The 144,179-nt window shown below is 46.1% G+C and overlaps 1 long non-coding RNA gene and 1 pseudogene across 3 annotated transcripts; one reads left to right on the top strand and one right to left on the bottom strand.

Moving 5' to 3' along the window:
* Positions 1–51,896: 51,896 nt before the first annotated feature.
* Positions 51,897–56,001, top strand: LOC124675533. 3 transcript variants are annotated; one of them, XR_006993301.1, is made up of 4 exons: positions 51,897–52,796; positions 53,041–53,123; positions 53,675–53,816; positions 53,963–56,001. It is a non-coding gene; the product is annotated as an uncharacterized LOC124675533 (long non-coding RNA). The 3 variants fall into 3 exon arrangements; XR_006993302.1 differs by having other exon boundaries at positions 53,533–53,816; XR_006993303.1 differs by having other exon boundaries at positions 53,032–53,123.
* Positions 56,002–77,149: 21,148 nt separating this feature from the next.
* LOC124673038 lies at positions 77,150–116,538 on the bottom strand (annotated as a pseudogene).
* Between the last annotated feature and the right edge of the window lie 27,641 nt (positions 116,539–144,179).

Genomic DNA, 144,179 nt, shown 5'->3' with positions numbered 1-144,179 from the left:
CAAGTATAACTTCAGCAATTTCAGCATATAGAGAGGTGTATTAGTACCATGAAAATTTCTACAACCATATTTTCCTCTCTCATAATAATTTTCAGTAGCTTCATGAACAAACTCAACAATATAACTATCACATGCAGCATACTTTTCATGATTTCAAAGCACATAATTTTTATCAAGTTCAAGAATTGTGGAATTAAAACTTTCAAACTTACTTTTATTAATAATATAACAAGGTAGTTGATCAATCTCAATAGATATGGGACTCATAGAATAAGTCAAGAACTCTCCAATCCCATTTTCATTAGTAGTACAATTAATATTATCAAGTAACATAGGACCATCATCTAGAGCTTTATCATAGACATTTGCCAAACAAAATTCTTTAGTACCATGCATTTCGACATCAGGCACAAACAAAGCATTATCATAAGATTTATCAAAGTAGCATGGATTATCATAGATAACGAGTAGCATAATCATTCTCACAAGTATTACTCATAGGTACTATTTCAAGAGAATCCACAGGAACATAACATTCAACCTCTTCAGGTAAGCATGGAGGACAATCAAATAGTGTAAGAGATAAAGAGTTACTCTCATTAGAAGGTTGGCATGGGTAGCTAATCCATTCTTCCTCCTTTTGTTCATCACTCTCCTCTTCTTTTTCATCCAATGAGCTTTCGGGTTCATCAATTTCCTCCTCTTTTTCATCCAATGAGCTTTCGGGTTCATCAATTTCTTCTTCCACCGGTTCCCGCAAATTGTGAGTGCATTCTTGTGCATTAATGTGTCTCTCTTTATAATCAAGGATATAAGGATTCCTACTTGTAGCATTCTATGCAAGAATTAAGGATAGTAGAGACATAATCTTTAAGGTCCTTACAAACAACACAAGTTTCATAATTCTCAACCATGAAGGATTCTATCTCGGAGGCTCCCATAAATAAGACAAATTGTTCTACCTCTTCGAACCCATAATGAATATAGCAATTCCGATTATAGCTCTTAATAAAAAATTCCTCACTAAAACCACATTGAAATTTAAGATGTTTAGTGTCCTGTTGAGAGCAACAGTTTATATCATGGCGTTTAAGCAAGATTTCAGCAATTGTATTCAGTTTTTCTATCATAGCACTCATTATTTTACCAGTTCTTGATTCTCTATAACAATTATAACATTCCACAAGCTCCAAGTAGGTTGTTGGTTCTCCCATAACAGCAGTTTTTAATTTTTTGGTTTTTCAAATTTTTATGGATTTTTGGGTATATGAGACAAATAAAACAAGACAAAAATAAACTAGACAAAAGTAAACTAAGCAAAATAAAACTAGACAGAAATAAACTAAGCACAAGTAAACTAGGAAAAAGTAAACTAAGCAAAACAAAACAAAATAAAACGAGAGAGAGAGGTAGAGTGTACTCCCCGGGTGAACTTATGAGTAGAGCTATGCCTCCCCGGCAACGGCGCTCGAGAAAATAGTCTTGATAACCCACAAGTATAGGGGATCGCAACGGTCTTCGCGGGAAGTAAAACCCAATTTATTGATTCGACACAAGGGGAGGTAAAGAATACTTATAAGCCTTAACAATCGAGTTGTCAATTCAGTTGCACCTGGAAAAGCACTAGCAACAGGGGTGATGTGAAAGTAGCGGTGATATGAGAGCAGTAGTAACGAGTAACACGGCAGCTGATAATAGCAATATGAGAGCAATGGCACCGAGAAAATAGTTGATACTACTTCCAATGACATGTAGAACAAGTATACGATGATGAAAGATGGACCGGGGTTCCCGGCTATCTACACTAGTGGCAACTCTCCAATAACAAGTGTTGGGTGAACAAATTACGATCGGGCAATTGATAGGATTGAAATAGCATTAAGACAGAACATCAAGATCATTAATTATGTAGGCATGTTTTCCAATTATAGTCGTACGTGCTCGCAATGAGAAACTTGCACAACATCTTTTGTCCTACCAGCCGGTGGCAGCCGGGCCTCAAGGGAAACTACTGGATATTAAGGTACTCCTTTTAATAGAGCACCGGAGCAAAGCATTAACACTTGGTGAAAACATGTGTCCCTCACATCACCGCCATCCCCTCCGGTTGTCCCGATTTACGTCACTTCGGGGCCTTTGGTTCCGGACGAGTGACATGTGCATACAACTTGTAGATACAATCTAAGCAATAATTATGGAGCTTAAATCTAAGATCATGCCACTCGGGCCCTAGTGACAAGCATTAAGCATAACAAGATTGCAGCAACAATAACTTCATAAACTTTGTAGATAGACAATCATAATGTAACAATCCATCGGATCCCGACAAACACAACACCGATTACATCAGATGAATCTCAATCATGTAAGGCAGCTCATGAGATCATTGTATTGAAGTACATGGGGGAGAGAATACTAACTAGCTACAGCTAGAACCCGTAGTCCATGGGGGAACTACTCACGGAGCATGATGGAGGCGGTGGCGTTGATGGAGATGGCTTCCGGGGCACTTCCCCGTCCCGGCGAGGGTGCTGGGACGAGACTTCGTCCCCGAATTGGAGTTTTGCGATGGTGGCGGCGCCCCTGGAGTCTTTCTGGAGTTTCGTCAAGTGGTGCTGCGTTTTTAGGTCGAAAGGGATTTTATAGGCGAAGAGGCGGCGCAGGGGGGCACCTGGGGGCGGCACACCACAGGCCGGCGAGGGCCCAGGTCAAGCCGCGCCGCCTTATGGTGTGGTGGCCCTCTGGCCCCTCTCCGACTCTTCTTCGGTGTTCTGGATGCTTCCGGGAAAAATAGGAGGTTTGGTCTTCGTTTCGTCGAATTCCGAGAATATTGCCCGAACAGCCTTTCCGGAACCAAAAACAGCAGAAAACGAGAGCGGCACTTGTGGCATCTTGTTAATAGGTTAGTTCCGGAAAACGCATAAAAACATTATAAAGTGCAAGCAAAACATGTAAGTATTGTCATAAAACAAGCATGGAACGACAGAAATTATGGATACGTTGGAGACGTATCATTCACCACGACGACAATCTTCTCCATCTGCCCAGCGATTCGCTATTTTCATGAGTGTTGTTATTGTTTTCGGATTAGTCCTTCCCAAATCCTCGACTAAGTCCTTCCTTCGGATCCCAGCAACAAACGCATCTATCGCTCTTTCGTCAGATATGTTCTCTGCCGAATTTTTGATAATGTTCCACCTCTGGATGTACATCCTCATTGACTCATCATACTTCTGTCTGCAGGCCCTCAGCTGCTCTATTGACGCGGGTTTCTTGCATGTAGATAAGAAATTTTTCACGAACATGTCCTCGAAAGTTTCCCAACTGTCGATAGATCTAGGCGGTAACTTTTTTATCCATGATCGCGCTGCTCCACTTAGGTGAACCTGGATGCTTTGCATAGCAGTTGCTTTGGTTCCACCCGTCAGTTTTACTGTCTCCAGGTAGTCGACTAGCCAGTCTTCAGGATCTTGCAAACCATCGAATTTCTTATAGTTGTCGGGCAATTCAAACCCAGATGGGACCCGAGTTTTGCGAACTCGTCGAGTGAAGCAAGGGAGTCCACACATGTCTTCCTCATCTACTTCTGGTGAGTGCCGATGTTCTCTCCTTTCTTGCCGCGCTCTATCGACCCGCGCTTGTGTCGCAGTGTCTCTCGCACCACCCGTTCTTGGAGGGTCTTGTACTACCATTGTGGGTCGTGGACTATTTTGCCTTGGATTGCCTTCGGGAGGTGTACTTGTACTTGCGAACGCTGTCCCCATGGCTCCAACTCCCGCCATAGCCATGTTGTACAATGCTTCTCTTGGATCTCCGGGAGGTGGCCTGGATGCCAGTATGAAGGCCTGAGTCGCCATATATCCAGCTTCCGGTGTTTTGGGGATAATGTTCCCTCTTGTGTCTATTGACATAAAAGACATGTCGAGATTTTGGATCAGATGTTTCCTCTCGCCTTCAGGTATATGCTGCAGCCAAGATCTTCCCCTATTGCGGGCTTCTCTATGGTTATCTCCCGAAGTTCCTGATTGTCGACTCTGTTCAGCTCTTCGCCTACTTGACGCGGAAGCTGCAGCTTTTCTCTGCTCGAGTATCACCCTTTGTTTTTCCAATTCTCGGCCAGCACGCGCGAGTCTATATTGGTATGTTTGCAACTCCTCCGCCGTAGCCGTGGTGGTCATTGGATCTGTACCGTTCAAGGCTCTTGATGCTCTATCTCAAGCTGCTTGCGGCAGTTGCAATTTCTGGCGAGGTGTGGTCCCGATATATTTGGTTCCCAATCCTCGTGTGAGATCAGCGGGATCGATGTATGGATTACCCAAATCATCGAAAGCCTCTGATGTTTCATCCTCTTGGCGACTTGGCTCACCAATTGCACAGACTTGATGATATATTGTAGCTTTATTTTCCTCTTCCGGGTCGGTGACACCGTCATATAGATCAGCGAAGACCTCCCAAATAGAAGTAGATTTGTCGATGAAGTCGAAGCTGTCAGCGCCGTCTGAGTTGCTGCTTATATTGGAGTCCGCAGACGACCCAAAGGACATGCTGCCAAAGATCTTGATGAGTTTTCCGCTTGTCGCAGACTTGACGAAGCGTGGCGGCGAGATCTCCTCGGCGCCCATCTTGAACGATGACGATGATTCCGAGAAATCAGAGTTGACCACCGGCGATCCCGACGAAACTAGAATCTCGAGACGATGCGATCCCACTTTTCCAACGCGGAAGTGGAACCTCCCGAACGTCATCTCCATAGGCTCCTCCAGATACGCATATGCATCCACACGGGAGGGCGGGTGAGGAACAAAATTGACTAGATCAGTTTCGATCTGTTTACCTCTGTCCATCGCATTGCTTGCCACCGAAGATGTCGACGATGTTGAACGTGCCATCGAGATCAGCTCCTTGTCGCCTCTAATTCCCACAGACGGCGTCAATTGACAAGGTATCAACTTGTCAATGCCTACAGATTGTAGACTAGGGTTTTCAAGGAAGTAGAGGGCAAGTAGATCTCGAGGGTTCAGCCGGAAAAGTACTCGACTGCTAGAAAACTAGGGTTATGTTGACAATGAAATCGATCCTCTCTTTCTCCCTCGACTCCCCCTTATATAGGAGGTGGAGCCGAGGGTTTCGTGATGTACAAGTTACAAACATCGGGATACTCTTTGAGTTCGTCCCGTAATAGTTACAAGTCATTATTCCTAATACAACTATCTTTCCAAACCGTTGCTTAACTGGGCTTCCGGGCTTCATATTCTTCGGGTCATGGGCCTTCAGTAAACCCCGGGTACCATCTTCGGCAGGCCCATTGGGGATGCCTATGTCACTTGGGTAATCCATACGTCGATCCTGCTGATCTCACACGAGGATTGGGAACCAAATATATCGGGACCACACCTCGCCAGAAATTGCAACTTCCGCAAGCAGCTTGGGACAGAGCGTCAAGGGCCATGAATGGCACAGAACCGTTGACCACCACGGCCACGGCAGAAGAACTACAAGCATATCAATATAAACTCTCCCGTGCTGGACGTGAACTCGAAAAACATAGAATTATACTTGAGCAAAGAAAAGCTGCAGCCTCTGCGTCAAGTGTGCGTAGAGCGGAACAGAGTCGACAATCAGGAACTTCGGATAATCATAGAGCAGCACGCACAAGAGGAAGATCTCGGCTGGCGCACATACCTGAGAATAAGCGGGAGCATCTGATCCAGAACCTCGACATGTCTTTTATGTCGATAGATACAAGAGGGAATATTATCCCCAAAACACCGGAAGCTGGATATATGGCGACTCAAGCTTACATATTAGCATCAAGGCCACCTGCGGGAGACCCGAGAGAAGCACTATATCAGATGGCCATGGCAGGAGTTGGAGTCATGGGAACAGCGTTCGCAAGCTCAAGCACACCACAACCCGATAGTGCCCCAAGGCGAAATAGTCCTCGACCCACCACGGTGGTGCGAGACCCTCCGCGAACGGACGAGGCGAGAAATATAGAGGCGCAAGCTCGAGTTGATAGAGCACGTGAAAATAGATCTAGGCGACACTCGCCAGAAATTGATGAAGAGGACATGTGTGGGCTCCCCTGCTTTACTCGACGAGTTCGCAGAACGCGGGTCCCTTCTGGTTTCAAATTACCCGACAATTTCAAAAAGTTCGATGGTTTGCAAGAACCAGAGGACTCGTTGATCGACTACTTGGAAATAGTAAAATTGTTGGGAGGCACAAGAGCAACAGCTATGCAGAGCATTCAAGTTCATCTTAGCGGAGCCGCAAGATCTTGGATAAAGAAGTTGCCAGCGGGATCCATCGACAGCTGGGAGACCTTCGAGGACTTGTTCGTGAAGAATTTCCGTTCCACGTGCAAGAAACCCGCATCCATAGAGCAACTAAGGGCTTGCAAGCAAAAATATGGCGAGCCAATGAGAACGTATATTCAGCGGTGGAACATCATAAAAAATTCCGCGGAAAACGTATCCGACGAAAGAGCAATCGATGCGTTTGTTGCGGGGATCCAAAGGAAAGACCTAATCGAGGATTTGGGTCGATCCAACCTGAGAACAATCGCAGAGCTTATGGACATAGCAAACCGCTGGGCAGATGGAGAAGATGCCGTGCATAATAAGCGGCACAGGTCACCCGAAGAAGATCGCAACAGAAGCAGCAATAAAAATAGGAGACGATATTCTCAGCCATATTTAGATTATGATGGTCCCAGCCAAGTGGCGGCTGGCTTCCGAGGAAATAATGGAGGAAATAATCGGGATGACTATCAGAGAAGCAGCGAATAGCGCGATGATCATAGGGACGCGCCAAAGTTCTAGCAGGCAAAATAACCGACCGAGGTTTCAGAGGCCATACAATATATCACCCGAAGATCTTCTGAACGGACCGTGCCAGATGCACTTTTATCTCGACAACGACGGAAAAAGACAGTCAGGCCATCTTCAGAAAGACTGTCGAACTTTCCAAGCCTTGCATAGATATGCAGGGCACGCCAATGCACAAGCAGCAAACAGGGGGCACGTGCAGGGGCCAAGGAGTGAAGTACACCTGCCACCTCCACCCGCAATAACTAGTGAAAATCGGCATCAGTTGCAATTGGCGGCAGCTCCTGCTAACAACGGTCCCTACATCGACACGACTGGAGCAGTGTCGATGATTCAGAAAGGCAGACCCTCGAATAGGGCGCAGAAAGTAATTTCGCGACAAGTATATATGGCAGAGAAGATGCCTCCACCAACCACTGAATACTTGAATTGGTCGGCACAAGACATCGGGTTCACTCAAGCAGACCATCCACCTCAAGTTCCACGGCCAGGACAATCGTCTATGATCTTACCAGCTGTAATCGCGGGATTCAAAGTTTCGCGCGTATTCATAGATGGAGGGAGCAGTTTGAATCTCATGTACGCAGATACATTGAGGAAGATGAACATATCTCTAGCAAATTTGACACCAATAGACACGCGCTTCCATGGCATCACGCCTGAGAAGCCAAATTATCCACTGGGAAAGATCTCACTCGACGTTCAGTTTAGAACTTGAGAGAATTACAGAAGGGAGAAGCTGGAGTTCGAAGTCATTGATTTCCCATCACAGTACCACGCTCTACTGGGACGACCCGCGTATGCTAGATTCATGGTGGTGCCGCACTATACGTACCTGTTATGGAGAATTCCTGGACCAAACGGCCCAATAACAGTGAAGGAAAGTTTCGCCTTGGCAGATAAGTGCGACAAAGACTTTCACAAGTTATCAGAAACCTTCGGGATGCAGGCGGAGTATGACGCGTCCAAATTAACAACTGATTATGATGTGCTACCTGACGGAGGAAGGCCACTCAAGGAACAAACTTTTGACACCTCCAAGAACTCCAAGGAAGTACAAATTCACCCGACAGATCCTAAGAAAACGACAGCTATCGCAACAAACATGGATAGCGCATAGGAAAGCGCGCTCGTCAAGTTCCTCCGTGAGCGCTGGGAAATCTTCGCATGGTGTCCAGCTGACATGCCAGGAGTACCCAGGGAACTTGCCGAGCACCCACTCAATTTGGATCCACGAGCCAGACCAATTCGACAACCTTTGCGGCGTTTTTCCGAGCCAAACCGCAAAGCCATGTTGTCTGAGATTAATCGACTCAGAGACGCAAATTTCATCAAAGAGCTACACACTGAGGCTACATGGGTCGCTAACCCAGTACTGGTCCCGAAGAAAAACACTGATGTCCTTCGCATGTGCGTCGACTTCACGTGTCTCAATAAACATTGTCCAAAGGATCACTTTCCCCTCCCGAGGATCGATCAAATTGTCGACTCCACGGCAGGCTGCGAACGTCTTTCCTTCCTGGACGTGTATTCTGGTTACAACCAGATCCGCTTAAAAGAAGAAGATGAAGTCAAAACAGCTTTCATAACCCCTTACGGCGTGTTTTGTTACAGAACAATGCCCTTCGGGTTGAAAAACGCGGGAGCTACTTATCAGAGGATGATGCAGAAGAGCCTCGCCACACAAATCGGCAAAAATGTCCAAGTGTACATCGACGATGTCGTCATAAGAACAAAGTAAGGGTCATCCCTGGTTGATGATCTCAAGGAAACCTTCGACAACCTTGACAAGTTTCAACTCAAGTTGAACCCGATGAAGTGTTCCTTTGGTGTTCCTGCGGGAGAACTCCTCTGATATTTGGTGTCAGCAAGAGGGATCGAAGCCAACCCGGAGAAAATTCAAGCCATTGTAACGATAAGGAAGCCAACCAAGCTCAAGGAAATACAGCAGCTCACTGGACGAGTCGCAGCTTTGAGCAGATTTGTCGCCAGGTTGGGAGAAAAAGCGTTCCCGTTTTACGCACTAATTAAGCAAGGGAAAAAGTTCTAGTGGAACGAAGAAGCAGACAGAGCTTTTGAGGACCTCAAGCGCACAATCTCGACACCCCCAATATTGGTGGCTCCGAAGGAAAACGAACCTCTCTTGTTATATATCGCGGCCACACCTCAGGTGGTCAGCACAGTCCTTGTGGTAGAAAGAGAAGAAGAAGGAAAAATCCATGGAGTTCAGCGGCCGGTCTACTTCATCAGCGAAGTTTTATCGCCATCAAAGCAACGTTACCCGCAGTATCAGAAGTTAGCATATGGCGTGTTCACAACAGCAAGAAAACTGTGACACTATTTTTCGGCACATCCGATAGTAGTGGTCAATGAAGCACCTCTCTCCAACATATTGAATATCCCGGAAGCCACGGGACGTGTCTCCCTTTGGGGAATAGAGCTTTCCCCTCGGGACATCACTTATGAAAAGAGAAAAGCAATAAAGTCACAGATTCTGCCAGACTTCGTTGCAGAGTGGATGGAGCTGCAAAACACGGGACCTCCGGATTTATCGAGTACTTGGACCATGAATTTCGACGGGTCCAAGAGATTGGAAGGAGCTAGAGCAGGAGTAATACTTGTATCACCCCAAGGCGACAAAATGAAATATATACTGCGGATGACGTTCCCCAATGCGTCCAATAATGAGGCAGAGTATAAAGCCCTCATACACGGCATGAAGATGGCAAAAGCATGCGGCGCAACTCGATTAAAAATATTCGGCGACTCCCAGTTGGTAGCCCAGCAGGTGATGAACAAGTGTGATGTAGTCAATGACAGCATGATAGCATACAAGGAGGTGTACAATGAACTCGAGAAACTTTTTGACGGTTGTGAAGTTAATCACATCAGCAGGCTCAGCAACGATGAAGCCGACGTTCTGGCAAACATCGGGTAGCAATGTTTACCAATACCAGCTGGCGTATTCTAGGAAGAGATAAGCGAGAGATCAACCAAGGCGAAGAAAACACCAAAGCAGAAAAAGGAGAAACCCAAGAAAGACTAGGGGGCTCCAGCAGTCCCTGAGGCAAATATGTCGGAAGATGAAGAGGAACCAGAGGAAGTCATGATGATACAAGTTCCCTGGATGCAGGTTTACGTAGCGTACATCACAACGAAAGAGATACCCGAAGATCCGGTAAAAGCACGGCGAGTTATCCGACGATCCAAGGCGTTCACCGTGGTTAAGGGTGAATTATACAAACGGAGCATTTCAGGAGTATTGCAGAGGTGTGTCACACCCGAAGAAGGGCGAGCCATACTGAAAGATGTGCACGAGGGAGTATGCGGCCACCACGCAAGTAGTCGAGCAATAGCAGCCAAAGTTTTACGGGCAGGTTTTTACTGGCTAACGGCCATAGAGGACGCGAAGGATATAGTACGCACCTGCAATGCGTGCCAAAGATTTGCGGCAAAGCCTCACTCTCCGGCAGCAGAGCTGATGCCAATACCATTGGCTTGGCCCTTCGCACAATGGGGGCTCGATATGGTGGGAAAACTACACAAGTCTTGGCCAGGAGGATACGTATATTTGCTAGTGGCTGTCGACAAATTCACCAAGTGGATCGAAGCAGTACCAGTAACTTCGGCAGATGATCGGTGGTGAGCTTCATCAAGGGCATAGTATTTCGATTTGGCATCCCAAACAGCATAGTCACGGACAATGGCAGCAATTTCACCTCCCGAGAATTCAAAGAATACTGTGACGAGGTAGGCATCAAATTACATTTTGCATTGGTGGCACACCCGCAAACTAATGGCCAAGTCGAAAAAGCGAACGATATCATCTGCAACGGCATCAAAAAGCGCCTACTGACACCATTGGAGAAAGCTCGACATACCTGGGCTGATGAGTTGCCTAGTGTGCTATGGAGCATACGAACAACACCAAATATGGCAACACAAGAAACTCCGTTCTTTTTGGTCCATGGAGCAGAGGCAGTGCTCCCGATAGAAATAGAGCATAATTCACCGAGAGTCGCAGAATATGACGAAGAGACCTCAAGGAAGGCAATGGAAGACGACGTGGATGCACTCGATGAAGCCAGGGACGAGGTATTGTCGAGGGTTACCACATATCAACAAAACCTGAAGAATTACCATAGCCGACGTTTGCGGCCAAGGTCCTTTCAAGTTGGCGACTTGGTTCTTCGGCACACCCAGGACAGCCACGAAAAGTTCGAGTCTCCATGGATAGGCCCATACATTGTTACATAAGTTATCCCAGGGGGAGCTTACAGGCTGAAGGACAAGAAATCTGGCATTGAAGAAGGGAACCCATGGAACATAGCACAGTTGCGACGTTTCTAGGCCTAGAAGATCACGAGACAGAGCCTTTGTAAATATACATTGTATCTGAATAGCTCGCAAGTTTTCAGACGCACTCTTTTCCTTTCAGGGCACCGAGTGGGGCTGAAAGGTTTTTAATGAGGCAGGCTTTGCGAAGCTGCAATATAGTATGATTAAAATAAAAATATTGATTGCATATGATTCTCTCGCAAGAAAGGCTCGGGGGCTTGTACCCGATAAAATTATCAATATATTCGACACGGACAAAATACAAAGCTTTGGTTTTCTCATAAACCTCACAAAACAATACAATCACAACAAGGAGGGTCATTCAAAAACCCGAGGAAAAAAATATACTGTCTTTACTTTAAATCTCGCAATATATACAATACATGTTTCTCTCAATATACAAGATGTCTTCTTTGTTCCAGATAAAAGTCGACAGCAGGAAAATACGCCAGGACCTATATCAAGTCATCAATGCTTATTCTTTCGGCTCCAGCAGGAACATCCAAGGTGTCAGCATAATGGTGCTCTCGGAAGAAATCAGCATCCATCCGCAAAAGATCATCAATCATCTCTTCAGCTGTGGGAGTCACCCTGTCGTTGATCTTGTCGACGTTCCTTCTTTTTTCCCTCACTTTAGCATGGCAGATATCAACAATGTTGCTCAGGCTCATCTTCGGGTAGCAGATTTTCAACACAATCAAGGCAAACTTAGCGCCAGCTACCAATTGAGCCTTCACAAAAAGATGAATCTGGTCCACGCTCTTGAATTTGTCCATCGATTGAGGAAGACCCGCAGGTTGAGGATTTCGAGGAAACATCGCCTTGTATACCATAGCCAAGATATTGGTGCAAGAGTCCAAAAAATCTCGAACCTAGGACGCGCGGTCTTGGAACCATGCAATCTGGCGACTACGGGTCATGTCTGCCCAAAAGTCGCTGCCGCTTTGTTGAGAAAGTTGGTGCAGAATCTCGACTCGAGCATTCATGCGTTGATCTTCAGCAGCAATGTCGACAAATGAGCCTGGAACACAACAAGAAAGTCAGAACAGAGTAAGATGGAGCGCGAAGGGTGAGAAGGATAAAACCAATGTCACGTACCCGACATATCTTGACCAGCGTCGGCCATAAGGTCAAGCATGTAATTTTCGCGTTGGGACGCACGTGAAGCCTCGGCAGCAGCATCATCTTTCAGTTTGAGAGCTTCCTACGCTTGCTGAAGGGCAGCCCGCCCACGATCCAAAGATTTTCGGGACTGGTCCATCACAACAATAGCTTGCTTCTTCATTGATTGAAGTTGCTGTCGAAGTTCACTTAATTCTTGAGATGGGACAGCACACGAAGAATCACCGGCAAAATCGTCGGCAGGAACTCCCCTCGAATAAGAGGTGGCGGGCGAAGCATCAGAAGGCTTAGCAGCCGAGGTATAGTTATCAAACACCAACTGGAATAAGGAAACATCGACATCAATCATTCGGCAAGCGGCACTTCATTAATCATCAAGCTATTTACATGTTCATTACAAAAAGTCGACTCCTATTGAGCCAAAAAAAGTTGTCACCAGTCATAGCAAGGGTGACAACCACAAAAGAGAAGGAAAAGGGAAACATAGGGACAGGATGGTCAACTTGACCTCCGTCTTGGCGGTACTAGTGGAAGCGGCAGGTTTTGGGCTGAGGAAGGCGAGGATCTTCTTCGAATGAGGCTTGGCATCCTTCACCAACGCCTTCCATTTCTCCTTGTTCATCTTCTCGGGGTTTCCGGACTTTGCCCAGTCGACCTCTTGACCACTGTTAGCGACCAAAGCAATGGTTCCTTCGACTCCAATCTTCAGATTGTCTTGTCGATAGGCCAAAGCAAGGTCTTCCTTGGGGAGAAAGCGCTGGACAAGCTCGGAGAAAGTCTGCGGCTGTGTCTATTTGGGGAAGAAATGGGGGAAGAGGCGCGTGAACGCGGCCCGTGCATTGAAAATATTGGTGCGCGCCAAATCCCCTTGCTGCTCAAGGATTGAGAGGGTGTCGAGAAGACGATCCTCCTCGGCTTCATGCAAGGTGAATTCCTCACCCATTTTTCCTGCTGGAACAAAATGCGAGTTCATCAAGATATGCAGAGAACCAACTCAAGAGAAGCTTGAAAGAGAAGGGCAACAACTTACTGACAAAGCGTCGATTCTGGGCGTCGAATCGAGCTATTATGCCTTCTTCGCGCTTGATTTGCTGAGCAATCTTGTTGCTCAAAGCATCTTCAGCATCATTAAGCCGCTGGCGAAGACCTTCGACGGTGGCAGCATCTGCTTCGGCCTTTTCGCGAGCTTTTTCACTAAGCTCTATCTTAGCCGCAAGAGCATTAGCGCGTTCTTCGGCTTGGCGCAGCGCAACTGACAAGAGTCAAGGATGCACATTCATTATCTTCAGAATCAAGAGTGAAAATAGGTGTGGCATCAAAGGTTGTCGGCACAAAATAGCGGCTTTACCTTTCAAGGCATTGGCTTCATCACGGAACCCAATAGATTGGGAGCCGAGACTAATGACGTGCTCCATCAGAGGCTGTCGAGAAGGAGAGAAAAAGATATTCAGAAAAAGACAATCAGGTAAGGACAATAAAAGATCGGCACAAAAATGGAAAAGCGACAAGAGGCACCAAAATAGCAAATCAAAGAAACTTACATCACTTAGAAGAGGAGTCGAGGAACTCCTCATGACAATCTCATGATCATCGCCAGCCCCGGTTCTTGCTCTCTTTGGCGAAGGCGCTCGGGGGCTGGCAGGTGGAGTCGAAGTTTCCATGTTCTGTTGAGGGGGAGGCGAAGATTCCGCAGCAGTGCGGTGTTCTTCGGAAAGGATCACAGTATTTGACGTGCTCGTAGGAGCCGCGCCGTTAACCGTGGGTTCGTCTTTCTCCCCTTCTTCAGAACTGAAAATATAGAAAAATAAGCATGCCGAAGAACAGGAAGTTGGACAAAAAACAATGATGAACTTACGAGCTAACGGAGCCAGGGCCGTCGTAAGGGTCAAAGGCACCCTCATCTTCAGGAGAGGTTTCTTCGGCAGCCGCCTCAGTGGGTTTCGAGGTGCCGGAATCTTCGACTTCATTTCTCTTCCTCTTATTCCTTGGAGAAAGGGCGAGAGGAGGAGAGACGGAGCGGTCAGATTCGGAGTGATCTGATTCAGTCTCCTTTGCGGAGGAAGCCGCGGATTTGTGAGATCCTGCGACTTCACTCTCAGGACGAGAGGATTCTTGCGGGTCATCGGTGACAACAACCCGCTCATTCACCTCCCTGATACGTCTCCAACGTATCGATAATTTCTTATGTTCCATGCTACTTTATTGATGATACCTACATGTTTTATGCACATTATATGTCATATTTATGCATTTTCTGGAACTAACCTATTAACAAGATGCCGAAGAGCCGATTGTCTGTTTTCGCTGTTTTTGGTTTCAGAAATCCTAGTAAAGAAATATTCTCGGAATTGGACGAAACTTTCGCCCGGGGTCCTATTTTTGCACGAAGCTTCCGGAAGACCGAAGACCTAACGAAGTGGGGCCACGAGGCGGCCGGAAGGGTGGCCGGCGCGGCCCGAGCCCTGGCCGCGCCGACCTACCCCCTGGGCCCCTCGTGTGGCCCCCCGCGTTGACCCTCCGCCTACTTAAAGCTTCCGTCGCGAAACCCCCAGTACCGAGAGCCACGATACGGAAAACCTTCCAGAGACGCCGCCGCCGCGAATCCCATCTCGGGGATTCTCGGAGATCGCCTCCGGCACCCTGCCGGAGAGGGGATTCATCTCCCGGAGGACTCTACACCGCCATGGTCGCCTCCGGAGTGATGAGTGAGTAGTTTACCCCTGGACCATGGGTCCATAGCAGTAGCTAGATGGTCGTCTTCTCCTTGTTGTGCTTCATTGTTGGATCTTGTGAGCTGCCTAACATGATCAAGATCATCTATCTGTAATACTATATGTTGTGTTTGTCGGGATCCGATGGATAGAGAGTACTATGATTATGGTGATTATCAATCTATTGTTCATGTGTTGTTTATGATCTTGCATGCTCTCCGTTACTAGTAGAGGCTCGGCCAAGTTTTTACTCTTAACTCCAAGAGGGAGTATTTATGCTCGATAGTGGGTTCATGCCTCCATTGAATCGCGGGACAGTGACAGAAAGTTCTAAGGTTGTGGATGTGCTGTTGCCACTAGGGATAAAACATTGATGCTATGTCTAAGGATGTAGTTGTTGATTACATTACGCACCATACTTAATGCAATTGTCTGTTGCTTTGCAACTTAATACTGGAGGGGTTCGGACGATAACCCGAAGGTGGACTTTTTAGGCATAGATGCGGTTGGATGGCGGTCTATGTACTTTGTCGTAATGCCCAATTAAATCTCACTATATTTATCATATCATGTATATGCATTGTTGTGCCTTTCTCTATTTGTCAATTGCCCGACTGTAATTTGTTCACCCAACATGCTTTATCTTATGGGAGAGACACCTCTAGTGAACTGTGGACCCCGGTCCTATTCTTTACATAGCATACAATCTACTGCAATTGTGTTTACTCGTTTTCTTTGCAAACATCTTCCACTCGATACGTTTAATCCTTTGTTACAGCAAGCCGGTGAGATTGACAACCTCATCTGTTTCGTTGGGACAAAGTACTTTGGTTGTGTTGTGCGGGTTCCGCGTTGGCGCCGGAATCCTCGGTGTTGCGCCGCATCACATTTCGCGACCATCAACCTTCAACGTGCTTCTTGGCTCCTACTGGTTCGATTAAACCTTGGTTTCATACCGAGGGAAACTTGCTTCTATACGCATCATACCTTCCACTTGGGGTTCCCAACGGACGTGTGCATCTACGCGTATCAAGCTAAATTTCTGGCGCCGTTGCCGGGGAGATCAAGACACGCTGCAAGGGGAGTCTCCACTTCTCAATCTCTTTACTTTGTTTTTGTCTTGCTTTATTTTATTTACTACTTTGTTTGCTGCACTAAATCAAAACACAAAAAAATTAGTTGCTAGTTTTACTATATTTACTGTCTTGCTCTCTATATCGAAAACACAAAAAAAATTAGTTACTTGCATTTACTTTATCTAGTTTATTTTATTTACTGTTGCTAAAATGAATACCCCTGAAAATACTAAATTGTGTGACTTCACAAATGCAAATAATAATGATTTCCTATGCACACCTATTGCTCCACCTGCTACTACAGCGAGAATTCTTTGAAATTAAACCTGCTTTACTCGAATTTGGTTATGAGAGAACAATTTTCTGGTGCTAGTTCCGATGATGCTGCTGCCCATCTCAATAATTTTGTTGAACTTTGTGAAATGCAAAAGTATAAAGATGTAGATGGTGATATTATTAAATTGAAAGTGTTTCCTTTCTCATTAAGAGGAAGAGCAAAAGATTGGTTGCTATCTTTGCCTAAGAATAGTATTGATTCATGGATTAAATGCAAGGATGCTTTTATTGGTAGATATTATCCTCCCGCTAAAATTATATCTTTGAGAAGTAGCATAATGAATTTTAAACAATTAGATACTGAACATGTTGCTCAAGCATGGGAGAGAATGAAAACTTTGGTAAAGAATTGCCCAACCCATGGACTGACTACTTGGATGATTATCCAAACCTTCTATGCGGGACTAAATTTTTCTTCGCGGAATTTATTGGATTCAGCTGCTGGAGGTACCTTTATGTCCATCACATTGGGGGCGGCTACAAAACTTCTTGATGATATGATGATAAATTACTCTGAATGGCACACGGAAAGAGCTCCACAAGGTAAGAAGGTAAATTCTGTTGAAGAAACCTCATCCTTGAGTGATAAGATTGATGTGATTATGTCTATGCTTGTGAATGGTAGATCTAATGTTGATCCAAATAATGTTCCTTTAGCTTCATTGGTTGCTCAAGAAGAAAATGTTGATGTGAATTTCATTAAAAATAATAATTTCAACAACAATGCTTATAGGAACAACTCGGTAATAACTATAGGCCATATCCTTCTGCTAATGGTAATGGTTATGGTAATTCTTATGGGAATTCTTACAACAATAATAGGAATGTACCCTCTGGTCTTGAAGCTATGCTTAAAGAATTTATTAGTACACAAACTGCTTTTAACAAATCTGTTGAGGAAAAGCTTGATAAAATTGATATTATTGCTTCTAGAGTTGATAGACTTGCCTCCGATGTTAATCTTCTAAAATTGAAAGTTATGCCTAATAATGATATTGATAATAAGATTACTACTACAGCAAATGCCATCCAAGTTAGAATTAATGAGAATATAAGATTAATGGCTGAACTCGCGTGCTAGGTGGGATAGAGAAGAAAATGAAAAACTAGCTAAAGAGAATAATGTAGCTAAAGTTTGGACTATTACCACCACTAGTAATGCTAATTCTTCACATGTTGCTGCACCTCCTACTATCAATGGTAAAATAATTAGTGTTGGCAATGTTTCTACTCCTAGTGCAAAGCGTACAAAACTGCCTCGAAATTGCTAAAACTGCTGAAACCGCTTGTGATAAAACTCGCTGAAATTTTTTCCAACCTTGGGAACAATGATCCCATTGCTGTAGCTCATAATGATTTAGATTTTGATGATTGCCACATCTCTGAAGTTATAAAGTTCTTACAAAAACTTGCTAAAAGTCCTAATGCTAGTGCTATAAATTTAGCCTTTACAAAACATATTACAAATGCTCTCATAAAAGCTAGAGAAGAGAAACTAAAACTTGAAACTTCTATTCCTAGAAAGTTAGAAGATGGTTGGGAGCCCATCATTAAAATAAAATTCAATGACTTTGAATGTAATGCTTTATGTGATCTTGGTGCAAGTATTTCGTTATGCCTAAAAAGATTTATGATATGCTTGACTTGCCACCATTGAAGAATTGTTATTTGGATGTTAATCTTGCCGATAATGTTAAAAAGAAACCTTTGGGGAGGATTGATAATGTGCACATTACGGTTAACAATAACCTTGTCCCCGTTGATTTTGTTGTCTTGGATATCGAATGCAATGCATCTTGTCCAATTGTGTTGGGAAGACCTTTTCTTCGAACTCGTTGGTGCTGTTATTGATATGAGGGAAGGTAATATTAAATATCAATTTCCTCTCAAGAAAGGTATGGAACACTTCCCTAGAAAGAGAATGAAGTTGCCTTTTGATTCTATTATTAGAACAAGCTATGATGTTGATGCTTCTACTCTCGATGTTACTTGATTTGCACTTTCTGCGCCTAGCTGAAAGGCGTTAAAGAAAAGCGCTTATGGGAGACAACCCATGTTTTTACCTACAGCAAATTTTTGTTTTGTTGAGTCTTGGAAGTTGTTTACTACTGTAACTTGTACAACACGAATCCCTCGGCTCCACCTCCTATATAAAGGGGAGTCGAGGGACGCAGAGATCATCGAATCATTGTTTACAAACCCTAGTTTCATATTCGTCGAGTACTTTTCGGCTGAAACCTTCGAGATCTACTTGCCCTCTACATCCAACTAAACCCAAGTCTACAATCTGTAGGCATTGACAAGTTAATCCCTTGTCAATTGGCGCCGTCTGTGGGATTTAGAGGTTGCAAGGAGCTGATCTCGATGGCACGTCCAGAATCGTCGACTTCGTCGGTGGCTAGCAATGCGATGGATTGAGGTAAACAGGAAAAAACTGATCTAGTCGATTTTATTCCTCACCCGCCCTCCCGTATGGATGCATGTGCCTATCTGGAGGAGCCCATCATCATCATGTTCGGAGAATTCCGATTTGGCGTCAATAAGGAAGGATCTTACCGTCTCGAAGTTCCGATCTTGCCGGAATTTTCGACGGACGATTCTGATTTCTCGTCGAATAACGAGGAATTCTCGTCGACACGCTTCATCGACACTAAGGCAAGCGGAAAGCTCGCCATGATTGTCAGCAACACATCTTTCGAGTCATCTGCGGACTCCATTATAAGCAGCGACTCAGACAGCAGCAACAGCTTCAACTTCATCGACAAATCTGCTGCCATAGGAAAGGTCTTCGCCAATCTTTATGATGGTGTCACCAATCCCGACAAAAATCAATATTCAAAATATCATCAAGTATACGCAATCGAAGAGGCAAGCCGGGCAGAACCAGCGACATCAGAGGCTTTCGATGATTTGGGAAACCCATACGTCGATCCCGCTGATCTCAGAAGAGGCTTAGGCACCAAATATGTCGGGACCTCACCTCGCGAAAGAGTACAACTTCCGCAAGCAGCGTGGGACAGGGCTGCAAGAGCCATGGATGGTTCAGAACTAATGACCACCACCGCTACTGCCGAAGAATTACAAGCTTATCAATATAGACTTGCTCGTGTGAGTAGGGAGCTAGAAAAACAGACAGCATCCTTAAACAGAAGAAAAGAGGCAGCATCCGCGTCAAGCAGGCGTCGAGCAGACCTCAGTCGACAATCAGGAACTTCGGGAGATAGTCACAGAGAAGCTCGGGGGAGGGCAATATCTCGGCTGCAAAATATACCTGAAGCAGAGAGATGCAACATAATTCAAAATCTCGACATGTCTTTCATGTCGATTGATACAAGGGGAAATATCATCCCGAAAACGCCAGAAGCAGGATACATGGCAACGCAAGCTTACATCCTCGCGTCTAGACCACCCCCTGGAGACCCGAGAGAACCATTGTTCAATATGGCAATGGCTGGAGTTGGAGTCATGGGAACATCATTCACAGCTACACCTCCCGAAGGAACTGCAAGGCAAAATAGTCCACGACCTACTGCTGCAGTGCAAGATCCACCAAGCGGGGCAAGAGATACAGCAGTTCAAGCAAGGGTAGACAGAGCGCGGCAAGAAAGAAGAGAACATCGGCACTCACCAGAAGTTGCCGATGAAGATCTGTGCGGGCTTCCGTGCTTCACGAGACGAGTCCGAAAAACTCGAGTACCAAAAGGGTTTAAGATACCCGAGAATTTCAAAAAATTCGACGGATTGCAGGATCCCGAAGATTGGCTCGTCGATTATCTCGAGATGGTGAAACTGGTAGGAGGAACCAGAGCAACAGCCATGCAAAGCATCCAAGTCCACCTGAGTGGTGCCGCGAGATCTTGGATAAAGAAACTTCCCCTAGGTTCCATCGACAACTGGGATAGTTTTGAAGATATTTTCGTGAGAAACTTCCGCTCCACTCGCAAGAAACCTGCGTCATTGGAAGAGCCGAGGGCGTGCCGACGTAAACACGATGAGTCGATGAGAAAATATATACAGAGGTGGAACATCATTAAAAACTCAGCGAGAAGATATATCTGACGAGAGAGCAATAGACGCGTTCGTGGCAGGAATTCGACGAGCAGATTTTGTCGAGGACCTAGGAAGAACCAACCCAAGAACAATATCAGCACTGATGGAAATAGCCAACAAGTGGGCAGATGGAGAAGACGCAATATATAACAAGCGACACAGGTCGCCAGAAGAGGACCGCGGTCGAAATTTTCAAAATAGAAGGCGATTTTCCCGCCAGTTCTACAACAACGACGCTCCCGGCCACATATCGGCTGGCTTTCGAGGAAATTCTGGAGGAAATAGTCGAGATGACTACCAAAGGAGTAATGAGCAACAAGGTGACAATAGAGGTGACTCTCGCGGTCACAGGCAAAATAATGGGCCAAGGTTTCAAAGACCCTATGTGTCCCCCGAGGAGATGATGAATGGACCATGTCAGATGCACTTTTTCCTCGATAACAACGGAAAGAGACAATCAGGACATCTCCAAAAAGATTGCCGCAACTTTCAGGCAATGTTGCGAGCCGCAGGAATTGCAAATGCTCAAGCAACAAATAGAAATCATCAGGGACCAAGGAGTGAGATACATCTCCCACCTCCTCCCGCAATTACAGACGAAAATCGGCACCAGCTCAGGATAGCGGCAGCACCACAACCACCTCCGTACGTTGATCCTAATTCTAATGGCGCAGTCTTGATGATCCAGAAAGCGAGGCCATCTAACAGGGCTCAGAAAGTAATTTCGCGGCAAGTATTCATGGCAGAAAAGATGCCTCCTCCAACAGTCGACTACCTAAATTGGTCGGGGCAAGATATCGGCTTCACAATTGCAGATCACCCGCAGCAGGTTCCTCGACCTGGGCAATCTGCACTCATCTTACCCGCAGTAATTGCTGGCTTCGACGTATCGAGAGTTTTCATAGATGGCGGCAGCAGCTTGAACCTTATGTATGCAGACACATTAAGAAAGATGAACATATCCCTAGCAAATTTAGCACCAACTGACACACGTTTCCATGGGATCACGCCAGAAAAACCAAATTATCCGCTGGGCAAGATCAACCTCGACGTACAGTTTGGGACCCGAGAAAACTACAGGATAGAGAAATTGGAGTTTGAAGTCGTGGATTTCCCGTCGCAGTATCATGCTTTGTTGGGACGACCAGCGTATGCTAGGTTTATGGCGGTGCCTCATTATACGTATTTACTGTGGAGGCGGCCTGGACCCAAAGGACCAATCACAGTCAAAGGAAGCTTTGCGTTAGCTGACAAGTGCGACAGAGATTTTCATCAATTATCAGAAACCTTTGGGATGCAAGCAGAATATATGGCGCCAAGGCAAACTGATTATGATGTTTTGCCAGACACGAGGAGGCCGCTCGGGGAGCCAACTTTCAATATCGCTAAGGATTCAAAAGAGGTGCAGATCCACCCGACGGACCCCAAGAAAATGACATCCATTGCAACAAACATGGATATCGCATAGGAAAGCACGCTCGTCGAGTTCCTCCGTGAGCACTGGAAAATCTTCGCATGGTGTCCAGCTGACATGCCAGGAGTACCCAGGGAACTTGCCGAGCACCACCTCAATTTGGACCCTCTCGCACGACCAATCAAACAACCTCTGCGGCGTTTCTCGGAACCAAACCGCAAAGCTATGCTATCAGAAATAGATCGACTTAAGGATGCTGGTTTTATCAAAGAAATATCTACAGAAGCCACGTGGGTAGCTAACCCAGTGATGGTGCCGAAGAAGCACACGAAAGTCCTTCGCATGTGTGTCGACTTTACGTGTCTCAATAAACATTGTCCTAAGGATCACTTTCCCCTCCCAAGGATCGATCAAATTATCGACTCCACGGCAGGATGCGAACGTCTTTCCTTCTTGGATGCATACTCTGGTTATAACCAGATCAGATTAAAAGAAGATGATGAGGCCCAGACAGCGTTCATAACACCTTACGGCGTGTTTTGCTACAAAACAATGCCCTTTGGTTTAAAAAACGCGGGAGCAACATATCAGCGGATGATGCAGAAGTGCCTTGCAACACAGATTGGGAAAAATGTACAAGTCTACATCGATGATGTCGTGATAACATCAAAGAAAGGGTCAACACTGATCGAAGATTTGAAGGAAACCTTCGACAACCTCGACAAATTTTGCCTTAAGTTGAACCCGACAAAATGTTCCTTTGGAGTTCCTGCGGGAGAACTTCTCGGATTTCTAGTATCAGCAAGAGGGATCGAAGCTAATCCCGAAAAAATACAGGCCATCGTAACTATGAGGAAGCCAACAAAGTTGAAAGAAATACAGCAATTAACTGGGCGAGTCGCAGCTCTTAGTAGATTCGTCACCAGGCTGGGAGAAAAAGCACTACCGTTCTACACTTTGATAAAACAAGGAGAGAAATTCCAGTGGAACGAAGAAGCCGATAGAGCTTTCGAGGATTTGAAGCGCAAAATCTCGACACCACCAGTCCTGGTGGCGCCGAAGGAAAAAGAACCTCTCCTGTTGTACATCGCAGCCACACCCCAAGTGGTTAGCACAGCTTTAGTAGTCGAAAGAGAGGAAGAAGGAAAGCTCCATGGAGTTCAGAGGCCGGTATATTTCATCAGTGAAGTACTGTCGCCTTCGAAACAGCGGTACCCTCAGTACCAGAAACTGGCGTATGGGGTATTCACCACAGCAAGAAAACTGCGACACTATTTTTCGGCGCACCCGATAATAGTGGTCAATGAAGCTCCTTTGTCAAACATATTGAACAACCCAGAAGCTACGGGTCGTGTCTCCCTTTGGGGAATAGAACTTTCCCCTCGGGACATCACATATGAAAAAAGAAAGGCAATAAAATCGCAGATCTTACCAGATTTCATCGCAGAGTGGATGGAGTTACAAAACACGGGTCCTCCAGATTTATCGAGAACCTGGACTATGAACTTTGACGGATCCAAAAGGTTAGAAGGCACTGGAGCAGGCGTGATATTGGTATCACCTGAAGGCGACAAGCTGAAGTATGTTTTGCGGATGACTTTCCTAAACGCGTCTAACAATGAAGCAGAATATGAAGCTCTCATACACGGGATGAAGATGGCAAAGGCTTGCGGTGCAACCCGACTGAAAATTTTCGGCGACTCACGCTGGTAGCACAGCAAGTTATGAACCAATGTGATGCAATCAATGAGAGCATGATAGCATACAAGGAGATGTATAATGAGCTGGAAAAACTGTTTGATGGATGCGAGGTAAACCACATCGACAGATTGAGCAATGATGAAGCCGATGTCCTTGCAAACATCGGGTCACAATGTCTCGCAATCCCTCCAGGCGTGTTTTGGGAAGAAATAAGCGAGAGATCAACAAAGCCAGTGAAAACAAAGAAGAAGGAGAAGGAAGAAAAAACTTCGGATGACACCAAAAAATCACTGGAAGAAGAAGAAGAGGAACAAGAGCTAGTCATGATGGTGCAAATTCCATGGATGCAGGCATACATATCATACATCTTAAGGAAGACAATACCCGACGATCCAGTTGAAGCAAGGCGAGTAATTAGGCGATCCAAAGCTTTCACTGTGGTCAAAGGGGAGTTGTATAAGCGAAGTATCTCGGGAGTGTTACAGAGATGTGTCACACCCGAAGAAGGACGGATCATCCTGAAAGATGTACACGAAGGAATATGCGGGCACCACGCCAGCAGCCGCGCTATCGCAGCCAAAGTTTTTCGGGCAGGATTCTACTGGTTGACAGCAATCGAGGATGCAAAAGAGATAGTACGAACTTGCGACGCGTGCCAAAGATTCGCCGCAAAACCACACTCTCCGGCGGCAGAGCTAATGCCAATACCATTGTCATGGCCCTTCGCCCAATGGGGACTCGATATGGTGGGCAAATTGCACAAAGCTTCGCCGGGAGGATACGAGTACCTGTTGGTGGCTGTCGACAAATTCACCAAGTGGATAGAAGCAAAGCCGATAAATTCACCAGATGCAGCATCCGCAATAAAGTTCGTGAAGGGCATCGTTTTTCGATTTGGAGTACCTCACAGAGATCGTCACGTATAACGGCAGTAACTTTACTTCCAAGGAGTTCAAAGCATATTGTGCAGAAGCGGGCATCAAACTAAGTTTTGCGTCTGTCGCACATCCACAGACCAATGGTCAAGTCGAGAAAGCCAATGGCATTATCTGCAATGGTATCAAGAAGCGCCTGTTAGGTCCATTGGAAAAAGCTCGACATACTTGGCCAGAGGAGCTGCCGAGTGTGTTGTGGAGTATTCGAACAACACCAAACACAGCGACGCAGGAGACGCCGTTTTTCCTGGTCCATGGAGCTGAAGCAGTACTGCCGATAGAAATAGAACATGATGCTCCAAGAGTTACAGAATACGATGAAGAAACTTCGAGAAAGGCCTTAGAAGATGATGTCGACGCACTTGATGAAGCTAGAGATGAAGTCCTGTCACGAGTTGCCAAATATCAACAGGACTTGAAAAACTACCACAGTCGACGTTTGCGACCAAGATCCTTTCAGGTTGGAGATTTAGTTCTGCGACTCAATCAAGATCGCACTGAAAAACTCGAGTCACCATGGCTTGGACCTTACGTCGTCACAGAAGTAATCGAAGGAGGAGCATACAGGATCAAAGATAAGAAGACAGGGACTCCCGAGAAAAATCCCTGGAACGTAGCACAGCTAAGGCGTTTCTACGCTTAGTGCTGAAATATAGTCCTCCTTTGTAAAGCTACAATGTACTGAAACGCCCGCGAGTTTTCAGACGCACTCTTTTCCTTTTTCGGGGCACCGAGTGGGGCCGAGAAAGGTTTTTAATGAGGCGGGCTCGCGGTGCTGCAATATAATAAAGATAGTGGAACTATATATTTTTCGACAGGCTCGGGGGCTCTCACCCAGAAGATACAATATATATATCTCGCCTTGGTATAAAGTACCTTGCCAAATAAAAATACATCGCAAAAATAGCAATCAACAAGATATCAGGGTTCGCACCCGCAAAAATAGTGTGCAAATACAATTTACCTTGCCTTGGGATAACCTCGCATCGTAAATAGAAAAAATACCGCCGTCACAACGCCCGGGGGCTTAGCATTGAAAAAAAAGAAATATAGCGACTTTACAATATAGATTATGTTTCCTGTACACAAGACACAATCCTTGAAGCAACAAAACTTCAAGAGCTACCTAATATATTATCTATCGTCAGCCGCTCATTATTTATAGCGCGAGTGCTATGCTCTGCATAACTGCCTTTCACGAAGAATTCAGCGTCTAGTCGAAGAAGTTCATCCATCATATCTTCGGCAATAGGAGTCACGACGTCATCATATTTGCTGAAGCTCCTTTTTCTCTTCGCCATCCTCGCCAGACATTTTGGAACAATTTGACTCACATCTAATTTCGGGTAGCAGATCTTTATCATGATCATGGCAAATCTTGCGCCAGCAGCTAATTGGGCCCGCACAAACCCATGGATCCGAGGAACATCTCGAAATTTCTCCATCAGAGCGGGAAGCGTCTCTGGCATCTTATTACGTGGAAACATGGTCCCGTAAACTAAAGACAAGGTCTTCGTACAAAAGTCAAGAAACTCGCGAACCTGCAGCGCACGATCTTGAAATCTGACGATTTGGCGAGTCCGTTCAGGTGTGCCCCAAAAATTTGAACCATGATCGCGTGCAAGCCTCAGAAGAGCATTGGAACGAGCTTCAACACGTTCATCTTCCGTGGCAGCATTCAAAAAGGCACCTATCTCAACAAAATTAGTGGACAACAAGAAGACAAAGGAAAGAGAAAAATAAAGAGAGACAAAGATATCGAAGCACACCTGCCATATCCAGGCTAGCATCTGTTAGCAGTTGAAGCATAAAATTTTCTCGGGACGTAGCTGCAGCAGCTTCAGCAACGGCGGCATCCTTCTCAGCTATAGCATCTTGAGCTTGTTGGAGTGCTACCTTTTCCCCCTCGGAGGATTTCCGAGACTGTTCCATAAGCATAAGAGATTGCTTCTTCATGGATTGGAGCTGTTGTTGAAGCTCCTTCAAATCTTCTGCCGAAGTCTTATTTACAGAATCTTCGACAAAATTAACAGCGACAGGGGTTTTCTTCAAAACAGGCGAAGGAAAAACCTCGGAAGGACCAGCAGTCGACGTATAGTTGTCAAAAATTAACTGGAAAAAAGAGAAATTTCGACATCAATCATTGAGCAAAGATAGATCTTCATTCATTCTCATAATATATACACGTCTGTTACAAAAGAAGGACCTCTAGAGACCTACTGAAGCATTCATCGCCAAGAACATTATGGCAACAATACCAAAAGAAGGGGGTAAGTTAAAAAGGAAAAGCAAAGGGGCATTCAACTAGACCTCCGGCTTTGATGAGCTAGGAGTCGAAGATGGCTTGATCCCGAGATAAGACAGGATTTTCTTCGTGTTGGGCTTCGCCGCCTTGATCAACGATCGCCATTTTTGCTGTTCTATCTCGCTCCGTGTCGCCTACTTTCGCCCAGTCGATAGTTTGCTGGCTATCAGCAACCAAAGCAACAGTGTTTTCAACGGCGACCTTCATATTTTCTTGGCGCATCTTCAGCCCAAGATCTTCTGGTGGATTAAAGCAATTGGCCAGGTTAAGGAAAGTCGCGGGTTCCTCTTTCTTTGGGAAGAAATAGGGGAAGAGCCGCGACAACCCTGTTTTAGCTTGATCCATGCCCTCGCGCGCTTCTATCCCATGAAACTCGAGGAATGAAACAGCGTCAAGAAGAGGATCATTCTCGGGGTCCTCAAGTTCAAATTCTTGACCTGTTCTATCTGCCAAGGTCAAAAACTTATTGAGTAACAAACGAATGAAGAAAAGAAAGTACAAAGGATATGAAGGGGTTCAGATACTTACTGATAAAGCGACGATTTTGCGTCCTTATACGCTTAAGGATCGCTTCCTCGCGAGCAGATTGTGCAGTTATATGCTCGCTCAGCGAAGTTTCGGCATCATGAAGTCTCTTCCTAAGATCTTCGACACCAGCAGCATCAGTCTTGGCCTTGTCAGCCTCTGCTCGAGCTTCAATAGCATCTGACTCAGCCTTCTTACGAGCCTCTTCACTTTGCTCTAATTTCTGAGCAAGTATGTTGGCACACTCGTTGGCCTCCGCCAGTTTTTCTGCTAAGAAAGTTAAATATAGTTAAAAATATCGACAACAAAGGAACAAGAGAGTATCAGCAAAAAGAAGAAGCAAGGCATTACCTTCAGTCTTACTAGCATATTCACGGTATCCGATAAATTGGGCACCGATGCGAATAAGATCTTTGATCATAGGCTGTTAAAGAAAGACAAAGGAAAAATGTCGGTATGAGAAAAATATGATGGCACGTAGAAGTAAACAAAGAAAATATAGACAGTGACAAGAAAATTAAGAACTTACATCATCCAAGAGAGGGTTAGAGGAGCTACTCAATTGGAGAGCAGGCTCCGGGATTGCTTCAGTCCTTGCCCTTTTTGGTGAAGGGACTCGGGGGCTTGAAGGAGGAGTAGAAGCGCCGACGTTTTGTTGAGGAGGCGAGGATTCTTCTCCTTCAACTGGCGGCTCCGAAACAACTAGAGTATGTGACGTACTCGTTCGAGCAGTCACATCCAAAGTCGGAGTTTCTTCCTCATCATCACTGTGGTAAAAGGGTGGTAACGTAAAAAGCAAGACAGACAAAATTCTTCGAGTATAAAAATAGAAAAAGAGAGGGAACTCACGAACTGATGAGGCTCTCAAGGTATGGATCATAAGCTGCCTTCTGCGGTGAAGGAGCAGCTTCTTCGGGTTTAGAGGTCCCGGAATCTTCGACATCACTCCTTTTCCTTTTGTTCTTTGGAGAAACAGCAGGAGGAGGAGATTGCACTGATGCAGTGCCTTCAGAGGCAGCATCCTTTTCAACAGATCCCGCAGATTTTCGAGAATCTACGGGTTCATTCACAAAAGAAGGAGTTTCTTGATTGTCGTCAGTGACAATGGCCCTTTCTTCGACTTCTCCACCTTCAGGAAGAGGAGGAAGCGGCACAAGGTTTGGATGATTCTGTACAAAATAAAACAGGGCAAGATGTCAGAAAAGAAGTTACAAAAAAAAAAAAAAAAGATAGCAAAGCAATAACAAGACAATAGACAAAGATTACCTTGGGAAGTGGATTGGCGGCGCTGAATGGTGTCACACGGCAAGAAGAAGGGACAGCATCTTTTTTGCTGAGAGATGAAATTTTTCGGACAAGTTTTTCTAAATCCTTGACCTCCAAATTCACCGACAGCCGATCTACGTCCTCGTCGCCAGCATATTTCCAGAGAGGATATTTGCGAGCTTGAAGCGGCTGCACTCTAGTCTTGAGAAAGTATGCAGTAATTTGGATACCTGATAATTCTTTGCCGCGAGTATTTTGCAACTCATGGATGCGAGTCATCAAGGCCTCTGTCGAAGCTCTTTCTTCTTCGGTAGCCTCTGCATCCCAGGAACGGCGACGAAGAATTTTCTCGGCACCATCGAATGGAGGGATGTTGTCTTCAGCGCATCCGTGGTTTTCCTCTTGAATGTAGAACCACTTCTTACGCCACCCTTGAACGGAGTCAGGAAGCTTGACGTCGAAGTAGTCAACAGTGGGACGAACAGAAATTACAACGCCGCCTATATTATAGGCGACATTGGGCGAGCCATTACGGCGACAGAAGAAAATGCGCTTCCATAGCGCCCAGTTAGGCTGGACGCCAAGGTAGGCCTCGCAAAGAGTGATGAAAATGGAGATGTGAAGAATGGAGTTTGGCGTGAGGTGATGAAGTTGTAGACCGTAGATAAAAAGAAGACCACGAAGAAAAGGATGAATGGGGGCGGACAAACCGCGGATGAGGTGATCAACAAAACTTACCCGGTACCCCATTGGAGGGGTGGGGTAGCTCTCTTCGCTGGGGAAGCACAATGCCTTGGGTTTCTTGCTGATCCCCAGTTTCTTCAGCAAGTTGATGTCTTGAGTGGAAATTTTCGATCTTTCCCACTCCGCCGACCCAAGATCCGCGGCGGCCATGGAGGATTCCGGCGTGCTGTGCCTTGTCAATCGACGCGGTGGCATCAACAATGGCGCAGGGTTTGCAGCTTGGATGCGAGGAGCTTAAGAGGTTGTGGATCGCCGGAGGAAACTTGCAGATGAAGGCGGCGCGAGCGGAAGTGCTCAAGGAGGAAGAAGATGATCTTATATAGGGGTGCGGTGAAACGACGAACCGTTGGATAAGGAAAATGCGTGACAGATGATCATCGCGAAGACACAAGGGTAAGAAAGTATTTTCACATCGGAGAAGTTACGGTGAGTGTGGCAGAAAAAGCGGAGGACGTGTGTCCCCCACTTGCACGACGTGTCAAGCCAATGGATAATTTGGGCCCGCAAGGCAGAGAGAGCCAAGTTTTCGCCATTTTCAGAGTAGCAATCGTGGCTATCGTCAGCAATAAGGTCACCTTTATCAGAGAGGAAACATCGACTCAATAGCGGCATAAAAAGGCGACATGAAAAAATATCGGAGAGCCTTTGATCAAATACAAGTTTTTGATCAAATGCTCGGGGGCTACTTTGAAAAAATGAAAAGATCAAGAAAGACAAAATAGTAATGGCATGAGCCTATGATCAAATAAAAATATTTGTTCATAGCCTCGGGGGCTACTCCCATCGGGAGCGCTGTTCGCGCACCCGAGAAATTATAAAACTTCGGGAGAAAAAGAGAATATGGCGGCATAAGGCGTGGAGCCTACAACCAAGTACAAGTCCTTGCTTGTAGCCTCGGGGGCTACTCCCATCGGGAACGCTGTTCGCGTGCCCGATGAAATCATAAAGAAGAAAGACAAAAAAGCAATAGAGTACATTTTGAGTTATAATAACTCTACATATACTCCCATCGGGAGAGCAATATAAGTCATCCGTTGACTCAATAAAATGTGCTATTCCAACAGCCGAATAAGCACTCGACAATATATTCTCAGAGCGCCGAAGTTGCGAAAAATCTCCGAATGCCGCAATATTTGCGAAGGTAAGACCCCAGATCCGTTCGTGCGGCGTGGCGCCGTCTCCGACGTCGGTTTGTTACTTTTATCCGTATCAACAGATACGAAGAAAAATCCTAACGGACGCGTTAGGTACCCGATAAATATGACCGGGACTCGACTGAATGGTAAGACCTTAAGCGGCACCCGTCGAAGTTTACACCAAGATCCCGAAATCATGTCCAGGGACATGATTTTGAAGTAGGTTTTTGCGGATTGCCACTAGAGCAGTTAACTAGTACCTGATCCGTCAGATGAACTAGCCCCAACTACCATTATCCATGTACAATATAGAAGTATATGTGAAGAAATATAGAAAGATTTTGAATTGTCGATTAAAATAAATAATGGAGATTTTCCTTGACTCTACGATTTAAGCAAAATCTCGGGGGCTACTGACATAGGCATCCCAAATGGGCCTGCCGAAGATAGTACCCGGGGTTTATTGAAGGCCCATTTCCCGAAGAATAAGAAGACTCGGAAGCCCAAGATAATATTAAGGAAAGCTAGATTTGTAATAGAAAGCCTTATTTGTAAATCTTACGGGATGAGTTAGAAACCTTCCCGGACTTTGTAACTTGTACAACACGAATCCCTCGGCTCCACCTCTTATATAAAGGGGAGTCGAGGGACGCAGAGATCATCGAATCATTGTTTACAAACCCTAGTTTCATATTCGTCGAGTACTTTTCGGCTGAAACCTTCGAGATCTACTTGCCCTCTACATCCAACTAAACCCAAGTCTACAATCTGTAGGCATTGACAAGTTAATCCCTTGTCACCTGCAGAGGCTGCACCCTGATCCTAAGGAAGTGAGCAGTGATCTGAACACCCGACAGTTCTTTACCGCGGGTGTTCTGAAGCTCATGGATGCGCTTCATCAGTGCATTTGTCGCCGTTTTCTCCTCATCGGTAGCTTCGGCGTCCCATGATCGGCGCCGGAGGATTTTTGCGGCACCGTCAAAGGTAGCAATGTTGTATTCCTGCGAGTCGACGTGCTCCTCTTGAACATATAACCATCTCTGGCGCCATCCTTGAACGGAGTCAGGGAACTTGACGTCGAAGTAGTCAACTTCGGGACGGACGCAGATGACAACGCCGCCCACATTGTAGGCGACATTGCGAGAGCTGTTGCGCCGGAGGTAAAAGATGCGTTTCCACAGGCCCCAATGAGGATGGCACCCGAGAAAGCATTCGCATAATGTGATGAAAATCGAGATATGAAGGATGGAGTTGGGGGTCAGCTGATGTAGCTGAATCCCATAGACAAAGAGAAGTCCACGAAGAAACTCGTGGATAGGGGTAGAAAGGCCGCGAATGAGGTGGTCGACAAAGATTACCCGATATCCAATGCGGGGAGTCGGGAAACTCTCATCGCTAGGGAAGATCAGTGCCTCCTCCTTCTTCAGCGGCCCCAATGTCTTGAGGGTCTTCAGATCTTGGTTAGAGATCTTGGATCTCTCCCACCCAGAAATCTCTGTAGGTTCCATGGATGGATTGGTTCCTGAGGCGGTGTGCTTGTTGAGCTTCGTGCGCGGGGGCATCAAAGCGAGCGATTGGGGAAGAACGGAGGTGAGCAAGGGCGCAAGAGCTTGGGAGCAGCAATAGTGGTTTTGGAGAGAGAAAGGAAAGGCGAGCGGCGCGGCGAAGGGGGTGAATGAGGACGAAGAAAGAATTTATAGCAAGTCACCGAACCGTTGCGCCTTTGGATGAAGGGGAAATGGATTCGATGCTTTACACGTGTCTACAAGGGCACAAAGGTCTTTTTACTGTGAAGTAACTAGACAGGCGCTACAGCGCGCGTGCCAGAAAAAGCGGAAGATGTGTGTCCCCCACTTGCGTAACGTGTCAAGCGACGCAGTATTTGGGACCCATCGGTCAGTGACATGACAGAACCCGCGCCTTCCCAATACAACGTTCGTGGCCATCGTCAGCGCTGATGTCACTATAAGGGAAATTTCGACTGAAGTTCTTTGAAAAATAGCGACAGAGGAATATTGATGGTACAGACAAAATAACTTCGGGAGCCTTTGATCAAATACAAGCATTTGTTCAAATGCTCGGGAGCTACTCTTATCAGAAGTGTTATTCATACTTCTGATAAGAGGATAGCGTGAAGGACAGAAACATTTGGCTATTTAAAGAAGGTAAAAAGTTGAGCCTACAGCCAAGTACAAATACTTGATTGTAGCCTCGGGGGCTACTCCCATCGGGAGCGCTGGTCGCGCACCCGATAAAATAAAGGTGGAGCAAGAGTCGTGATTTTAAAATAGGGATTTCTATTTTCGTGCCCTCGGGTCGTTAGTTGTACTCAGTTTTCCCCAGCCCCTTAGTTTTTCCTCAGTTTTCCCCAAGCCTATGTTTGAAACCCGCAGAACGAGCTCAGACGGAAGGAATCCGTTTATTTGGACGTTCTGTGCCGACGTGTTGCGCCGCGTCGTCCGTGGGGCCGCGACGTGTGGGGCCGCGTCGCGTGGGCCGCGTCGCGTGGGGCTGGTAGAAAGGGACCGCGTGGGACAGAAGAGAAGCGTTTGGTTGCACGTGAGCAGGAGCTGGGTTTTGTCTCTCTCGGCCCAAATTGGCATTTTTAAGAGCACCTTTTCCCCTCTTTCTCTCTCTGTCTTTTTCACCAAATTAGTATCAAATCTAGAGAAGCTTCTATTTCTGTCTTTCTTCAATATGGCAGCAAATCTAGTAGCAAATCTCTAGGGTTATTTATGCCTTTTGGCTCTCGTTTTTTGCCCAATATGGCAGCAAATCTAGTAGCAAATCTAGAAGCTAGTATATGATAAATTGACAACTACATAATCAGAAAGCTAAGTATAATACATAGGGAAACTGCATACATCAGCCAAAAGCAGCCAATAACGTTGTAATATACAAGACGCACGCAATGTATGGACAACAAGAAGATTAGGATGAATGAATTTGTTCTTCATTCCTCCTCATATATTTCGGCGTCGGTCCAGCCGTGCATTACCCCAAGGAAATATTGATTGAACTCCTTCCGTCCGCAGCGGTGAGGCCAATACATCCTCCAAACGGTATGGCCTCGTGTTCATTTCTCGGACCGGAGTTTCCTATTATATCCACACGTTCGGCCACTCCTCCCGTGCCTTTGTATCATGAGAGTACTCTCCGATATAACCCAAATCCGTGTAGTAGATGCAGCCAGGTCGAAGTGTCGGGTACACTCGGTGTCGACGGAGATACACCGGGTATAATTCACAAAGAAGGCATTATCGCCAATGTTACCGACCGGATGGAGAGAGCGGCTCGAGTGTCCACACGGTACACCAATGGTCTGCCCGCCAAAGCCACGCTGACCAACAACACAAGCAGCAGATCACCATCCGACTTCACGAGGTAGAACTTCGATGTCCAAGTTCTGGAAATGAAATTAGTGTCTCCATCTTGACAAGGTGCTCGCGCGCTTCCGCAACCGTACATTGGTGCACACTATTCTTCCATGCTCTAAATTGTCCACAGCCTAGTGCATACAGTTCACCATTGAACGGTGTAATGCAACGCGTACAATGGTTCTTGATCGAAAATCTGTTTTCCCAACCTTTATCTATATCCTTAGTTGGAGTGCTCTCATCGACCCAACCAATTTCCGACGGGTAATGTGCGGTAACGAAGACCATAGTCGGGGATTTGATCACATCGACTGATTTCAGGAGAACGGATGGCATCTCGCGCCTCAAACATAGTGTATTTCTTTGTGAGTGGGTTCGAAGCCGTATCTTGTGCGGCGGGTACTTCTGGGCAAGCACGATGATGCCACGGCAAAATCCGACGAAGTAGTATCTGGGCAAGCACGATAACATTCAGCACTAAGATGTTTAAGATTGAAAATAAAGAGGTAGATATGGAGGAAGTTGAACCTTGTATGAACTTCGGATAGATCTATGGTGACGTAGCGTGATGTGCCGAGTTGGAGGAAGGTGAACTCAGCGACGTGTGGAAGGGCGTGGTGTAGCATGATCCATTCGTCCGGGTGCACGTCGGGCTCGGTGCAAACCCGAGCGCCAATTTCTACGGACTTGCCTCATGGCAGAGTACGTGTCGGCGTACTCCTCGTTCGCCGGCCAGCATTCGCCGATCCGGTGAAGTGGTCCATCAGCCGAGAGAGAGGCCCGAGCTCACGGAGGAGCCGCGCTTGGATGCGCCGCCCTCGGAGGCGACGCGCTCGGCGGCGACCGGCTCGGCGGCGACGGGCTCGGCGGCGACCGGCTCGGCGGCGACGGCGCGGCGGCGACTGGCTCGGCGGCGACGGGCGCGGAGGCGACGGGCTCGGAGGCGACGGGCTCGGAGGCGACGGCCGCCGGCGCATTCTTCTTCTCCATCGCCGGCAGGGTAGCGTGCGTACGGCGGTTGGGGTTTTTTCGATTTGGAGAAGTTGATGGGACGTGAGAGGGGTGGTTTCGTGCGTGAGCGAGAATGAGACGACTGTGTGCAGAGGGAGGGAGGGAGGGGCTTACGCGTCCTAAATGCGACCCGCGTCCTACGCGTCCACTATTTGCACGTCTGCACCGCGACACGCGTCAACAATGGCACGTCTTCCACTTCTGCACCGCAACACGCGTCCTCGAGTCTAACCCCGGAAATTTAGATATACTCAGGTATACCCTCGAGTCATATACTAGCATTTTTTGTGTGCTCAGCTTTCTCCTCGAGTGCTAATACTGGCTAGTGCAATATACTCAGTTTTACCCTCAAGTGGCTGGTCAACAGAGAGTCAACAAATGGGATTAACTAGTTAAATGAGTTATTTAATGTGCAAAAAAATCCGAAAAAGAGTGGCACTTACTCATGGAGTCTTTACCACAAATTGCCACTTCTCAAATCATAGATAAATCATAGATAAATCAAGTTTCACCACAAATTGCCACTTCTCAAATCACCTAGTAGCTATGAAGGTGCATGGTTTTCCATAATAAGCCCTACCCAAAACAGCTTTTCCCAAAACATACTTTGTCTAAATGAGGCCACAATTCTCACACTGATGTATATTGGTATTGCAAATAGTTTGAGGTAGGCCAAGATGGGTTTCATTGTACAAAACACGCATTTTCCATTTTTTAAATCTCATATTTGAATCCCTTAGTCTCGTTTACTACTCACTTGCCCTTGGTTTCTTGATACTACTCAGCTTTGCCCTCTCCCTTCACAAACTCTCACGTACGCCCAACATTGCCCCGATTGGTCTAGCCCATGTCACGCGGATCTTGCCCGCCGACCGTTGATCGTATGATCTAACGGGCAGGATAACCCCTATCTCTCTCTCCGGTCGGGGCCACCACCCTCTCTCTCTCCGTCGTCGGTTAGCTTCCACACTCTATGTATGCGAAAGGGCGGTTACCTAGTACGCTAAAGTTTGGTTTTCTCGCATTATTTTTCACGAGCTAAATTATAAACTCTTTTTAGGCATTACTTTTCACGCAAAAAATGATAAACCATCACCGATTTGTTGTAGCCATTACTTTTCACGCAAACAATGATACACCATCACCCATTTCTTGTAGCCATTACTTTTCACGCAAAAAATGATAACCATCACCGATTTTGTTGTAGCCATTACTTTTCACGCAAAAAATGATACACCATCACCCATTTCTTGTAGCCATTACTTTCAACGCAAAAAACGATAAACCATCACCGATTTTGTTGTAGCCATTACTTATCACGCAAAAATATGATACACCATCACCCATTTCTTGGACCCATTACTTATCACGCAAAAAATGATACACCATCACCCATTTCTTGTACCCATTACCTTCCACGCAAAAAACGATAAACCATCACCGATTTTGTTGTAGCCATTACTTTTCACGCAAAAAATGATACACCATCACCCATTTCTTGTACCCATTACTTTTCACGCAAAAAACGATAAACCATCACCGATTTCTTGTAGCCATTACTTTTCTTTTAGACTAGTCATAGTGGAGAGTAACATAGAGTAGTAACATGCACATGTTACTACTCTATGTTACTACCTTCATAGTGGGAAGTAACATATGTGTAGTGTCATGCAAAGCCATATTAATTAGGTTGTAGACTCATCTAATCTTGGAAAATGTGATGTTATGGTAACATAGCTAGTTACCACAATGCTCTCTTTCCTCAATTAATGATGTGCCATGTCATCAAATTGCTTAGTTGGCGTTGCATGTAGCTCTATGTTACTACCCAAGTTACTCCCACTATGAGTAGTCTTAGGCATTACTTTTCACGGTAAAATGATAAACTAGTCAACATAGTCCGCATTAATTTTTTTGTTGAGATATATACCCCCACAACGGTCGTCTCCTCCTTAATTTATTGTGTATAAACCCCCACAACGGTCATCTCCTCCTTATTTTATTGTGTAAACCCCTACAACGGTCATCTCTCCCTTATAAACACCCACACGGCCATCCCTTGTGTCAATAGGTTCCGCCTCTCTCTTCTTCGTTCACATACACTTTATCCATTGCCATGGCTTCCACGTCTCGGACGCGGGACCGGAAGGGGAAGGGGAAGGGGAAGGGGAATGGGAAGTGGATCATCATCATTGCCACCACCACCGTCAACACCGCCATTGATCATAGAGGAGTTCTTCATCGTCGTCTATGAAGACCCTTTGGTCAAGAAGGTACGTACGCGTTCCCACATATATGATGCATGTGATTAATTATGGGCATGTTCTAAAAAACCTTTAATTTCAAGGGTTCCCTAATTTCAAACGATCGGCGCTCGATCTCTTTGCAGGAACTCCCAAAAAAATTTGCGGACTATCTTGACGGCAAGGAGCCAGCTAAGGTGTATCTGCGAGCAGCTGACTGCGGTCCTCATCTCTGGACCGTGGAGGTCCTATTTGACGGACAAGGCCGGATGTACCTCGACAAGGGCTAGGAGAAATTCGCCATCGCGCACGGTGTGGATTTCGGCTGGTTCGTACACTTCAAATATGAAGGCGATGATGTGCTCACGAGTGAAGGTGTTTGACGGAACAATGTGCGGGAGGTACTACTACTCGGACGACGAAGATACCGATGATGAAAGCGACGACGACGTGAAGCCATGCATCCATCCCCTTTAGATAATTAAGGGGATCATGACCAAGAATATATATGTAGCTTCATATGCATCGATTTAGAGATCTAGCTATTTTCTATATATTATGCATGTAAAAAATAATATCGCATTTCCACTATTATTCGAGCACCACATCCTCGCCGCCACGGCTAGGTCAACGCCGGGATGCACAATGTTTAGCATAAAAGTCACTTTAGATTAAGCTGCGAAAATAGTCACCTGCCATGGGCCGAGGCGGCCCCTACGGAGCGGCTCTATATTATATTCTCTAAATAAAATAGACGACCACAGCGGTCATTGATCGCGGAGGCCCCACAGAGCGGCAATATATAATTTTCTATAAATAAATAGACGACCCACCGGTCATTGGCTGCGGCAGCCCCATAGAGCGGCCCCATTTGTCATTGGCAGCACCGCGTATACAATCGTAAATAAAACGGCCCACGCGTCGGCCGGTAGATGGATCCACCCGTCGAGCACGAGACGGTCGAGCGAGGAACCGACCTCACGGTAACGGTAAGGCCTCTGACCTGACGGCAACCCGCGTCTTCGATGGGTTTCAAACTAGAGGGAGGGGAAAACTGAGGAAAAACTAACGAGCTGGGGAAAACTGAGTACAACTAACGAAGCAGGGGCATGAAAATAGAAATCCCTTTAAAATATAGAGTGAAGCAAACAATACAAGTCGAGCCTACAGCCAAGTATAAATACTCGACTGTAGCCTCGGGGGCTACTCCCATCGGGAGCGCTGGTCGCAAACCCGATAAACTATACAGAGGAACATATTGGCAGACAAAATACAAGGAGAATGATTATCGTCGTACATCTTCGAGTTACATATAACTCGTCGTGTACTCCCATCGGGAGCATCAAGATATTATTATATAACTCGACAAAATTGGCTATTCCAACAGCCGATAAAGGTACTCGACAAAATATTCCTAGAGCGCGTTCGCCGCGATAAAACCTCTAGATGCCGTAAAACTTTATGAAGGTAAGACCCCAGGTTCTGTCCTGAGTGGCGTGGTATCGCACCCGAATGCGCTCAGCTAGTTTTTTCCGTGTCAACAGATGCGAAGAAATATTCCTAGCGGACGCGCTATGGATTTTATGACTATGACTGGAATTCGATTCATGATAAGTCCTGAAGCGGCACATGTCGAATTACGCCAGTATTCCGGGGTCATGTCCAGGGACTTGACCTTGAAGTAGGTTTTTGCGGGTTTGCCACGAGAGCAGTTAACTGGTACCTGATCCGTCAGATGAACCAGCCCCATCTACCATTATCCATGTACAAGATATATATGTCTTGAGTAAACTATTTGTAAATGACTCGAAGAAATTATGGATGAATTGTACGATGGAGATTTTCCTCGACTCTACGATTCAAGCAAAATCTCGGGGGCTACTGACATAGGCATCCCGGATGGGCCTGCCGAAGATGGTACCCGGGGTTTACTAAAGGCCCACGACCCGAAGTTTACGAAGCCCAGAAGCCCACTAAAGCATCGGCTATGGTAAATAGAGATAGATTAGGAATAAAGAGACTTGTAACTTTACGGGACGAACTCAAAGAGTCTCCCGATGATTGTAACTTGTACGACACGAAACCCTCGGCTCCGCCTCCTATATAAGGGGGAGTCGAGGGACAAAGAAAGGATCGATTCTACTGTCAACACAACCCTAGTTTTTAGCAGTCGAGCACCTTTTCGACTGAAACCTTCGAGATCTACTTGCCCTCTACTTCCGCGAAACCCAAGTCTACAACTTGTAGGCATTGACAAGTTAATACCTTGTCACTCGGGAATGTTGTCTTCAACTTCATTAGCAAGGTACTTGAGTATGTGTATTAAAAACTTCTTCCTCAACTCATAGCCATCCTGCACAAACAATGTATCATGTTAACATGAAGTTTTCTTCACATAAAAATGTAAGAATGTAAACATAGAGTACTCACAGTGCAAACTGGATGAACAAATCTTTTACCATCCCATGAGAGCATGAAGCTAAATACTAAATATCCAGACAACTTTCTGCAAATGAATGAAACATATCATTATCTTGTCATTAGGATGAAAATAAAATAAATTGCTTGTAATGATAACAAGAGAAAATCACCTATCGGGGCTTGTTGGTATTGTAATATTATGAGGGTATTTACGTGGCCAGAAATAAATATCGGAATTCCAGCCAGGCTGTGCTATTTCAAGAGCGTCATTTAGATAGAACGAGCACCTTTGTAATTTTAATTGGTACCTCTCATCTGATAGAGGTTTGGAAAACAGGTCTAAAATAGATACACGATGCTCATGTTTATCGATGGTGAACAAGATGTAGTTGCCAAGAAATGCGTGTGGCAAATAAATCTGCAAGTGGTGACCATCAGAACACATAAATCATGTTGAGAATGAACAAGGGACCTAACTTACCATGTTGCACGATGATATATTATTGTCTATCCCAGGCCAGCTATGAAAAAGTGTTGCCAACTCCTTAATATCTGGCTTGACGCGCCTACGTGGATGTCGTTTACCATAAAGTATCGCCGACTAAGATAGAAAAGGAAGTAAGGTTTAGAGCCATGACAGTGATAATTACTATGTGATCATAATAACTTACACAAAAACTTAAGTCCATGTTGTGCACAGGAGGCTCTATCAAAAATTGTATCTCGTCGCATGCCACTATACGCACAGCCATGTTGAAACAATCCTTGTCCATAGGCTGGTCCATCCTGAGTATGTCCTGAATTTGCTTTAGAGTTAAGCTCAGTGGATAAGGTCTGGAGCTTCTCACCCATTCTTTCCTGCGAAACAATTGATAAGAATAATGATATCATAATAATATGTACCGGCACTTGATGATTATCTTAACATGAGGCTTACTCCAAACATGTTGCATCGTCAATGGACATGATGTATTTGCATATCTCATCAAGTATTGGAGATATGCCCAAGAGGCAATAATAAAGTGGTTATTATAATATATCTTTGTGTTTATGATAAATGTTTGCATACCATGCTATAATTGTATTAACCGAAACATTGATACATGTGTGTTATGTAAACAACAAGGAGTCCCTAGTAAGCCTCTTGTATAACTAGCTTATTGATTAATAGATGATCATGGTTTCATGATCATGAACATTGGATGTTATTAATAACAAGGTTATGTCATTGGATGAATGATATAATGGACACACACCCAAATAAGCGTAGCATAAGATCAAGTCATTAAGTTCAATTTGCTATAAGCTTTCGATACATAGTTACCTAGTCCTTCGACCATGAGATCATGTAAATCACTTACACCGGAAGGATGCTTTGATTACATCAAACGCCATTGCGTAAATGGGTGGTTATAAAGATGGGATTAAGTATTCGGAAAGTGTGAGTTGAGGCATATGGATCAAGAGTGGGATTTGTCCATCCCGATGACGGATAGATATACTCTGGGCCCTCTCGGTGGAATGTCATTTGATTAGCTTGCAAGCATGTGACTAGGTCACAAGAGATGACATACCACGGTATGAGTAAAGAGTACTTGTCGGTAACGAGGTTGAACTAGGTATGGAGATACCGATGATCGAACCTCGGACAAGTAAAGTATCGCGTGACAAAGGGAATCGGTATCGTATGTAAATGGTTCAATCGATCACTAAGTTATCGTTGTATGTGTGGGAGCCATTATGGATCTCCGCATCCCGCTATTGGTTATTGGTCGGAGAGGAGTCTCGACCATGTCTGCATAGTTCACGAACCGTAGGGTGACACACTTAAGGTTTGATGTCGTTTTAAGTAGATATGGAATATGGAATGGAGTTCGAATGTTGTTCGGAGTCTCGGATGGGATCCAGGACATCACGAGGAGGTCCGGTATGGTCTGGAGAATAAGATTCATATATAGGAAGTCACTTTCCAAGTTTGGAAATGATCCGGTGCATTTATGGAAGGCGCTAGAATGTTCTAGAACCTTCTGGAGGAAATCACCATGGAAGGTGGAGTCCCGGTTGGACTCCACCAACCCTAACCAGCCAACCAAGGGGGAAGGTGGAGTCCATGGTGGACTCCACCACCCTGGCCAGCCAAGGGAGAAGGGAAAGGGAGGAGTCCCTGTCCACCTAGGTTTCGCTCATATGGAAAGATTTGAATTGGGGTCTTATTCGAACCTTTGGGCAAACCCTAGGGATTCCACCTATACAATGAGGAGGAGAGGGAGGGGGCTGGACACCACATCAGCCGCACCACCCAAGGGCTCCCAGGCCGGCGCCCCCTCTCCCCAAACCCTAGCCGCCCCCCTCCTCCCACTTCTCCCGTAGAGCTTAGGCGAAGCCCTGCCGGAGATCTCCACCACCACCGACACCACGCCGTCGTGCTGTCGGGATTCCGAGGAGGATCTACTACATCCGCTGCCCGCTAGAACGGGGAGAAGGACATCGTCATCAACACCGAACGTGTGACCGAGTACGGAGGTGCTGCCCGACTGTGGCACCGTCAAGATCTTCTACGCGCTTTTGAAAGCGGCAAGTGACCGACTACATCAACAACGAGATCTAATCTCGTAGGCTTTGGAAATCTTCGAGGGTTAGTCTCATGATCTTCTCGTTGCTACCATCTACTAGATTGGATCTTGGCTTGTTATTCGTTCTTGCGGTAGGAAATTTTTTGTTTTCTATGCTACGAATCCCATCGATGGTATCGTAGCCGTGTCTATGCATATATTGGTTGCACGAGTAGAACACGATGGTTTTGTGGGCGTTGATGCTTTTGTTGTCTTTAGTTAGTGTACTTTGCATCTTGCGGGATGGTGGGATGAAGCGGCCCGGGCTAACTTTACATGACTGCGTTCATGAGACTTGCTCCACGCTCGACATGCAACTTGTATTGCATAAGTGGCTTTGCGGGTGTCTGTCTCTCTCACCATAGTGAAGATTCAATCTACTCTTCCTATTGACAACACTAGTATCACCGTTGTGGTTCATGTTCGTAGGTAGATTGGATCTCACTCGAAAACCCTAAACCACGTAAAATATGCAAACCAAATTAGAGGCGTCTAACTTGTTTTTGCAGGTTTTGGTGATGTGATATGGCCATGATTTGATGATGAATATGTATGAGATGATCATTATTGTATTGTGGCAACCGGCAGGAGCCTTATGGTTGTATTTATATTTCATGTTGAGGTATTATTTCAAAGTAGTTGTAATAGTTGCTACATGGGAGAACAACCATGAAGATGGCGCCATTGACCTTGACGCTACGCCGACGATGATGGAGATCATGCCCGTTGATGATGGAGATCATGTCCGTGCTTTGGAGATGAAGATCAAAGGCGCAAAGACTAAAGGGCCATATCATATCACATATGAATTTCATGTGATGTTAATCCTTTTATGTATCTTGTATTGCTTAGATCACGGCGGTAGCATTATAAGATGATCCCTCTCACTAAATATCAAGATAATAAAGTGTTCATCCTTAGTATGCACCGTTGCTAAGACTTGTCGTTTCGAAGCATCACGTGATGATCGGGTGTGATAGATTCTACATGTGCATACAACGGGTGCAAGCCAGTTTTGCACACGCGGATACTAAGGTTGCATTGACGAGCCTAGCATGTACAGACATGGTCTCGGAACACGGGATACCGAAAGGTAGAGCATGAGTCATATGAATGATATGATGAACACTTTGAGTGTTCGCCTTTGAAGCTACATCTTTTCTCATGAAGATCGGACTTGGTGTAGTAGATTTGGTTCGTGTGATCACTAAGACAATGCGAGGGATGTTGTTTTGAGTGGGAGTTCACCTAGTTAATTTAAGAATTAAAATTGAACTCAATTTATCATAAACTTAGTCTAAACTCTTTGCAAATATGTTGTAGATCATGGCGTCCCCCACCATCATTTTTAACCAGTTCCTAGAGAAAGAAAAGCTTAAAAGCAATGGTAGCAACTTCACCGACTGGTTCCGTCATGTGAGGATTTTCCTCACTGGTGGAAATCTGCGAGATGTGCTCGAAGCACCGCTAGGTCCCCCACCACCACCTGCAGTATCTGAGGATGTAAAGAATGTTTACGAGACTCGGGTAACTCGGTACTCTCAAGTTCAGTGTGCCATCCTGTGCAGCCTAGAGGCGGAGCTCCAAAAGCGTTTTGAGCACCATGACCCTTATGAGCTGATCCATGAGCTAAAAGCTATCTTTGAAACTCATGCGGCCATGGAAAGCTATGAGGCCTCGAAACACTTCTTTGGTTGTATGATGGAAGAGGGTAGCTCCGTTAGTGAGCACGTGCTCGCTATGTCCGGGCATGCGAAGAAGCTCAGTGACTTGGGGATAGTGATTCCTAACCAGCTGGGTATTCATCGTGTACTCCAATCACCGCCACCTAGTTACAAGAACTTTGTGATGAACTACAACATGCAGAACATGAACAAAGAGTTATCTGAACTCTTATCCATGCTGAAATCTGCTGAGGTAGAGATACGGAAAGAGAACCAAGTGTTGATGGTCAACAAGACCACCAGTTTCAAGAAGCAGGGCAAACCTAACAAGGGCAACTTCAAGAAGGGCGACAAGAAAGTTGTTGCGCCTCCTAAGAAGCCCAAGGCTGGCCCTAAACCTGATACTGTGTGCTATTACTGCAAGGAGGAAGGGCACTGGAAGCGTAATTGCCCCAAGTACTTGGCTGATCTGAAGAGCGGCCTTGTCAAAAAGAAAGGTATATCTGATATACATGTTATTGATGTCTATCTTACTGGTTCTCGTAGTAGTGCCTGGGTATTTGATACTGGTTCGGTTGCTCAAATTTGTAACTCGAAACAGGAACTACGGAATAAACGAAGCCTAGCGAGGGATGAGGTGACGATGCGCGTTGGAAATGGATCCAAGGTCGATGTGATCGCCGTCGGCACGCTCCCTCTACATCTACCTTCGGGATTAGTTTTAAACCTTAATAATTGTTATTTGGTGCCTGCGTTGAGCATGAACATTATATCCGGATCTTGTTTAATGCAAGACGGTTATTCATTTAAGTCGGAGAATAATGGTTGTTCTATTTATATGAATAATATCTTTTATGGCCATGCGCTCGAGATGAATGGTTTATTCTTGTTAAATCTCGATAGTAGTGATACACATGTTCATAACATTGATGCTAAGCGAATTAAATTGAATGATAATTCTACTTATATGTGGCACTCGTCGTCTTGGTCATATTGGAGTGAAGCGCATGAAGAAACTCCATTCCGATGGACTTCTTGAGTCACTTGACTTTGAGTCACTTGATAGATGCGAAGCATGTCTAATGGGAAAAATGACTAGGACTCCATTCTCTGGTACAATGGCGCGAGCTACAGACTTGTTGGAAATCATACATACCGATGTGTGCGGACCAATGAGTGTAGCATCGCGCGGTGGTTATCGTTATGTTCTAACCTTCACGGATGATCTGAGTAGATATGGGTATATTTACTTTATGAAACATAAGTCCGAAACTTTCGAGAAGTTTAAGGAATTCCAAAGTGAAGTAGAAAATCAACGTAACAAGAAGATTAAGTTTCATGCGTTCCGATCGCGGAGGCGAATATCCGAGTTATGAGTTTGGCATGCATTTAAAGAAATGCGGAATACTTTCACAATTGACACCGCCGGGAACACCACAGCGCAATGGTGTGTCCGAACGTCGTAATCGAACTCTCTTGGATATGGTTCGATCTATGATGTCTCTTACCGATTTGCCGTTATCATTTTGGGGTTATGCATTAGAGACAGCCGCATTCACTTTAAATAGGGCACCATCTAAATCCGTTGAAACAACACCGTATGAATTATGGTTTGGAAAGAAACCTAAGCTATCGTTCCTTAAAGTTTTGGGTTGCGAAGCTTATGTAAAGAAGTTACAACCTGACAAGCTAGAACCCAAAGCGGAGAAATGCGTCTTCATATGATACCCTAAAGAAACAATTGGGTACACTTTCTATCACAGATCCGAAGGCAAAATCTTTGTTGCCAAGAACGGATCCTTTCTTGAGAAGGAGTTTCTCACTAAAGAAGTGACTCGGAAGGAAAGTAGAACTCGACGAGGTTACCGAACCTTCTCTCATAGATCGTAGTAGCGCAGAGGCTCGGAAGATGTTCCCGTACAGCCTATACCGATAAGAGAGGAAGCAAATGATGATGATCATGAAACTTCGAACGAGGAAGCTATCGAACCTCACAGATCGACGAGGAGCGTACCACTCCCGATTGGTATGATCCCCGTCTAAATGTCATGATTGTGGATAACAATGATGAAGACCCTGCGACGTATGAGGAAGCAATGATGAGCCCAGATTCCAACAAATGGCAAGAAGCCATGAAATCCGAAATGGGATCCATGTATGATAACCAAGTATGGACTTTGGTAGACTTACCTGATAGCCACAAGGCTATCGAGAATAAATGGATCTTCAAGAGAAAAACAGATGCTGATGGTAATATTACTGTCTATAAAGCTCGACTTGTCGCGAAGGGGTTCCGACAAATTCAAGGAGTTGACTACGATGAGACTTTCTCACCTGTAGCGAAGCTAAAGTCTGTGAGGATTTTGTTAGCAATAGCTGCATTTTTCGATTATGAGATTTGACAGATGGATGTCAAAACGGCGTTCCTTAATGGTGACATTGAGGAAGAGTTGTATATGGTACAACCCAAAGGTTTTGTCGATCCTAAAAATGCTGACAAGGTATGCAAACTTCAGCGTTCCATTTATGGACTGAAACAAGCATCCCGGAGTTGGAACCGACGCTTTGATAAGGTGATCAAAGACTTCGGGTTTATACGTACTCATGGTGAGGCCTCGTATTTACAAGAAAGTGAGTGGGAGCTCTGTAGCATTCCTGATATTATATGTAGATGACATATTATTGATTGGGAATGATATAGAACTACTAAGCAGTGTTAAAGGTTATTTGAATAAGTGTTTTTCAATGAAATACCTTGGTGAAGCAGCGTACATTTTAGGCATCAAGATTTATAGAGATAGATCAAGACGCCTAATAGGGCTTTCACAGAGTACATACCTGGACAAGATTCTAAAGAAGTTTAGAATGGATGAAAGCAAGAAAGGGTGCTTGCTCGTGTTGCTGTGTAAGGTCTTGAGTAAAACTCAAGGTCCGGCTACGAGCAGAAGAAAGAGAGAGGATGAACAAGATCCCCTATGCCTCTGCGAGTAGGCTCTATCATGTATGCCATGCCGTGTACTAGACCGGATATCGCACATGTCGTTAGTTTGACCAGCAGATATCAAAGTGATCCAGGAATGGAACACTCGGACAGCGGTCAAGAATATCCCGAAGTACTTGAAAAGGACTAAGGATATGTTTCTTTGTTATGGCGGTGACCAAGAGCTCGTTGTAACCAGCTACACCGATGCAAGTTGGAACACCGATCCCGATGACTCTAAGTCTCGGTCCGGGTACGTGTTTATATTGAATGGTGCTCGCGAGTAAGCTGGATGAGTTCCAAGCAAGTGCACGGTGGCGAAGTCTTCAACTGAATCAGAATACATAGCGGCTTCGGAGGCTTCATCAGAAGCGGTATGGATGAAGAGGTTCATTGTTGAGCTTGGTGTGGTTCCTAGTGCATTGGACCCATTAGTCATCTATTGTGACAACATGGGTGCCATCGCCAATGCACAAGAACCAAGGTCACACAAGAAGCTGAAGCATATCAAGCTGCGTTTTCATTCGATTCGCGAGTACATCGAAGATGGTGAAGTAAAGATTTGCAAAGTACACACAGATCTGAATGTGGCAGATCCGTTGACTAAAGCTCTCCCTAGGGCAAAGCATGACCAACACCAGAATGCCATGGGTGTTAGGTACCTTACAATGTAATCTAGATTATTGACTCTAGTGCAAGTGGGAGACTATTGGAGATATGCCCAAGAGTCAATAATAAAGTGGTTATTATAATATATCTTTGGGTTTATGATAAATTTTTGCATACCATGCTATAATTGTATTAACCGAAACATTGATACATGTGTGTTATGTAAACAACAAGGAGTCCCTAGTAAGCCTCTTGTATAACTAGCTTCTTGATTAATAGATGATCATGGTTTCGTGATCATGAACATTGGATGTTATTAATAACAAGGTTATGTCATTGGATGAATGATATAATGGACACACACCCAAATAAGCGTAGCATAAGATCAAGTCATTAAGTTCAATTTGCTATAAGGTTTCGATACATAGTTACCTAGTCCTTCGACCATGAGATCATGTAAATCACTTACACCGGAAGGATGCTTTGATTACATCAAACTCCATTGCGTAAATGGGTGGTTATAAAGATGGGATTAAGTATTCGGAAAGTGTGAGTTGAGGCATATGGATCAAGAGTGGGATTTGTCCATCCCGATGACGGATAGATATACTCTGGCCCTCTCGGTGGAATGTCATCCGATTAGCTTGCAAGCATGTGACTAGGTCACAAGAGATGACATACCACGGTACGAGTAAAGAGTACTTGTCGGTAACGAGGTTGAACTAGGTATGGAGATACCGATGATCGAACCTCGGACAAGTAAAGTATCGCGTGACAAAGGGAATCGGTATCGTATGTAAATGGTTCAATCGATCACTAAGTTATCGTTGTATGTGTGGGAGCCATTATGGATCTCCAGATCCCGCTATTGGTTATTGGTCGGAGAGGAGTCTCGACCATGTCTGCATAGTTCACGAACCGTAGGGTGACACACTTAAGGTTTGATGTCGTTTTAAGTAGATATGGAATATGGAATGGAGTTCGAACGTTGTTCGGAGTCTCGGATGGGATCCAGGACATCACGAGGAGGTCCGGTATGGTCCGGAGAATAAGATTCATATATAGGAAGTCACTTTCCAAGTTTGGAAATGATCCGGTGAATTTATGGAAGGCGCTAGAATGTTCTAGAACCTTCCGGAGGAAATCACCATGGAAGGTGGAGTCCCGGTTGGACTCCACCAACCCTAACCAGCCAACCAAGGGGGAAGGTGGAGTCCATGGTGGACTCCACCACCCTGGCCGGCCAAGGGAGAAGGGAAAGGGAGGAGTCCCTGTCCACCTAGGTTTCGCTCATATGGAAAGATTTGAATTGGGGTCTTATTCGAACCTTTGGGCAAACCCTAGGGATTCCACCTATATAATGAGGAGGAGAGGGAGGGGGCTGGACACCACATCAGCCGCACCACCCAAGGGCTCCCGGTGCCGCGCGCCCTCTCCCCAAACCCTAGCCGCCCCCCTCCTCCCACTTCTCCCGTAGAGCTTAGGCGAAGCTCTGCCGGAGATCTCCACCACCACCGACACCACGCCGTCGTGCTGTCGAGATTCCGACGAGATCTAATCTTGTAGGCTTTGGAAATCTTCGAGGGTTAGTCTCATGATCTTCTCGTTGCTACCATCTACTAGATTGGATCTTGGCTTGTTATTCGTTCTTGCGGTAGGAATTTTTTTGTTTTCTATGCTACGAATCCCATCATCAAGTAACTCATGTGGTTTGATGGACACGGTGCAAAGAGGAATTGATCTGTTTTCTTTGGCTACATCATGTGGATGTTTTCCCTCTAGGCTGGGCAGTTCAGTAATATCAGAGTTAGATCCACTTTCTTGATGTTGAGAAAAATTACTTTTGTCTGTGATTTTGACAAACATACTCCTTTTTAAAGATGATTCTGCAATGTACATTTGTTACATGGCAAAATTCAAAGATATCCACATTAGTAAAGGTTCTCACTATTTTCCCGATGCAAGACTAATATCATGCAACACACACATGCTCTTATTAATTACTGTGGAACAGTTGTAATGGTTGTAATGCTGACTTCAGAGCACATTTGTTACTCAATTTGTCGATTCAGTTCCAACTTTCTAACATTAGTTACTTGGTCTTGCAGGTCAGCAAAGATCCAGTTGGCTCATACTCTTTGTGTCTCCACTCAGGTACATTTCCTGTGTCGGATTTTGTCAATGGTACCTTAGTACGGTAGGGCGATAGTTACTTGGTCTTGCAGGTCAGGAAAGACCCAATTGGCTCATACTCTTTGTGTCTCCACTCAGGTACATTTCCTGTGTCGGATTTTGTCAATGGTACCTTAGTACGGTAGGGCGATTTATAACTTTCTTCGTTTTATTAATGAATCACAGCTTCCACTCCACATGCATGGTGGGAACGGGAGGGTTGCCTACATTCACACTGAGGGAACATTGTATCCTTTGAATTTCCTTAGTAATACCTCTAGCTGAAATGCTCAGTGAATTTACTTCCATTCTGGTATTTCTCCAAACTGTTCCCTTAAGGCCTTGTTCGGTTAACCCCCTACTTGAGTGGATTGGGGTGTATTGGGGTGGATTGGAGTGTATTTTGACTTGTTAGGGATTTAAACAACCTCAATACACCACAAAACCGAACAAGCCCTAATGGAGTTTTCAGCCGCCTTGAACGCATTGTGCCAATTGCTGAGAGATTTGGGATGGATGCCAATGTTGTTCTTGACAATGTATGGCTCGTGTCATCTCCCTTAATACATTTAAGAACCATTAGATCAAGTTCTTTGTTTGATCCGGGTTGTTTCTGGTACAGATCATATATGAACGAGCATACACCTATGAGCACCAGTACAACTTGCTCCTGGGCCTTGCTGCCAAGATGGCTGAAGAGCCTTTCAGGCTTCTGGTAGGCATGACCTTGCTGCAAAGCTTCTAATAGATCTGAACTGTGCTTATGTGTTTTTGTTTTACCTGGAAATGATAGATTGTGGATTCTGTGATTGCGCTATTCCGTGTTGATTTCAGTGGTAGGGGTGAACCTACAGAGCGTCAGGTATTCTACCGTAACTACCTAACTATGTCAAAAGATAAAGCAACTCATGAAATAATCGATAGCTTCCGGTTTATATACTTGCTTAACTGTATGTGCTCAAGAAAGGGTTCCTTAGATTATGATCTCAAACCATAAGTTTTGTCCTTGTTCGAGTGATTGCGGATGGATTAAAATTGTGAAGATGGCGAGGAACCTGACTGTATAAGACGGAACCGAGGCGAGGAAGGTCTCCTTGCTTTGATGAAGACGATGGCCGTGAGTGACGAAGACGGTGGCCAGCATCGACTTTGGTCAGGGTGATGAAGACAATCGAGGTTGCAGCGATGGCTCCTGATGCGAGGCAGTGGCGAGGAAGGTCTCCTTGCTCGATGAAGATGATGGCTGTCAGTGTTCTCCTGCTGAAGACGGTGGCCGACAACGTCTTTGGAGAGGGCAATGAAGACGATGACCGGCATCAGACTTTGGTCAGTGTTATGTCAGGGTCTTTGCTACGCCTAGTCAGCGTGATGTTTTTTTTGAACTGTTGTTGAGAAACAACAGGATCGCATGTTTGCTGTTAGTTGTTGCAAAAAAAAAAAGTAGCGAGCTAGCGGGATGCTTTTTTTGAAATGTTGTTGAGAAATGCCTATTAGTTGTTTGAGAAACAGCAGGATCGCATGTTTGTTGTTAGTTGCTAAAACATGGGGATGTTTTTTGAAATGTTGTTGAAAATGTGTAGCAGTGGTGCGTCAAGTTAGAGTAGGGCCGGTTTGTTGAGAAATTTGTGTAATACTGGTGCGTCAAGTTGAGAGTAGGTCCGGTTTGTTGAGAAGCGTGGAGTATTTTAGGAGTGGCATTTGGTTTGTAAATTCTTGATGTGTGACACCAGACATACGCAGCTTTCACTTTAATAGTAAAGATATATAAGGGGGCTTTATCCTTAAGAAATTGGCAGCAGGTTCCAGTCATCGGTATACGGTAATACCTCTATCCACCTTCCGGAATCCGGATGCATGCATGGGGATGCCCCGTCTCATCGTCCCTGGCTACATCCAGCAGCTCCAGGAGTTGATTCAGGGGTTGCCTGAAGCTGATGCAGTGGAATTAGCGCATTATATAATAATAATTAATACCTATATAAAAGCTAACCTGGTTTGCTCAGACCATAATTATTTGAGTACTGTTGATGGTAACCCCTTCTCCAATCAGGATTTGCCACGACACAGTTTTTTCCTGTAGATGGAACCAGGATTCCGTAGGTGCAAGGATTTGATTCCGTCTTGTGTCTTTTTTTTACGTGCTAAATCCCTAATTACCGGCAGCTTCCCGGTTACTTTCCATCTATCGTGCTCGGATGTAACCGGTTGCCACACATCGGTCGTGTGGGAGTCATTTTAGGAAACCGGCCACCGCTTGCGTGCTAATTGGTTAAGCATCAGGCATATCTCGAACCGCCCCGTGCCCCTCCTCTCCCAATCATTTTTTCTCGCTTTTCCTCTTCTCTCGAACAAACCGATGGGGCTCCTCCTCACCGCCACCGGCGGCCGCACGACGCCGGCTGAGATCTTCTCCTTCCCAAGCCAAGCATCCTCCTATAATCTATGCCGGCCATGTGATTGAGTTCCACCCTGTCTAGATCTCTTTCTCGAGGGTCAGTCGCGACTCTTGTTCAACCCGCTCAATACGCCGGAGTTTGTGTATCAGGATCCGTTTGATGTCTACTTTTGCGGCATGGAATCTTGGCTAGCCGAGCCTGTCCAGATCCCAGGCGAGCGCCCTGGGGAGGAGACGGTTTGGTGCTTGCCGCCGGCCATCATGGTGACGCCGGTGATGGGGAATCGGTGGGGATTGATCGACTCCGCGTCGGCTAGCAAGCTGGAGCGTAGGAGGAGGTTCGAGCTGGCGGGATGCGTGCTGCATAGGCTTCTGGACAAGGACCATCTAGGCGTCAAGGTCATCTTCCCCATCTGCCAAGTTTGAGGCCATCGTTGTTCTTGCTCCAAAGCTATGAGGAGGTGGAGGCAGGGGGAGATGCGTCTTGAGGCTGCGGATCTTGATCCAGAAGCATCCTTTGCGCTCCACATAGCGCACCACGAAGAGAACGATCAAGAACCTAGCCATCTCCTTGCAGGCGGGGTGACCTAGGATCTGGCCTTACGCATCAGCAGCCGCCTCCAGCGCTCCTCGGCGGAGTCCATACCCGACGAGTAGGCGCCTTGCATCGTGCCCAATGGCTCCATGCTAGCCGTCTCCACGGCGAAGTACAGCAGGCTCTCCCTGGCTGTCAGAAACTTCTTGCACACGTCCGCCGGCTTCCCCACCAGGTCGCATGAGTAGGAGCCCAGCGAGTCAGGTCTAAGCCCCACTGCGACATCAGGTACTGATGTCAACACATGGAAAGAATAATATTTTTGTTAGTTTTAGGCTACTTGGTTGTCTGACTTTTAATGCAACTCTTTACGTTTTGCTTCACTGAATACTCTAATTCCAGCACAATATTTACTTCTTTAGGGTTTGCTTGCTGACATTGCATTCTAGCAAGCAAGATACTTTTTTGTGCTGAATAGGTCCGTGATTGTGCTAGATTGGTCCGTTTGTAATATCCATCTCAGTTCATATAGGTGCTCGGTCTGTATTGGCTCAGGATTTCAAGTAAATCATTTTTTTCTGCCTCTCGCAGTAAAGACTTCAGAATACATTACTGGTATGTACTAACCTCACTGTTTCAAGTTGATCATTATTGGAATTTGAATAAGAAGGATGAGAATTAGAAATCCCAACGTATTTATCATCTGTAGTACCTATGGGCTAAGATTATATTGCTGCTTAGTGTATCTATGTCAGAATGTACTACTCCCTCCGTCCGCTAATAGATGTCCGGTGGTTCGTTTAAATTTGGATGTATCTATGCCTAAAAAATGTCTAGATACATTCGAATTTAGACAAATTTTTGACATCTAAAAATAGACAGAGGTAGTACTACTTATTTAGATTTATTAACATCAGTAGTACTTATGGGCAAATATTTCACTGATGCCAGCTTTCTTTGTTGCTTCATGTACGTATAATTTGAATGCATCTACAGAAATTAAACAAATTCACGTTCTGTATAGGTATGGGTTCGACTGTGTGTCCATGGATCTAAAATCTAATATTATGCACCTTGTTTGTGATGTGGACGGCTGGCACGAGTAATTTGGCCCTTCAAGTGTGGTGCTCCCTGTTGTGCTGAAAGATTTTTCTGTTCTCTCTTAGACGCGTCAGTTTAGCCAGCCAGTGATGAGGGTTGGTGGCTGGGGTGCCCCCAGAGCCGCCCCGGCTCCTTCGATCTGGAAGGAGAGCTATTGCCATTGATGAGGGTCGGTCGCTGGGTTACGAGAGAGATCCTCCACTATTGGTAAATTAGTTTCTGATTTTACTCTATTTACATTAAAAAAATCCAGTATCTCAATCTCAGTTCAAGTTTCTTGCCTATTATGCAAATCATCCGTAAGAGGTGCTTTCAAGTCTCTGATTCTTAGGAGGTGGGAACCAATGGGGCAGGTTATGTGGCTGGGGAGACTATGGTGCTCAAGCCTATGAGCAGTCCCATACGGGTGCTGCAGGTGCAGGGGAAGCCAATGGAACAAGCGACATCAATGATGGTAAAAAGCTTTATTTCAGAAATGTAGAACAAAAAAAATAAGGATAGATAAATGGGTGCACATGTTAGGTCAGCTACCCCGGTAATTTTTATAGTTAGAGTTTAGTAGTTTACTAGATGAGAATGACATGCACAATGACTGTGGAGGCAATTCAATTTATCAGTTTGAGATAAAGTATCCAACTATTGAGCCATTGCCATGTTTTACAAGCTTAGCGAAGATCTGTGGACTTTTGACAGAAAAGAGTTCAACTAATAGGCCGACTCTGTTGGCAACCATCATTAGATGTGTACATCTGGTGGCTAATTCCTTGGTGCCTAATTACCAAGAGAAACTACATTGCCTTTCTGGAGAAATAGGTTGACATCGCCTGACCTTATCCTACTTATCCGAATATTGCATAGCTAGGTTTACTAGATAAATCAATCCCTTCTTCTTATGTAAATAAATCTACAGCCGCATTGAAAAATCTGCAGATCTAATTATAAGGAAAAACAACTTCGGTAGTAGGTTTGTACATATAATTAACGTAATTCTTGCGTAAATGGAATTGTTTTCTTCAAGAGTTGGTGAAAGATTTGTCGCCTCATGGGTTCCATTGGAAGATCATTGGAGTGCAGAAATCAAGTGACCCAGATAAATTTGTTCGAGCTTGACTTCATTGTCATTGAAGGTACCTTCTAAATATTTAGGGCCTTAATTCAGCTATTATAGCATATAAACACAAGGCATGCAGTTAACTCAAGCTATCCATCTTATTCTCGATCGATACCCACTCTATTATCAAAGAATAGTACATAAACATTTATGATTTTTTGCCTACAAGCATGCCTACACAATCACTTGCTGCACTTACATTTCAACTGATTAAATTTGTACAATATAGCTAACAGATGCTAGATTTCGGTCTACTGTATGATTACTTGCTAGGAAAATTAGTTGTTTTCCACATTGGCATTTTCTCTGACACCATAGAGAGATATCCTATTTCCTCTAAATGGGGGCAAAACGAAATGCACTATTGCATCAATATATATACTTCTGCATTTCTGTTCTCTATTTGGAAGTTGCGTAACCATCTCTGTTTCCAGTGAAAAATAATTGCAAAGTTTGAACAACATTTGGAATCCTGCGATCCGTTGCACTACAATTTGGTATCTCCCAGATTTTTTTCTAATGTACTCCACATGAATTTCTTAAGGGATCTTAACTGACATGCATGACAAATGCCCGGGGTCTATAGAAGAACCATGATGTAAAACTAGGTGTCATACCTGATTCCACTCGATTCGGTGGGGTGGTGGAGAGCACAGGAGTCCACTCGGCTGAGACTCTGATTTCTGGTGGCCGAGAGCAGGCTTCTGATTTCTGAACTCTGGTTTGTGAAGGCGTCAGTGTCCAGGTCGCAGAATCGCTGCACCTGTGCAGGATGGGAGCCAAAAAAGGACGAAGAAAAAAAAGGGATGCTCATGCTTCAGCGTGAGCTCTCCACCAAGCATGAGCTCTCCGGCAAACTGATTCGTGCCACCCATGGCGAAGTACCACAAGAAATTTGTCTGAATGCTTACGAATTTCAGGAGTTCGAAGGGGATTGGAAAAGCAGAAAGAAGGTAGGTGTCTTGGGTGGAGAAGAGGGAGAAGAGATGGGGACCGGAAATACTCAGCGGTGGCCTAAAATAATACAATATCATGTGGAGACAAGGCCTAGGTAGCACAATACATGTGCGTGGTGAGAACTGAGAAGACAGCGGATCAGAGTGTGTGTTCGTTACACGTGTATATGTCTACATGTATGACACATACGTCTGGTAGTGTATTTTGGACGTAAATAATAAGGAATATACCTCATGCATTGCATTATTTTATCGTGTTCATTTTTCATCTCTCAGACATTTATTTGCGGTACAATCTTATCACGTAATTATAAAATTTAGCTGGACATCTGGTAGTTTTGTGTTGATGCTACTAATTAAACTCTTCTTTATTTGGATCTTACACATCATTGCCTATTGCCTGACAGTAATGTAACAAAATCCTTCGTCTCACGGGCAAGCGGAATAATCAGTACAGTAAAATCTTATTAATTTCTGTTTTATCTATGATCTGATGAACTAAAATCTTATTAATTTCATTATACATATAACATCTATCAGCGGTATAATCAAGTACAGTAAAAAAAATAAACATCCATGTTAGTACATGTCTGCGTTCCTTGCAGGAGCACTGAAATTTCAACAAGCTGTTATGCTGAATTTATTTCAACTGTGCCTACTTGGCCAACGAATAAATAGCTAGATTTGAGACATCCGAGTGAAACACAATGGAAGACTGTATACCAAGAAACCGCATCGATCAATTGAGAGAACAATTAAAATAAGAATCAACCTATATATTTCAGATCTTGGTAGTACCGGAGGCCCCAACTATACATGCGAGAAACCACATCGATCAATTGAGAGAACAATTAAAAGAAGGATCAACCCATACATTTGAGATCTTCATGATACATGCGATTGATCGTGCGGATGCTTCCAGTTCTAGCTAAATTGCTACATTTTGCCAAATTTCTTGACATGGCGGAATTCGCAAGCACCTCATTAGTAATCTTGGATCACTCTAACATGTTATATTGAAGTAAATATGCATTATTATCTATGAGTCAAGCTGTTAAATAGTAGACCATTCCTGTTACACTTTATTAAGAGTGTCCATACATTCATGTACAAACTATTATCTATTTCGTTTAAAAGATGGATTTATAGTGAACTGCGTACAATATACTTACTTAGCTCCTTTTGCTTTTGTTAAGACACATATTTCAACAACCGATAAAAGCGATTCAGATTCAGGTAATGTAGTTACTACTTACAAATGCTCGGTATGGTATATAGCTGCACCGGACTGATGCATCGTTTTCACCCTACGGGTGCGGCGTGCCTTGGGCCTCGGCTTCCTTATTTCACACAACAGCCAAAAGGGGACTATCGGCTATGACACTTTACAATCTATAAATGAGCCTAATATTCTAAAAAAAAAAAGAATCTAAATGAGCCTAAAAATACGGCCCCGTTTGCAGGCTTCTAAAAAAGTACGAAGCCGGCTGTTCCAGCCATATGTTTTAATGTTTCTTCAGCCGTTTATAAAAAAAAATTAAACTCCAAACCACATGTTAAACTTTTCAATACAGACCCTTACTTATTCACTATCTCTATCTATATATTACCATCATTCAACAATAGCCACGAACTGAGAATGAAAAACATGCATCATAATACGGCATGCACATCTTTAGAATACACTCTAGGATATAAAGAACGAACAGACAACCATCAAACTGGCACACATCACTCTGCTCAAAAAAAGCAAAGGTACATGAACTATCGGTGTTCCACTTTATTAGACTATAACAACCATCACCAATAAAACCTTCTTCCCACACCGTAGACTGCACGGGCGCGGCGTGCGCCGCGCCGCACACTTCCTAGTACCTATATCAAAGCCAAACCACTTTGCTAGAAGGAGAGTTATTTGGGTACTGTTGATGGGTGCTTTTCTTCCAATCAGATGTTACCACGTCTATTTTTTACTGTAGATGGAAGTTCCTGTATTGTAGATCTAAAACAATTTATTTCCGTTTTCCTTTTTTCTTATGTGTAAAATCCCTATTTACCGGCAGGTTCCGGTGGTTTCTCTCTATCTTCCCGGTAGCTCTTAAATTCACAGCACGATTTGCTCTGGCGGTTCCGGTCTTGCAGTTTTACTATGCGTCGCGTGGGTTGTAAGCGGCTCAGTCAAAGCGGTGCCCACGAACCGCACTTCCCAACCAGCAACTCCAGCAGCTTCGCCCCCATTTGTCCCTTCTCTCTCATCTGTTCTTCTTCTCCATTGGCCTGCCACAGGGTCTCTCCACTAGTAGAAAAAGAGGCTTCCATACGCCCCCTTTAGTCCCCAAAATATTCGAACCGTGACTAAAGGGGTCTTTAGTCGCGGTTCGGGAGGCGACCCGCGACTAATGCTCCACCAACCGGGACTAAAGGGCTATGGCAGGTTGCGTCCGGCGCAGACGTCTTTAGTCCCGGTTGGGGACACCAACCGGGACTAAAGGCCTTTAGTCCCGGTTGGTGTCCCCAACCGGGACTAAAGGTTTCTCCAGGTTTTTTACTCCCCACGCACCCTTCACCCCCCCGTGGATCGCCTTTTTTAACACTGTAAAATAGAAAAGAAAATGATAGAAAATTCAAAAAATAAAATGTTTTCAGATTTTTGTATGTTATGCAACCTACTATTAGGGAAAATTAACAAATTTGAATTTTCACCTTTTTTGCAAAAAAGGTTTGAAAAATGGTACCATCGCATTAACTTTTGCATACGATGTCGAAAAAAAACGTATAATATATCAAAATGATCGTGGGAAAAAGTTACATCCGAATTCACCCGAGTTTACCCGGTTAGCCAAGTTTTAGATTCTCAAAATTCCAAATAAAAATATGAAAGCAGAAAGATTTTAGTTTTTGCCAGAAATTCCGTATTTTATATTTTTTTAAATTTTAAATTAATAATTACATCTTGCATAAAGATTACTATTACTTAACCATAAAGTTAGCCAATTTTTAGATTTTCAAATTTTCAGGTTTTAGGTTTGGCAAAAAAAATATTAAAAAAATTTAAAAAATTAATTATAATATAAATTTAAAAAGTTAATATTTATTTATTTATTCAAGATTATTATTACATCATTACTTTTGTTTATTAAAATAATTATTTGGAATTCAAACAATAAAGAAGTGTGACATCGACCAACATATTAATAGGATTGATATGATACTAGTATCAACAACATGCGCGCGAAGCACTTGGAAACAGGACGGAAAAGAACTCAGAAGTTAAGCGTGCTAGTGCTGGAGTAGTGGGAGGATGGGTGACCGAGCGGGAAGTTTGACCACAGGTAAGGAATTTGACTAGAAATTAAGTGTAGTTAGTGACTAAGCTTGGCCAATAACTGAAATACTAGAAATTCTGAAAAAAAAAGGGAGTGAAAAATAATTAAAAACCAAATGGATTAAAAAAAAATAACGAAATAGCTTTTAGTCCCGGTTCGTGTTTCCTTCGCCCCGGCGCACGCCAGCCGCCCACGTGAACGGGCCTTTAGTCCCGGTTCGGGGGAGGCTTTAGTCGCGCTTATTTAATCCCGGTTGTGCAACCGGGATTAATAGCAGTTGCCAACCGGGACTAAAAGCCATTTTTCTACCAGTGCTCCTGAGGCTGACGGCGTGATGGAGGAGGAAGTTGGTGTTACTTTCCGACGCGCTGGCGGCCCGGTAGACCTCTGCTCAATCCCCTTAATGAAGAAGAGCTCTCCGCTGCCCGAGCTTCTCATGGTAGCCGGCCTCTCCTCTGCCCCAGATCCGCCAGCCTTGCTCCCATCCTTCCCATGGCGGCGTGACCAAGGCCAGTAGGGTTTGCTTCGAGGGTCCAACGGAGGAGCGGAACGACGTCGTGGTGTTGGCGATTCTTCGGACAGGATTGACGCCCAGCCGTGACAAACCGCAGAGGCGTTGAAGTACTTGCCAAGTCGCAGAAATCGTGGTTACGGGCGGCGGCGGTGGAGGAGACCGACGCGCCGCCGGCCGGCAAGCAGCAGCATGGGAGGAGGTCTGAGGCCGCTCCTCCTCCTCATTCCCCATCTCGGAGGCCAACATAAGAATACACCTACTGCTCTGCCAAATCTCCCCGTACATCCCATGTCCGCCGCCTTGCAGCCCTCCGCCAGACCTGATGTACATGATGTCCGCCGCCGCGTCATGCTCGGTCCTGCTCGTCTGCTCGCCTCGGTGGTGGCAAAAACTTCGGTGCGTACTCCACCTCGCTCCTCTGCCCTTGTGGACTGCATCCTCAACGCCCAGGTATTGCCCCCTCTACTTCTCACTGTCCCTCTACCCATGGGTTCTCTCTCTAATTTTTCAGTCATGGCTGAATAAGATACTTCAAGCACCGGAGGTGGGACGAGGTGGGAAGTTGCCTGAACTGCGGGATTCGAGGCTGGATGCGGGCGGGATTGCAGGTGGTGCGACACACCGGAGAATGCCTGAACTGCGGGATTCTTGCAAAGAGAATGCCTGGATTTTTTTTTTTCCTTATCCATCCGTGATTCACTCTTTTGTTTGAAGTTTCTGAATTTCCTGAGAGTGACTATTTTTCCTTTCTGTTATAACTCGTGTAATGTTTTCTGTTGTTCATATTGTTAATAGATCCAGAAGGGGAGCTGACGATGGGATTCTGAAGGAAAAAGTCTTGACAACAGGTAGTACCCTAATTTATGTTATATAAAAATTGAGTTGGCAATTTGGCATGTCCTAATTTATGCCTGCAACCAGCAATTTCTGACGTTGGCGATTTGTGCATGTTAGACTTAGATGCTATTTCTTGCATGAATGATTTGAATCTATATTTGAAGTTAGCCATTTGTTGCTCATACAATCTCATGCATTTCCGTCTAGCTATTTCAATGTTCTGAAGGTGGCTTCCACACACTTCTATAGTTTACTTGCTTCAACAAATTAATTGAGCTCTTGCTTAACTTCCTTTCATAAGTATTCTTACCAAATGGAAACTCTTATATCTGGTAGATGGACGCTGACGTGAGGGAGCAGTCCCGTGCCCTCCTCAAAGCGGTTAACAGCGAGAATGGGGACACCGGCACTCACCTCTCCCACGAGAGGCAACGCGGCCATGAGAGGAGCCAATGCAGCCGGTGCTCCCATCGGCGGTATTTCGTGAGGTTGCCCAAGGACGTCACGGCTACTGGCCCAAGTGGTGCCGTGCTGTCGCGAGCTCACCGGCCGACGATTTTTCTTACGCGGCCTCCCCATCCTCCATGACCTACTTGCTGTTGCGTGCGTCTTTGAATCAGGTCCCGATCTACCGATGCCTTGCTCCTCTCGCTAAAGTTGTGGCTTGCTCACCTATTCTAGGCACAACACCAGCAAGAGATGCCCATAAATTTCAAGATTGCCTCATGTATCTGGGTTTAGCATAGCTTGATTTTTGTGGACATGTGCGGTCTTTTCTGTTCCTATGAAGGTATGTCCTGCTCTATTATTTTATCCCTTTCCATCTCGATTCTCTTACCTAGACCAGCTAATTCTGAATTGGTATAATCAAATTCAGAAGTATAGAACATTGATATTTGGTAAAGGTAGTTGTTTACCTCAGTTATTCACCTTAAATCAGAAATATGCTCTGCCATTTGGTTGACTTTGTGCTATTAATTAAACAATTACCCATCATATGAAATTGTATTCCTAAGAAATATAGACCGCTCTCTCAAAAGGAATGCAAAATAATTTGACATGTGTTACTTCATCTGGCTTTGTTCTGGTGTAGTATACTGGAACCCATAGAGGATAAAATCTGTCAATAAGGAATGGCGACAGTATTTGTTTATATATTATTCAGGCCAGCTTACCTTCTTGGCTGTACTTTCTATCTATTTCATCATCTTCAATTGATTTGCCAGCTTAATTTTCATAGCATTGATGGCATCACAGGTTTCATTTAAGCACACGAAATTCTCATGCGGTACCTAACATATCATTTTCTATTTTATGCTACTATGTATGGGCAAATAATCCAAACATATTGGACATACATTGTATGGAATAAGAATCATGCAACCCTCCAGCTCCTTATTTCTCAACGGTCCCTCTTTCTTTGCAGATCTTAGTCTTCTTTATGTTACTAATAGCAGCAGAGAGGATTTTCTGTGGAAAAACGACAGGTATATACTTATTTGTAGTTTCATACAACAAAATTGTTTTGGTTTGTTTTTATTATAGTAATTGTTTCTTACTTTATATGTTCATATAATGGTCATCCTCTGCAAACATATTGCTTCTCTGTTGCTATCCAGGTTCTTAATTTTTCTCAAATTCCCAGTTTTAAAACAGTCTTCCATTTATTTCTGAAGTTCAGATGTCATTGTAGAACCTCATGCTAATATCAATATGAGACAACTTAATCCTGCCTTCCAGTGTCCACTGCCCAGTATACAAAATAGATGGAAAATTTGAGTCTGCACAGCTATGGAGATGAGAGGCAAGGACATGTACAACTCCAGTTATGATTCTTTTTCCTACCATTTTACCAGTATTCAAATAATATGCAATCAATTATTAACTATGAGATTTAAACTTCACTTACCAAGCAACACACAAGTCTGTACTTATGTTGTTCTGTTGGCATGGAATGGTATAATCATTTGCTATTTCTATGTCAAGTAGAAGGTTTTATTTCAAATAACCTTCAAAAGTATGACCTTTTTTTTATGGTCGTAGCAATATTGTATCAATGTCGGTTTGTTCACACCAACACCAACCAGTTGTCATGGTTAAACAGAATATTGATTCTGTGGTTGTTGAGATGATTCCCGACAGAAGGAACAACCTTCTGCTTTTCTGTTTGTTGTACCCCTTTGCTTGGACATGTACAACTACTGTGCCTGTTGTTATTCTGATCATATGCATCTCTTATCATTGATGCAATATATGACTCACGTTCTGAAAATTATGCTGATGCACCTTACTAGGCACATTATACTGTAGTTTGTCCTACTAATAATGTGGCCAGTGCAATGAATGGTGGTTTTCTCTAGAATTCCTGGATATGCAAGGGAATTTGATTTTTTTGTTTTCTTTTGATACTATTTGCAACACGTTGGACTATATGGCTGATGCAGATTACTGTATCCTCCAGAATTTCTTGGTAATGTGGATTTTAGTAACTTTCCATAAGATTTCTTTGAAGTTTGGGTGTCCCGATAATGCTATTGAGAATATCAATAAATCCATTGGGTTATGCACTGATACCCATCTCATGGTCATGACATTAGGCGAATGAGTCCTTCAGGCCAATATCGGTATTGCGGTCTATAAAGATGAGGGTGTCTGCACATCCATAATAGTGCTGAATGCACCCTCTACAAAATGGCTCTTCACATTACCACGTTGACTATCCGAGGTGAGATACTTGACAAGGTTGGTGTTTACTTGGTGAAACTCATATTTTCTCATGAGCAGCTTACAGTTGTCATTCGAGTACTGTCAAAGAAAGAATAAAGATATTTGCGATAGGCGAAACTTATGCACCATCTATGGAGACAAGTAACGTTATATACCAAGAAGTGCTTGACCACCTCTAGAGATATTCGCTGCAATCTACATTTCCATGTATAATTAATCATATCCCCGCATTTTCAACATCATTGCGTGTGCACTCAGCTAACTAATACTGTACTATCTTTTCAGGGCCTACTTTGTACAGACAGAATTGGACTGCCCATTTCAAGTGCACTCAATAATTGAATGTCATTCCCCGCTCCTTCCTGTTGAGGGTCTATTTAGTGCAGACAGATCACATGGGCCAGTTCAACTCCCAACTGTGAGTATTGTCTTAGACTGGAGAATTTTGTGATAGCAATGCTAGGACGGCAAGCTTACATGTCATTTATCTTGATACGTAGCTCTGAAATGCACGTATGATCAATAATTTGTACGGACGTATTTTATAATGATGATGGTGAAGTACGCAGCTAATCAAACTCACAGAATAATGAGGTTTGTTGTACCAAAATTGATCGAAGAGCAGCCAAGCCTACGGAATAACATATCTTCTGCTATGTCGAAGGACGAAAGGGCTATGATTTATTCTGATGACGAAGCAGAGCGGCAAGTGATCACTGGAAATGTGCTTTGTACTAGGCTAGACACAATCTAATCTTCGTCTGTCTTATTTACGTCAGGCTATTCCATCAACTATGTACTGAATTTGACTACTCCCCTCCGTTTCTAAACGTTCTGGCAGTTCACTTTAAACTGCCAAAATGTCTTATATCAAGAAACTGAGGTAGTACTACCCGGGACTGTATAAATTGTATAAATGTGGCCTGTTCCTTGCCAACAAGCTAACGGGCAATAAGATCTAAATAAAGACGCTACTAGCTAATCTCCACTTCTGCGTATAATACCATACTCTAGACAACACTACCTGTTTTTAACAGTAAAATCTTTCTCAAAACCCTTACAAACATTGATACCATCCCACGGGCGCGGCGTGCGCCGCGCCACACCTTCCTAGTATTACTTATTTATAGCCGATTTATTATCTCCTTTCTGTTTGGCATGATTTTCTACTACTCCCTCCGGCCCGATTTACATGATGTGGCCCGTGTACAACTGCAACTTTCTGAAAACCCCCTCGATGTTTCAATTCTTCTCAAACCTGATCCTCCCATAAAAATCCTAGATACCGACATGACATCCCGCGCCGGAGCTCCGTCCCCGCCCCGCGCCGAAGCTGGGCTCGCGCGCTCGACGTCGGCAGTGAGCTCGCACCACCGCCGGTCGTCCGCGACCGCTCTAGGAGCATAGGAGGCGGGGCCTCCAGGAGCATAGGAGGCCGATGTCCCCGTGGCCGACGCTCACGTCCCACGTCGGAGCTCCGTCCCCGTCCCGCTCCGGAGCTGGGCTCGCGCGCTCGACGTCTACGGTGAGCCGGCACCCCCGCCCGCCGTCCGCGACCCCAGGAGCAGAGGAAGCGGAGCTTCCAGGAGCAGTGGAGGCGGGGCCTCCACGACGTGATCCGGGCGTCGGAGATCCAGGGGTGCTGGACATCGTGTTACCACCCGATTTTGGCCAAATCAGGAGGTGGGCCGTAAGTGGAGATGGGCTTTGAAGATTACACGTGGAGCGTCTTTGAAGCGGCTTTGCGCTAATAGTTGGGCTAAATGGCCCGTGTATCTGTAATATAGTAGATCGCATCGTGTTTAGAATTAACAGATAAAGTCTGGCCCGTGCACGGTTAGGTGCACGCCTCAGTTAGAAAGTCCCTTGGACTATAAATATGTATCTAGGGTTATTGAAATCGAGGACAATCATCGTTCAAACAAACACAAATCAGGCGCATCGCCACCCCTTCCTTTAAGGGTTTCTCCCGGGTAAACATCATGCTGCCTAGATCGCATCTCGCGATCTAGGCAGTATACGTTTATTCGTCTACCTTGTGCTACTCGTGCTGAAGCGTTGTTGATGGCGAGTAGCACTACTTATCTTTAGGTGTTTAGGGGCTTGCATTGATGCTTTCTCGCGCGCATCTGCTTGGCAATGCCGTCCCTCGACACCTAGCTGCCCTTACGCCTATCCAGGTGTAAGGGCAGCATCTTGCTTGTTCGTTACTCAGTAGATCCAATCCGTTATAGTTGCTCCTTGTTCTACAAGGATTAGTTTAATATTTGCATGATTAGGCCTTATGCTGGGGTCGGACGATCCGGTAGTGCGTTAGGTGTTGTTTACCGTTCCTACAAGGGATGTTCCGGGAATTAACGTAATGTTGGTTTTTAGGCCTCTTGTAGGGGTAGTTTTCATCATCTTCCGTATCCGCTAGGCCCGACTACGCGTAGGACGTTCCGGTTATGCGGTGAAAACCCTAAACTCGTCGTAGATTGGTTTAGCTTTGTTTTGATCAAGCAGGATCCCCATGCCATTGCAAATCCAACATGAACCATGGGGCGATCGGCTCTTTGAGCCGATCCACAGGGAAACCTGAGAGCCGATAGGGCTCGTATTTAATGTTTGCGTGTCTACCATGCAGGAACAATTGAAGCAATCTAACACCTTCCTGATCGGGTCTAGGTCAGGTGGCACGCCCTAGCAACCGTCAGGACGTGGCTGGAAGACTTGCGGGACGACGCGAGGTGCCAGGGTCCACTAAGCGGCCTTGGGAGCCTCCCGGCTCTTCGTGTTGCTTAACCATTGCCCGCCGGTGGGTTTTGGCAGGTAACACATCGGTGGCGTCGCGTTTGACCCTGAACGAGAGCCGCATGCGAGGCCCGGCAAGGGCGTCACCAACACCTGAGAGGTCTGGGAGCGCAGCCTCCTCGACACCTTGCGGCTTGCGATTTTGTCGGAGCGCAGCCTCATCGACACCTTCCGCTTCTGCTTCCTCGGATGCAAGATACGAATGCGCTGAAAGGGTGATCAACTTTCTGGTTAACAATCATTGGCAATCATTTTGTAAAACCTAATCTGCGTGAATGTCACGGGATCGTGCACCAAGGATTAACACCAATTGCAAGGCGTTTATAATTTTGGAATGTGCCGAGGGGGATGTATAAATAATTGTCGGGTCGCCTTGGATCTAATCATCATATTATCAGCCTAGAATCTAACCGGTTGACTTGTTTGGAATTTCAATAGAAAACCGTGGAACGTGTGCCAAGGCATGCTTAAAATCTAACAAAATTATTATCATATTGGTTGCTATTTTTATCACCATTATATGAAATAAACTTAGGTACGAGCTCAACGGGATCGTGCGCCAAGGCGCACATTTAAATCTAGTATAAGAAATTCTCTCTTATCCATTACCCTTGGAGTAGAGGTGCATCGCGGACCAAACCTGGCCCTACTGATTTTCATCTAGGCTCGACGGTCCAGCAACAGGTCCAAACCGGACCGGAGCAGTTGCATCTTGAACTAGAGCCAAACAATGGCATGCCCCACCTCATGGCGAATCGTGACGCATCGAGAGATGCAGAATATGCTTTGCGGGAAGACGTTGATTCGGATGATTTGACCACTTGTGTCGCCACGTTGTTTCTCGGTCTAATCTGTTTGAGATAATAAAGGATATATCCCAACGTCGCGTCACGTGTGACGTGCTCATAAAGGTGACTTCCTGTCTAAGTAAACTACTTCCTGTCTGTGCGGGGGCTCGGCCGGCGAGTGACGGCACTGGCTGTGTTGTGGCGTGCCCACGAGTTCAACCCGTCATGGGCTGCAACCCGTGCGTGCGCGTGCCGTTTTGCTTCGCGCATGCTGACAGCAGCGTGTCTGCGTACACACAGTACGGCGAGAAGAACGACCGGCATGTGCTAGCTCGATCTTGCTTCTAGTGGATAGGAATCGTACGATATATTCGATTTTTCATTCTTGACCTCGAGTCTAGTACAAGTTTGAATGAAAACCAATCTAAAATACGAAGAACCCTACTGACCGTTGGTCGGTGGGCGCGATGGTCCAGCTTCGCCGTCGTTCTTCGCCTCAGGCATACGCTCGCGCCACTGCCGGTACAGGCGGTCGAGGATGAGGCCGGAGCAGGAACCGGCGACACCAACGCATCTTCGCCACTGCCCTGGAAGTGGCTTCATGTTGGGCATGATTTGAAGCATCAGATCTCCGGAGATATGACCCGTCCAAAATAAACACCAAGTAAGAAGAAAATCGGCCCTCCCATCACGAATTTCTTGAGCCTGCACAGCAGCTCCTCCCCTCCCATGGCTACTCCTCTCCGGCACCCCACGCTGCACACCATGCGGCCGTCATCGTTGCCCTCGATTGGTGGGCTAGCTCGCTTGCCGGAGTGGTGGAGCTAGACAACTGAGCAATTTTGGCGATGTGATGAGGTACATGTCCTCGCCGTGTATTCCAGGGAGGTTGCAGTCGTCCGCTATGATTCTTCAGTTAACGGATTTTAGAAATCGTCATCAACCAGGTGACCGAGTACTCGACAGCGGCGACACGGCCAACAGCTGGCTAGCTTAGCTCTGAGATGCTTACATCAAAACAAGGGATCTTGATTAGTATTTCGTGAGCTGCTTTCTCCTGGTACCACTACATATGTTCAGTCTTCTAATGGAGCTTCTCCTTAGAAAGAATCTGGGCGTGAGCTGCTCTACATTAGGCTCCAGTTAGGAGCCTGATTAGATAGAGATGAAATTGCTAGGTCTTGTGGCCACGTTGTTGCCTTTCTAACTTTGGTCTTGCTCAAATGCTCAATAGAATGTGTCAAATGATTTTTTCTCTTTCTCTTATCTTTGTGTTCTCCTAGCTTGGGTTGCATATGACCTGTTTGAATTTATGACAATGCCAAATTCTTGTGGTGTTTGAGCCAACATTTTCTGGCATAGTTGGCCGTAATCATCCATACGCGTCTAATCCTTTTATCTCAGCAGCATGAGTCCCAAATAATTTTATTATAAATTATTACAATTCTACACGCTCTTGCTCCTCTAAAAGTAGCAAAAGAATTCACTGTTATCCTTTCATCTGATGACCGAGAATGATAACATCAAGAGTTAATGCTCCAAGATCGCGGGTTTTGTTACCTTCGTAGTGCAATCTATCTTCGTCTTCCTTCTATCTTCTATTGTATCCATTGTTTAGTGGATTTTATCACTAGTAGAGAACAGGCCTTTTGTCCCGGTTGGGAAGGCCCTTTAGTCCCGGTTACGCAACCGGGACTGCGAAACCGGGACTAAAGGCCCCCCTTTAGTCCCGGTTGCACTACCAACCGGGACTAAAGGCCATCCACGTGGCCGCCGTCCGGAGCGGGGGTGGAGGACCTTTAGTCCCGGTTCCACACGCGTCAAGCCCTCAGATATGGATGTTTCTCTACCGCGGCAGAGAAAAGGGCCGATTCTATGCCGCGGCAGAGGTTTAGGGTTTTGGTAGGGTGTTTTCCATTTTGTGTTTTCCATTCAATTCTACGCTACTACATATTGTACACGTGATGCATATATATAATATATTTTGTCTTATGAGCATACATATATATATATATATATACAATTTGGTATAGAGTTGGTAACCACGGGAGCAAGACAAGCATACACGTTGATTCATCTGTTGAATTACATGGAGATCATTAAATTACATGGAGGCATTAGGTGTAATGGTATTCTCCGTCTCAAGATATGACCTCCGTAAGCAGAAATCCCTCCAATTCCTCTTGAATTGCTCGTGTGCGTTTCCTTGGTTGGAGCTTGTCCTGCATTCTTTCGATCTTTAAAAAATGAGATCAATATGAATATATGAGTTGTGTGTGTGTGTATATATATATATATATATATATATATATATATATATATATATATATATATATATATATATATATATATATAGGTCTCGCTATTCTCGAACCGGTTCGAGAATAACTATTCTCGAACCCTTTCGAACTTCCGCGTGTTTTCCTAGTGAACTTCTCGACGGAATACCGAATTGCATGTTCGTGCGGACAGTATTTTCATGATGATTTTCAAACCGCTTATCGGATTGATGCGTATAATATACCGTTGGATTCGCACGGAAATTTCGCAACTTTTTCGTATTCATTGTTTTCCCAAATTCTGTATTGATTAAAACTAATTTCAAATATACAAAACAACGTTTTCGCGGATTTCTCTATTTTTGTACAGTTTTGGGGTTCCAGTTTTCAAACCGTTTATCGGAATGATGCGTATGATATGCCGTTGGAAAGGTGCTGACTAGGCGCACATTTTTCATGAAGAACACTTTTCTAAATTCTTTACAGTTTAAGAGCAGATTTGAAAATACGTGATTACGTTTTTCGAACTTCTCGGTTTTTCGAACTGTTTTTTGGGGCTAATTTCCGAACCACTTATCGGAATTTTCCAAATAATATTGCGTTGAAAAGATATTGATTAGGCGAATCTTTTTCATGTTGAATGTTTTTCCAAATTCTAAATGGTTTTAGTTTAATTTCAGAAATACATAAAAGTGAAGATAACGCCGACACAAGAACATTTCGAAATTGGCTCATCTAGATTGATTAGGTGTGGCATTGCGATATGTTGGAGTATTAGTAGAGTTATATTAGTGCTAATTGTACGTTACGTTGGTCGATTTGTGCAATCGATGGTTGTACGGATGATTTCTATGCGTATGATTTCCGTCCAGAAAAACAGAGTGCATGAGGTCCTCGAATATAGAAGTGAACTTCCTATATATCTGTTAGTGAACTTCCGATCGCGGTATAAAAGTTTCTGGCATGTAATAAAATTATAGCGAACTTCTGTGGATGTGAACTTCTTCTCCCCTGAATCTGAACTTCCCGACGGACTTCAATATTGTACATGGCGAACTTCCGAAACTTTAGTCTAGTTTGAAGTGAACTTCAGAAAATATAGCGAACTTCCGTCGCATTTGCACTTTTTTGGATACAGATCTGAACTTCCCCTTATCTGCATCTGAACTTCCAGACGGACCTCAACATTGTAAGGAGTGAACTTCCATTCAAATATGAACTTCTATACGGGGAGTGAATTTCCGTATGGAGGTAAGTGAACTTCCCGGTGGTGGAGGGTGAACTTCTGAAAATATTGCGAACTTCCACCTGTTCGAATTGAACTTCCGAGTTGTTTTGTCTTTTGTTCGAAGTGAACTTCCCAAAATAATGTGAACTTCTATTTTTTGCGTTCGAAGTGAAATTTTCGATTTTCATGTTTAGTTATGCAACAGCCTTCTGAACTTCTGAATTCGGCGAAAGTGAACTTCACCGATCTGCGAAAGTGAACATCTAAATTCGGGCGGATGTGAACTTCCCATTTTTTGAACTCTAGAATTTTTTTCTAAACTTCTGAATTTTGTGAGTGTGAACTTCCAAGTCTTGCAGATGTGAACTTCCTGATTTTTTGAAATCTGGAGAATTTTCTAAGATTACAAATTTCGTCTATGTGAACATCCAAGTTCTGCAGATGTGAACTACCGAGTCCTGTAGACGTGAACTTCCTGGTTTTTTATAGATGCTATTTTTTTAGTTTACAAAGAAGTGAACTCCACATGTTAGGCAAACCGAACAGCATCACTGCTGACCAGCATCGAACTCTGCAGTAGGGGATGACAACCTTCACTGCCCAGGCATGGTGGAGCACACGCCAGTAGTGATCTAGTAGACGTGCAGCGGCGGGGTCCAGGAGGCTTGCGGCGGCGGGATTTAGGTGGCGCGCGGCGGCGGGATCTAGGAGGCGCGCAGCAGGGGTCCAGGAGGTGCGCGGCGGCGGGGTCCAGGAGGTGCGCGGCGGCGGGATCCAGGAGGCGCGCGGCGGCGGGATCCAGGAGGCGCGCAGCAGGGGACCCAGTAGTCACGACGGCGGCGGGGACCCAGGAGGCGCGCGCGGCGGGGACCCAGGAGGTGCGCGGTGGCTTCATTTTTCTGCGAGGATGGGCGCGTCGTGGAGCCGGCCGCCGATGGCGTGGAGGAGGCAGGTGGCGCTGGGATGGTGGGAGGCGACACGGGGTGACGAGGAAGAACGTGGGGCAGTTCGGGGATGGGAGGTGGGCCGGTTCGGGGAGAGGTGGGGCGGGGTGGTCGGGTTTGGTGCAGGAAGAAACTAAGCGGGATTAAGGGGGTTCGAGAATAGCTATTCTAGAACCACTCTTAAGGGGGGTTCGAGAATAGTTGGGCTCTATATATATATATATATATATATATATATATATATATATATATATATATATATATATATCAAATCATCATAAAAAGAATTGTGAATATTGTTTACGTACTTTAAGTTGTGCGATATCTACGCGCCGCTCAGTGATCGCTATGTTCATGAACTTGCAAACGTAGAATGCGCACAAATTAGTCCCCGGTGGCTGCCTGTCACACTTTAGAGAATAGAATTCAATCAAATAATAATTAAGCATGATAATGGTATATATTGGAACTAGAATTAAAGAGATAAGCGGACCTAGCTAGTACTACTTACATCGAGCCTTGTATAAGACAGCTGCTTCTTCCATTCACCGACCACATTTTGGATGAACACATCCCAACACCTGCCCGGCAAAGAAAATGAATAAAGAAGTTATTAAATACTTGATATCAGGAAATGAACGAAAGAGGCCGATATAGTGTGATAATGATTGAAATTACCTGTTGAGCATGTAAACTATGCTCTGGTACTCCTCAGGGGCTTTATTTAATGGATCCATGACATAAACTTTGCCAGAGTCAACACTAATTTTTAGCAGGATATAGTGAAAGCCAATGTTGTAAGGCAATAGTATCTACGTTTTGCTATTATGTTTCACCAAAAACTTTAGCAAGCTAGCCTCTGTATCCTTGGGAAATTTTTCTACCGTATAAGAATTAATGATATATGGGTCAATGAACCCAATATCATAGACTACGATTTTATTACATTCGAGAATCTTCATTCTGCATAATAGATAGCGTACGAAAGAATATAGTGAGGATAATTAAAGACAATGAACAAGGTGAGCTAGAGACTTAATTAAAGAAATAAATCACTTACAGACAATAGCAACTGACGATAGATTTGTCGAGGGCGTCTTGGTTGAATAACTGAAACAATTCTTCAATCTCGATAGCTATCGAGTCTTCATGGTAGAAAGGCTCTTGTCTGACCGCCACCATGATATACTCGCGTTCTTCCTTATAGACTTTCAGGTACCAGTCATGCAATCTTCGCATTTGCGTTGGTAGTTCCGAGATCATCTCAAGTCTGACCAGAGGCTGCCCATAAACATATCTCCATGCTAACTCAGCCGAGGGGATTGCATCGACGCCCAGCAATTGACCAGCAGTAAGACCACGTGACCTAGCTACATGGGCCAAATGTATGTCCTTATCGGAAGACACCTTGAGCGGGGAGATCAATTGGTTTTCCTGTTCTCCGAGCTGGGGAACTTTTTTCCCGCTTCTCGTCCGCTTCTTTTCTTCAAAGGTCTTCATAATGCAGCAGTCATAGTTTGTTGGCCTATTTGCCACATGTGCCGGTGGTCGCTCAACCATATCCACAAAGTGCTGACCGACTTTTGGATCTATTATCAGCTTTGGCTCGGGCTATTTCGGTGCAAAATGGGCTTTCACTTGGGCATCCACGATAGCAGCATTTTCCTCGTCAGTCATGTGGTAAGCTAACATAGGAGGAGACTTCTTAGCTTTCTTCTTAGTACTTCTCTTCCGAGGTGGACTCTTCGTAGTCGACCGAGAGGTGGTACTCTTCCGCTTTTGCGCCGGACGCGCCGGAGATCGAGGTGGACTTGTGATGGGGTCCCTCTGGGGGAGAGGTGGACTTGGAGGTGGTGGATCGTTACTCGGAGGAGACGGTGGCCTTGGAGGTGGTGGATGGCTACTCGGAAGAGACCGAGGCCTTGGCACCGAGCCTGGAAAGACGATGTCTTTCTTTGGCCATAGAATGATACTACGCGTGACTTCGCCAAGTGTCATCTCCCCTTCAGCTCCAGGGATGTCAAGCTCCAGTGACTCAAATCCCGGTACAATTTCATCCACCCCGACCCGAGCATAGCTAGCTTGAACCTCAGCGCCATGCCAACGTGCTCCAGCTTCACAAGGTAAAGCAAAGCCGACCGCCACCTTGAATGATATGTTCTTCATTGACTGATGTAGCTCACAATTTGTCTTCTCAAAGATATCATCCACTGGGTAGCGATCCATCGGTGCCTCATCAACCAGTGGAACCCCCGTGGAAGCCACGTTGCTTTTCCGCTGAGATGGGTCGCCGGTACTATCGATTGCAGGATCTTGCGGCAGCTTGACAGTTGTCCCTTGCTGGCTCATTTGCTCCTGCAGTTGCTTTACAATTGTCTCTAAATTCTACAACCTGTCTGCCGCCTGCTTCTTTGCTCTCGGGCGGCTTCTATAAGTGTCCTCGTCCTCGGGAAACCCAGTCCTCCACGGAACAGAAGGTCCAAAGCCTCGTGTTCGTCCTGGGTGTTCCTTATTCTTGAGGGCCCTTGTCAGCTCGTCGTTCTCTCTGTCGGGATGGAACTTTCCTACTATAACCTCGTTGATTGCTTCAACAAGTTCTCTGTGGGGTACAACAATTTTTTCATTATTATGTACAAGCTCCCTTGTTTTTGGATCATACGATGACCCATGCCCAAGTATCCAATTTCTTGATCTCAGGGGCCAGTTCTCTATAGCTGGAGTGATCCCTTTAGCACGCATGGCGGCCTCAGCTCTATCCCACTTAGGCATGACAGTCATGTAGCCACCTGTCCCCAGCTTATGGTGATACACCTTCTTCGCAGCATTTTCCTTATTCTTTGTCGACCTTTGCTTAGCTTCTTCCGATTCCTTGTACTCGACAAATGCGTCCCAGTGTTCCCGCTGCTTCTCTAGTGGGCCAGTGAATTCTGGATCTTTTTTCTCCTTGAGATAATGCTGGTATAATCTTTTCTAGTGGGCCACCAACCGGCACTAAAGGTACCCTCTTTAGTCCCGGTTGGAACCACCAACTGGGACTAAAGGTCCTTTGGCCCACCGCTTAAGGTGCACACGAGGGGAGCCTTTAGTCCCGGTTGGTGGTTCCAATCGGGACTAAAAGTCCTTTTTTCCTTTTTTCTTATCTGCCTTCCTTTTCAATTTTTTTAGTAGTGTTTGAATATAAATTTGAATAACTTTTGCATATTTTGGAATCTGACAAAACTTTTAACATGAAAAGTGGTTGAATTTGAATAACTAATTCAAAACCATTTTCTATTTTCTGAAATAATTGTTCTAACTATTCATTTTTTTAGTAGTGTTTGAATATAAATTTGAATAACTTTTGCATATTTTGGAATCTGACAAAACTTTCAACATGAAAAGTGGTTGAATTTTAATAACTAATTCAAAACCATTTTCTATTTTCTAAAATAATTGTTCTAACTATTCAATTTTTTCTGTTTTCTGTTTTCTAAAATAATTGTTCTAAAGTGGCTGAATTTTTTGTTTTCTAAAATAATTCAAAACTTTCAGCAGAGGAGGGAGAAACAGGGTACGAGAAGGATGGCTTCATAGTGGATGATGCCGATGAAGATGAGGAGGAGGAAGAAGAGGAAGCCAGAGCTAGTGGTGAGCAGAGGAGGGAGAAACAGAGTACGAGAAGGATGGCTTCGTAGTGGCTGATGCCGAAATAGATGAGGAGTAGGAAGAAGAGGAAGCCAGAGCTGGTGGTGAGCAGAGGAGGGAGAAACAGAGTACGAGAAGGATGGCTTCATAGTGGGTGATGCCGATGAAGATGAGGAGGAGGAAGAAGAGGAAGCCAGAGCTGGTGGTGAGCAGAGGAGGGAGAAACAGAGTACAAGAAGGATGGCTTTATAGTGGATGATGCCGATGAAGATGAGGAGGAGGAAGAAGAGGAAGCCAGAGCTGGTGGTGAGCAGAGGAGGGAGAAACAGAGTACGAGAAGGATGGCTTCATAAAGGGTGATGCTGATGAAGATGAGGAGGAGGAAGAAGAGGAAGCCAGAGCTGCTAGTGAGCAGAGGAGGGAGAAACAGAGTACAAGAAGGATGGCTTCATAGTGGATGATGCCGATGAAGATGAAGAGGAGGAAGAAGAGGAAGCCAGAGCTGGTGGTGAGCAGAGGAGGGAGAAACATAGTACGAGAAGGATGGCTTCATATTGGGTGATGCCGATGAAGATGAGGAGGAGGAAGAAGAGGAAGCCAGAGCTGGTGGTGAGCAGAGGAGGGAGAAACAGAGTACGAGAAGGATGGCTTCATAAAGGGTGATGCTGATGAAGATGAGGAGGAGGAAGAAGAGGAAGCCAGAGCTGCTAGTGAGCAGAGGAGGGAGAAACAGAGTACAAGAAGGATGGCTTCATAGTGGATGATGCCGATGAAGATGAGGAGGAGGAAGAAGAGGAAGCCAGAGCTGGTGGTGAGCAGAGGAGGGAGAAACATAGTACGAGAAGGATGGCTTCATATTGGGTGATGCCGATGAAGATGAGGAGGAGGAAGAAGAGGAAGCCAGAGCTGGTGGTGAGCAGAGGAGGGAGAAACATAGTACAAGAAGGATGGCTTCATAGTGGATGATGCCGATCAAGATGAGGAGGAGGAAGAAGAGGAAGCTAGAGCTGGTGGTGAGCAGAGGAGGGAGAAATAGAGTACGAGAAGGATGGCTTCATAGTGGGTGATGCCGATGAAGATGAGGAGGAGGAAGAAGAGGAAGCCAGAGCTGCTAGTGAGCAGAGGTGGGAGAAACAGAGTACAAGAAGGATTGCTTCATAGTGGATGATGCTGATGAAGATGAGGAGGAGGAAGAAGAGGAAGCCAGAGCTGGTGGTGAGCAGAGGAGAGAGAAACAGAGTACGAGATGGATGGCTTCATAGTGGATGATGCCGATGAAGATGAGGAGGAGGAAGAAGAGGAAGCCAGAGCTGGCGGTGAGCAGAGGAGGGAGAAACAGAGTACGAGAAGGATGGCTTCATAGTGGCTGATGCCGATGAAGATGAGGAGGAGGAAGAAGAGGAAGCCAGAGCTTGTGGTGAGCAGAGGAGGGAGAAATAGATTACGAGAAGGATGGCTTCATAGTGGGTGATGCCGATGAAGATGAGGAGGAGGAAGAAGAGGAGGCCAGAGCTGGTCGTGAGCAGAGGAGGGAGAAACAGACTACGAGAAGGATGGCTTCATAGTGGATGATGCCGATGAAGATGAGGAGGAGGAAGAGGAGGAAGCCAGGTAAGCAGAGGAGGGCGAAACAGAGTACGAGAAGGATGGCTTCATAGTGGATGATGCCGAAGAAGATGAGGAGGAGGAAGAAGAGGAAGCCAGTGCTGGTGGTGAGAAGAGGTGGGAGAAACAAAGTACGAGAAGGATGGCTTCATAGTGGATGGTGCCGATGAAGATGAGGAGGAGGAAGAAGAGGAAGCCAGAGCTAGTGGTGAGCAGAGGTGGGAGAAACAGAGTATGAGAAGGATGGCTTCATAGTGGATGATGTCGATGAAGATGAGAAGGAGGAAGAAGAGGAAGTCAGAGCTGTTGGTGAGCAGAGAAGGGAGAAACAGAGTACGAGATGGATGGCTTCATAGTGGATGATGCCGATGAAGATGAGGAGGAGGAAGAAGAGGAAGCCAGAGCTGGTGGTGAGCAGAGGTGGGAGAAACAGAGTACGAGAATGATGGCTTCATAGTGGATGATGCCGATGAAGATGAGGAGGAGGAAGAAGAGGAAGCCGGAGCTGGTGGTGAGCAGAGGAGGGAGAAACATAGTTTGTTTAATTATCTCATCCCTTGGTGTCATATACTTCTCTGCAAGAATAATTGGGTCAAACTCATCTTCAAGCCTGCTTCCTGTCAACTCGCTAGAATTAGAAGCAGTCCTCTGCAATGTCACTTTTGTACAAATAAATGTCTCCAAGCATGCTCATCTAGTGTTAAATACATTACATACAGTAACATTATTACACCAAAAGAAATGGGACATTGATTGCCATGTTGAGATACATATGTGTGCCAAAAATTGGCTCATTTAATACATATAGTCACTTGTTTCCTAAAATGCCTTGGAGGCCATGAACCTTCTTCGCGTATGTCCCTTGCTTATGATCGCGTCGGTCGTAACCATGGAGCATCTTCATCATTTAACCGGATGCTTGGGTCAGTGTTCACTGTGAAGGGCGGAATTTCATCAAACTTATTATAATCTTCTGACATGTCTATCTTGTCATCCACTCCCACGATGTTTCTTTTCCCTGAAAGAACTATGTGGCGCTTTGGCTCATCGTATGATGTATTCGTTTGCTTATTTTTTCTTTTTTCGGTTTGGTAGACATGTCATTCAAATAGAAAACCCGAGCCACATCATTGGCTAGGACGAATGGTTCGTCTCTGTACCCAAGATTGTTGAGATCCACTGTTGTCATTCCGTATAGCTTGTCTACCTGAACCCCGCCTCCTGTCAGCTTTACCCATTTGGACCGAAACAAAGGGACCTTAAAAGAAGGTCCATAGTCAAGTTCCCATATCTCCTCTACGTAACCATAATATGTGTCATTTTGCCCATTGTTGTTTGTTGCATCAATGCGGACACCACTGTTTTGGTTGGTACTCTTTTTATCTTGGGCGATCGTGTAAAATGTATTCTCATTTATCTCGTACCCTTGGAAAGTTAATACAGTCGAAGATGGTGTCCTGGCCAACAAGTACAACTGATCTCCAATAGTGGTGTTATTCATGAGATGTGTTTGCAACCAACCACCGAAAGTCGCCATGTGTGCACGTGTAATCCAGTCGTCAGAATACCCCGGGTATTGGAAGCGTACAATATTCTTGTGTTCATTGATATACGGAGCCACCAAGGTGGAACTTTGTAGAACTGTGTAGTGTGCTTGAGTGAAAGAATGCCCGTCTGTACTTATTATTGCTTTCTTTCCTAGCATGCCTTTTCCACTCAGTCTCCCTTTATTCCGCGGTTGAGGAACACCAATCGGCTTAAGGTTAGGAATAAAGTCAACACAGAACTCAATGACCTCTTTTGTTCCATAGCCCTTGGAGATGCTTCCTTCTGGCCTAGCACGATTATGAACATATTTCTTTAAGACTCCCATGAACCTCTCAAAGGGAAACATATTGTGTAGAAATACAGGACCGAGAATGGCAATCTCTTTGACTAGGTGAACCAGGAGATGCGTCATAATATTGAAGAAGGATGGTGGGAACACCAGCTCAAAACTAACAAGACATTGGACCACATCATTCTGCAACCTTGGTAGAATTTCTGAATTGATTACCTTCTGAGAAATTGTATTGAGGAATGCACATAGCTTCACAATGGGTACTCGAACATTTTCGGTAGAAGTCCCCTCAATGTAACCGGAAGCAATTGCGTCATTATCACGTGGTAGTCATGAGATTTTAGGTTCTGGAATTTTTTCTCTACCATATTTATTATTTCCTTTATATTCGACGAGAAGCCAGACGGGACCTTCATACTGCTCAGGCATTCAAAAAAGATTTCCTTCTCTGATTTGGTAAGAGTGTAGCTGGAGTAATGACGTCCTTTATCCGTCTTGTTCTCTGGATGCATGTTGTCTCGTTCTTTCATACGTTGCTGGTCCTGCCGTGCTTCCGGTGTATCTTTTGTCTTCCCATACACGTCCAAGAAGCCTAGCAGGTTTGCGCAAAGATTCTTCGTCACGTGCATCACGTTGATGGAAGAGCGGGCCTCTAGGACTTCCCAATAGGGTAGCTCCCAAAATATTGATTTCTTCTTCCACATGGGCGAGTCTCCGGCAGCGTCATTCGGAACAGATTGTCCGCCATGACCATTTCTAAAGATTACTTCTAGATCCTTGACTATACCAAATATATCATCACCAGTACGGTGGACATGCTTCTTTCGGTGATCTACCTCACCATTGAAATGCTTGCCTTTCTTTCTTACGGGATGCTTCTGCGGAAGAAATCGACGATGCCCCAGGTACACGACCTTCTTACATTTATCCAAATATATACCTTCTGTCTCATCTAAACAGTGCGTGCATACATTGTATCCCTTGTTTGTCTATCCTGAAATGTTACTAAGAGCAGGCCAATCATTAATGGTTACGAACAGCAACGCTCGTAGGTCAAATTCCTCCTGTTTGTGCTCATCCCACACACGTACACCTTTTACGTCCCACAACTGTAGAAATTCTTCAACTAATGGCTTTATGTACACATCAATATCATTGCCGGGTTGATTCGGGCCTTGGATGAGCACTGTCATCATAATAAACTTCCGCTTCATGCACAACCAAGGAGGAAGGTTATAGATACATAGAGTTACAGGCCAGGTGCTATGACTGTAGCTCTGCTCCCCAAAAGGATTCATGCCATCTGTACTTAGACCAAACCTTAAGTTCCTTGCGTCATCTCAAAGTTTGGGAACTCTCTCTCGATTTTTCTCTACTGCGACCCATCAGCGGGGTGTCTCAACACCCCATCTTTCTTACGGTCTTCTTTGTGCCATCGCAACAACTTGGCATGCTCTTTGTTTCTGAACAAACGTTTCAACCTGTTATCACCAGAATTTGACCAAGTCAGAGGTGGGCCGCGATCAAGATGGACGTGAAGAATCTATTTGGAAGAAATAGGTGAATCGGCCTTTATGCGCAGAGTTTGGGCTAGTTAGCCCGTGTATCTTTATATAGTAGGTTATGTAGAAGTTAGAGTTTATCTCGTGCACGGTTTGGTGCACGCCCACGTTAGAAAGTCTACGGACTATAAATATGTATCTAGGGTTTTGTTGACGTCAGAAACCCACTGGCGGGCAGTGACTGGTCAACACCGTAGAGCCGGGAACAACTAGGGCTGCGGCTGGCCCCAGTCCCTCAGAGCGACGGCCCGCAAAGCCTCCTGGTCGCGCGCCGATGCAAATTGCAAGGGCGTGCCACCCGACCTATACCTGGTCGGGAAGGTGTGGATGATGCCTCGCTTAGTTTCCTGCAGGGCACACACGTACACGTTAAATACGAGCCTCGATCGGCTCTCGGGTTGTCCCGTGAATCGGCTCATGGAGCCGATCCACCCATGATTCGTCCAAGGTGGCCGAATATATGGTGGTCCTGCTTGATCAAGATAAAGCGTATGAGATCCACGACGATCCGGGGTTTTCACCGCATAATCGGATCATCCTACTCACGATTGGGCCTCGCGCTCACGCACGGTGATCGTAAGCCAGCCCTAGACAAGGCCTAAAAACCAACACTAGGTTGATCCTCGGAACGTCCTGTCTAGGGGCAGCAAACTACACCCTGCATGCCGCTGGATCCTCCAACCCTTTGTAAGGCCTAACTATTGCAGATATTAAACTAATCCTTGATGAATCAAGGAGCGATCGTAACGGATCAGATCTACTAAACGATGGTCAAGCGGGGTGCCGTCCCTGCACCCATGATGAGGTACAAGGACGGCTAGATGCGCAAGGGTTGCACTACGAAAGCATATGATACTAAGAACAATGCTAACCCTAACACATCTATGATAACTACGTTGCTCGCCATCAAAAAGGCTTCGAGCACGAGCAACGCATGAACAACTAGGCAGGCTCGTGCTTGCCTAGATCGCGAGATGCGATCTAGGCAGCATGGTGCTTACCGGAGGAACCCTCGAGACGAAGGAGTTGGCGATGCGCCGAGATTGGTTTGTGTTGAACGTTGGTTGTTGTTTATTTCATAAACCCTAGATACATATTTATAGTCCAGGGGACTTTCTAATGTGGGCGTGCACTAAACCGTGCGCGGATAAAACTCTAACTTCTAAACTAAGATACGATCTAATATTTTGCAGATACATGGGCGATTTAGCCCAACTTGGTACAAAAGGCCGATTCACGTATTTCTTCCATGTACATATCTTCAAGTCCATCTTGATCGCGGCCCACCTCTAGCTTGGTCAAATTCCGGTGATAACACATGCCCCCCTGGTTTTGATAATGATAATTGCAAAACCACATGCATTCTTCAAAGGGTCATGTCGTGGCAGAGCAGTACCGTTGCAGTACTGTCTACTACTTGACAACTCCGGCAGTCTTTGAGCAATCGGCTCTTTTCTCCCACGTGATCGGCTTCTAGTTAACTTAGCCGATAGTCAAAGTCAAACAAACCACCAAAGAGCCGATGGCGTCGCACCGGTCTCTACCATATAACAAACAAGGGCAAACCTGGTTACCCCTCCAAACGGTCACCTGCAACCTCCGTCTGAGAAAGCAAACTCAGATCCCCAAAATCCGCCACCTACGCGATCTCGCGAGCTCCGGATCTCAACCGCACCGCCCCAACTCCGCAGCACATCCAATGGCGGAATCATCCAACGCCGACGCCATGGTCCCCGGCTTGAAGGTAATACTCCACTGCTTCTCCGCCATTAGGGCCAATATCATGGTTGAACAGAAGGACACCTGACTTAATGTTCTATTCCGCCATTGATTTTAGGTCTCCGACATCCTGTTGCCGCATCCTTCTCTCCCCAATTCCATGTGTCTTGGCCCCCGCTCTACCGAGAGTCCGGCTCATTTAATCTCCTGTGAAGCTAACAGAATCCCCTTCGTGAATCAGCACTTAGATCTGACCTCCTGGGCCGACTGCCTACGAGCCTGGCCTAATCCCCCTGAAGGTTGGGTGCCATGGTACAATAGAGTATCCAAAACCCATTACGCCACCTGGGAATCTATAGGGATAGCCGATGCCTTATCATTATCACTGTCTCCTCTTGAGAAGAATGAAAACATTCTGAAAACCATCGGCTACTTCTGGTCTGACGCGCTGAACTGCTTCATTTTCGGCCATGGCCCGATGACCCCAACCCTGCTGGACGTGGTCATGATCACAGGCCTGGACATTGTGTCTCCAAGCCCTTCTGCTTTCAAACTGCCGAAAGCCCCTTTCACCCTTTCTTCTAAAAAAGAGTGCACCAGCTGGGGCGCCTATCTCGATCGTTATATGAAAACCAAAGGTCCCGTGACAGATCGAGAACACACAGCCTTCCTAAACTTTTGGTTGGAACACTTCATATTCTGCGGCCCATCCCTTGCCCCTACCAAGAACTACCTTTCCCTAGCCTATGAACTGGCCAAAGGTACCCATCTTGGCATCGGCAAACTGTTCCTTGGAGAGGTATATCGATCTCTTCAACTGATGACTGTCAAGCTGTTCTCTCAGAGGACAGTCAAAACTGGCGGCCCCTGGTGGTTTATTCAGCTATGGGCGCAGTTATACTTTCGGGATCAGATCCCAGACTTCCCCCCTTTGACCTCCTGCACCTTCCCAGATGTTAACGGGAAGGATATTCGATGCACCAGTTATGGTCAAGCCCTGTATGGTCTCCCAGGCAGCAGGCTGATCCCTAAGGAAGCAGCAGGGTGGTTCAAGATCTTCTTCCAAGGTTTGGACAATCCTCTGTTCTTTCCTTATACTGAAATGGAAGATTTTGAAAATCCGGTCTCCTTCCGATTGGGTAGCTTTGCCGATGATGATAGCACTCGGCATCTGTATTCCATCATGATCCGTCCTTGCTTTCTCCCGGTTGGAATGAGCACCTCAAACCGGATCATCAAACCTGGTTATGAGTGTTATCAACCGGTAATGGTAGCCCGCCAACTCGGTCTCGGGCAAGTGCCTCCGCATTTGTCCTTGCATCACCTGACCGCAAGCAGAGCCGAACTCCCTGACATCCTTACTAGCCATAGGTGCTACACCTTCTTTGATGCCTTGGCCCTTCCCATTCCTCACAACCTCCGTTTCTCCTCTACTACTGATGGCTTCGAGACTTGGTGGTCCATGTGGAAGACCCATGTTTTTAGGAGGGCGTTAGGACCGCAACTGAAACAACTTGACGCCGCGCATGATATCTCCGCTGACCAGGTACCATTCCTTGAAATATTTCCGGTAACCACTTAATGGTGATCTGCCCGCGAACTGACTTCACCTTTTGGCAAGAACAAGACGGCCCAGCTCCCATGCAAGCTGATGGTTCTCCCTTTGAATTCCTTCCTCCGGCCCCAGTGGTCCTCTTCTGTCAGAGTTCGCCACCTCTGAAGAGAGTTATAATGGACGGCCAACCGATCTCACCGAAATCGGCTCCCAAAAGCAAAGCATCCTTGGGGCCAGTTGCCCCCCGAGCCTCGACCCGGGCGAGGAAGGCGGTGAGGAAGGTGGCTGTCAGGAAAACCCTGACACGCAGAACTCCTGCCCAAGCGAGCCTGCAGGTAAGTTGCACCACACTCCGATCGATCGCACTTGCCTTCCCAACCTTTGTAAGATGGTCGTACCCCTTCTTTCAGACTTCCACCGAAGAGAACTCCAGTGAGGGAGAACAGTCCAGTCCCAGGGGCTCCTACCCACGCGGTACAGACAGATCCACCACACAGAGCCAGACGGACTCGCCAACCCCGGCTCCTAGAAAAAGGTCGACTCCCGAGCCTGCCGCTCCTCAGTCTTCAGTTCAGACGAGGTCGCGCATAAAGCGCCGATGTGTCCAAAGGGCCCGCACGGGCCCACAAACCTCTTCTCCTAGCCAGGAAGTTTCAAAGGTACCCTTCTTGACAGCTCGTGCTCCCTGTTGTCTTGTCACTAACTGGACCACTTTACCATTCCCCTTGCAGATTAATGAGACCTCCAGCGGGGTCGTCGAAGAGGTGCCGATGCCATCTACTGCCCCTGGTCCCTCTAACTCGCCACGCGTGACGGACCACCCGTCTGACCAACATACTGCAAAGCCGATTGTTACCACCTCGGCTTCCCTTCCTTTCTTGGGAGAGGTACGCTCTCTTTCCTCTCTCGAGCCTACTTCCTTTATATCTGCTGCATGCCCATACCGTTCTTGCTCTTTTGCCAGGGGTGCGATCCTTCGAGCTTGCTGACATTCGACCCCGATTCCATCGAGCCAGCTGCCCCTAAAATAGGTGAAGAGCCAAATCTTGGTGCAGTCGACGGTCCGCTCCAGCGTCTCAAAGTCCTGCTCTCCTCCCCAGTTGACACTCTGGTTGAGGACCCTGAGACGATCAGGGGCATCCTCGTGGGCATCCAGCCTCGTCTCCCAGTGGTGCTGGTAGCTAAACTCTGGCCGACAGTGACTTTGTCAGTTTTCAAGTCAAGGGTGCAGTCGGCTCGTCAAAGGATTACTCTCCGCCGCGCCCAACTCCCGCTGAGAGCCGATATTGCAGAAAAATGCCAGCGGCTCAACGAGAAGAAGGCTGCTTTAGACGCAAAGACCGCCACTTCCACTCACAGTGCCAGACTTGAGACCCTACGCAAGGAGCTGGAGGACCTCGAAAGGAGGGCCAGGGAGACCAAACAACGCATCCAAGACGAGGAATCCCTCATTGCTCGCTCCCAAGAGGAAGCCCAAGGCCTCACTGCTGATCTGAAGACCGACCTAGCCGAAATCCGTGCCCTAAGCAGCCAGCTGGTGATGGGGAGAGACGAGGACGACGAGGTCGAGATCGCTGAAGTTGATCGAATCCGTGCCGATGCTCTTCACGCTCTTAATGCATTTCTCCAGTAGGGCCTCTACAATTTGGGTTGATGTGAACTGCCACTTGTAAGCTCGTTTTCTATTCTTTGTCAAGTCAACTGCCATGCATCGGCTCCGGTTGCATCCGAATTTTTTTTTTTTTTTTTTATATTCGGCTACCAAATTTTCTCCGCGTATGTCCAATGACGTCGCGCGCGCTCCCTGATTAGGTGCCCCCCGAGCCGATTCTGCCAGGTGACTGCTGAAATCGGCTTTATGTTTAGCCAAGGTATTGTGGTGCGAACGTCGGCTTCGTTAGGATCAACGTGGATTCCCTCCAGCGCCACCAACGACGCATCCCATTGTTCATTAGATCGACGTTGAGCACGGACCGGAACACGATTTTAGCTGACCCCTAGAACCGGCTCATACGTTCGTAGGCCCACGAGAATCTGGTGATGCTATGCCACCTTTTCGAGCTCGTCGGGTAGATTTTGCTCTTGTATTGGTCACGGCGGCATGTGAGCCCCGCCGAGCTGACGCCAAAGGAGAATTCTAGCTTCCCTCCGCAGTGGTTAAGATCCACCATGTTGACACCAGGACGCGGGCGCATGTCTCCGTTGCTTGATGCCGCGCAGACGGGTTTCTCCACAGGAGCCGACGAGTTTAGCTCCGAGGACTACCTTGGCCTTGTTATGCCTCTTCTTGAGCTCGTCAGCCGGAGTGCTTTCTGCCATCTCTGGTGTAGATGGCGATGGGGTTGGTCCCACCGGGCGTGCCAGAATGTGTTGACGTCAGAAACCCACTGGCGGGCAGTGACTGGTCAACACCGTAGAGCCGGGAACAACTAGGGCTGCGGCTGGCCCCAGTCCCTCAGAGCGACGGCCCGCAAAGCCTCCCGGTCGCGCGCCGATGCAAATTGCAAGGGCGTGCCACCCGACCTATACCCGGTCGGGAAGGTGTGGATGATGCCTCGCTTAGTTTCCTGCGGGGCACACACGTACACGTTAAATACGAGCCTCGATCGGCTCTCGAGGTTGTCCCGTGAATCGGCTCATGGAGCCGATCCACCCATGATTCGTCCAAGGTGGCCGAATATATGGTGGTCCTGCTTGATCAAGATAAAGCGTATGAGATCCACGACGATCCGGGGTTTTCACCGCATAATCGGATCATCCTACTCACGATTGGGCCTCGCGCTCACGCACGGTGATCGTAAGCCAGCCCTAGACAAGGCCTAAAAACCAACACTAGGTTGATCCTCGGAACGTCCTGTCTAGGGGCAGCAAACTACACCCTGCATGCCGCTGGATCCTCCAACCCTTTGTAAGGCCTAACTATTGCGAGATATTAAACTAATCCTTGATGAATCAAGGAGCGATCGTAACGGATCAGATCTACTAAACGATGGTCAAGCGGGGTGCCGTCCCTGCACCCATGATGAGGTACAAGGACGGCTAGATGCGCAAGGGTTGCACTACGAAAGCATATGATACTAAGAACAATGCTAACCCTAACACATCTATGATAACTACGTTGCTCGCCATCAAAAAGGCTTCGGCGACGAGCAACGCATGAACAACTAGGCAGGCTCGTGCTTGCCTAGATCGCGAGATGCGATCTAGGCAGCATGGTGCTTACCGGAGGAACCCTCGAGACGAAGGAGTTGGCGATGCGCCGAGATTGGTTTGTGTTGAACGTTGGTTGTTGTTTATTTCATAAACCCTAGATACATATTTATAGTCCAGGGGACTTTCTAATGTGGGCGTGCACTAAACCGTGCGCGGATAAAACTCTAACTTCTAAACTAAGATACGATCTAATATTTTGCAGATACATGGGCGATTTAGCCCAACTTGGTACAAAAGGCCGATTCACGTATTTCTTCCATGTACATATCTTCAAGTCCATCTTGATCGCGGCCCACCTCTAGCTTGGTCAAATTCCGGTGATAACAGGTTTATGGAATAAACAACAACCAACGTTCAACACAACCAAATCTCGGCGCATCGCCAACCCCTTCGTCTCGAGGGTTTCTCCGGTAAGCACCATGCTGCCTAGATCGCATCCTGCGATCTAGGCAGCACGAGCCTGCTTGATACGTCCAATTTGCATCACTATTTTGTATCATAATTTGCTGTTATTCATTGATATATTTCATATTGGGACACAATACTTATGTTATTTCATCTATTTTGCATGTTTCATCATTATTGGAGTATCAAGCACCGGAACCAGGATTCTGCTGGAAAAAGCACCGTCAGAACGCAATATTTCGGAAGATCAACTGTGGAAGGGAATTTCACGTAAATTCCTATTTTTCCAGATGACGGAGGGAGCCAGAAGGGGGAGAAGAGAAGAGCCACTGTGGGCCCAGACCACAGGGCGGCGCGGCCCAAGGCCTGGCCGCGCCACCCTGTGCTCTGGGGGCCCCACAGCCCCTTTCGCCTCCTTTTCTTCGCGTACTCCTTCGTCCCGAAAACCTAAGCCACAGGGAGGACCTCACAAAGGGTTACAGCCGCCTCTGCGGGGCGGAGAACACCAGAGAGAAAAGAGCTCTCCGGCGGGCAGGAATCCGCCGGGGAAATTCCCTCCCGGAGGGGGAAATCGACGCCATCGCCATCGTCATCGAGCGGGACATCATCTCCATCATCATCATCATCATCTCCACCATCTACACCGCCATCACCACCGCTGCACCTCGTCATCGCTGTAGCAATTCGGGTTAAATCTTGATTGTTTGATAGGGAAACTCTCCCGGTGTTATTCTATACTTGTTGTAGATGCTATTGAGTGAAACCATTGAACCAAGGTTTATGTTCAGATTGTTATTCATCATCATATCACCTCTGATTGTATTCCATATGATGTCCCGTGAGTAGTTCGTTTAGTTCTTGAGGACATGGGTGAAGTCTAAATGCTAGTAGTGAATTATGGTTGAGTAATATTCAATGTTATGATATTTAAGTTGTGGTGTCATTCTTCTAGTGGTGTCGTGTGAACGTCGACTACACGACACTTCACCATTTATGGGCCTAGGGGAGTGCATCTTGTATTCGGTTGCTAATTGCGGGGTTGCCGGAGTGACGAAACCTAAGCCCCCGTTAGTATATCGATGCGAGGAGGGATCGCGGGATCTCGGAGTTTAAGGCTGTGGTTAGATTTATCTTAATTACTTTCTTGTAGTTGCGGATGCTTGCAAGGGGTATAATCACAAGTATGTATTAGTCCTAGGAAGGGCGGTGCATTAGCATAGGTTCACCCACACAACACTTATCAAAACAATGAAGATTATTTAGCTACATGAAGCGAAAGCACTAGACTAAAATCCCCGTGTGTCCTCAGGAACGTTTGGTCATTATAAGTAAACAAACCGGCTTGTCCTTTGTGCTAAAAAGGATTGGGCCACTCGCTGCAATTATTCTCTCGCATTTTACTTACTCGTACTTTATTTATACGCAATATCAAACCCCCTCGAATACTTGTTTGTGAGCATTTACAGTGAAACCTTCATCGAAACTACTGCCAACACCTTCTGCTCCTCGTTGGGTTCGACACTCTTATTTATCGAAAGTACTACGATACACCCCCTATACTTGTGGGTCATCAAGACTATTTTCTGGCGCCGTTGCCGGGGAGTGAAGCGCTATTGGTAAGCGGAATTGGTAAGGAAATTTACTTGTTTGTGCTGATTTTATTTACTGCTTGCTTGCTATAAATCATTATGGAGAGATCTTCTCTTCAATTTCTATTTGGGAAATCTACTACTACTGCAACGGTAGTGGATGAAGCGCCGAGGTGAGGAAGTAGTACCATATAAAATACCTATGAAAATTATTGAACGTGTTATGGATAACCGCTATGAAGGGGATGGAACTGTCCATCCTGGTGATCATTTATTGTTTTTGCATGAATTATGCGGGTTATTCAAATGTGCTGGTATTTCTATGAATGAAGTTAGGAAGAAACTATTTACTATATCGTCTGTACGGTAAGCGGCGCACCTTGGTATAAATTCGTTGAAGAATGGTGATTCTATTGATTGGGAGGACATTGTGCCTTTATTTTATTCCAAATTTTATCCTCCAAGTGAAATTCACAAAGATCGGAACCGCATATATAATTTCTGGCCTCATGATGGAGAGAGTATTGCCCAAGCTTGGGGGAGATTGAAGTCTTTAATGCTCAAATGCCCCATTCATGAGCTTCCTGGTAATGTTATTATTGATAATTTCTATGCAAGACTTTCTTTTCAAGACAAGACCTTGCTGGATACTTCTTGTTCTGGATCATTTACACGCAAGAATGAAGAGTTTAAAAGGGACCTTCTTGATCGGATCCAAGAAAATACTGAAGGATGGGAAAATGACAAAGATAGAGAATCAGGTATAATTTATGATTATAAATGCATTGAAGCTTTTATGGATACTGATAAATTTCGTAATATGAGTGCTACATATGGTCTTGATTCCCAAGTTGTTGCAAATCTTTATATAGCTTTTGCCTCTCATTATGAACTGCCTAAGAAGAATTTTGATAAGTATCATGAACCGTATAAAGATAAAATTGATTCATCTGTAAACAAATGTGTAGTGGTTGAAACTGTTGATAATGTTATTCCTGAAGCTTACATTGAAAAAACTCCTTTCCCTGCTAAAATGAAGGAGTACTCTGTCATATCTAGTGCAGTCAATAAAAGTGAAAAGAAACCTAAAGAACCTGAAGAACAAATTAAAATTGAACCTGCTGTTGCAATAGTTAAAGATCTTGTGACTGAAAATGTGGAGGATGGTCATATTATTTTCTGTGAAGATGCTTCTAATATTGTTTCACATCCTAATAAATCCAAACAAGTTAGTGTTCCTATGCTATCTGTTAGAATTGGTGATCATTGCTATTATGGTTTATGTGATATTGGTGCAAGTGTTAGTGCTATTCCTTATGAGCTTTACACGGAGATTATGCACGAAATTGGTTCTTGTGAACTTGAAGATATTGATGTGGTTATTCATCTGGCTAATAGAGAAACTATTTCTCCAATTGGTATTGTTCGAGATGTGGAAGTTCTATGTGGTAAGATTAAATATCCTGCTGACTTTTTGGTACTTGGTTCTGCTGCTAGTGATCATTGTCCTATCATTTTTGGTAGACCTTTTCTAAATACTTGTGGAGCTATTATAGATTGTAAGAAAGAGAAAATTTTGACTAGATTTGTTGGTGAACCTTATGAATTTAACTTTTCTAAATTTACCAAAACTCCTTATAAAGCTGACTTGCCTAGTAATGATTTTAAAATGGAGCGAGTGTGCATCTATTGTTCTTGTTCCTAATAATCCTTTGCAGCAACATTTGGAGAATAGTGAAAGTGAAGCTTTTAGGAAAGAAAGAGATGAGCTTGAGGAAATTTTTCTTCGCCAACCTATTCTCAAGCATGATTTACCGGTGGAAGATTTGGGTACAACACCGCCACCAAAGGAAGATCCTGTTTTTGATTTAAAGCCTTTACCCGATAATCTTAAATATGCTCATATTGATGATAAGAAAATATATCCTGTTATTATTAGTTCTAAGCTTTCGGAAATTGAGGAAGAAAGGTTATTGGAAATATTGAAGAAACACCGAGGAGCTATTGGCTATACTCTTGATGATTTGAAAGGGATTTCTCCTTCTATTTGCCAACATGCTATTAATATGGAAGAAGATGCAAAGCCTGTTGTTGAACATCAACGTCGTCTAATTCCGAAGATGAAAGAGGTGGTAAGGAACGAGGTATTAAAACTCCTTGAAGCTGGTATTATATATCCTATTGCTGATAGTAGATGGGTTAGTCCTGTTCATTGTGTTCCTAAGAAAGGAGGAGTGACTGTTGTGCCTAATGATAATGATGAGCTTATTCCTCAAAGAATAGTTGTAGGTTATAGAATGTGCATTGATTTTCGAAAAGTTAATAAAGTTACTAAGAAAGATCATTACCCTTTACCCTTTATTGATCAAATGCTAGAAAGGTTGTCTAAAAATACTCATTTTTGCTTTCTTGATGGATATTCTGGGTTTTCACAAATTGCTGTTAAAGCTAAAGATCAAGAGAAAACCACTTTTACTTGCCCTTATGGAACTTATGCTTATAGGCGTATGCCTTTTGGTTTATGTAATGCTCCTGCTACTTTTCAAAGATGCATGTCTGCTATTTTTCATGGTTTTTGCGAAAGTATTGTAGAGGTGTTCATGGATGATTTTTCTGTCTATGGGAATTCTTTTGATAATTGCCTGCGAAACCTCGATAAAGTTTTGCGAGAGATGTGAAGAAACTAACCTTGTTCTTAATTGGGAGAAATGCCACTTTATGGTTAATGAAGGAATTGTATTGGGACATAAAATTTCCGAGAGAGGTATTGAAGTTGATAGAGCTAAAGTTGAAGCAATTGAGAAGATGCCCTATCCGAGGGATGTTAAAGGTATTCGTAGTGTTCTTGGTCATGCTTGGGTTTTATAGGAGATTTATTAAAGATTTCTCTAAAATTTCAAAGCCTCTTACTAATCTTCTTCAAAAAGATGTACCTTTTGTTTTTGATGATGATTGTAAGGAAGCTTTTGAAACTCTAAAGAAAGCCTTAACAACCGCTCTCGTAGTCGAACCTCCGATTGGAATTTGCCTTTTGAAATTATGTGTGATGCTAGTGACTTTCTCTGTAGGCGCTGTTCTTGGACAGCGGGTAGATAAAAAATTAAATGTTATTCATTATGCTAGTAAGACTCTTGATGCTTGCTCAAAGAAATTATGCTACAAGCGAAAAGGAATTGTTAGCTGTAGTCTTTGCTTGTGATAAGTTTAGACCTTATATTGTTGATTCGAAAGTTACAATTCATACTGATCATGCTGCAATTAGATACCTTATGACAAAGAAAGATGCTAAGCCAAGGCTTATTAGATGGGTACTTCTGTTGCAAGAATTTGATTTACATATTATAGATAGGAAAGGCGCTGATAATCCTGTTGCTGATAATTTGTCTAGATTGGAAAATATTGCTTATGATCCTGTTCCTGTTAATGATAGTTTTCCAAATGAACAATTGGCTGTAATAAAGGTGAGCTCGCGAGAGAGCCCTTGGTATGCAGATTATGCTAACTTTATTGTTTCGAAGTATTTGCCTCCAACCTTTTCAGCTCAGCAAAGGAGGAAATTCTTTTATGACTTGAGGCATTATTTTTGGGATGACCCACACTTATATAAAGAAGGAGTGGATGGTATTATGCGAAGATGTGTTCCTGAATATGAACAACGGGAGATATTGAATAAATGTCATGGTAGTGTTTATGGAGGACATCACGTCTGGAGATAGAACCGCGCAGAAGGTTCTACAATCAGGTTTTTATTGGCCAACACTCTTCAAAGATGCAAGGAAATTTATTTTATCTTGTGATGAATGTCAAAGAGTTGGTAATATCTCCAGACGCAATGAAATGCCTATGAATTATACTCTTGTCATTGAACCATTCGATTGTTGGGGATTCGACTTCATGGGTCCTTTCCCTTCTTCAGACGGTAACACTCATATACTTGTCGCTGTTGATTATGTTACTAAATGGGTAGAAGCTATACCTACAAGGAGTGCTGATGGTGAGACCTCTATAAAAATGCTTGTAGATGTTATATTTCCTAGATTTGGAGTACCTAGATATATTATGACTGATGGAGGTTCTCATTTTATTCATGGAGGTTTTAGAAAAACTCTTGCTAAGTATGGTATTAATCATAGAATTGCTTCTGCTTATCATCCTCAAACTAGTGGTCAAGTAGAATTATCAAATAGAGAGATTAAAGCTATCTTAGGTAAGACTGTTAATAAATCTAGAAAGAATTGGCCTAGCAAATTGAAAGAAGCACTATGGGCTTATAGAACTGCTTATAAAAATCCTATGGGAATGTCACCTTATAAAATGGTTTATGGAAAAGCTTGTCATTTACCTTTAGAATTAGAGCACAAAGCTTATTGGGCTGTTAGAGAACTAAATAAAGATCCTAAATTAGCCGGTAATAAGAGGTTGTTGCAATTAAGTTCTCTAGATGAATGGAGAAGTGAAGCTTATGAAAATGCTAAACTCTTTAAAGAAAAAGTTAAGAAATGGCATGATAGAAGGATCATCAAAAGAGAATTTAATGTTGGAGATCAAGTTCTATTGTATCGGTCTCGTCTCGGATTCTTTGCAGGGAAATTACTCTCGAAGTGGGAAGGACCATATGTTGTTGAGGAGGTGTATCGTTCAGGAGCAATTAAAATTAGCTCTCTCCAAGGCAATGCCACACAAGTGGTGAATGGACAAAGACTCAAGCATTATATCTCGGGTGATTCCTATAATGTTGATGTTGATATTATTCAAGTGGAAACACCGGAGGCTTTCATCAAAGGACAAATTGACAGTTCGCCAGAACTGGACTTTGAATAGGTAACAGTACAGGTAATAAAGAGTCCGCGTTTACCTTTCCGAACATTATTTCTGCTGTTTTTAGAAAATATGAAAAATTACGAGTTCGAAACGGAGTGGAAAGGACGCACGAGGGGGTGCCACCATAGGCCGGCGCGGCCTGACCTGGGCCCGCGCCGACCTATGGTCTGGCCGCCTCGTCGCCCCTTTCCGACTCTGGTTCGATCTGGTAGTTTCCTTTTGTCGTAAAAATATTTGCTATATAATCCCCCGGACCCCTGGAGGTCCGTAATATCGTTTTCTCGTCGTGTTTTGTTTCGAGCTGTTTTCTGCCAGGATCTGCTTCGGATCTAGATCCATCATGTCTTCGTCGGGAACTCAGAAGGACAGCTTCTTTGAGGACGTCGTCAACCCGTACATGAACGAGCTGAAGATGCACCCCAAAGAGTTGCGGCTCGTGGATGGAGAGTTGCAGATCAAAGATGTCCAGGGTCCTAAGGGAGAAGGGAGCTTGGAAGACAGGATGGAGAAGCTGGAACAAGAGGTTTTCAACTACAAGAAGATGGCTGAGCGTGAAGTGGATATCTTTCACAAGATTGTGTCTGAACTCATTGATGGGCACAAGAAGGAAACTGCAAAGCTGTGGGACGATATCTTCTCACTTCACGACACCACCAACAAACTCCAAGCTCAACTCTATGACGTTCATAATCAAAACTGTGAGTATGAAAACAGGTTTAAGCGCATAAGTCATGCTTTGCTAGTTTCGAGTTTCCGGAGACCAAGATGTCTTTTGTTGATGGAGGGCCTCTTCCATGGAAGTCCGATGACGACAAAGATTCACCATCATCACCGAAGGAGTAATTCATCATCGGTATTGGCATCCCCTTGGTTTGTTCCAAGCTTGGGGAGTGCCGCGGTATCACATCATTACCTTTATCTTTTACTATCAAGTAGTGTCATATCATGAGTAGGGAAGTTATCATACGGAATAGTATGCAATGTGGAAGTATCTCTCTTAGTTAGTTATCTATGTATCCGTTGGTGTGAGTTATCGTTATGGAATATTAATGAGAAGTCTTATCATTTACTTTTTGCACACCTTATTTTAGTTTGCAATCTCTATTATATGATTACTCTTGATATGAGTATTGATATCACTTTGGGAGCATTAAGTAAATCTATTTGGTTTTGGCAAACTTAGCATTGGTCAATAGCAACAACATCTTGATGTTTAATAAAAGAGAGAAATACACTTAGATATATTACTATTATCTCTATGCTTAGTATTCTAAAGTTAAAATTGCTTGTGCTTATGAGAAAGATGCATGATTGTTTCTATCATATGTATATTTGTTTGTTTCCCTCAACCTTTATGCTTGCTATCAAACTTTGCTAGCCAAAGACCTGTATTGAGAGGAGATGCTTCTCATACATCCATAACCTTAGACCAAACCTATGCCATTTGTGTCCACCATACCTACCTACTACATGGTATTTTACTGCCATTCCAAGTAAATACTTCATGTGCTACCTTTAAATTATTCAAACTACTACTCCTTATTTGTGTCAATGTTTTATAGCTCATGAGGAAGTATGTGGTGTTTCATCTTTCAATCTTGTTGGGCGGACTTTCACCAATGGACTAGCGGCACATCCGCTTATCCAATAATTTTGCAATAAGAGCTGGCAACGGGGTTCCCAGCCCCAATTAATAACTTTCATTAATAATTCTCTTCACATGTTTTGCTCTGAGTTATCAGTAAGCAACTTAATTTTGCAATAGACACTCCTCCATGGTATGAGAATGTTGGAAGGCACCCGAGGATTCGGTTAGCCATGGATTGAGAAAGCCAAGGTTGGGGGGAGTGTCATCCTTAATAAAACTAAAATACATGTGTAAACAAAAGAGAAGGGGGATGATCTACCTTGCTCGGTAGAGATGCCAGTCCCTCATGGGAGCCGCTCTTTGAAGGTTCGTTTGGCAAGGGGGTTAGAGTGCCCGCTACCATTCGTTGACAACAACAAACACCGCTCAAAATCTTACTTTTATTCTCTTTATATGATTTCAAAACTTGAAAAGCTGTAGCACATGATTTAATCCCTGCTTCCCTCTGCGAAGGGCCTGTCTTTTACTTTTATGTTGAGTCAGTAAACCTATTTCCCTCTATCTCAAGCAAGCAATTGAGTTGTTGTGAACCAATCATTTGTGCTATGATTCAGTTAATCATGTCTTTTATACTTTCTTGTTTAGTACCAATTTTATCTGAATGAATATGACTTTGAAGTTATCAATGATTATGAAGAGATTGTCATGCTTAAATATGAAGGCTCAGCTATAAATTCTAATATGAAAGCTTTGCTTAGAAGTACAATCCGTTAGTAGTTCTCTGACCAAGAACAAAGTTTGCCATCACCAATTATGATTTCTTATGCACCTTTACTTGTGATTTCTCTTTACTTATTTCGAGATGAGTTATATGAGGAAGTTGTTTACTAGAATGTCTTGTGTGAATGAATATGATGCTTCTTGTCCGTATTTTATTTATCGACTCTTCACTCCATAAACATGTGGTCTTGTTTATCGAGCTCAGTTTCGCTTGGGGACAAGCGAGGTCTAAGCTTGGGGGGTTGATACGTCCAATTTGCATCACTATTTTGTATCATAATTTGTTGTTATTCATTGATATATTTCATATTGGGACACAATACTTATGTTATTTCATCTATTTTGCATGTTTCATCATTATTGGAGTACCAAGCACCGGAACCAGGATTCTGCTGGAAAAAGCACCGTCAGAACGCAATATTTCGGAAGATCAACTGTGGAAGGGAATTTCACGTAAATTCCTATTTTTCCAGATGACGGAGGGAGCCGAGAGGGGGAGAAGAGAAGAGCCATCGTGGGCCCGGACCACGGGGCGGCGCGGCCCAAGGCCCGGCCGCGCCACCCCGTGCTCCAGGGGCCCCACGGCCCCTTTCGCCTCCTTTTCTTCGCGTACTCCTTCGTCCCGAAAACCTAAGCCACGAGGGAGGACCTCACAAAGGGTTACGGCCGCCTCGCGGGGCGGAGAACACCGAGAGAGAAAGAGCTCTCCGGCGGGCAGGAATCCGCCGGGAAATTCCCCTCCCGGAGGGGAAATCGACGCCATCGCCATCGTCATCGAGCGGGACATCATCTCCATCATCATCATCATCATCTCCACCATCTACACCGCCATCACCACCGCTGCACCTCGTCATCGCTGTAGCAATTCGGGTTAAATCTTGATTGTTTGATAGGGGAAACTCTCCCGGTGTTATTCTATACTTGTTGTAGATGCTATTGAGTGAAACCATTGAACCAAGGTTTATGTTCAGATTGTTATTCATCATCATATCACCTCTGATTGTATTCCATATGATGTCCCGTGAGTAGTTCGTTTAGTTCTTGAGGACATGGGTGAAGTCTAAATGCTAGTAGTGAATTATGGTTGAGTAATATTCAATGTTATGATATTTAAGTTGTGGTGTCATTCTTCTAGTGGTGTCGTGTGAACGTCGACTACACGACACTTCACCATTTATGGGCCTAGGGGAGTGCATCTTGTATTCGGTTGCTAATTGCGGGGTTGCCGGAGTGACAGAAACCTAAGCCCCCGTTAGTATATCGATGCGGGAGGGATCGCAGGATCTCAGAGTTTAAGGCTGTGGTTAGATTTATCTTAATTACTTTCTTGTAGTTGCGGATGCTTGCAAGGGGTATAATCACAAGTATGTATTAGTCCTAGGAAGGGCGGTGCATTAGCATAGGTTCACCCACACAACACTTATCAAAACAATGAAGATTATTTAGCTACATGAAGCGAAAGCACTAGACTAAAATCCCCGTGTGTCCTCAGGAACGTTTGGTCATTATAAGTAAACAAACCGGCTTGTCCTTTGTGCTAAAAAGGATTGGGCCACTCGCTGCAATTATTCTCTCGCATTTTACTTACTCGTACTTTATTTATCTGCAATATCAAACCCCCTCGAATACTTGTTTGTGAGCATTTACAGTGAAACCTTCATCGAAACTACTGCCAACACCTTCTGCTCCTCGTTGGGTTCGACACTCTTATTTATCGAAAGTACTACGATACACCCCCTATACTTGTGGGTCATCACCTGCCCCTGTTGTTCATGTGTTGCTCGTGCTGAAGCCTTTTTGATGGCGAGCAACGTAGTTATCGTAGATGGGTTAGGGTTAGCATTGTTCTTAGTATCATATGCTGTCGTAGTGCAACCCTTGCGCATCTAGCCGTCCTTACACCTTATCTTAGGTGTAGGGGCGGCACCCCGCTTGGTCTTTATTTAGTAGATCTGATCCGTTACGGTTGCTCCTTGATTCATCAAGGATTAGTTTAACATCCGCAATAGTTAGGCCTTACAAAGGGTTGGAGGATCCAGCGGCGTGTAGGGTGTAGTTTGCTAGCCCTAGACAGGACGTTCCGAGGATCAACCTCGTGTTGGTTTTTAGGCCTTGTCTAGGATTGGTTTACGATCACCGTGCGCGAGCGCGAGGCCCAATCGTGAGTAGGATGATCCGATTATGCGGTGAAAACCCTAGATCGTCGTAGATCTCATATGCTTTATCTTGATCAAGCAGGACCACCATGTATTCGGCCACCTTGGACGAATCATGGGTGGATCGGCTCCTCGAGCCGATTCACAGGATAACCTGAGAGCCGATCGAGGCTCGTATTTAACGTGTACGTGTGTGCCCTGCGAGGAAACTAAGCGAGGCATCATCCACACCTTCCCGACCGGGTATAGGTCGGGTGGCACGCCCTGCAATTAGCATCGGCGCGCGACCGGGGAGGCTTTGCGGGCCGTCGCTCTGAGGGACTGGGGCCAGCCGCAGCCCTAGTTGTTCCCGGCTCTACGGTGTTGACCAGTCACTGCCCGCCGGTGGGTTTCTGACGTCAACACATTCTGGCACGCCCGGTGGGACCAGCATCTACGTCTTCGACATCCACCACATCGCCATCTACATCTGAGATGGCGGAAGAAACTCCGGTCACTTACGAGGATCTGAATGGCGAGCTCAAGAAGAAGTATGACGAGATCAAGGCCTTCCTCGAAGCCGACCTCATCGGCTCTTTCCACAGGACCCGCTCCCATGGCATCAGATGGAAGGGGTTCTCACCTGAAGGCGCGCTCGATGGAGTGGACCTATCCACCCCGTCAGAAGAACGCACCAGGTCGCTGCGTCAGGAGATCAACTTCATGGTGGCTCATTCGCTGCACCGCCACTCTGAGAGCCTGGTGAACACGTTGGAGCGCGTCGCCCTTCGCGTGATCCAGGAAATCATGAGCCATCAGTACTCTCCGTCAGGACCAGCTCTAGGGACTCACCAAGGAGAGTTGCCACTCCAGTCCCGTCCGTCGCTGCCGTTCGCTTTGGCAGCGCCAGAAGTGCCGAACTCATCGGCCTACGTCGTCTACAAGATTGGTGGTGACCCCAGTGACTACCAATTTCTGCATGAGGCGCCCAAGGAGATCCCGCATGGATACACGTGCGCATACGTACCAGACTGCAGTACCTGGGCACTCTCGAACCAGGTTGCAACAGCAGGGACTCCTGGAACATCAGGAGGAACGTCGGGAGCAGACCCTGAGAAGCAGACGTGGCTAGCTAAGTACGCCACCCCGACAAAACTCCCGAGCCCAACTCCTGCAGTTGGCTCAGAACCGGAAAAACAAGCATGGCTGGTTAAGTATGCCACCCCGGCGAATCTTCAGGGTTCGACACCTTCAGCCATCACCGCGGATCAGATTTGTACGATTCTGAAAGATCAGTTCGGCATGATGCCGAAAAGGAAGACGGTCGGCTATACCAAGCCGTACCCCAACGAGTACGAATTGATCCCGCTACCACCTAAATATTGGCTCCCGGACTTCACAAAGTTCAGTGGATCAGATGGTTCCAGCTCCATCGAGCATGTGAGCCGATATTTGGCACAGCTGGGCATGATCTCAGCGTCAGACGAGCTACGTGTGAGGTTCTTCTCGCAGTCCCTCACAGGATCGGCTTTCGGGTGGTACACATCGCTGCCACCAAACTCAATCCAGACTTGGAAGCAGTTGGAAGAGCGGTTCCATGAGCAACAGCGCCACCCAGATGTTTACCAGGACAAATTCAAGCGCGTGGTTACCATGGTTGACGCAGGCGAAGATGAAGGTGCTACGGGAGAACAAGAGGTCGCAGTGGCTGAATGGACTCGAGCGGCGAGCCCGCAGACCTGCAAATGGGTGAAGCCACCAGGTCCTCCAAGAGGGTTCGACTTCGACGTGACTAAAACTGAGCAGATTTTCGATCTCTTACTCGCGGAGAAGCATATAAAGATACCCGAAGGCCACAAGGTTCCTACGGTGCAGGAGCTGAACGGGAAGCCATACTGCAAGTGGCACAACACGTTCACCCATACCACTAACGACTGCAGGGTGTGGCGGCAGCAGATCCAAATGGCGATAGAAAATGGACGACTAATTTTCAACCAGTACGCCATGAAGGTCGACACACACCCCTTCCCCGCCGTTAACATGGTGGAGTATACGTACCCTGGAGGGTGCCAGCCAGATCTCTCATTCAACATCAACACGGTAGGGCTTGGACACCACTCTGGAAGGACGGGGATGAGGGCAGCTGCTCTCATAGCAAGGACACAGAGGAAGCCGCTCCACGCGATCGGCTCCGCCAAGATGGCAAGCGCTACGTCACAGAGGGAGAAGTGAAGAATATAAGATATCAACGACCCCTCTCTGATCACCTCCTCAGCAAGTATGTGAGTCAGTATGACCAACGCCGACGGTCCAGCGATGATGATGAAAGAGATCGTTTGGCTAGAGGAGCCAGAAGACATCGTCGGCATAATCGCGATGAGGAGGAGCACGAGCATTGTGCCAAGGAAAAGGCAAGGGAGCGAGACGACGAGGATGGGCATTGGGACTGCCCCTTCTTCAGACACTGCTGGGATTCAGGAATGAGCCGATTGCCTACAATCGGCAATTGCCCAGAATGTAACAAGAAAAAGAAGGAGGCAGCCAACGTGTCTGTGTTCCAACGCTTAGGGCCTCTCCCGCCTCGAAGCAAACACGCTGAGTCCCCTCGATGGGAAGATCTCGAGGATTCAGAAAACGAGGGACAGGAAGAGGAAGAAGACAGGTACCACCGGCCAAGGTGGTGCCCTGATGGACTCAGCCGTTCCCAAAAGCGCAGAGTTCAACGATTGCGCGGCTTGGAGGAAGCCGAAAGGTTATACTTGCATACGCTAAGGAAGGCACGACCTGATCTGGCTGCGAAAGTCCAGCGAACCCTGGATGAAGAGGGTCGGCCGCAAAGAAAAGAGTGGCGCCCCAAGCAAAGGAAAGCCGATGATGAAACATCGGCTGGCACAAACATGGTGCTCGTTCTTCCGACGAAGCTCAGAGCTCCACGATTACACGATGCACTCAAGGTGGACGACAGCAAGTGCATCAACATGATAAAGTCAGAGGTTGGGTTGGTTTTATCTACCGGCCTGAACGAGTAGCAAGAGCACGTCAATAAGCAAACGTGGCGAGGCTGATCCTTGTGATCGGCCCCCCAAAAAATTTATGAAGGGACATTACAAAACCTTCGCTGAGCAAGCAACATGGAGGCCGATTCCAGCAATCGGCCAAAATTATCCTCACCATCCATTCTGCCTGGGCTCAACGTTTAACCCAACAGGGACTACCTGAAGAGCCGATACCATCAATTCTCTTGACAGAATCGGCTCGGGGGGCACCTAGATGGATGAAACACGAGGATACGAAATGGGAGTATCAAGCATGGGGGCCGATACATAAAATCGGCCGTAAAAAATTCAAAATTTTTTTGAACACAGCCGATGCGCAGACATCGACTGAAGAATACGAAAAGCCGATGCATGGCCATCGACTCAAGGGATACAACTGTTGCAAATGGAAGACCAGTGGAACATCAGTGTTGGCATCCAGAGCCACTAGTAGTTATTTGCAAGATAGAGGACCACTGCCTTGGACAACGACAAGAGCAGCATGAACATGCAGAGCAGGCTAGGATCATGAGAACAGCCGATGACCAACCGATTGGCTATGGGACTCTCCTCAGGCTTGACCAGGATGACGATTTCATCAACATTCTCGCCAAAAGCTCCTGCATTGATCCAAAGAAGCTCGGGGGGCAACTCACCCTGAAGGTTCGCTGCTCTTAAAAGCCAATTTGGTTAGAATCGGTTGATTGCTGCATTGCAACTTAGATGCCAATGGTGACTCATTTGGATGGCTTACTACGGTTTTCATCTCGACTGAGGCTCGGGGGCAGCTCGCCTTCGTTGTTCGTTGTTCTTAGAAGCTAAAGCCACCAAGTTGAAGAGGAAGCCATCATAGCCGATAGGCGTTGGGCCAATTTATTGCTACAAAGAAACAGAGTATCGCAATGAAGTTGTAGGCGATCAAGATTTTCAGCAATGGTCCTGTTCGACTGGAGTTCGGGAATCTATATTGATCTATCTCGAAAGTTGTCATAAGAGACCGATGCGCTGCCATCGGCTCATTAAACATTGGTCAAAATGCGCAATCGGCAGGATCAAAGATGAAGAAAAATCGGCTAAAATAGCATGGGGGGAATCGGCGAGATCGAAGGAAGTTCTTCATAGCTCAGGGAAACTTTCCATTGATGTTAAGGTTTCTTACAAAGAGGAGCCAGAGGCTTAACAAAGGGGATTGCTACTGCTAATCTTATATTAGTGGGTTCCTAATCTAAAAGCCGTCGCTGTTCTCGTCATCACTGCCGTAGCCGCCACCGTTGCTGCTGCCGGCGGGCTCCTCGTTGCTGCTACTGTGACCTTCAACAGGGGCTTCTTCCTCATCATCATCATCATCAGACCAAGCCCAGCGGCGAAGGCGCTTGGCCGGCGGGTATCCAGTGTCGGAGGAGTCTTCTTCTTCTTCTGGCTCTTCTACTTCTTCTTCCTCTTCGTCGGAGGAAGGATCTATCTCCCATGAGAGGAGGTCGTCTGCACACGCCGCTTCCAGGCTCTCCGTCGACGAGGAACCGGAGGTCTTCCTCCCCAATGGTGCGGGGTTCGTCGGGTTCTGACTCGATGGAGAAGTCCCATTCTCCTACATCCCAATGCTCAGGCGCGAGAGCATCGTAGATGGCCATCTGATTGACCTCTGGTTCTCCTTCACTCGAGGAAGAGGATTGGGTGGAGGAGGAGGAAGACATGGCTGAGGGGGAGAGGGTTTTTTCGACCAATGGCTGGTTTGGAGCAAGGGGGATGAAGAGGTGAACTGTTCGATGTGGTTAAATAACAGAGGATATAGTGGAGAATTAATGCTCGGACAGTTTCCAAGACTGCGGTGCCAGAGTCGTCAAATCGTGCAGAGAAGTTGTGAAGGCGAGGCGTCATGATGAAGGATGCTGCAACAGTTCTGCCCTGCCGCGACATGACCCGACGAAGGAAAAGTGTAATGATTTTGGAAATGTCATTTCCAAAACCAGGGGGCATGTGTTATCACCAGAATTTGACCAAGTCAGAGGTGGGCCGCGATCAAGATGGACGTGAAGAATCTATTTGGAAGAAATAGGTGAATCGGCCTTTATGCGCAGAGTTTGGGCTAGTTAGCCCATGTATCTTTATATAGTAGGTTATGTAGAAGTTAGAGTTTATCTCGTGCACGGTTTGGTGCACGCCCACGTTAGAAAGTCTACGGACTATAAATATGTATCTAGGGTTTATGGAATAAACAACAACCAACGTTCAACACAACCAAATCTCGGCGCATCGCCAACCCCTTCGTCTCGAGGGTTTCTCCGAGTAAGCACCATGCTGCCTAGATCGCATCCTGCGATCTAGGCAGCACGAGCCTGCCCTCGTTGTTCATGCGTTGCTCGTGCTTTGAAGCCTTTTTGATGGCGAGCAACATAGTTATCGTAGATGGGTTAGGGTTAGCATTGTTCTTAGTATCATATGCTCTGTCGTAGTGCAACCCTTGCGCATCTAGCCGTCCTTACACCTTATCTTAGGTGTAGGGGCGGCACCCCGCTTGGTCTTTATTTAGTAGATCTGATCCGTTACGGTTGCTCCTTGATTCATCAAGGATTAGTTTAACATCCGCAATAGTTAGGCCTTACAAAGGGTTGGAGGATCCAGCGGCGTGTAGGGTGTAGTTTGCTAGCCCTAGACAGGACGTTCCGAGGATCAACCTCGTGTTGGTTTTTAGGCCTTGTCTAGGATTGGTTTACGATCACCGTGCGCGAGCGCGAGGCCCAATCGTGAGTAGGATGATCCGATTATGCGGTGAAAACCCTAGATCGTCGTAGATCTCATATGCTTTATCTTGATCAAGCAGGACCACCATATATTTGGCCACCTTGGACGAATCATGGGTGGATCGGCTCCTCGAGCCGATTCACGGAGATAACTCGAGAGCCGATCGAGGCTCGTATTTAACGTGTACGTGTGTGCCCTGCAGGAAACTAAGCGAGGCATCATCCACACCTTCCCGACCGGGTATAGGTCAGGTGGCACGCCCTTGCAATTAGCATCGGCGTGCGACCGAGGAGGCTTTGCGGGCCGTCGCTCCGAGGGACCGGGGCCAGCCGCAGCCCTAGTTGTTCCCGGCTCTACGGTGTTGACCGATCACCGCCCGCCGGTGGGTTTCTGACGTCAACACATTCTGGCACGCCCGGTGGGACCAGCATCTACGTCTTCGACATCCACCACATCGCCATCTACATCTGAGATGGCGGAAGAAACTCCGGTCACTTACGAGGATCTGAATGGCGAGCTCAAGAAGAAGTATGACGAGATCAAGGCCTTCCTCGAAGCCGACCTCATCGGCTCTTTCCACGAGACCCGCTCCCATGGCATCGGATGGAAGGGGTTCTCACCTGAAGGCGCGCTCGATGGAGTGGACCTATCCACCCCGTCGAAGAACGCACCAGGTCGCCGCGTCAGGAGATCAACTTCATGGTGGCTCATTCGCCGCACCGCCACTCGAGAGCCCGGTGAACACGTTGGAGCGCGTCGCTCTTCGCGTGATCCAGGAAATCATGAGCCATCAGTACTCTCCGTCAGGACCAGCTCTAGGGACTCACCAAGGAGAGTTGCCACTCCAGTCCCGTCCGTCGCTGCCGTTCGCTTTGGCAGCGCCAGAAGTGCCGAACTCATCGGCCTACGTCGTCTACAAGATTGGTGGTGACCCCAGTGACTACCAATTTCTGCATGAGGCGCCCAAGGAGATCCCGCATGGATACACGTGCGCATACGTACCAGATCGTGCAGCACCTGGGCACTCTCGAACCAGGTTGCAACAGCGGGGACTCCCGGAACATCGGGAGGAACGTCGGGAGCGGACCACGAGAGCGGACGTGGCTAGCTAAGTACGCCACCCCGACAAAACTCCCGAGCCCAACTCCTGCAGCTTGGCTCGGAACCGGAAAAACAAGCATGGCTGGTTAAGTATGCCACCCCGGCGAATCTTCGGGGTTCGACACCTTCAGCCATCACCGCGGATCAGATTTGTACGATTCTGAAAGATCAGTTCGGCATGATGCCGAAAAGGAAGACGGTCGGCTATACCAAGCCGTACCCCAACGAGTACGAATTGATCCCGCTACCACCTAAATATCGGCTCCCGGACTTCACAAAGTTCAGTGGATCAGATGGTTCCAGCTCCATCGAGCATGTGAGCCGATATTTGGCACAGCTGGGCATGATCTCAGCGTCAGACGAGCTACGTGTGAGGTTCTTCTCGCAGTCCCTCACAGGATCGGCTTTCGGGTGGTACACATCGCTGCCACCAAACTCAATCCAGACTTGGAAGCAGTTGGAAGAGCGGTTCCATGAGCAATATCACTCAGAGGCTTCCGAGGCTGGCATTGCCGATTTGGCACAAGTACGACAGAAGCGCGGGGAAACAGTGTCAGAATACATCCAGCGCTTCAGGACCGTTAGGAACCGATGCTATTCGGTTCACGTAAGTGAAAAAGAAGCAGTCGAGTTGGCGGTGGTGGGTCTATCATCATCGATCAAGGACGTGGCCTCCCAAGCAGACTATCCTTCATTAGCGCACATGGTGCAGAAGCTGTCAGCGTATGAACAGCGCCACCCAGATGTTTACCAGGACAAATTCAAGCGCGTGGTTACCATGGTTGACGCGAGCGAAGATGAAGGTGCTACGGGAGAACAAGAGGTCGCGGTGGGCTGAATGGACTCGAGCGGCAGGCCCGATAACCCGCAAATGGGTGAAGCCACCAGGTCCTCCAAGAGGGTTCGACTTCGACGTGACTAAAGCCGAGCGGATTTTCGATCTCTTACTCGCGGAGAAGCATATAAAGATACCCGAAGGCCACAAGGTTCCTACGGTGCAGGAGCTGAACGGGAAGCCATACTGCAAGTGGCACAACACGTTCACCCATACCACTAACGACTGCAGGGTGTGGCGGCAGCAGATCCAAATGGCGATAGAAAATGGACGACTAATTTTCAACCAGTACGCCATGAAGGTCGACACACACCCCTTCCCCGCCGTTAACATGGTGGAGTATACGTACCCTGGAGGGTGCCAGCCAGATCTCTCATTCAACATCAACACGGTAGGGCTTGGACACCACTCGGAAGGACGGGGATGAGGGCAGCTGCTCTCATAGCAAGGACACAGAGGAAGCCGCTCCACGCGATCGGCTCCGCCAAGATGGCAAGCGCTACGTCACGAGAGGAGAAGTGAAGAATATAAGATATCAACGACCCCTCTCCGATCACCTCCTCGGCAAGTATGTGAGTCGGTATGACCAACGCCGACGGTCCGACGATGATGATGAAAGAGATCGTTTGGCTAGAGGAGCCAGAAGACATCGTCGGCATAATCGCGATGAGGAGGAGCACGAGCATTGTGCCAAGGAAAAGGCAAGGGAGCGAGACGACGAGGATGGGCATTGGGACTGCCCCTTCTTCGGACACTCGCCGGGATTCAGGAATGAGCCGATTGCCTACAATCGGCAATTGCCCGTAATGTAACAAGAAAAAGAAGGAGGCAGCCAACGTGTCCGTGTTCCAACGCTTAGGGCCTCTCCCCGCCTCGAAGCAAACACGCTGAGTCCCCTCGATGGGAAGATCTCGAGGATTCAGAAAACGAGGGACAGGAAGAGGAAGAAGACAGGTACCACCGGCCAAGGTGGTGCCCTGATGGACTCAGCCGTTCCCAAAGCGCAGAGTTCAACGATTGCGCGGCTTGGAGGAAGCCGAAAGGTTATACTTGCATACGCTAAGGAAGGCACGACCTGATCTGGCTGCGAAAGTCCAGCGAACCCTGGATGAAGAGGGTCGGCCGCAAAGAAAAGAGTGGCGCCCCAAGCAAAGGAAAGCCGATGATGAAACATCGGCTGGCACAAACATGGTGCTCGTTCTTCCGACGAAGCTCAGAGCTCCACGATTACACGATGCACTCAAGGTGGACGACGAGCAAGTGCATCAACATGATAAAGTCAGAGGTTGGGTTGGTTTTATCTACCGGCTCCGAACGAGTAGCAAGAGCACGTCAATAAGCAAACGTGGCGAGGCTGATCCTTGTGATCGGCCCCCAAAAATTTTATGAAGGGACATTACGAAACCTTCATCGAACAAGCAACATGGAGGCCGATTCCAGCAATCGGCCAAAATTATCCTCACCATCCATTCTGCTCGGGCTCAACGTTTAACCCAACGGGGACTACTCGAAGAGCCGATACCATCAATTCTCTTGACAGAATCGGCTCGGGGGGCACCTAGATGGATGAAACACGAGGATACGAAATGGGAGTATCAAGCATGGGGGCCGATACATAAAATCGGCCGTAAAAAATTCAAAATTTTTTTGAACACAGCCGATGCGCAGACATCGACTGAAGAATACGAAAAGCCGATGCATGGCCATCGACTCAAGGGATACAACTGTTGCAAATGGAAGACCAGTGGAACATCAGTGTTGGCATCCAGAGCCACTAGTAGTTATTTGCAAGATAGAGGACCACTGCCTTGGACAACGACAAGAGCAGCATGAACATGCAGAGCGAGGCTAGGATCATGAGAACAGCTCGATGACCAACCGATTGGCTATGGGACTCTCCTCGGGCTTGACCAGGGATGACGATTTCATCAACATTCTCGCCAAAAGCTCCCGCATTGATCCAAAGAAGCTCGGGGGCAACTCACCCCTGAAGGTTCGCTGCTCTTAAAAGCCAATTTGGTTAGAATCGGTTGATTGCTGCATTGCAACTTAGATGCCAATGGTGACTCATTTGGATGGCTTACTACGGTTTTCATCTCGACTGAGGCTCGGGGGGCAGCTCGCCTTCAGTGTTCGTTGTTCTTAGAAGCTAAAGCCACCAAGTTGAAGAGGAAGCCATCATAGGCTGATAGGCGTTGGGCCAATTTATTGCTACAAAGAAACAGAGTATCGCAATGAAGTTGTAGGCGATCAAGATTTTCAGCAATGGTCCTGTTCGATCGGAGTTCGGGAATCTATATTGATCTATCTCGAAAGTTGTCATAAGAGACCGATGCGCTGCCATCGGCTCATTAAACATTGGTCAAAATGCGCAATCGGCAGGATCAAAGATGAAGAAAAATCGGCTAAAATAGCATGGGGGGAATCGGCGAGATCGAAGGAAGTTCTTCATAGCTCAGGGAAACTTTCCATTGATGTTAAGGTTTCTTACAAAGAGGAGCCGTAGGCTTAACAAAGGGGATTGCTACTGCTAATCTTATATTAGTGGGTTCCTAATCTAAAAGCCGTCGTCTGTTCTCGTCATCACTCGCCGTAGCCGCCACCGTTGCTGCTGCCGGCGGGCTCCTCGTTGTCGCTATCGTGACCTTCAACGAGGGCTTCTTCCTCATCATCATCATCATCGGACCAAGCCCGGCGGCGAAGGCGCTTGGCCGGCGGGTATCCAGTGTCGGAGGAGTCTTCTTCTTCTTCTGGCTCTTCTACTTCTTCTTCCTCTTCGTCGGAGGAAGGATCTATCTCCCATGAGAGGAGGTCGTCTGCACACGCCGCTTCCAGCTCTCCGTCGACGAGGAACCGGAGGTCTTCCTCCCCAATGGTGCGGGGTTCGTCGGGTTCGACTCGATGGAGAAGTCCCATTCTCCTACGTCCCAATGCTCGAGCGCGAGAGCATCGTAGATGGCCATCCGATTGACCTCCGGTTCTCCTTCACTCGAGGAAGAGGATTGGGTGGAGGAGGAGGAAGACATGGCTGAGGGGGAGAGGGTTTTTTCGACCAATGGCTGGTTTGGAGCAAGGGGGATGAAGAGGTGAACTGTTCGATGTGGTTAAATAACAGAGGATATAGTGGAGAATTAATGCTCGGACAGTTTCCAAGACTGCGGTGCCAGAGTCGTCAAATCGTGCAGAGAAGTTGTGAAGGCGAGGCGTCATGATGAAGGATGCTGCAACAGTTCTGCCCTGCCGCGACATGACCCGACGAAGGAAAAGTGTAATGATTTTGGAAATGTCATTTCCAAAACCAGGGGGGCATGTGTTATCACCAGAATTTGACCAAGTCAGAGGTGGGCCGCGATCAAGATGGACGTGAAGAATCTATTTGGAAGAAATAGGTGAATCGGCCTTTATGCGTGCGAGTTTGGGCTAGTTAGCCCGTGTATCTTTATATAGTAGGTTATGTAGAAGTTAGAGTTTATCTCGTGCACGGTTTGGTGCACGCCCACGTTAGAAAGTCTACGGACTATAAATATGTATCTAGGGTTTATGGAATAAACAACAACCAACGTTCAACACAACCAAATCTCGGCGCATCGCCAACCCCTTCGTCTCGAGGGTTTCTCCGGTAAGCACCATGCTGCCTAGATCGCATCCTGCGATCTAGGCAGCACGAGCCTGCCCCTGTTGTTCATGCGTTGCTCGTCGTCGAAGCCTTTTTGATGGCGAGCAACGTAGTTATCGTAGATGGGTTAGGGTTAGCATTGTTCTTAGTATCATATGCTCGCCGTAGTGCAACCCTTGCGCATCTAGCCGTCCTTACACCTTATCTTAGGTGTAGGGCGGCACCCCGCTTGGTCTTTATTTAGTAGATCCGATCCGTTACGGTTGCTCCTTGATTCATCAAGGATTAGTTTAACATCCGCAATAGTTAGGCCTTACAAAGGGTTGGAGGATCCAGCGGCGTGTAGGGTGTAGTTTGCTAGCCCTAGACAGGACGTTCCGAGGATCAACCTCGTGTTGGTTTTTAGGCCTTGTCTAGGATTGGTTTACGATCACCGTGCGCGAGCGCGAGGCCCAATCGTGAGTAGGATGATCCGATTATGCGGTGAAAACCCTAGATCGTCGTAGATCTCATATGCTTTATCTTGATCAAGCGGGACCACCATATATTCGGCCACCTTGGACGAATCATGGGTGGATCGGCTCCTCGAGCCGATTCACGGGATAACCCGAGAGCCGATCGAGGCTCGTATTTAACGTGTACGTGTGTGCCCTGCAGGAAACTAAGCGAGGCATCATCCACACCTTCCCGACCAGGTATAGGTCGGGTGGCACGCCCTTGCAATTAGCATCGGCGCGCGACCGAGGAGGCTTTGCGGGCCGTCGCTGCGAGGACCAGGGCCAGCCGCAGCCCTAGTTGTTCCCGGCTCTACGGTGTTGACCGATCCACCGCCCGCCGGTGGGTTTCGACGTCAACACATTCGCGGCACGCCCGGTGGGACCAGCATCTACGTCTTCGACATCCACCACATCGCCATCTACATCCGAGATGGCGGAAGAAACTCCGGTCACTTACGAGGATCCGAATGGCGAGCTCAAGAAGAAGTATGACGAGATCAAGGCCTTCCTCGAAGCCGACCTCATCGGCTCTTTCCACGGGACCCGCTCCCATGGCATCGGATGGAAGGGGTTCTCACCTGAAGGCGCGCTCGATGGAGTGGACCTATCCACCCCGTCAGAAGAACGCACCAGGTCGCTGCGTCAGGAGATCAACTTCATGGTGGCTCATTCGCTGCACCGCCACTCTGAGAGCCTGGTGAACACGTTGGAGCGCGTCGCCCTTCGCGTGATCCAGGAAATCATGAGCCATCAGTACTCTCCGTCAGGACCAGCTCTAGGGACTCACCAAGGAGAGTTGCCACTCCAGTCCCGTCCGTCGCTGCCGTTCGCTTTGGCAGCGCCAGAAGTGCCGAACTCATCGGCCTACGTCGTCTACAAGATTGGTGGTGACCCCAGTGACTACCAATTTCTGCATGAGGCGCCCAAGGAGATCCCGCATGGATACACGTGCGCATACGTACCGGAGCTGCGATGCATCGGGCACTCTCGAACCAGGTTGCAACAGCAGGGACTCCTGGAACATCAGGAGGAACGTCGGGAGCAGACCCTGAGAAGCAGACGTGGCTAGCTAAGTACGCCACCCCGACAAAACTCCCGAGCCCAACTCCTGCAGTTGGCTCAGAACCGGAAAAACAAGCATGGCTGGTTAAGTATGCCACCCCGGCGAATCTTCAGGGTTCGACACCTTCAGCCATCACCGCGGATCAGATTTGTACGATTCTGAAAGATCAGTTCGGCATGATGCCGAAAAGGAAGACGGTCGGCTATACCAAGCCGTACCCCAACGAGTACGAATTGATCCCGCTACCACCTAAATATCGGCTCCCGGACTTCACAAAGTTCAGTGGATCAGATGGTTCCAGCTCCATCGAGCATGTGAGCCGATATTTGGCACAGCTGGGCATGATCTCGGCGTCGGACGAGCTACGTGTGAGGTTCTTCTCGCGATCCCTCACAGGATCGGCTTTCGGGTGGTACACATCGCTGCCACCAAACTCAATCCGGACTTGGAAGCGGTTGGAAGAGCGGTTCCATGAGCAATATCACTCGGAGGCTTCCGAGGCTGGCATTGCCGATTTGGCACAAGTACGACGAAGCGCGGGGAAACGGTGTCGAATACATCCAGCGCTTCGGGACCGTTAGGAACCGATGCTATTCGGTTCACGTAAGTGAAAAGAAGCGATCGAGTTGGCGGTGGTGGGTCTATCATCATCGATCAAGGACGTGGCCTCCCAAGCAGACTATCCTTCATTAGCGCACATGGTGCAGAAGCTGTCAGCGTATGAACAGCGCCACCCAGATGTTTACCAGGACAAATTCAAGCGCGTGGTTACCATGGTTGACGCAGGCGAAGATGAAGGTGCTACGGGAGAACAAGAGGTCGCAGTGGCTGAATGGACTCGAGCGGCAGGCCCAGTAACCTGCAAATGGGTGAAGCCACCAGGTCCTCCAAGAGGGTTCGACTTCGACGTGACTAAAACTGAGCAGATTTTCGATCTCTTACTCGCGGAGAAGCATATAAAGATACCCGAAGGCCACAAGGTTCCTACGGTGCAGGAGCTGAACGGGAAGCCATACCGCAAGTGGCACAACACGTTCACCCATACCACTAACGACCGCGGGGTGTGGCGGCAGCGAGATCCAAATGGCGATAGAAAATGGACGACTAATTTTCAACCAGTACGCCATGAAGGTCGACACACACCCCTTCCCCGCCGTTAACATGGTGGAGTATACGTACCCTGGAGGGTGCCAGCCAGATCTCTCATTCAACATCAACACGGTAGGGCTTGGACACCACTCTGGGAAGGACGGGGATGAGGGCAGCTGCTCTCATAGCAAGGACACAGAGGAAGCCGCTCCACGCGATCGGCTCCACCAAGATGGCAAGCGCTACGTCACAGAGGGAGAAGTGAAGAATATAAGATATCAACGACCCCTCTCTGATCACCTCCTCAGCAAGTATGTGAGTCAGTATGACCAACGCCGACGGTCCAGCGATGATGATGAAAGAGATCGTTTGGCTAGAGGAGCCAGAAGACATCGTCGGCATAATCGCGATGAGGAGGAGCACGAGCATTGTGCCAAGGAAAAGGCAAGGGAGCGAGACGACGAGGACAGGCATTGGGACTGCCCCTTCTTTAGACACTGCTGGGATTCAGGAATGAGCCGATTGCCTACAATCGGCAATTGCCCAGAATGTAACAAGAAAAAGAAGGAGGCAGCCAACGTGTCTGTGTTCCAACGCTTAGGGCCTCTCCCGCCTCGAAGCAAACACGCTGAGTCCCCTCGATGGGAAGATCTCGAGGATTCAGAAAACGAGGGACAGGAAGAGGAAGAAGACAGGTACCACCGGCCAAGGTGGTGCCCTGATGGACTCAGCCGTTCCCAAAAGCGCAGAGTTCAACGATTGCGCGGCTTGGAGGAAGCCGAAAGGTTATACTTGCATACGCTAAGGAAGGCACGACCTGATCTGGCTGCGAAAGTCCAGCGAACCCCGGATGAAGAGGGTCGGCCGCAAAGAAAAGAGTGGCGCCCAAGCAAAGGAAAGCCAATGATGAAACATCGGCTGGCACAAACATGGTGCTCGTTCTTCCGACGAAGCTCAGAGCTCCACGATTACACGATGCACTCAAGGTGGACGACAGCAAGTGCATCAACATGATAAAGTCAGAGGTTGGGTTGGTTTTATCTACCGGCCTGAACGAGTAGCAAGAGCACGTCAATAAGCAAACGTGGCGAGGCTGATCCTTGTGATCGGCCCCCCAAAAAATTTATGAAGGGACATTACAAAACCTTCGCTGAGCAAGCAACATGGAGGCCGATTCCAGCAATCGGCCAAAATTATCCTCACCATCCATTCTGCCTGGGCTCAACGTTTAACCCAACAGGGGACTACTCGAAGAGCCGATACCATCAATTCTCTTGACGAGAATCGGCTCGGGGGCACCTAGATGGATGAAACACGAGGATACGAAATGGGAGTATCAAGCATGGGGGCCGATACATAAAATCGGCCGTAAAAAATTCAAAATTTTTTTGAACACAGCCGATGCGCAGACATCGACTGAAGAATACGAAAAGCCGATGCATGGCCATCGACTCAAGGGATACAACTGTTGCAAATGGAAGACCAGTGGAACATCAGTGTTGGCATCCAGAGCCACTAGTAGTTATTTGCAAGATAGAGGACCACTGCCTTGGACAACGACAAGAGCAGCATGAACATGCAGAGCAGGCTAGGATCATGAGAACAGCCGATGACCAACCGATTGGCTATGGGACTCTCCTCAGGCTTGACCAGGATGACGATTTCATCAACATTCTCGCCAAAAGCTCCTGCATTGATCCAAAGAAGCTCGGGGGCAACTCACCCTGAAGGTTCGCTGCTCTTAAAAGCCAATTTGGTTAGAATCGGTTGATTGCTGCATTGCAACTTAGATGCCAATGGTGACTCATTTGGATGGCTTACTACGGTTTTCATCTCGACTGAGGCTCGGGGGGCAGCTCGCCTTCAGTGTTCGTTGTTCTTAGAAGCTAAAGCCACCAAGTTGAAGAGGAAGCCATCATAGCTGATAGGCGTTGGGCCAATTTATTGCTACAAAGAAACAGAGTATCGCAATGAAGTTGTAGGCGATCAAGATTTTCAGCAATGGTCCTGTTCGACTGGAGTTCGGGAATCTATATTGATCTATCTCGAAAGTTGTCATAAGAGACCGATGCGCTGCCATCGGCTCATTAAACATTGGTCAAAATGCGCAATCGGCAGGATCAAAGATGAAGAAAAATCGGCTAAAACAGCATGGGGGGAATCGGCGAGATCGAAGGAAGTTCTTCATAGCTCAGGGAAACTTTCCATTGATGTTAAGGTTTCTTACAAAGAGGAGCCAGAGGCTTAACAAAGGGGATTGCTACTGCTAATCTTATATTAGTGGGTTCCTAATCTAAAAGCCGTCGCTGTTCTCGTCATCACTGCCGTAGCCGCCACCGTTGCTGCTGCCGGCGGGCTCCTCGTTGCTGCTACTGTGACCTTCAACGGGGGCTTCTTCCTCGTCATCATCATCATCAGACCAAGCCCAGCGGCGCAGGCGCTTGGCCGGCGGGTATCCAGTGTCGGAGGAGTCTTCTTCTTCTTCTGGCTCTTCTACTTCTTCTTCCTCTTCGTCGGAGGAAGGATCTATCTCCCATGAGAGGAGGTCGTCTGCACACGCCGCTTCCAGCTCTCCGTCGACGAGGAACCGGAGGTCTTCCTCCCCAATGGTGCGGGGTTCGTCGGGTTCTGACTCGATGGAGAAGTCCCATTCTCCTACGTCCCAATGCTCAGGCGCGAGAGCATCGTAGATGGCCATCTGATTGACCTCTGGTTCTCCTTCACTCGAGGAAGAGGATTGGGTGGAGGAGGAGGAAGACATGGCTGAAGGGGAAGAGGGTTTTTTCGACCAATGGCTGGTTTGGAGCAAGGGGGATGAAGAGGTGAACTGTTCGATGTGGTTAAATAACAGAGGATATAGTGGAGAATTAATGCTCGGACAGTTTCCAAGACTGCGGTGCCAGAGTCGTCAAATCGTGCAGAGAAGTTGTGAAGGCGAGGCGTCATGATGAAGGATGCTGCAACAGTTCTGCCCTGCCGCGACATGACCCGACGAAGGAAAAGCGTAATGATTTTGGAAATGTCATTTCCAAAACCAGGGGGGCATGTGTTATCACCAGAATTTGACCAAGTCAGAGGTGGGCCGCGATCAAGATGGACGTGAAGAATCTATTTGGAAGAAATAGGTGAATCGGCCTTTATGCGCAGAGTTTGGGCTAGTTAGCCCGTGTATCTTTATATAGTAGGTTATGTAGAAGTTAGAGTTTATCTCGTGCACGGTTTGGTGCACGCCCAAGTTAGAAAGTCTACGGACTATAAATATGTATCTAGGGTTTATGGAATAAACAACAACCAACGTTCAACACAACCAAATATCGGCGCATCGCCAACCCCTTCGTCTCGAGGGTTTCTCCGGTAAGCACCATGCTGCCTAGATCGCATCCTGCGATCTAGGCAGCACGAGCCTGCCCCTGTTGTTCATGCGTTGCTCGTGCTGAAGCCTTTTTGATGGCGAGCAACGTAGTTATCGTAGATGGGTTAGGGTTAGCATTGTTCTTAGTATCATATGCTGTCGTAGTGCAACCCTTGCGCATCTAGCCGTCCTTACACCTTATCTTAGGTGTAGGGGCGGCACCCCGCTTGGTCTTTATTTAGTAGATCTGATCCGTTACGGTTGCTCATTGATTCATCAAGGATTAGTTTAACATCCGCAATAGTTAGGCCTTACAAAGGGTTGGAGGATCCAGCGGCGTGTAGGGTGTAGTTTGCTAGCCCTAGACAGGACGTTCCGAGGATCAACCTCGTGTTGGTTTTTAGGCCTTGTCTAGGATTGGTTTACGATCACCGTGCGCGAGCGCGAGGCCCAATCGTGAGTAGGATGATCCGATTATGCGGTGAAAACCCTAAATCGTCGTAGATCTCATATGCTTTATCTTGATCAAGCAGGACCACCATATATTCGGCCACCTTGGACGAATCATGGGTGGATCGGCTCCTCGAGCCGATTCACAGGATAACTTGAGAGCCGATCGAGGCTCGTATTTAACGTGTACGTGTGTGCCCTGCAGGAAACTAAGCGAGGCATCATCCACACCTTCCTGACCAGGTATAGGTCAGGTGGCACGCCCTTGCAATTAGCATCGGCGCGCGACCGAGGAGGCTTTGCGGGCCGTCGCTCCGAGGGACTGGGGCCAGCCGCAGCCCTAGTTGTTCCCGGCTCTACGGTGTTGACCAGTCACTGCCCGCCGGTGGGTTTCTGACGTCAACACAACCGTGGTATTATAGGAGCATACCACATAACCTTGACAGGAACCCTCTTCCTAGGGCGCTCGCCCTCAACATCACCAGGGTCATCTCGTCTGATCTTATACCGCAATGCAGTGCATACCGGGCATGCATCTAAATTCTCGTACTCCTCACCGCGGTAGAGGATGCAGTCATTAGGGCATGCATGTATCTTCTGCACCTCTAATCCTTCGTACGTATTGGCATGCAATTCGTTATCTTTTGGAAGCATCTTCTTCATTATTTTTTAGCAACTTTCCAAATCCACTGTCAGTCACACCATTCTCTGCCTTCCATTGCAGCAATTCCAGTGTGCTACCCAGCTTTTTCTGGCCATCATCGCAATTTGGGTACAACAATTTTTTGTGATCCTCTAACATCTGCTCGAACTTCAACCTCTCCTTTTTAGTTTCACATTCTCTCTTTGCATCAGCAATGGCTCGACCAAGATCATCAGCGGGCTCATCTGATGCCTCTGGATCTTCAGCTTCCCCCATTGCAGTATCACCGTATTCAGGGAACATAGGATATTTGTCATCATCCTCTTCTTCTTCATTGTCTTCCATTATAACCCCTCTTTCTCTGTGCTTGGTCCAACAATTATAGTTGGGCATGAAACCGGACCGAAGCATGTGGGTGTGAAGGATTTTTAAGGAAGAGTAATCCTTCTTATTCTGACAGACACCACATGAACAACACATAAAACCATTCCGATTGTTTGCCTCAGCCACACCGATAAAAACATGCAGGCCCATAATGAACTCGGCAGTGCGTCGGTCACTGTACATCCATTGCCGGCTCATCTGCAATATATAATTAAGTATATCAAAAACCATTACATAACATCATGAATAGAGATGTGACCACTGTACATGGCACATGCATTTTTATCAATGACAGATGAAAGAATAAAAGTTGTTAACCTCGATCGAGGAGGAAAAAAAGAGGGGAGAGTTTAAGTGTGGCTCGGGTACTTCATATCATGTTTGTTTTACGTGAACTCAAGTGGCATCATACTCTTATGCATTTCATCGAGCACTTCTTGTGCATAAGAAGGGAAAAGCAACCAGCATACACCTCTTGTGGAAAAACTAAGTGCATGTGGCCACACAAGCTATGGCAGGATGACTTTATATATAGAAGGTGGACCTTTAGCCCCGGTTGGTGTCTCCAACCGGGACTACCGCCCGCCGCAACACCAACCGGGACTAAAGGTCGCTTCCGAACCGGGACTAAAGATGGCCGTAGCCCGTGCGGCGTCCGAGCCATCCGAACCGGGACTAATGCTCCTGGAGGCTCCGAACAAAAGACCCGTTCTCTACTAGTGTATGCTCCATGTATCTTAAGTACCTATTTTTTCAGAAGATGTTTATGTCCCTGTTAATGTCCTAACTGGTAAATAGGCCGTGGATTTTCTCAAGTACTTTGCTTTTTTGTGGTTGTTCCAACCAACATGCAAATCGTGACTCATCAAGAGCTAAGTATGCTCACCGTGTTTAACACAACTTATTATACCATCCTACACAACTGTACTAGCCAGCTAAGTATATTCCACTAACATATGAAAAGACAACCACGCCAACAAAAGGATTTTTATCTAGCATCCACTGCAGGGGCGCGACGTGACGCCGCGCCAGCCTCTGCTAGTTTCAGTCATGTACACTGCCCAAAAAAATATACTAGCCGGTCACACCCTACGCTGTTATGTACCGCCGTCGTAGCTGAAATCTGTCAATTTTTTTTGGAAACGAACTACTACCTAGCAAGAAGTGCAACTGAAAACGATGCCCCTAGATTCACTACAACACGGCATGGATTTCGGGGGCACATGCTTAGAGGCATATTTTAGATATGCCCTAAAATGCTCCAATTCAGGGCACATGTCCAAAGTGTCCTATGGCGGTCATAGTGGTAAGTATCATGTAGTAGTATCATGCATATGATACTTATGTATAATACTATCTCTATAGTGGTTAGTATCATGAAGTAGTATTATAGCCATGCTATATTTATTGTTTTTTAGAATCTCAATGCAAATTTGTGTACAAGATTTGTTTGGCATTAACTTTTCTCGTGACATGCGCTATGATACAGTATCTACCTATGTTACTCTAATCTCCTCTCTCCTCCTTAATTACCTGCCACATCAGCATTTTTGTGGGACCAATGTGCATGATACTAGCTATGATACTAGCACTATGGCTAGCCTAATATGACATACATATGAGGGCACATATCCAAAGTGCCTTAATAGATATATAGCTACGAGGGCACATATCCAAAGTGCCTTAATAGGTATATAGCTATAAGGACACATATCCAAAGTGCCTTAATTGTACATACCTATGAGGGCACATGTCCAAAGTGGTCTAATAGGTATATAGCTATGAGGGTACATGTGCAAATTTCCCTAATAGGTATATAGCTATGAGGGCACATATCCAAAGTGCCCTAAAAACTATATAGCTTTTGGGGCAGATTTTAAAAACCCTAAAAAATACATATAAATTAGGTCCAAATATTTATTTATTTAGGGGAAAATATTTACTTATTTTGTAGGGAAAAATTACTCAAGTGGTTTTCTTTAAAAAAGACTATATCAATTTGACTAGAATGGGCAGAGCACAAGTGGACGCTGTGATGGCAATGGGGCCCCGTTCCCCGTAAACCCGTGGGGAATTCATCTATTAGGGGACGGGTATGGGCAACTTTCATCCCCATAAGCTAAAATGGGGAAGGGGATTAAAAGGTCTCCCCATCCCCGCTCCCCGCTAACCCCCGTTATAATTTTATATACATGTAAATTGATATATTTTTATATGAAATATGTTGTAATATTGTGTTTGATGTAGTATATTTTAATATTATTAAACATATGATACTAATATGTTGTCATTTTATCTCGTACATATTACAAAGTTGCTTATTTCTATGTGCAAAATATATAACATCCTAAAAATTACGAGAAGATCGTTTGAATTTTGCTTCTTAATGGGAAACCCGATCCTCGCCCCGAACCCGGTGGGGATGGGATGGGAAAAACGTCTCCCCGGTTACTAAATGGGGATGGGGATGAGCACTCCCCGGTGGGGAGCAGACCCGTTGCCATCCTAATTGTGGACGCCGCACTGCCACTCTCTCTCGGCCGTTCCCGGCCCTCTCCGACACAGGCGAGGTGGGCTTCGGTCCGCCCTCATTTATGCCCTTCAATTCCCCCCTAGCTCGATTTGCTTATTTTCGTCTCTCGCGCACGCCCACAACCCTGGAAACCCTAGCTATTGTTGGTTGATTAGGTCGCTGACCTTCCCCAGCGTCTTCGCTGGCCGCCGCTGCTATTTCTCGGTCTCCTCCATGGACTCCCCTTTATCACGACGCTGCTCCATTCCCGTATGCGCCCCTGTGGCTAACCCTAGCGGCGGCGGCGGCGCGGCAGGTGGGAAGAGAGGTTGCGGCGGCGTTAGCTGCGGAGAGGTGGACCCAAAGGCGCTGCTCGAGGGCGTCACCGTCGCGGGCCTCGTCGGGTCCTGCGCCAGCTTGGAGATCTCGCCGAGTAAGCCGCCACGTCCCCCTTTACTATATCTCCGTCGCTGGCTCGCGGTCCGATTTCGGTTCAGTTATTTATGCATCTCTCAATTCGGCAAGTGCCTGTTCTGGTTCCGGTTACAGCAGGGTGGGATCTGGTGCGCTTCGCGTGAACTGATTTTGGCGGGCAACTGCGGCCGGGGAAGTATTTTTTGTCGCTGCTTTGTGAAGCTGAAGTGTTCGTGCTTGAGATTGGGGGTTGCTGGAAGGAAGTGGGATCTGGCGATGAGGTGCTTGTATTGGATTTCACGAGATTGAGTGATAGGTTCTACAAATTATGGAAGGGTTCCTGCATGCTGCTGGTTATCCACAAAGTGCAGCCTGCCTGCCTGCCAGGAATGGGGTATCTCGGTTTAGGCACCAGCTGCATTTGTGCTTATTTTCCGAGTTAGATGTAGGACTGAATTGGTTTTGGGAGGAGGCATGCTTTCCTCAATTCATAGCAGCTGCTGATGTATTCTAGATGTGCCATGTTTGGGGTAAGATCCTGTTAGCATGAGTTTATGTTGTGGAAATAAAATCCTTCCTTTCCTCTATGATATAGTAACCAGTGCTTCTGAAAAGTTCCCGTTTTAGATGGCATAGTGGTTGCATTTGTAGATATATGTTGTTGCATGCTTGGACTACATGCCTCTTGGCTAATTCTGCTGCAAGTGTTTCTGTGGCTGATGACAACTTCTGCTGTTTGTTGATCGAAATCTGTCACCATTCTTTGGAATTCATTTTTGGCCATCAAGGCCATTTAGTTGTCAATAGTCATTTCGCCTATTTAGTTGACACTAATTTATCCACAACTATCAGAATGGATCGATACTAACTGAAGTTGGCTAGTGTTGATGTAGATCTGACTGATATGAATATTACCAATGGCAACGTGAAAACAAGTCAAACTTACAGAAAAAACCCAACTGATTGAGGTTGGTCTCACTAAATTAGTACAAACCTTTTTGGGTAATAAGTTGAACTGTCCATAATGTCAGAGCAGCCCTGGTTGGTGGTAATAAATCATGGAGTCAGATCCCTTAAGTAGTGGCGTGATAGAGGTAGACAATGGTGGCGGGCTCCCTAGCGGCTGAGCTCTCTATTACTACTTTAGAAATTAAGGTTATGTTTTTCAAAAGAGAAACTGGTTTTGATGTACTGATGTAGATAGTCCTACCTTGTAAGAGATACTCCTACCTTCTCCTACCTCTAATCTACCAATGTATAATTCATTTCTTGTTGGCTGGTTGGTTTTGTATAGATTGAGCAATATTTTCTTTTAGTTGTGCTTTGCAACTGGTCAGGTGAAGGCAACAACAATCCCGAAGGAGATCCAGGACTGCCAGCGTGAGAAGGGAGGAGAAGGAGAAGGGGGGAAGCAAGGCCCTTGTCTCATGCCATTGTGCCCAGACATGAATCCACGCCATGCAACAAGGTGATGTTTGGTTCCCACGGCTTACTAATGCTACAAATGTTCAGATGCTCAGCTAGGGCACTGCCCCGAGTGTCGAAGATGGACACTGCCCACACTTGCTAGCCTTTAATTTTGTTCTACATGGAAGTACCTCTAATTTTCTGTTTCTGGTCTTGCATGCCTGAAGTACCTCTAGCATGTACAATTGTAAGTGATCCATCTATTGTATTTGACTGCTTATAGTGCTCTATGGTAGATCATAGATGAACCTGAGATGTTCCGGGACTAAATTTAAATAGGAATACGAGATACCATGATTTTGTGAGATATATGTTCTATCATAAAAGTTGTGGGCAGTTGTTGAAATACATTTGATATTTAGACTGCACCTAGTATTGATTATTTTTTCTCTGGTGCTTAATAAGGTATGGCTCATACTTGCACAGTCCTACTGTCAATGTTATGCAGATGCATCCTGTAGTAGTACTTCTATTCCACTGCTTCATCATTTGGTTAATCCCTGGTACTTATCAGCTATAGCTAGATCAAGTGTACATATACATACTTGCAGCCATGGAACGAAAGATTCTCTGGTGCTTAATATCTATCTACATCTTACAATCTTACATATGCCCATCGTACAAGAGACGTGCATATTTGGCCTCATATTATAGATCAGATGCAGACCTGAGCTGACTTGCTAGTGGTGGTCCATGGCAGGAATTGTTCTGTAAAATCCTCACTGAAAACTAATAAGATCGCTGCAGTGGTGGAATCATAGAGTTCATATAGGAATCATTAGTACGAATTTTAATAGAGAGTTCCTATTTTGATCATACATTTGATGTGTATTTAATGTTCGAACCTAGAAGTAATCTGGTTTGATGCAAAAGATGACCTTTTCAAGGATAGAATGTAAAATATAATGTGAACTTTTCAAGTTCATTAGGATATCAAAACTTTCAACCATTATTCGTGCTATTAGGTTTAGGTGGTCACTCTTGCTTCTTGATTTTATTGCCTGATAATTTTATCTTACATGTCCTGATATTTTTTTTTTTGAAAACTAAGGTTTTGACTTTGTGATATACATGTACCATTGTTGTCTTATTGCTTGGCAACAGTTTGGTGCACGTCATGGTAGTTACATGCAACCTGCCATTGATTTTTTTTTTTTGAAATTTTCATGTTTTCTATAATTGAGGCTTCTGATAATGGACTTTTATTTTTTCTATGATCCTGCAGAAGACAAGCCTGTGCTCTGCAACCCGGGAAAGACACCTCGGGATGCTCCACGACAAGATGCAGCACAATGAGCAGGCCAACATGCGGGAGGTGCTTGGTGTCATGATCGCTGTGCGGATGCTCTTGTTCAACCCCCACATCGAGGCTGCCAGTTACAACCTTGGCGACGCCCCGCAGGTCATCCACCTCGGCACAGGTTTGTCACGCTCATCCTCATGTCTCCACGGTCCGTGCATTTGCGTGAAGCACTATGATGTAGTACATGGAAATTAAAGTTTTGTTATATGACAGTGGTAAACTCAATTTTTGTGTCCATGGTTATTTTCCCATGTTAGTACTTCTAACTCCACTATATCTAGAGCCTAGACAAAATGATTATTAGAGGCTCAGTTAGTACTTCTAACTCCACTATATCTGGAAATGCACATACATCAGATGAGGGAGTATCTGGAATTGATAATAATGCCAGAGTTAGCTATTCAAGTACAGTAAGTTCATGCAGCTATGGATCAGGTGATGATTTTGATTCAATGGGGAAAGGTAGTAGGTTATGGCAAGCTTGCTTACTTTTCACATTTATCTGGTAAACTGTATGGTTCTATGATTGATGCATCTTTACCAAAGGCACTGGAATCAGCGGTCTTGCTGGATATTGACAGTATAGTTTGTGGTAGTAAGCATTCAGTTTTGGTTACTAAAGAGGGAATTGAAATGCTTAATGTTTCTGAAACTATTTTCATTTTCTGAATTGAAATGCTTAATTGTTCATTTTGATTAGTGATAATCGTTATGCACTATATGTGGATATGTTTTGTCAGGGAGCATGTGCGTGATTTGATGTTTGTGCTCCAACTCGCAAAATACTTCACAGTTTGGCTTAGGCGTTTTTTTTTAGTTTATGACATGCTAATTCTACCACTATATGTTTAAGGGGAATATGTAGACATAAGATTCCATCATGACTGTAAAAGAATTACAGGCTCTACACAGTTTATAGTCATGATGATGTATATATGTTGCATGCAATGTATTTCTATTCTAAATCCATTTGTAATATTTCAAACTGCCAGTTATAAAGGCCAGAGGAGAATAGCACAACCTAGATTCAGAAACCCACGATGGGTGGACGGTGAGCTATTGGTGCTCAATGGCAAAGTAAAATAAATACCTGACACCTCTGTTTTGCCATGCTGAAATATTTGACTATTTGGACTCTCAGAATATCAAGTTTTTAATGAGTTAATTTACCAGCAAACAAGCTTGCTTGCTGAGTGAAGAACTCTCTTTTTTCAAAGTAAGATTCATGTTATGACCGGTATTTGATTATTTTTGGCTCAACTCTGCATCCACAGAATTTTCTATTCCACTGGAGGAGATTAACAAGTCATAATAATACTATTTTTGATGGTCTCATAATAATACTATACCTTTTGAAAGATTAGATTAGTCCTCTATATATTGAAAAACATTGTCTGTCTTGCTGATGGAACACATGAGCATCTCTAACCTGATGCATGCTTAGTCTGAAACTCGTTTGGCGGCCTTGAATGGTTAGAAACGATTAACTCCATGTACCCAGATTTGTATCGGTGTTTAAAATGTCGGTCAGGTCGAATTTCCATAGGAAGTTGCTCGGATTGTCATGGGAAGGAAAGTACAGCTCACTATCAGTTTGTTAATTTGTGTTCTTGAACCACTAGTGCAGCTCACTTGTCCATCTATGTTCACAATGATGTTTTTGCTCTTGAACTCTTTTATCATCATTCCCTTGATGATTTGTGTTCTTTTACTTTGCAGAGTACAATCCCACACCTTGGTGGCGCAGAGCTTGGTTTCCTATACAGTGTGTCTGAGCAGAGCTTCTTGGTTCTCTTTGACCGCCTTACACTTCCCGAGTGATGAGATTGTACGTAAATGGACTGGTTCTCACATGCAGATTGCACAAACACAAGACAGAGTGCACAAACGCAAGACATTGGCTCGTCTGACTGGGTGATCAAATAGGATACATGCGGCTTTCTCTATCATCATAAGCGCTCCCTAGGACATTTGGATCCTCGTCCTACCACACAGGAACCAGTCAGTTCGGCATTCTTGAGGTTATAGAGAAAGCTTACATGTTCGTTCCTGGGAATACGATGTATTGTGCTCCCATGTTAGTATAGCTTGTGCTAGTAAGCATTCAGTTCTAGTTACTAAACATGGAATTGAAATGCTTAATATTTCTGAAACTATTTTCAATTTCTTAAACTCTGAATTTTGATTATGTGAGCTAGAGGTCATGTGTAGTGTAATTATGTGCACTGTGTATACACAGCATTTGAAATGCTATGTGTCCCTAGGTTGTGTGAACCCTGTATTTTGAAAGATTTTCTGAATTTTGAACTGAATTTTGAAATGTTATATGTATACCGATGTTGTGTAAAACAACTGAATTCAGGATGTGCCCTTAATAGGATTTTGAGGCACATTTTGGATGTGCCCTCAAAAGTTTGAATGACATACAAAATGTGCCCTCATAAGTTTCAATGTCATATACAAAATGTGACATCAATACTTTTGAGGGCACATGAAAAATGTGCCATCAATACTTTATACCTTTGAGGGCACATTTTGGATGTGCCCTTAATACTTTCTGAGTAGCTAGTAAATTCGGCACATTTTTATGTGCTCTTAAAAGTTTAGAGGGCACATTTAACATATTTTAGGGCACTTAAATACCTACCGTGATGTAGTGATTGAAAGTGCCATAGCAGCGGAAGGGGAAGAGATCCATGGCAGGAGAAGCACGGATGGGGCGCATCATCTGGGAAGATGTTTCACAGCTTCCTTTGTCCCACGCGCATCTACAGGGGTGATCCTACCAGAGCGCACCAACCCGACCCAGACCACCCCAGACCACCGCGATGGCACCTACTTGTTGTAGACCACCGACGAACACTCGCCGAGCAGCTTGGGGGTGTAGCTTCTCTTCTCCTGCATGATCCAGAGGAAAGGTGAACATCAAGTTTTTGTACTTTTCATGTTCTCTTATATGTACTGCTCCATGCCCGATGCATGTAAAATGCATACATGAAAGCTTTGTATTTTATTGTGTCAAAATCATTGTTACTGCTGGGCACGGTCATGCCTTCTGCATGGCGTTTCAGCCTAGAATCTCTTTACCCCAACAACCCCCATCTTCCCCAAAGCCTCTCCGCCCCCTTTACACATAATGAAATCCGTCAGGCTTTCGTTTACATGAACAAGCTGTCCAGCCCCGGCCCGGATGGGTTCGGCCGCTCTTTCTTCCACACTTTCTGGGACACCTTGTCCCTGGACGTCTTTGCTGTGTTCCAATCTTTCTACGACGGCTCCATTGACCTAACCCGCATCAATCGAGCCTTCTTGGTTCTCCTCCCCAAAACGGACGCAGCAAACACCCCCGCTCTTTTTTGGCCCATCTCCCTCCAAAACTGCATTATGAAAGCCATCACTAAAGTCCTTACCACTAGGCTTCAGGCTGCCATCCACTTGCTTGTGGACGCGGACCAGACTGGATTCCTCTCGGGGCGTAGAATCTCAGAAAATATTGTGTACGCCGCCGATATTATCCGGTGCTGTCACAACAGGAAAGCCCCCACTCTTGTGTTCAAGATCGACTTCAAGAAATCGTTCGATTCGGTAAATTGGGATAGCCTTCTCACAATCCTTAGAGCCCGTGGCTTCGACGACCGGTGGTGTGAGTGGATGGCTCGTATCCTCGCCACCGGGCACACGGCTGTGCTTCTCAATGGGGTGCCTGGTGACTGGATTAGATGTCGCAACGGTCTAAGGCAGGGAGACCCCCTCTCCCCCTACCTTTTCATCATCGTTGCTGATGTTCTCTAGCGCCTCATTCGCAACGCCTGCGCCGACGGCCGGCTCTGCCACCCCCTCTCCCCCTCTCTCCCTTGCCCTGTCCTTCAGTACGCCGATGACACTCTTATTATCTGTAAAGCAGATGCCACTTCTGCCTCTCGCCTCAAAGCTATCCTTGATGACTTTGCTGCTGCGACTGGGCTTGCTATTAATTTCCATAAGTCCTGCTTTATCCCCATGTTTGTCTCCCACGCCGACGAATGTCTCATGGCGGCCTCACTCGGATGCCCCATCTCCTCCTTTCCCCAGCCTTACTTAGGGCTGCCGCTCTCCCCCACCAAACTACCCATCGCTGCCTACGCCCCTCTCATTCTCTCCTTTGACCGCCGTCTTTCGGGATGGCAAGCCCTTCTCCTCTCCTCGGGTGGGCGCCTGGTGTTATGTAATGCTGTGCTTAATAACCTTGCTTCATACTATATGTGCTCGTATTTGCTTCCACAGGGTGTGCTCGAGAGTATAGACAAGAGGCGCCGCGCTTTCTTTTGGACGGGCAAAGACTCATGCTCGGGTGCTCGCTGCCTTATTGCTTGGGATAAAGTTATGTTGTCTAAGCAGGAGGGTGGCTTCGGCGTTAAGGATCTCCACCGGCAGAACAGGTGCCTCCTCCTAAACTTTGTCCATAAACTCCACCAAACTGACACTCTTCCTTGGAAAGATTGGTACTGGCATCATTCAGGGCGTGACCTCGGCGACGTGACTATATCACCCTCCTTCCTCGACAAAATCGTAGCGGAGTGCCTCCCGCTCTACCGTGCTATTACACGTGCCACGGTCGTGAGTGGTACCTCTACCGCCTTCTGGGTCGACAAGTGGCTTCCGGGAAAGTCCCTGGCCGAGCGGTATCCCGCCCTCTTCTCACATGTCACCAGGCCGCACGCCACGGTGGATGTGGTAGTCTCCTCGGGCTTCTCGCTCCAGCCCCGCCTCACCGCTGCCGCCGAGCGCGACCTCGTGGAGGTCCAGGACATTGTGCGCTCTACTGTCCTCTCCGCTGGGCAGGATCTCCGCTACATTGACAGACCCTTCGGCTCCACCGTTCAGTACCCGTGAGGCATATCGTACGCTCTCCCCCACGCACGCCCGGGACGCGTCGGCGTGCACGTTCTGGGGACTCAGGCTGCCTACCAAAGTCCGGATCTTCTCGTACCTCGCCGACATCGACATGCTCAGCACGCGGGCCAACCTCTTCGCCAAGAGCTGCGCGCCATCAGCCGTGTGCGCTGCTTGCCCTCTCCCGGAGACCGGGAAACACCTCTTCTTCGACTGCACCCTTGCTGCGGAGGTTTGGGACCGGCTGGGTACCCCCATACCCGCGGGCTCCTTTTCCTTCTGGGAGCTGCCGCCTCCACCTGGGACGGTGACTCACATTTGGCACTCCGGCCTTGCAACGATCCTGTGGTCGCTTTGGAAGGCGCGGAACGATCTAGTCTTCAACGCCAATTCCTCCACGGCGAGTGTGGTGCTCCGTCGGGCCGCCGACGACCTTACTCTTTGGAGATGGCGATTTAAGATCCTTGAACGAGGGAGGCTTGACACCCTCCATAGTTTTCTCTTGTTCTCGGCTATGTAATTTGTACATGTCTCTCCCCTACCCCCGTGTATCTCACCTCTACACCCCTCTACAAACGGTATGACTGCCAAGTCGCCTCGAGTAATATAACAAGCGGTGGGGATTAATCCCCCCCCCCCGTAATTCTCAAAAAAAAAATTTGTTACTCCCTCCGTCCCATGAAAGTCATCTGAGATTTGTCAAAATTTTGATGTATCTACATACTAAATAGTGTCTAGATACATCCAGATTTTGACAAATCTCAGACGACTTTAATGGGACGGAGGGAGTATTATGAAACTTTATTATATTTATTGGTACTAACCTATTAATAGTTGCAAAAGTGCAAAAGTTCTTGTTTTATACTTTGTTGTGTAGAAAATAGACAAATATAGAAGGAAACCGCTCATTATGGTGAAATTCAGAGTTCCTGAAATCTATCTCTGCAGAACTTGTTTCAAAGATTGCCACGGTAGACCCGGAAGACAGCTTCCAATGGAAAAAAATCAAAACATGAAAGTTGTGGGGAATTGTATGCGCTTCATTTTAGACATAAATTTCGCCCCAATCGGACTCCGGATGCCTCCTTTTGAGCCATATTAATGCGGAGGATAGAGGCAGTTTTGGGACTCCAAAAAATATGTGACGTGATTGACTCCAACTCCTTCCATATTTGGGGATTTAGGCCAAGGCACGACTTGATAGACTCATAAAGGACAGAGGGGAGTCCTAGGAAGGTTCCAGAGGTGCCCAAGAGCGCCTGAATCAAAGGGGCATCCATCCTATGGCCAAGATTGCATCTCCACCTTTATATATTGAGGGGAAACCCTATTTTTTTGGAGAAAGCCACCATAGCCACGAAAATCCTCCTCCTTGGCAGCCACCAAGGAGGAGGAGAAGCCCCTCAAGATCAGCACCATGGCCAAGGAAGAAGGAGGTGCAAGGGGCCTCCAACCCTAGGGCCGAGGGGCGCCGCCTCTCCCCCATGGGGAGGCTCATATCCATCACCATCTACATCAACTCTCCATCATACCCCACTGTAATCTCTTGTCAAACATGATGTATGATGCAATATTTTTTTCCCATGATCTATTGTATCTCTATGTTGATATTTGAGTAGTGACTTATTTATGGCAATTATGATATAGATTGTTGTTGGTTGGTTACAAGTATATGTTATCTTCTATAATGATCTTGTTGTACTAACATATGAGTACACACATATGTTGGGGGATGCACAAGGTTGTCACCATTGCATGTTGATAGGATGAGGGATAGCCGGAGTTTGACAGAAACCGAATCCCAAGTCTTAGAGATACATGTTGTATTAATTAATGGTTAATCAACGGGGGTATTATCATAGGGACCATAGATCTAAATGCGGTGGTTGGACTTTATGTCTTAATAATTCCCTTGTTTGCTCTTAATTGGCCTTGGGATCAATCACTAGGGGTGTATTTCCTCATGTATATGGCTGCACCAATTCATGGCTCCTTCTTAGAAGAAACAATAAAAATACTATCTTTGTGGTTCACTAATTGTGATAACAAACCAAATGAAATAGCAATTTGCCTAAGGACTTGATCCCTTGGGTTATCCACCTCCACTTTACTAGCTCCATTTTACTTGCACTAGTTTACCTATAGTATTTGCTTCCAAAAAACTTTACTGTTTTCTAGTTAGTACAAAAAACAACCACACACACTATAGTTCCTAGCTTTGTATAGAAGGCCATATAAGTGGGTTATAGGGCTTTAGAGAATAGATAGTTTACCTTCAGCTCCTTGTGGGTTCGACACTCAAATACTTATCTAATTGTACTATGGTGATCCCTTGCACTTGGGGTTATCAAGATACTTTTCTGGCGCTATTGCCGAGGAGCGTAGTGCTAGGCTTCTATTCTTGCCTGCATTGCTAGTTTACTTTTAGTACCTTTTATAAAACTAAAACCACAAAAAATTTAGATAATGGACGATGCTCTAGAGCCTTTTTGTAAGGCTCACAATTATTTGGTTGATATGTTACTGATACGTCTCCAACGTATCGATAATTTCTTATGTTCCATGCTACTTTATTGATGATACCTACATGTTTTATGCACATTATATGTCGTATTTACACATTTTATGGAACTAACCTATTAACAAGATGCCGAAGTGCCAGTTCCTGTTTTCTGCTGTTTTTGGTTTCAGAAATCCTAGTAACGAAATATTCTCGGAATTGGACGAAACCAACGCCCAGGTTCCTATTTTTCCACGAAGCTTCCAGAACACCCGGGAAGGACCAGAGGGGGGCCACAGGCCCACCAGACCATAGGCCGGCGCGGCCTGGGGGTGGCCCGCGCCCCCCTATGGTGTCGCCGCCTCGTCAGCCCTCCTGCGCCGCCTCTTCGCCTATTTAAAGCCCCTGCATCGAAAACCCTTACGGAGGAAGCCACGGTACGCGAAACCTTCCAGAGCCGCCACCATCGCGAAGCCAAGATCTGGGGGACAGGAGTCTCTGTTCCGGCACCCTGCCGGACGGGGAAGTGCCCCCGGAAGGCTTCTCCATCGACACCGCTGCCATCTCCACCGCCATCTTCATCACCGTTGCTGCTCCCATGAAGAGGGAGTAGTTCTCCATCGAGGCTCGGGGCTGTACCGGTAGCTATGTGGTTAATCTCTCTCCTATGTAATTCAATACAATGATCTCATGAGCTGCTTTACATGATTGAGATTCATATGAGTTTTGTATCACTACTATCTATGTGCTACTCTAGCAAAGTTATTAAAGTAGTTCTATTCCTCCTGCATGTGTGTAAAGGTGACAGTGTGTGCACCGTGTTAGTACTTGGTTTATGCTATGATCATGATCTCTTGTAGATTGCGAAGTTAACTATTGCTATGATAATATTGATGTGATCTATTCCTCCTACATATGCATGAAGGTGACAGTGTGCATGCTATGCTAGTACTTGGTTTAGTCTTTTGATCTATCTTACACTATAAGGTTACTTAAAATATGAGCATTATTGTGGAGCTTGTTAACTCCGGCATTGAGGGTTCGTGTAATCCTACGCAATGTGTTCATCATCCAACAAAAGTGTAGAGTATGCATTTATCTATTCTGTTATGTGATCAATGTTGAGAGTGTCCACTAGTGAAAGTCTATTCCCTAGGCCTTGTTCCTAAATACTGCTATCACCGCTTGTTACTGTTTTACTGCGTTACTACTGGCTGCGTTACTACTGCATGTTTACTTCCCGCAATATTACTACCATCAACCGCACGCCGCCGAGCTATTTTCCGGCGCCGTACTACTGCTCATATTCATTCATACCACTTGTATTTCACTATCTCTTCGCCGAACTAGTGCACCTATTAGGTGTGTTGGGGACACAAGAGACTTCTTGCTTTGTGGTTGCAGGGTTGCATGAGAGGGATATCTTTGACCTCTTCCTCCCCGAGTTCGATAAACCTTGGGTGATCCACTTAAGGGAAACTTGCTGCTGTTCTACAAACCTCTGCTCTTGGAGGCCCAACACTGTCTACAAGAATAGAAGCACCCGTAGACATCAAGCACTTTTCTGGCGCCGTTGCCGGGGAGGGAAGGTAAACGGCACTCACACATTGGCAAGCCCGGCAACTAAGCACTTTTCCTCCCTCGTCAACTACGCGCCAAGTACTTTTCTGGCGCCGTTGCCGGGGAGGAAAGGTAAAAGGCACTCATACTCCGGTTCCAGGTAACAGTACTTTTCTGGCGCCATTGTGTGTGTGATCGAAGCTATTTCCTTTAGACTCTGCAATTGCGACATTTGGTTTCTTGTTTACACTAGTTAGGCATAATGGACAACAATGACCTTTTTATTCTATTTCCTGATTTAAGACATGGATGGTTTGATGCGAAAATTAAAAAACCCATGGAACATATTAATATGAATGCTTTGAACACCATTGTTGTTAATGATATGGAAAATTCTAAGCTTGGGGAAGCTGGCTTTGATGAGCATGATATTTTTAGTCCCCCAAGCATTGAGGAGAAAATTTACTTTGATGATACTTTGCCTCCCATTTATGATGATTATAATGATAGTAGTCTTTTGTTACCACCTGTTATGGAGGATAAATTTGATTATGATTACAATATACCTCCTATATTTGATAGCTACTTTGTTGAATTTGCTCCCACTACAATTAATAAGAATGACTATGCTTATGTTGGGAGTAGTAATTATTTTATGCATGAGACTCATGATAAGAATGCTTTATGTGATAGTTATATTGTTGAGTTTGCTCATGATGCTACTGAAAGTTATTATGAGAGAGGAAAATATGGTTGTAAAAATTTTCATGTTACTAAAACACCTCTCTATGTGCTGAAATTTTTGAAGCTACACTTATTTTATCTTCCTATGCTTGTTACTTTGCTCTTCATGAACTTGTTTATTTACAAGATTCTTATGCATAGGAAGCATGTTAGACTTAAATGTGTTTTGAATTTGCCTCTTGATGCTCTCTTTTGCTTCAACTCTTATTTCTTACGAGTGCATTATTAAAACTACTGAGCCCATCTTAATGGCTATAAAGAAAGAACTTCTTGGGAGATAACCCATGTGTTTTTTTTTTACTACAGTACTTTGTTTTATATTTGTGTCTTGGAAGTTGTTTACTACTGTAGCAACCTCTCCTTATCATGTTTTTGTGCCAAGTAAAGTTTCTATGTCAAAGTTGATGTTATATTTGGGATCGCTGCGCAGAAACAGCATTGCTGTCTGTCACGAATCTGGGCACAGTTCTCTGTAGAAAATTCGAAAAAATCTGCCAATTTACGAGCGTGATCCTCAGATATGTACGCAACTTTCATTAGTTTTGAGTTTTTCCATTTGAGCAAGTCTGGTGCCAGCTTTAAATTCGTCTTTACGGACTGTTCTGTTTTTGACAGATTCTGCCTTTTATTTCGCATTGCCTCTTTTGCTATTTTGGATTCATTTCTTTGATCCATTAATGTCCAGTAGCTTTATGCAATGTCCAGAAGTGAAAAGAATGTTTGTGTCACCTCTGAACATGTGAATTTTTGATTATGCACTAACCCTCAAATGAGTTTGCTTGAAGTTTGGTGTGAAGGAAGTTTTCAAGGGTCAAGAGAGGAGGATGATATACTACGATCAAGAAGAATGAAAAGTCTAAGCTTGGGGATGCCCCGGTGGTTCATCCCTGCATATTTCAAGAAGACTCAAGCATCTAAGCTTGGGGATGCCCAAGGCATCCCCTTCTTCATCGACAAAGTATCAGGTTCCTCCCCTGAAACTATATTTTTATTCAGTCACATCTTATGTACTTTACTTGGAGCGTCTGTGTGCTTTTATTTTTGTTTTTGTTTTGTTATCTTAGTTCTCTGAATAAGTTCATCCTTGTGTGGGAGAGAGACACGCTCCGCTGGTTCGTATGAACACATGTGTTCTTAGCTCATAATATTCATGGCGAAGTTTCCTCTTCGTTAAATTGTTATATGGTTGGAATTGGAAAATGCTACAAGTAGTAATTCTAAAATGTCTTGGATAATGTGATACTTGGCAATTGTTGTGCTCATGTTTAAGCTCTTGCATCATATGCTTTGCACCCATTAATGAAGAAATACATAGAGCTTGCTAAAATTTGGTTTGCATATTTGGTCTCTCTAAAGTCTAGATAATTTCTAGTATTGAGTTTTGAACAACAAGGAAGACGGTGTAGAGTCTTATAATGTTTACAATATGTCTTTTATGTGAGTTTTGCTGCACCGGTTCATCCTTGAGTTTGCTTCAAATAACCTTGCTAGCCTAAACCTTGTATCGAGAGGGAATACTTCTCATGCATCCAAAATCCTTGAGCCAACTACTATGCCATTTGTGTCCACCATACCTACCTACTACATGGTATTTCTCCGCCATTCCAAAGTAAATTGCTTGAGTGCTACCTTTAAACCATTCAAAATTTATCACCTCTTATTTGTGTCAATGTTTTATAGCTCATGAGGAAGTATGTGGTGTTTATCTTTCAATCTTGTTGGGCAACTTTCACCAATGGACTAGTGGCTTCATCCGCTTATCCAATAATTTTGCAAAAAGAGCTGGCAATGGGATTCCCAGTCCCAAATTAATTAACAAAAATAGACACTCCTCCATGGTATGTGATTGTTGGACGGCACCCGAAGGATTCGGTTAGCCATGGCTTGAGAAAGCAAAGGTGGGGAGGAGTGTCATCATAATAAAACTAAAATAAAAAGGCACTCCTTCATGGTATGAGATTGTTGGCAGGCACCCGAGGATTCGGTTAGCCATGGTTTGTGAAAGAAAGGTTGGAAGGAGTGCCACCCAAAAATAAAATAAAATGGGAGCCGCTCTTCGAAGGTTTGTCTGGCAAGGGAGTTAGAGTACCCGCTACCATTCGTTGACAACAACAAACACCTCTCAAAATTTTACTTTTATGCTCTCTTTATGTTTTCAAAACCAAAGCTCTAGCACAAATATAGCAATCGATGCTTTCCTCTTTGAAGGACCATTCTTTTACCTTTATTGTTGAGTCAGTTTACCTATCTCTCTCCACCTTAAGAAGCAAACACTTGTGTGAACTTTGCATTGATTCCTACATACTTGCATATTGCACTTATTATATTACTCTATGTTGACAACTATCCATGAGATATACATGTTACAAGTTGAAAGCAACCGCTGAAACTTAATCTTCCATTGTGTTGCTTCAATGCCTTTACTTTGAATTATTGCTTTATGAGTTAACTCTTATGCAAGACTTATTGATGCTTGTCTTGAAGTACTATTCATGAAAAGTCTTTGCTTTATGATTCAGTTGTTTACTCATGTCATTACCATTGTTTTGATCGCTGCATTCATTACATATGTTTACAATATGATCAAGGTTATGATGGCATGTCACTTAAGAAATTATCTTTGTTATCGTTTTACTCGCTCGGGACGAGCAGTAACTAAGCTTGGGGATGCCGATACGTCTCCAACGTATCGATAATTTCTTATGTTCCATGCTACTTTATTGATGATACCTACATGTTTTATGCACATTATATGTCGTATTTACGCATTTTCCGGAACTAACCTATTAACAAGATGCTCGAAGTGCCGGTTCCTGTTTTCTCGCTGTTTTTGGTTTCAGTAAATCCTAGTAACGAAATATTCTCGGAATTGGACGAAATCAACGCCCAGGTTCCTATTTTTCCACGAAGCTTCCAGAACACCCGGGAAGGACCGGAGGGGGGCCACAGGCCCACCAGACCATAGGCCGGCGCGGCCTGGGGGTGGCCCACGCCCCCCTATGGTGTCGCCGCCTCGTCAGCCCTCCTGCGCCGCCTCTTCGCCTATTTAAAGCCCCTGCATCGAAAACCCTTACAGAGGAAGCCACGGTACGCGAAACCTTCCAGAGCCGCCACCATCGCGAAGCCAAGATCCGGGGACAGGAGTCTCTGTTCCGGCACCCTGCCGGGACGGGGAAGTGCCCCGGAAGGCTTCTCCATCGACACCGCTGCCATCTCCACCGCCATCTTCATCACCGTTGCTGCTCCCATGAAGAGGGAGTAGTTCTCCATCGAGGCTCGGTGGCTGTACCGGTAGCTATGTGGTTAATCTCTCTCCTATGTAATTCAATACAATGATCTCATGAGCTGCTTTACATGATTGAGATTCATATGAGTTTTGTATCACTACTATCTATGTGCTACTCTAGCAAAGTTATTAAAGTAGTTCTATTCCTCCTGCACGTGTGTAAAGGTGACAAGTGTGTGCACCGTGTTAGTACTTGGTTTATGCTATGATCATGATCTCTTGTAGATTGCGAAGTTAACTATTGCTATGATAATATTGATGTGATCTATTCCTCCTACATATGCATGAAGGTGACAGTGTGCATGCTATGCTAGTACTTGGTTTAGTCTTTTGATCTATCTTACACTATAAGGTTACTTAAAATATGAGCATTATTGTGGAGCTTGTTAACTCCGGCATTGAGGGTTCGTGTAATCCTACGCAATGTGTTCATCATCCAACAAAAGTGTAGAGTATGCATTTATCTATTCTGTTATGTGATCAATGTTGAGAGTGTCCACTAGTGAAAGTCTATTCCCTAGGCCTTGTTCCTAAATACTGCTATCACTTGCTTGTTACTTGTTTCTATCGCATTACTACTGCTTGCGTTACTACTGCATGTTTACTTCCCGCAATATTACTACCATCAACCGCACGCCGACGAGCTATTTTCTCGGCGCCGTACTACTCGCTCATATTCATTCATACCACTTGTATTTCACTATCTCTTCGCCGAACTAGTGCACCTATTAGGTGTGTTGGGGACACAAGAGACTTCTTGCTTTGTGGTTGCAGGGTTGCATGAGAGGGATATCTTTGACCTCTTCCTCCCCGAGTTCGATAAACCTTGGGTGATCCACTTAAGGGAAACTTGCTGCTGTTCTACAAACCTCTGCTCTTGGAGGCCCAACACTGTCTACAAGAATAGAAGCACCCGTAGACATCAGTTACTCAAATATTTTTAAAGCTTGAATATTCCCTTGTGCACTAATGTTTTGAATGCAATAAATCTTGTTGAATGTGCCAATGAACAAGATGACAAAATCCTAAGCTTTGGGATGCCCATGCATCCCAAAGAAAAGGAGATAGAAGAGCAAAAGGAACAAGTGGAGGAAGAATGGAATAGCTACCCATCTTCTATTCACAAAAAGGTTAGTTTAAGATTTCAACAAAAAATAAAATTTGGAAAAGTAAATGAGAAGGATGAGCAATGGAGAAGTTGGGGTCGACCTTGAGCATGTGTTGTTCATGCCAATGAAACCATTGAAAAGCATATATCATTCAAACTTTTCCCATAGTAAAAAATAAATAAAAATAGTGTCTCTTTTGTAATATATTAGCTTCTTGAATAAAATGGTCTCCCAATAATTACTGTAGTTTCCATCTTGGTAGAAATTATTATATCATTTGTTTGGCGAACTAACCATTTTTGTAGGCATTGAAGTATCATGAAGATGAAAATATTTCTTTTTTTGAGATGAGTAACATGATATGATGAGGAAAAGTAGAGGACAAGAAGTAGCAAGATCATAATCTTGGGGATGCCCATGCACCCCCCTCTTCTTTCAAGTATTTCAAGTAATATAATCTCAAACTCATGTTTCATTTTACCTTCATGTTCTCATTTGTATTGTTTGTGGAAACCATGATCTTAGTTGCTTTGTTAGTTTAAGAACTTATTGTCTATTATAATATGTTGTTAGCTTAAGTTTGCATGTTCCAATAATAAAGTACCAAATAGAACCCATTTGGATGCTAGAAAGTTGATAGAACACATGGAGTAGCAAATTCCTCCACAACACTGCTTAACAGAAAAATTCTCTGATTTTTTCTGTAGCTCCGATTGCTCTCATATTTACACTGTAGTTACAACTTTTCATCCTCTATATGCAAAAAAATTGGCCAAAATTCCTGACATGTCTAGGTGATCGAAATAAATGCGTTTTACTGCTGCTGAAAATCTAGACAGATTCTGCCACTAGTGTTTAAGTCCTTCTTTTGAGTCTCAAAATGATTTGCCATGAGTCTTTTGATATGCTAGGAATGTGTAGAACATTATATGCTTTCTAGACCACTGAAAGTAATTTTTTCTAATAATTATATGGCATCTATCATCATATCCTTGTACCACTAATGTCAATCCATATAAAAGAAATGTGAGAAAGTTTTGTGTTGAAGTTTTTTGACAGGGAATGGAGGAACACCACACCAAGAGCTATCCATGTATGGTGAAGACAATAAGCTTGGGGATGCCCAAGGCACCCCAGTGGACCTATCAAACTCTCGGTTTGCAAACCTCTAAACTTTTTTTAGCAACATAGAATGATCGTAGAAACTCGGAGCGTCTTTGTCTATTTTTATGTTTAGTTTTGCAGGTTGCCTTGAGAATAAATAAAACCGCCATGATAGATGTTTTGCAATGCCTAAGAAAGAGCTACTGAAACAATCTATCCCATGATTGAATGCATTGATTGGAATGAGTCGTGTGCTATCAAAAGAAAAGGGAATGAAAGCAAAAAGCTGAAATTCAAAGTCATGCTTAGTGTCACTAGCTAAATACTTTGATGAATGATAATTTGCTAGTTCCTTATTTAGTGCCACCTTTTGCTCATATACATTGATTTTTAATACTAAGGAGCCTTGTTTGATAAGAAATGATTGGCACTATGGACACTATGGTATGCTTATAGATCTTTTTGCTAGCCCAAAATTCTCAAACAAGCTAAGACTTGTTTCCAAACACCCACCACACCTACCTATGTGGCACTTGCTACTCCAAGTATAATATGTGTGCTATGCCTCCAAGTACTTCAAAATATCTCTTTTGTGTAGTTTAAAGCTCATGAGAAAGTAGGGCATGGGGTGACACCACTATGTAAGTGTTGACGTCAGAAACCCACCGGCGGGCAGTGACCGGTCAACACCGTAGAGCCGGGAACAACTAGGGCTGCGGCTGGCCCCAGTCCCTCAGAGCGACGGCCCGCAAAGCCTCCTGGTCGCGCGCCGATGCAAATTGCAAGGGCGTGCCACCTGACCTATACCTGGTCAGGAAGGTGTGGATGATGCCTCGCTTAGTTTCCTGCAGGGCACACACGTACACGTTAAATACGAGCCTCGATCGGCTCTCGGGTTGTCCCGTGAATCGGCTCATGGAGCCGATCCACCCATGATTCGTCCAAGGTGGCCGAATATATGGTGGTCCTGCTTGATCAAGATAAAGCGTATGAGATCCACGACGATCCGGGGTTTTCACCGCATAATCGGATCATCCTACTCACGATTGGGCCTCGCGCTCACGCACGGTGATCGTAAGCCAGCCCTAGACAAGGCCTAAAAACCAACACTAGGTTGATCCTCGGAACATCCTGTCTAGGGGCAGCAAACTACACCCTGCATGCCGCTGGATCCTCCAACCCTTTGTAAGGCCTAACTATTGCAGATATTAAACTAATCCTTGATGAATCAAGGAGCAATCGTAACGGATCAGATCTACTAAACAATGATCAAGCGGGGTGCCGTCCCTGCACCCATGATGAGGTACAAGGACGGCTAGATGCGCAAGGGTTGCACTACGAAAGCATATGATACTAGGAACAATGCTAACCCTAACACATCTATGATAACTACGTTGCTCACCATCAAAAAGGCTTCAGCACGAGCAACGCATGAACAACTAGGCAGGCTCGTGCTTGCCTAGATCGCGAGATGCGATCTAGGCGGCATGGTGCTTACCGGAGGAACCCTCGAGACGAAGGAGTTGGCGATGCGCCGAGATTGGTTTGTGTTGAACGTTGGTTGTTGTTTATTTCATAAACCCTAGATACATATTTATAGTCCAGGGGACTTTCTAATGTGGGCGTGCACCAAACCGTGCACGGGTAAAACTCTAACTTCTAAACTAAGATGCGATCTAATATGTTACAGATACATGGGCGGTTTAGCCCAACTTGGTATAAAAGGCCGATTCACATATTTCTTCTATATGTATATCTTCAAATCCGTCTTGATCGCGGCCCACCTCTGACTTGGTCAAATTCTGGTGATAACACATGCCCCCCTGGTTTTGGAAATGACATTTCCAAAATCATTACGCTTTCCCTTCATCGGGTCATGTCGTGGCAGCAAAACCGTTGTAGTAACCTTCACCACGATGCCCTGCCCCCTCGCCTTCTCTGCACGATTTGACGGTTCTAGCACCACGTCCTCGGAAACTGCTTGGGCATTAAACTTCCACTATATCCCCTTTTATTTAACCACTCCGCGCAGTTTATTCCTTCATCTCCTTCGCATTAGCACCCAAAAAACCCTCCTGCGTCACCATGTCCTCTTCTTCCTCCGCCTCATCGGGCTTTTCCACCGAGTCCTCCTCTTCCCGCGAGCCGACGCCGGAGTGGAACCCAGCGGAGGTCCACGCGGCCAACACTCGCCGCGCCATCGAGGCCGGGAATGAGCCCAGCCATGATTTCTCCATCTGGTCAGAGGACGACAAGTCCCTGACTGACGGGGAGAGCGATCTCCGCTTCCTTGCCGACAAGGAAGCGGTGGAAGAAAGCGAGGATGATCACTTCCCCTGGGATGGGGCCACCTCCGAGGAGGTGAAGGAGGAGGAAGAGGAGGACGACGACGACGACAGCTCCCCCGACGAGCCGCCGGCCAAGCGCCATTGCCCCTGGCCGGGGAATCTGAGTGACTTCGATAGCGACGACGACGACGATGAGGAGGATGAGGACAATGAAGGTCCTGCTGGCGGCCGCTGGAGCAGCGACGACGAGCCGGCCGGGAGCAGCGCCGACAGCGGCGATGACGGCGACGATGAGGGCAGCAATGGCCCGTAGATAGGGCCCTTAGCATAGGATCCGTAGAAGTAGGCGGGGCAATGTATCCCCTTTTGAGGGCAATCAGCTCTACTATGTAAGAAATCTCTCTTATTAATGAAGAACTTTTCCCCAATTTGATTTGCCGATTTCCTCTTCCACTGACCTTGCCGCTTCGTTTCCTTTGCCAATGCGTGATGAACCGATAGCACCGCATCGGTCCTTCAAAATTCGCCCTTCCCTTCTTCAACTGATGATTTTCTTTCCGGTGGATACTGTGGGATCTCCAGAAGAGCCCTTAAAATTCCCGCTATCGTTTTCAGCGATCCTTTCCAGCGAGCGCTCATCATATTGCGAAGAAAGTTGCGACGAAAGATCAGCCGATGGTGCCCCAATCGGCTTCTCCATAGAACATCTACCAGGCCTGTCGCCCCCCAAGTCTTTAGTCAAGGCCAAAACAGAAACGAGGACGCGCAAATTAGCAGAATAAGCCTAGGTTTGATCATGCAGAGCCAGCCGATTTGCACATAAATTGGCTTCCCAGAGCAGAGAGCCTTCAAGGCGAGCTGCCCCCCGAGTTTCTCCAGTCCGCTCTTAGCGCCCTGCTGGTCAGATCGGCTCCTTTCCTTCGGCGGATCTAATGCGATCCATCCTTGACTTAATCATGCAGATTGACCCTCTGATCGTATAGCTATTCCTCTTGAGTCGATGGCTGCGCATCGGCTACTTCTCAATTCTGAAGTCGATGCCCTTGCATCGGCTGTAAAAAAAAAGTTTTTAAATTTTTTTTAGGCCGATTTGTGTATCGGCCCCCATACTTGATAGTATATCCTCGTATTTTATCCATCTGGGTGCCCCCCGAGCCGATTCTGTCAAGAGAATTGATGGTATCGGCTCTTCAGGTAGTCCCTGTTGGGTCAAACGCTGATCCCAGGTAGATTAGATGGTGAGGATAATTTCGGCCGATTACTGGAATCGGCCTCCACATTACTTGCTCGGTGAAGGTCTTGTAATGTCCCTTCATAAATTTTTGGAGGGCCGATCGCAAGGATCAGCCTCGCCACCTTTGCTTATTGACATAGTCTTGCTACTCGTCCATGTCGGTGGATAAAACCAGCCCAATCTCCGATTTTATCACGTTGGAGCGCTTGCTGATGTCCACCTTGGGTGCAACGTGTGATCGTGGAGGTCTACACTCTGCCGGACGAGCGAGCACCATGTTCGTGCCAGCCGATGTTTCATGATCGGCTTTCCTTTGCTTGGGGCGCCATTCTTTTCTTTGCGGCAGCCCCTCTTCATCCAGGGTCCTCTGGACTTTTGCAGCCAAATCAGGTCGTGCCTTCCTCAGCGTATGCAAGTATAACCTTTCGGCTTCCTCCAGACCGCGTAATCGCTGAACCCTGCGCTTTTGTGAATGGCTGAGACCATCAGGGCACCATCTTGGACGGTGGCACCTGTCTTCTTCGTCTTCTCCCTCGTCTTCCGAATCCTCGAGATCTTCCAACAGAGGGGTCTCAGCACGCCTGTTTCGTGGTGGGAGAGGCCCTAAGCGTTCGAACACAGACACGTTGGCTGCCTCCTTCTTTTTCCGGTTGCATTCTGGACAATTGCCGATTGTTGGTAATCGGCTCATTCCTGAATCCCAGCAGTGTCTGAAGAAGGGGCAGTCCCAATGTCTACCCGTGTCATCTTGCTCCCTTGCGTGGCGCTGCTGCCGCTCCTCATCGTGATTATGTCGACGATGCCTTCTGTCGTTTCTGGCCAGACGATCTCTTCCATCATCGTCGCCGTGTTGCCGGTGTTGGTCATACCGACTCACATACTTGTTGAGGAGGTGATCAGAGAGGGGTCGTTGATATCTTATGTTCTTCACTTCTCCCTCTGTGACGTAGCGCTTGCCATCTTGACGGAGCCGATCGCATGGAGCGGCCTCCTCTGTGTCTTTGCTATGAGAGTAGCAGTCCTCATCCCCGCCCTTCTCAGAGTGGTGTCCAAGCTCTACCATGTTGATGCTGGCTGAGAAATCCGGCTGGCACCCTCCGAGGTGAGTAAACTCCACCATGTTGACGGCGGGAAAGGGGTGTGTGTCGACCTTCATGGCGTATTGGTTAAAAATTAGTCGCCCATTTTCTATCGCCATTTGGATCTGCTGACGCCACACCCTGCAGTCGTTAGTGGTGTGGGTGAACGTGTTATGCCACTTGCAGTATGGCTTTCCGTTCAGCTCTTGCACCGTAGGGACCTTGTGGCCTTCGGGTATCTTTATGTGCTTCTCCGCGAGTAAGAGATCGAAGATCTGCTCGGTTTTCGTCACGTCGAAGTCGAACCCTCTCGGAGGCCCTGGTGGCTTCACCCATTTGCAGGTTACTGGGCCTGCCGCTCGAGTCCACTCGGCCACTGCGACCTCTTGTTCTCCCGTAGCACCTTCATCTTCGCCTGCGTCAACCATGGTCACCACGCGCTTGAATTTGTCTTGGTAGACATCTGGGTGACGCTGTTCATACGCTGACAGTTTCTGCACCATGTGTGCTAATGAAGGGTAGTCCGCTTGGGAGGCCACGTCCTTGATCGATGATGATAGACCCACCACCGCCAACTCGACTACTTCTTTTTCGCTTACGTGAACCGAATAGCATCGGTTCCTAACGGTCCTGAAGCGCTGGATGTATTCCGCCACTGTTTCCCCGCGCTTCTGTCGTACTTGTGCCAAATCGGCAATGCCAGCCTCGGAAGCCTCTGAGTGATATTGCTCATGGAACCGCTCTTCCAACTGCTTCCAAGTCTGAATCGAGTTCGGTGGCAGCGATGTGTACCAACCGAAAGCCGATCCCGTGAGGGACTGTGAGAAGTACCTCACACGCAGCTCGTCTGACGCTGAGATCATGCCCAGCTGTGCCAAATATCGGCTCACATGTTCGATGGAGCTGGAACCATCTGATCCGCTAAACTTTGTGAAGTCCGGGAGCCGATATTTGGGTGGTAGCGGGATCAATTCGTACTCGTTGGGGTACGGCTTGGTATAGCCGATCGCCTTCCTCTTCGGCATCATGCCGAACTGATCTTTCAGAATCGTACAAATCTGATCCGCGGTGATGGCTGAAGGTGCTGAACCTTGAAGGTTCGCCGGGGTGGTGTACTTAACCAGCCATGCTTGCTTTTCCGGTTCTGAGCCAACTGCAGGAGCTGGGCTTTGGAGTTTTGTCGGGGTAGCGTATTTAGCTAGCCACGTCTGTTTCTCGGGGTCTGCCTCCGACGTTCCTCCAGTTGTTCCAGAAGTCCCCGCTGTTGCGACCTGGTTCGAGGGCGTCCAGGTGTTGCAGTCTGGCACATATGCGCATGCGTATCCGTGCGGGATCTCCTTGGGCACGTCATGTAGGAATTGGTAGTCACTGGGGTCACCACCAATCTTGTAGACGACGTAGGCCGATGAGCTCGGCGCTTCGGGTGCTGCCAACGCGAACGGCAGCGGTGGACGGGACTGGAGTGGCACCGCTCCTTGGTGCGTCCCTAGGGCTGGTCCTGACGGAGAGTACTGATGGCTCATGATCTCCTGAATCACGCGCAGAGCGACGCGCTCCAACGTATTCACCAGGCTCTCAGAATGGCGGTGCAGCGAATGAGCCACCATGAAGTTGATCTCCTCGACGCAGCCGACCTGGTGCGTTCTTCTGACGGGGTGGATAGGTCCACTCCATCAAGCGCGCCTTCAGGTGAGAACCCCTTCCATCTGATGCCATGGGAACGGGTCCTGTGGAAAGAGCCGATGAGGTCGGCTTCGAGGAAGGCTTTGACCTCGTCATACTTCTTCTTGAGCTCGCCACTGAGCTCCTCGTAGGTAACAGGAGTTTCTTCCGCCATCTCTGATGTAGACGGCGATGTGGTTGATGTTGAGGATGTCCCACCGGGCGTGCCAGAATGTGTTGACGTCAGAAACCCACCGGCGGGCAGTGACTGGTCAACACCGTAGAGCCGGGAACAACTAGGGCTGCGGCTGGCCCCAGTCCCTCAGAGCGACGGCCCGCAAAGCCTCCTGGTCGCGCGCCGATGCAAATTGCAAGGGCGTGCCACCTGACCTATACCTGGTCGGGAAGGTGGGGATGATGCCTCGCTTAGTTTCATGCGGGGCACACACGTACACGTTAAATACGAGCCTCGATCGGCTCTCGGGTTGTCTGTGAATCGGCTCATGGAGCCGATCCACCCATGATTCGTCCAAGGTGGCCGAATATATGGTGGTCCTGCTTGATCAAGATAAAGCGTATGAGATCCACGACGATCCGGGGTTTTCACCGCATAATCGGATCATCCTACTCACGATTGGGCCTCGCGCTCACGCACGGTGATCGTAAGCCAGCCCTAGACAAGGCCTAAAA

Source organism: Lolium rigidum, chromosome 7, assembly GCF_022539505.1.
Source record: "Lolium rigidum isolate FL_2022 chromosome 7, APGP_CSIRO_Lrig_0.1, whole genome shotgun sequence".
Lineage (NCBI taxonomy): Eukaryota > Viridiplantae > Streptophyta > Magnoliopsida > Poales > Poaceae > Lolium > Lolium rigidum.
Note: the sequence above shows the minus strand (reverse complement) of the source record. Positions and strands in the feature narration are given on the sequence as shown.